This window comes from Leucopleurus acutus, assembly GCF_964270905.1.
Source record: "Leucopleurus acutus genome assembly, chromosome: 4".
NCBI lineage: Eukaryota > Metazoa > Chordata > Mammalia > Artiodactyla > Delphinidae > Leucopleurus > Leucopleurus acutus.
Genome location: NC_139146.1, coordinates 10,059,926 through 10,204,104, shown reverse-complemented (window position 1 = coordinate 10,204,104; position 144,179 = coordinate 10,059,926). Strand labels below are relative to the sequence as shown.

The window sequence follows — 144,179 nt, the reverse complement described above, 5'->3', positions numbered from 1 at the left end:
AATATTTTCCTTTATAGACACACGCTGTCTTTAGTGAAAGACCGTTTTAAAGTGACAGTATGTATTCATTCATGTGTGTACATTTTCCCCCCAAAAAATTGAAAGAGTGATTTATTATGCTATATCTTCAGCTGTAATAAATAGTCTATAAATATTCAATTTACTTTAGGACATATTACAATTAAGGCATAAAGATAAACTAATCAGTCCAGGCACAATTCACATCCAAAAGGGAAACAAACAGAATTTGGAAGCACAGAATGCATTTTAAAGGCTTTGGCAGATTGCTTTGCATATTTTTTAAAGAATTATTATATTCATTTAAGATAATTAATTATGATCATACTAAAAAGAAATAATTATCTGGTATATTGAAAGGATATCTGTAAAAGAAAGCTTTATTGATATAACAAGAAAATAATTTATTATCCAAAAATTATAGAGCAAATCATATAATTTTATACTCACAATAGCTGGAGTTTTGGTGTTCAAATTCACTGTTTTCAAAACTATTAAATAAAGATGCACCTTATGCCTTTACTATACATTAACAATATATAGTAAGTATAATAAAATTATACTACTAAGCTATTAACCTTGAAGAATGTGCCATGTACCTGCATTCCATAAAGGAGTGAAGTCTTAGCCCTTACCTACCAAAGATGAGTTTAAGACTTCTAATCCCTTAAAGATGTTCTAGAAAATGTATTATTAGGCTACCTTCTATGTGAATTCTTAGAGCAATTCCTCAGGATTTCATTGGGAGAATAAAGCCATAGTTCAGTTAAAATCCATGACTTTATGCTATTTAGGACTATGCACAAGGAAATTTAGGGGTTCTGTGAATACACGGTGTGAACACAAAAGCAGCATAGGGAATGAATGACAAAGAGATGTACATATATAACCCACTCTGTACACTCAAATATACACGTGTATCATGTTTATAATGATAAAAAATATTTTACAGTATTGGGAAACTAAAATTTAAAATGTATTTACAGGTGGAAATCATTGCAAAACACATTTCTGAATGACCAGGTAGACTCTGCAGTGTGAAGAGAAAAACAAATGGTTGGGTTCGCTTGAAACATCAACACACTTCTGAAGAACACCAGAGTGAAGTGTGTGTGTATGTATATGTATGTGTGTGTGTGTGTGTGTGTGTGTGTGTGTATGTATATACTTTGTTTTTAATTTTTAAAGCATTCCAGAGGTCCTCCTTATTCAGATTTCACTACTCAGAAACTCGGTCCTAAACAGGACCTACAGGTCTCCTGTAGGAACCAGGAGACCAAGGTTCTAACTGCCATTTTACCATTATTTCACTTTGTCACTTGAAACAAATCAATTAACCTGTCTAAATCTCAGCTACCTCCCTTTTAAAGTTAGGAACTAGATTAGATTATTTCTATGGTTGCCTCAATCTCTAACAGTCTATGATGCTGATTACATTCTGGCTTGAGACCAAAACTCTTTAGTGCAAGATAAGAGGCTACTGCTTAATGACACTGTGACCTTTATAAATGATATTCCCACAAACGTAAGGGGGGCAAAAGCTTGAAGACAGTAGGATGAAAGGCTTATTCTTCTCCAGGGAGCTACGTGGTTCATCTCCTCACTTCATTCAGGGCTCTGTTGAAATATCCCCTCATTAAAACACCCCACGTAACCACTCACCTACTGTTCTCTTCACATTACCATTTTTCATTTTTCTTTCTAGCATCCCCGGACACCAAATATTTTACATTTGTAATATTCTCCATGTTTATAATCTCCCCACCAACATTAACTCCATGACAGCAGTTTTGTTTTGTCTTACTTTAATTCATGTTAGTGCTTCCAGTAGAATAGTGCCTAGTATACCAAAAGTGCTCAATGAAAGTCTGTGATTGAATGATTGATACTTTCAACAGCGAGTACTTGGACATGACTGGATCACAGAGGCGCGCTGACACTGTGTAGAAGAAAATGACACTGGAAAAGTAAGCTGGAGCATGGCTATGGAAGGGTTAGTATAACATTCTAAGGGACAGTTGTCTAATAGAACTTTCTGTGATGATGTAAATATTCTAGATTGCTGACATCCAATTCAGTAGTCACCATCAACGTGTGGCATTTAATTAATTTTACACTTAAATGTAAATAGCCACATATGGCTAGTGGCTATTGTATGGAGCTGTGTAGTTTCTAAGAAATTTGAAACTTAACTCAAAAACAACAGGAATCAATGGAAGGTTTTCCAGCAGAAAAAATAATGGGATAAGAACTATATTTTTGAAAAATGATACTGAAAGTAACATTTAGAATGAACTGGAGGAGAGAGAAACTGGAAAGCAAAATGGCCAGATAGAAACTTGGAAAAATCTGGATGTTAGGAACTGAGGAAACCAGTTTGAACAGAAGGAGAAGAAATGACTGGAAAACATCAAAGAGGCAAAACCAACAGGACTTCAGTGTTTTTAACTATGACTCCATGTTTGCAGTTATAGATGCTTAGATGGATAACAATCCCACCAACAAAAGAATCCAGGTGGTGGAGAAAAACCATTCTTGTGCTAAGAGACGTTCACTAAGAAAAAATCAGCTCATTTTGAATATTTTTTAAATCCAGATGCCTGCAACTCAATTATGGCCTGAAAAGCATGCATCAATTTTAAAAAGAAAAAAGAAAAATATTTGCTTGCTTTCCTATAGTTTGTTAAAAAACAAGTCCAAAGAAAGTTCCTATCCAGTTTCATATTGGCACTAAATTGAAACTGTTTCTAACATTGGATATATATGTATGTGTGTTTGTATGTGTGTGCATATACATACAGATATACACACACATACAAAATATATGTTTGTAAGCACATACATATATAGTTTGAAAAATAAATTAAGATCCAAGATGTTATCAAATAATCCACTTTGTTCCTCTTTCCTGTAGAAAGGCCACCTGGGACAAGCAGTGACATTTTTTTTTTAATGGAGGAATACATTTTTTAGGGTCATGTCTCAACACTGAAACCCTTTCTATCACAACATAAGGAAGACTTCTCCCATATTGGCAACTGTTTTTATATGGTTGGCAGGTTTCAATGAGTCTAAGCATGAATAAAATCTAACCACTCCACTGGATGAAGAGCTCATGAACTTCCGCTTTTAAAGATGAAGTAGAAAATAACTGTCAGATGTAAGAAAGCCAAAGAGTGATTTAATATTTCAACAACAAAGAAGCCTTGACCCTTATCTGCTCTATTAAAATCGTAATATAACAAAGTCATATAATGGGACAGTCAGAATTTAGAAGCAAATAAAGTTTCTTGGCAGACTAAGGATTTTTGCCATCTGTATCTCAAAAGCAGAAGGAAACACACATTGTGTTCAGGCTCTGTAACAAGCATATGAAAGTCAAAGGTGTATCTGTATACCCCAAGCTAAGTAAAAATGAAAAGAAATGCCTGCAGGGCTCATGTTCTGAATAAAACTGTCTATATTTTGAGAAATTCCACTCTCTATGGACTTCTAATGATTACAACAGCAGGAGATGGAGTCAAAGAGACTCAAGGCAAACTGAGAAGCATGATTTTAAGAGAAACCCCCCAACACCCAGTAGAATGATAATACAGATTTACTCAGATTTCAATCTATATCTCCTAGGAAGACATATATTTGGACAAGAGCAGCATGACAGAATATAATTCATCTGAGAGACTGACACATACTGGCCACCTTTTCTATTTTTCTTCTCCTGAAAGAGATGTGATATAATTAGATATAATTAGATATAATTATAAAGCACAAAAATTATTTTAAAGAAGTATATGTAAACTAGGATTGCAAATCTAGGAACTACTAAAAATCTTCAAAATGAGAAATAATACTAAAAAATGACCATAGGTAGGAGAATGTGCAGAAGATAGCTTATCACTTAGTAGGTTAATACAAGTCTGATAGATTCAATCTTATTTTGAATAATTAAATTTTCATTAAAATTCAGTATTCTATGGATAATATTATAATTGCTAAGAATTAAACAATAAATTGTTCATAGCCTTAGCTAGAAGGTAAATGGGAGTTAGAAAATCTCACAAGTCATCTGAAGGTATGTATTCATCTAGACATTGCATTTTCTTCAAAATTTATCAGCTCATTACTGTATTTTTATCTCTTTGTGATGAAAATATATCTTTGGCCAAAAGATCTATATTCTCACTTTTTTTCAACACTTCCTTTGCCTATCTCATAACCTTAGACATGTAGCTCCCCTCACTGGTTTGGATCTAGTACAAAAGTTTGGAATCTGAGACTGTTTTTAAAGAAATATAAATCCAATAAAACTATGAAACTATTTTTAATATCACGGGTAATTAAGGATACTTAAGTGAAAACTATCATGGATATGACTGCACACCTATGAAATCATCAGATAACTAAAATGTCAGCTGACACCATGAGCTATTAAACATTTGAGAGCAATGGGAACTCACACAAACTGCTGATGAGAGCTATATTGCTACAACTGCCTTGAAAAACTGTCATCATCTAATAAGCATATATCTCACATAAAACTGCAGTTATACTAGAATATACAAAAATTTCATAACAACAGCATTTGTGATAGCCAAAAATATATATATATATCACATATATGCAACAAAGGAAAATGAATAACCAACTTGTAAAGAAAATGAACTAACTACAACCACCGTCAGTGATATATATGATTCTTATAAGTATAATATTAATTAAAGGAAGCATAACATAAGATATATAATTGTTTCATTTATATAAAACTCAAAAATATGTAAAACTGTATTATTTTACTACATGAGTACAATTTTAAAGAAAAGTGAGGAAGTGATTCCCATAAAGTCCAGATAATCCTAGTGAAGAGGGATGAGGAAATGATTATTAAAGGAAACAGTGCACGTTCAGAGTGCTGGGAACGTTCTTTGTCTCCATGCAGGTGGGGGCTACTCAGCTGATCACTTAATAATTACTAATTACATTATATATTATGTATTTCTCTGTACTTTTCTTATACTTCATAATTTTAAAAGGCTTAAAAAATTCATCCTTGACCACTGTAATTGGTTAAATAGTGGTGCCCCAAAAGATACGTCCACCCAGAACCTCATAATGTGATCTTATTTGGAATAAAGGGTTTTGTAAATATAATTAAGATAAGGATGTTGAGATGAGATCATCCTGGATTAGGGTCCTAAGTCCAATGAGAAGAGTCTTTATAAGAGACAAAAAAAGATGCAGACATAGAGTATGGACTTGAGGACATGGGGAGGGCGAAGGGTAAGCTGGGATGAAGTGAGAGAGTGGCATGGACATAGATACACTACCAAACATAAAATAGATAGCTAGTGGGAAGCAGCCACACAGCACAGGGAGATCAGCTCGGTGCTTTGTGACCACCTAGAGGGGTGGGATAGGGAGGGTGGGAGGGAGGGAGAGGGAAGAGATATGGGGATATATATATATGTATAACTGATTCACTTTGCTATAAAGGAGAAACTAACACAACATTGTAAAGCAATTATACTCCAATAAAGATGCTAAAAAAAAAAAAAGATCAAACTCCAAGTTTCTAAATCTAAACATTAATATGAAGCTGAGGACCAAAAATTTTCACAAAAAAAAAAAAAGAGAGAGAGACAAAAAATAGGAGGAGAGACACAGAAACACAGGGAAGAAGGCCATCCAAAGATGTAGTTGGTAACTCAAGTTATGCTGGCAAAAGTCAAGGAAAACTGTGAGCCACCAGAAGCTGGAAAAGGCCAGAAGCCGTTAGAAGGAACCAACACCCTGATTTTGGACTTCTGGCCTCCACAACTGTGAGAGAACAAATTTTTGTTGTTTTAAGCCGCCAAGTCTGTGGTAATTTGTTAACAGCAGCCCTAGGAAACAAATATGTGCATTCTGCAAACAACATTGTAGAGTGAGCCCTTTAGATTTCGGGCTGTGGAATTGGCCTTGGTTCCAATTCTGACTCAACAATTTACAAGCCTTGGACAATTCATAGTACCTTTTAACCTCAGTTTTCTCATGTGTATAATAAGAATATTATTATCAACTTGAAAACGTCACAGTAAAGGGTAAATAAAAGTAATTTAAAAAGCTCAATACTGTCATATATGCAGGGCCCACAAAATTACACACATTTATACCCTCTCCTCACAATGAGCCACAAATAATGGACTGTTCTCGAGGTAAGACCATCGTATGAGGAGATGAACACATTAGATAACTGTAGTGATGCTATAAAATTAAATTCAATTAACTTGCCTTAGACTCATTTCAGGAACACCAAGCAACTGGTCCCAGCAGAGGCTTAACTCCATGAAATAAAGGGGCTTCTCTAGTCTAGTTTACACTTATTTGACCCTCTAGTGTAATAACATGGTTCTAAAGATTAAAACTGTCAGGTGGTTTTAATCTCCGCTCTGGTATTTAGCAACTCTGTGTCTCAATTTAAGTTATTTAATATTTCTGGCCTAAGTTTATTCACCTAAAAAATGAAGATGGTAATAATACCTACAGCAAATGGTTAGAGCATAGAAAAGAATTCAATTCAGCATCGACAGCATCACTTAACAAATATTAATTGGTCATCAGTCTTATCACGTCCTTCATTTTTGACTCACCTCATTTTTTTTTTTTTTTTTGTGCTACGCGTGCCTCTCACTGTTGTGGCGTCTCCTGTTGCAGAGCACAGGCTCCGGACGCGCAGGCTCAGCGGCCATAGCTCACGGGCCCAGCTGCTCTGCGGCATGTGGGATCTTCCCATGTCCCCTGTATCGGCAGGAGGACTCTCAACCACTGCGCCACCAGGGAAGCCCTGACTCACCTCTTTCTTCTTTTTTTTTTTTTTTTGGCTGCCTTCTTGGGTCTTCATTATGGCAAGCAGGGACCCCTCTTCGTTGCAGTGCACAGGCTTCTTACTGCGGTGGCTTTCTCTTGCTGAGGAGCACAGGTTTTAGGCATGTGGGCTCAGTAGTTGTGGCTCGTGGTCTCATAGAGCACAGGCTCAGTAGTTGTGGCGCATGGACTTAGTTGCTCCGTGGCATGTTGGATCTTCCCGGACCAGGAACCCGTGTCCCCTGCATTGGCAAGCGGATTCTTAACCACTGTGCCACCAGGGAAGTCCCAACTCACCTCTTTCTGAATTTACTTTACTGTCCTATCCCACAAAACCTAAACTTTGGGCCTACTGTCCTATCGCTCTCACCTTTCATCCAAGCTTCTTGAAGGATCTGTCTCTATTTCTCTTTAGCGCCTCACCTACCATTCATTGCTCAATCCACAAAAATCTGATTAAAAATAGGTTTTTAATATACATGCTGTGATTCACACATATCCATATTTCCAAATGCAATCTATATGCCAGTGACTTAATTTAGGACTCTGAGATGCATACTCCAGCCGCCATTCCCTTATTTTTATTTAAATATAGAAAGCCAATTTTTAGCCTGCCACATAACCACACAGAATAAAAGACCACATTTGCAGGGCTTCCTGGGAGCTTGATGAGATACGACTAAATTGTGGGCTGGAGGTTGACTAAGTCTCTTTCAAATGGAGGAGCTATGCGATCTTCCTCTCTTCCTCCATTTTGCTACTGGAGACACCACTGTGACGAAGCATCTACATCCGAAATTTTGGATCCTGTGGGAGGAATGCCACACCCTGGGATGGCAGAGTGGAGATCTCAATGACGTTTTAGGGCTCATTTCAGCCTAAGGTGCCTTCCACCATGCTCTTCCACATGAGTGAAATAAATTTCTTATTTAAGCACCTGTGATACGGGAGTATTGCTGTTCTGTGTAGATAAGCTAATCCAGTTGATTCTATATACTTAGACCAAACCTCTGTGATGAGCTCCAGTCCTTTATTACAGGTTACTATTTAATATTTCAAAAGAGCCTCAAGGTTAATGTATTCAAAACCAAATTCAACATTTGTCTCCTCCAAACTTCTTTCTTATATTTTATATCTCAATTAACCACGCCAAGATCTGCCTAATTCGAAGTCTGCATAGTCAAAGGGGAATTCCCCAGCCCATTTGTCTGCCAGAGATTAGAAGACTCTGCTCTATGAAAATTAGCCCAGGACAGATGATCTCTAGACATTGATATTTAAGAATCCCCAATTAAATGACTCTCCTTAATGTGAGGGAAGTACTCCATTCTCATGCTGACCTTTGCACACTGAGCATCCAGTCAACCCTTTTATTCTGAGCATGAAATCAACATTTTAGTTTGGCATTTAAAAGTGAATGGATGGAGACTTCCCTGGTGGTCCAGTGGTAAAGAATCCGCCTTAACAATGCAGGGAACACAGGTTCCATCCCTGGTTAGCGAATTAAGATCCCACATGGCACGGGGCAACTAAGACCGCATGCCACAACTATGGAGCCTGTGCACCTCAACAAGAGAAAACCCTCAGTCCACAGCTAGCGAGAAGCCCATGCGGCAACAAAGCGCCCACATGCCACAACTAAAGACCTGACGCAGCCAAAAATAAAAATAAATAAATAAAAATCTTAAAAAAAAAAAAACTAAATGGATGAGCATCACAGATAAAATATCCCTCTCAAAGAAAAAGAGTGAACAAAATCAATAAACAGAAATCAAAGAGAAAAGCAAAGGGGATCTGGGGACAATGGATGATGATGAAAGAAAGTTCTCGATTGACAGCCATTGCAGAATGGAATAAGAAGCTGACAGTTTAAAAAAAAAACACCTAGATTTCAATGTGTGCGTACTAAGAGAATGTTATAGCACTTCTGGAGAATTTGGAGTGATAGGGATGTACAAATTAAACGCATAATAAAACCAGGGATTAACTCCAGATAAAGAGAGTTGCATAAGAAAGCAATTATATTCATAGTATACAGCATTTAGCTCAGATAGAAACGAACTTACTTACTCATAATAATGTAACCACTGAATAATGTTTTAACCAAAAGTTATGATAAAACGCTAATGAAATACTGGAGGTGGAGGATATGTGTTTTTATAGGTACGAGCAGATTGTTAAAAAAGCTTCTACTCTGGGACATTAATGGATACATATAGTGTAAACCGAGAAATCAAGAAAGAGAAATATCAATAAGCCATTTAGATATATAAGTACAAATACCAAAAGAAAGCGCTTCCAAAGTTCAGATACTTGCCCCTGATGATTGGGTATCTTGGGCAGGGAGAGTCGGAGCAGAAGAGCTCAATATTTTGCACATTGTTCTATTTGGTTAAGATATATGCTAATTTATTACACTGAAAATATTAAATTAAAAAACAGTTATTTTTAAGAAACTGTAGTAACTTGAAATATGTTATCTAAAACAGACAACTATTTCTTAGGAAGATAAATGCTATAATTAATAAGTGAGCTGAAACTGTCATATCAAAGTGATTGAAAAATAATGCTTTGAACATTTTCAACTATTTTTAAAACTTTGAAAACTGCTTGATCTCTAAGTGCGTATACTTTTCCTATCTAATTTTTTATGCTATTTATTTGTTTGGCATGCCTTTTTCCACTGTGTCAAAAAAGTTCAATGTTAGACTCACATTTTCAGAAATTCTAAATTAATCAAGTGTGAATTAATTTATGATAGACGCTAGACAGCAAAATTCCAAATGCTGCCGTAAATTCTGCCCTTGAAACAATCACAACTGTAAAGTAGCAAAACTGAAAATAATCTCCATAAAAGTCCAATACTTTACAACATAAAACAATCACTATTAAGACAAATAAAAAGTCTTCACTATCTATCTGAGGTTGAGGTAGGAAACACAGAAACAAAATGTTCCCTCACTCTATCACTTATGCATTATCAAGAGACTTCAATTCTGCAATTTATATACCCCCAGTTGTGTGTTAATTTTACAAAGTTACTCTGGTTTTTACAAAAGTGAAAGGGAAATGAAAACCTTTCCGGGACTGGCCTAGTATAATGCATTTGTAAAGGTGAAACCTTAAAGTGAAATGGAATGGGGCACAGGAAATCAAATGAGTTTAAGGATTTAACTATAATCAGGGAATAAAAGGTTATTCATTTCTGCAAAACTCCAAGCAGTCTCTGACGAGTCTAATTAATGAATAAAATTCTTGTTTCTTTTACAATAATAGTCTTTAAACTATTTCTACTCAGCAGTCTCAAAATGATTTCACTAGGAGGTACGGGAGTTATTGAGCTGAAATGGCAGCCGTTGTTTTTCTCAGTTTCCTTTATTCCATAAACGGATTGGTAACTCACTTTTGGCTTCAAAACACTTCTCCACTGGCAACTCCCCTCTGCTTTGTCTCTCCCCAAAAAGTTTAATCTAATTTAGAGTATTCAAAGGGGAAAGAATTAAGTTCCTTTCTAAAAGTAATTAAAAGCATGATGCCTTTTATTCACTTGCTTTTAAATTAGGACTGCCCTTTCAAAGAAATATTAAGCTGAAACAGATAAAGTTCATCTTAGTAAATACTACAGTCATCTAGGGAAGGAAGGATCTATTTGTAAGCCAAGCTCTCCATACCTGTGGTTTAGCAATATCCACACGAAAAGAAGATTAAGCAGCTCTCAAACTGCATTTGAACTATTCAATAGATGTCAGCATATTAAATTCCTTACTCTTAAAGATCAACGAGATATATTTTCATATTTGAATACCTTCTTATCATAAAAATACATTCAATGCCTTGCTGGTAACAAAACAGGATTGATATTGATCCTAGATTTGACCACAGATTTATAGTCTTCAATAAAATATTACTTAGGAGAAAATATATAGTCTGGAATTTTTTAGTGAGTCATTTTGGAGAACAGATCTAAACCAAATAAGTGAGGAGAAATGTAAAAAGTGGAAAATGCTCTGAGTCAATTAACTAAGGGCAAGCTCCCTCAGACTTTTCACAACTAAAGATTCCTCTGAGGATACAAGTAGGCTAATTAAATAGGTACCTTTGTGCTTCTTAATTACTTTAATTTCTCCCAGAAAGGTATTATATGAAATTTCACAATCATTCTATAGAAGCCACAATATGAAACTGAAGAAACTAAAACATTCCAACTCTATGGGATGAAATTTAGTTAGAAATTAGACATCCACAGATAAGTATGTATAAAATAATTCTATATATGTTGTACAAAAGTAGAACTCATTGCATACAGGTGGAAGAATGATTTATACATCATTCTTTGAATGTTTAGAAGGATTAGATAATTAATTGCATTGCAACTCTATAAAGTATAAGAAATTCTTTACAGAAAGAAAACAGGTTTGCCGCAAGCCAGTAAGATAAAATATACATGGAACAATTAAATACATAGATTGAGTAAAATCTGTAATGATATAATTTATCCATCCATGTCTAAAAATAAAATCATCCATTCAAAGTAATTTTCTTTATAAAAGAACTTTAAAAACTTTACAAAGTACTTGAATACATAAATGTGAACAATTATTATCAATAATGTAATTTGTTTTTAACTTCACATAAAGGACCACTGTGCTGAAATAATTCTGCAATGTATTAAAATGCCTCTGCCTTATTAAGAGGAATAAAAGCAACAGCATGTAACATTTTCTCTGTCATCATTATGACTGTCACATGCGTAGCACCTAATTGAATTAATCCAGTTTCTGTCTCTCTGCTTCCAAACCTATTGACACTACTATGTCTTCACTATCATCCACCTCTCCTTTCCTAATCTATATACAGCTATAACCTAGAAAGAACTAGTGGTTCTCAAGTTGCGTACTGTGACTAGCAATACCGCAGTCCCGCCTTTCACGTGAAAACATTTTTATCCAGATCTCTTTAAGTACTTAGCACAATGCCCCAAACATAAAGGAGTTCGTTTCATACTTTTCTTAATGAGTAAATAAATGTGTGAAGTTAGTAGGCAAATAAATAAGCCTGGCAGATAGATAGGCATACTGGTAAAAATCAAACAACGAAATTTTAGCAGGAGAAAATCATCCAGAGCACTACAAGAGTGAGCATTTTGCACTTACAGGTTTTGCAAGGACACAGGACATTACTTGTTCTAAGACCACTCTTCGTCCAACTACATAACAATGCGTTGAGAGAAACCCTATAAAGTGTGTACAGCCAGCACACCTATACTATTAGCAGACAGCACATTCTAGAAGAGTCCATCATACTGACATTTAGCATGTTTAAGCACTTTCATTACAACTTGAAGGCAAGTCCTATTTTTGCAAAGGTCAATGGAGGTAGGCTCTTAGAGCAGTCAAATTTGACAAAGTTGTTTATCATCGGTTTCCCCGTGAACCGTACTTTCTCAAATAACAGCCACTAGATATTTCCTTGCTTTAATTTCTTTATTGTTATAATTGTTTAACTATGCCCCATGGAAGACAGGGGTTTTACTGAGGCAACCAAGAAATGCTTCTAAAGTCTCCTGCTGGGGACTTAATATCCTAAATCCAAGTTTTGCTTCCACCAACATATCTGCTTAAATACTGCCTTATGTTTCCGGTGGGGAAAAAGAAAAAGCAACTATCAAAAAACTGAAACCAACTCGACATCCCATGTAGACATACCTTTACTTTAAAAACCTTCTTGTCATTAAATGACAGAGTTGTTTTAATGGTTCTCCCACTAATTCAGTGTTAGGGGCAAATTGCCTAGTGGGAAAACATTCAGTTTAGCAGCTAATGAGAAATCTACTTTAAAGTAACTCCTGAAGGAAACCTTAAAAAAGAACATGTAAAGTTGTGCTTGTTTTCTCTTCTCATGGCGAAACAAACATGGGTGCTTACTAATAACCCACTCTACTTCATGTCGGAGTTCTATTACTCTCACAGATTTGAGGGGACAAAAGTCCTTAATTTTAAATTAAGAGATCCTGTTAAACCATTCTACTTTTCCTATTCTCCATGGAACTTTTCACCTTCTAAGATACTAGACTATTTACTTATTTATTACACACACACACACATACACACACGAAGTTGAGAACATCTGTCTATTTTATTCATAATGTACCCAAGCACTAAATACTAAGGTACATGGGTAGGTGCTCCATATGTATTTCTTGAATGAATAAATGAATTAATCAATCAACCAAAAGTTCTTGCCATTCTTCACTTCAGATTCAAGTTACATGGAGCATTACACATTATTAGCCTCTGGAGGGCCCTATAGTTAATAAATGTGAGTTCATAAAAGTAAAGAGGTCTAGGGCTTCCCTGGTGGCGCAGTGGTTGAGAGTCCGCCTGCCGATGCAGGGGACACGGGTTCGTGCCCCGGTCTGGGAAGATCCCACGTGCCGCGGAGCGGCTGGGCCTGTGAGCCATGGCCGCTGAGCCTGCGCATCCGGAGCCTGTGCTCCGCAGCGGGAGAGGCCCCAACGGTGAGAGGCCCGTGTACCGCAAAAAAAAAAAAAAAAAAAAAAAAAAAAAAGTAAAAAGGTCTAAAATCTAGATTATAATATAGGTCTATTCAAGCACAACCTAAAGAAATGATCATTTTTTTCTCTTAGGCCCTAGCCAAATATGCAAAATAAGTCAGCTGTACTTATATTGCAATACCCACATCTTGAAGATATTTATTTTTTATTAAACCTAAGCATCAATAGTGGGAAGGATTGAGATCTCAACCAATATATTCTTAAAAACATTTTAGGAAGACATATCCAGTGGGATTAGGTTAGCTCTAAGCATATTTGTTTCAGGTTAAAGGATACTCATACTTAACTTGCTATTTCACTCAGAAGCTATCCAGGAGAGTAAATTATTCAAAAATAGAGAGGATAAAACCTGGGGCCCACTGCATTTGTTCAACCCAAATAGGAGACCTTGAGTTAGTCTCCTATTTTAGCAGATTTTCATGGCTTCACTTTATTTTAAAGATGAACTTAGCTCAATACATTTAGCCAAAGACTCCTTGGGTTCCTAAAGGTTTATTCCTGTTTTAAACTCCAAATGCCTAAGAGCGTTCAGACTTCCGAATGCTGGAGAACTTATATCTCATCAAAAAACAATAAATTTCCTTGGAAAGCACTTTAAAAAACATTCAAGCTTAGAGAATTTATCTTATTGACCTAGGAAAAGGCAGGGGAAAAAAATCTGAAGAAATAGTTTCTATCTGAATTTCTTTTTCTGCTTATTTCATATTAGAATTAATCATGCTTATATATCAGCTTGAGAGAACCAAATGATCCTAAAACAACTGGCCAGCAGTAATGTGAGTATCTGCAAGCAAGCACATCTATTTGAAAATGATAAGCTACATATGGACCAATAATTGCAAAGTAATTGAGTGCATTAAGATGAATAAACAAATTATGATGGCAAAGAGGACAAAGGCAACAAACAAATAAGAAATACGGGAGGAAACATAAATAGAAAGTTAGGACTGCTTACCCATGGTAGTAGTAACGTGTAATGTCAGCCCTACACTGATAATTACTGACTTGTCTCTGGGTCAGTGTCTGAATCTACTCAACTCTCAATTTTCTCCTCTATACCTGAAGAATCTGGATTAGATAAAAGGATTTTAGTTTAAAAGGGAAAGGGGTGTGGTATTTCACAAAGTTCAATAAGTAAAACAAAACAGGAAAACTTGCTTGCCTCTTGGGCTCTCACTTCCACTTGTCTGTGGGTAACGGTCAGGAAACCCTGGATGCACCTTGTGAATGTCTCTGGAAGGAATGGTTTCAATGTACTGCTGTAATGCCTAACTTTCTTATTCTCCACGAGATGCCACAGTATGGCTATCGATCATCAATTTAACGTTTATTGTTTTGCTACTTCATTCATAATTGTATTATTGTTCTCATGAATATAATGCATTTAGAGTAGATAGCAGGCATAAAGAATAGCAATTTTGTACTTAACATTCTCAGAGATAGCTATCAGACCTCAGGACATTAAATCAAGAAGGTATTGCATTTTTACCACTTAGCAGTCAAATCATATTTGCCTGTAACTTTTAAAACAGAAAATGTAAAGAGACAGAATAAAAATTTCTCTGTCTTTGGTTTGAGATATAATTCTAAAAATCCTTTCAGCTTTAAAATTCTGATTTTAACATTAAATCAACTGGTCAGTGAATACTCTTTCTAATGTATCTTTGTTTAATAACATTAAAAAGAAACAAACTTTTAACAATGTTTCAGAATAAACCTGTTACTTAAAATACTTCACAAGAGCCCTCTCTTACCTAAGGGAGTTTATTTGATGTTCTTATATTCACAACAAAAAGGAAGGAGTAGTTTAAAATGGGGCTAAAATGACAAAAAGCTTAAATATAAAATTGTTAACCAATTGAAATATCTTCTATACACTTGCAATAAAACATGGAATTTAGCTGTGTATACTGCCACCTATAATTCACTGAAATATAACACATTCTTCTCAGCTAGAAGGAAACGCACAGATGTTCCTGAACACAATAAAAATTCTACAGGGACTGTGTAACCATCAGCAATTTAATACAACAGCACCATATTAAAATGATGTCCTTAAATGCCATAGCCTTTATTTTTTCCTTTATCCATTTTATTCATAATTATTAAAGTTGAAATAAAACTCTAACAGCAATAACATTTCTGCCTTTACATCTAAAGCTCATCTTCATATGTGGGCAAAATTTAAGAGCACAGAAATAAATAGAGGAGTTCTTGTTACAGTCTCTGATCTACGAATTAGAACTCATGTTCCCATGCAGAAGGAAATGATGTTTTTTAAAGGGGCATTCATTTTAAAATTGTAAATAAATTTTCTCATCTCAACAGAGCTTATTTCAGATGTGCTTTTTAAAAAGAATCAGGATAATGAATAATAGATTTTAAAAATAAATCACATGTTCTAGGTTGATATCTACTCACTTTCTACCTTTCTGAGATAAACACAATCTTAAGAAATACAGTGATCAAATAAGGAACAATATACTAAAACATAAATTAGAAGCAAAAAACTTTTAGAAAAATCCTAATGTGAACTTCAGTAAGAAACAACCATAAAACAACCAGTAACTTAGTTGTTTTTTTTTTCCCAATCAGAAGAGATTGTCAAAACTATCTATGCATGTTAGAAACATGTCAGCATTCCAAAAGGACTCTCCACTTGGAATCTGAAAAACAGGTCTCACTATTTAAGGACTCACCAACTGAAAGAAACCTCTTCCTAGAGTTTCTAGAACCTCAATACCGAAAATTAGGATTATTTTTTTATCCTGCTAGTGAAGAATATACAGAAAACCTAACAATCCTAATTCCCCCTCTTCCCACACCAATGTCAAAAGGGACTCACCTTGCAGTAACATAAACGCCCAAAACTTTCAAGCCTGCATTTCCCCTTCTAGACTCTCCATCTGTTGCCACCATCAGCAGTTTCAGTTGACAGATGCTACCTATAGGAGAAGGTCCCGAGTACACTCCACTTAACGAGCTTCCCATTTCTGCTGTCCCTCAGATATTTGTTAGGGGATTTTTTTTTTCCTGCTTTCTGGAGTAGACCTGAACAACACAACGTTAAGTTCTTTAAAGAAACCTATCTGGATGGGTGTAAATATTAGACATGTGAACGTATCTTAAATGGAAAAGGAAGTTATGAAAAGTATAGCCTCACCAACGTGCCCTCAGGAAAATAGAACATAAGTACTGAGAGACTGATTTCCCATAAATGCCTGAATTGCATAAGACGGAAACATCTCCTGGCCAATGAACAGCCGCCATCAATCCCCCTCCATCCTCAAGCCAATGAATTTACAGCTTGGACTCTGGCTGGACTCCAGCTCTTTGCGCTCCTTGCTCGTAAATGCGTCCCGCTTCAGACGCTCAACAGACATCCCTGTAGGTTGCTGCGGTTTGTGTTTGCCAATTGTAATCCTTTGCTATTCCCAAATGAACTCAATTCCTGGTAATTCAAGCTTGCCTCAGTTTACCTCTTTATTTAGGCTGCCAAATACTATTACAGATCTAGTTATGCCATGGTTTTATACTTTGAGTTAATGCTCAAATCCATCTGGAGTTCATTTTTGCATATTGTATAAGATGAAAAACTTTAACCTTTCCTTTCACAACAGACATGGAACTTTTCCACTGTAAATCAAGCAAACATATAGTATCTTTCAACTTTGATCTATCCTGTTTCACTGATATGTTAATATATTTTCTTATACGAAAAACATGGTTTTAACTACTGTGCTCTTTTTTTTCTTACGTGTGTGAACCTGTGTGTGTACCTTATATTTACACTTAAACCCTTTCATTCTGGTCAACTAATCCCGGTTTTATTCGCCTGTGAAAAACCTCTCAGATTACTCTTAATCCTGCATGTATAAAATAATTACTAGCCGAATTACAGAATTACTTCTAAACTCCATAATATCTAAACCACAAACAATACAGGTCTGTTAGTTATGAAAAAGGAAGCTGGGGGTAAGAAAAGAAAAATATATGTATACTATGGTGATCAACAGTCCTTTTTTGGAACTGACATTCCTTCATTTCAGGAAAACTGAAGAACAGAGAAACTAGAAGCAAGATGGTGTCCCCGGCTTTGCCTGGTGTCACAGTGGTTGAGAATCCGCCTGCCAATGCAGGAGACATGGGTTCGAGCCCTGGTCCTGGAAGATCCCACATTCCGCGGAGCAACTAAGCCTGTGCGCCACAACTACTGAGCCTGTGCTCTATGAGACCGTGAGCCACAACTACTGAGCCTGTGTGCCACAACTACTGAAGCCCATGCACCTAGAGCCCGAGCTCTGAAGTAACAAAAGCCACCACAATGAGAAGCCCGTGCACCGCAACTAAGAGTAGCCTCCACTCACCACAACTAGAGAAAGCACACACACAGCAACGAAGACCTAACACAGCCAAAAATAAATAAATAAATAAATTTAAAAAAATAAAGTGTCCACTCTGGCTGAAAATTCAGGACATTGCTTTGAATATATCAAGTCAGTCAACCTTTCGTTTTAACTTAACCCTGAAACACTTCTAAATTATATCTTCTGATTCTACCTAAGGCAGCAAATGCCCTCCCATATCAGCCATATTTACTTTTAACATCTAACATTCTAATCGCAGAAGACTCCTTCTTAGCTTGTCATTCTGACCTTATAAAAGGAATAAAACAATTCAGAATACTGGCCATTGTACTTACTCTGGTCATAGTTATACAGTCAACGTAGTATATATGAAATAAGATGAAAACTAGAAAACAAAGAACATTATAATATGGTACATCACTTTTGAATAGTAGCAGTTCAGTGAGAGAAGGAATGCATTTCATGAGTTGTAACTGAGAGATCAAGTGTTTTGAACACACTTGTAATGTACAGTGGATTTTCCATTTTAAGTAAGGTTTCTTTGAAATAACCAACTTAAAAGACCTTTCTCAAATACAGATTATTAAAAGTATAGCCTTTGGAATTGAGTATAATATCTTAGACATATTTTTAAGATGAATAATAGTGGAAAGTTAAAAAGTCAAGCATTCATTCATTTAGTCAGCACGTCTTTATTAAGCATTGATTATGCAGCCCACAAATCTATCAAAAGTGTGACTGTTCACCTGAATGTTTGTTAGGTTCCTTGGGCTTAAGCAATACTTCTCTCCCTTATTCTGCCCAGCAGAATGAAAATATGTTCTTGTTATATTAGATACTTGGTTAGGTAGTCTAATCAGACAAGATTCTAAAAATATTTTGAGAAAACCAGCTATCATCACTTCACCATTAAATTAGAAGCAGCAGCCAGGATTCTCAAATATATATGCTAATGAACAAGCAATGATATTAGGTTTTATCATAATTCTAAGGCTGAGCATTGGCCATTAGCCCAATCCCTACCAAAAGTATTACTCAGGTGTGAATGCTAAATGAGGATCTCACCCATCTCTGCTGACCTTAAATCTGACCAAGTTCTTGTGGGTGACAATGGGGAGCAGTAAATCCAATGAAACAAAATTGAAGCCGCCTGGCATCATAGATTCAAGTAACTAGGTCCGAAGTCAGGATATTGGCCTGAAATTGAAAAGCTTAATTTGCTGTTCTTATGATCTCCATAGAAAAGCTTGTTGCTATCACTGTTTTCACTTCTTTACTGTGCCAGTTCCTTTAACCTGCTTCAGATATTTCTTTCTACTAATCTGTAGTACTATTGCCCTTAAAGTCATTAACACAAACTGTCCTCTTCTGGAAATCTTTGCTTAACTAAATGTTTTTATTCTAGTCTTTTCTTTACTCCCCATGCACTCAGCATTCATAGTCATTATATGTTTAAATGTATTTTCCATGCTGTTTAATGAAGTTATTAAAACATTTTTATGCATATTATTTATTTATCAAATTGAGGATGAATTCTGGAGAAATATATCCATGATTTCCCTTGTTTTCCATTCTTTCAGTATCCCTACAGCTGTGCTCCTATCACACAAGCACCAATGCATGTTTTTGTTTCTAAAAGTATAAGAAGCTACCAAGGAGAATACTAATAACGGCAATGCTAGACAGAAATATAGCAAAGAGGAGAATGCTGAAGAGAAAGTCAAATACATTTGAGGCTTGAGGCTCAGAACTGGTAATTCTAATAAATTCATTCTACTTTAAGTGATTTTCACCAATTCGTTTTTAATTTTGAGAATTTTAGTACTCATCAGCATGAAGACAGTAGTAGGTATTAAGACTCTACGTCAAGGAATTGGAGGAAAAATCATGAATATGTCAAATAAGAGTCCTTTAATCCTAAAATGTTGATAAATATAGAAATAAAAAAATGGTATTTTACAATGAAACACCATGTTTATATCAAAATGATTTCATAAATCTACACATAAGTTTTATCATATAAATTAAAACTTACAGAAAATTTAAACTTACCTAGAAGAAAATAAAAGTGTTAAAGCAACATGATTATGAAGAAAAGCCCATTGATTTTTATGTTTTGATGCTTAATTAAAATTTAGTTAGATTGGTCTTCTTCATTTATTATTTGCATTCTCTTTAAAATTATAATCTCCTGCAAAATAAGGACAATGTAAAGTTGTCCTCAAAGTAAATACTTTAGTTTGGGTTTCATGAAGATAATAAAACCACCAGGAAAATCAATACTAATTATTCTCAATAAATATCTTAGTTAAGGACTATCTCATTCAAAAAAATCTTGCTATGATAATAGTTAATATTTATTGAAAGTCTACTATGGGCTGAGAATTTTACATATATCATTTCAGTTTAAGCCTCACAATGACTCCACAAGGTAAATATATCATCATATTCTAACAGATGTTTAGAGTGTTTAACACACTTTGACAGTGTTTCAAAGGAGTTAAGTAATTTAGCCAAGTTCAAATATTTGGAGAAGCAGGGATTTGAGCCCAATTTGCTTTAATTCTTCATAATTTAAGGTATCATCACCTGCCACAGTTGGGTGCCTTCAGAAATTAGTCAGATATAGAACCTACCTTACAGGGCCTACATTACACATATTCTGAATAATTGGGCACACTTCTAGAAGAAATATGATATTTCTCTTCTGTCAGTACTTATTACCAAAACCATAATACATATTTTACTTACAGTAAGTAGATAAGATTCCATAATCATCTTGGCCTCTCCCATTGTGGAGCACAGGCTCCGGACGTGCAGGCTCAGTGGCCATGGCTCATGGGCCTAGCCGCTCCGCGGCATGTGGGATCTTCCCGGACCGGGGCACGAACCCGTGTCCCCCGCATCGGCAGGCGGACTCTCAACCACTGCGCCACCAGGGAAGCCCTGAACTCCATCTTTAATCTCTAAATTAATTCATTTTTTGTTTTACCTCCTAAGTAAATTCAATCAGATAGACTAGGAAAACATCATAGTGTAGTAAAACGAGACTCAACCTGAGCATCAAAAGGCCCAGATCTGCATTTTGTATTAATTTGGTGAGATATTTAAATTCTGAACATCCTAGTATCCTTACCTATAATGTTGGGATGATATTACCTGTAGACATGGGGGGAAATACCACAACTTATCTAAGAATGCTTGGCATATACTAGCTGTTTAAAAACCAGGCGTCACTTTCACCTAAAAAACCCCGAGAAACTGCAATCAAATAAAGCATTTTACAGTATAGCATTGCAAGTCTACTTAAATAAGACATCACAGAAATCAAGTTTCTTATACAGTTATAGTAACTAGCCAAACTGAGAGAGATACCTTTTTTAATTGAAGTATCTGCTTTACTATTTGTTCTGTTTACTATTGTAATTCTAATTACTAATGTAATTCTCACTCTACGTTTCATATTCTTTCCATGGTGCCTGTCTCCAATAACGTTTTTCAAACCCTTCAGAAAATAATGCTATAACTTGTAACCCTAATCACGATTTGAGTAATCTCATTCTGTATTCATAAAATCAAGGGGCTTCCCCTTAAGAAAACAATTTATACTTTTCAGACAAACACTAGTATTGTGTTGACTGTATCACTGTCAAATAAGAAGCAAACTCCCTGGGGAAGAAAAAAGAGAGATTTCTAGACATCTTTTCTCTTACTCATATAAACTTAATCAGGGCTTGCAATTAATTTCTGAAATTGTTCTATATCGACCTTAATGTTTAAAGCTTCATTTCTACCTCTGGGCCCCATCAGTAAAACCCATACATCATCCCTGTTAGCAAAGCAGCTGGCTTTTTAAATGTGATGTCTTGTAGTTCTTATTTACAATCCTAATCACATCATTGATTTCAGTAATCTTCAGTAAGAGTAATTATTAATGCTGTCAAAAGCAGAGGCTGGGATTCAATTTTTTCTTTTTTTTTTTTAATAAACCTGGATCATTAAGATTAAGCCTAATAATGTGACTCTAGAGGCCTCTGGGTAATTAGAAGTTCCCTCTGGTTGAGTATGTAATACAGTAAGGACAATGTCTTCACTTAAAATTCTAAAATATTTAGTTATATAAGCCACAAATGATTAAATAAAAATGCTAGGAGTAGTCACTCATCATAACACAGAAGTAACTAATTTTTTTTTTCAGACAGGCACCACACAAAATTTTACCTGATTGAGTATTTTTCTGTAATTTAAGACAGCCATAGATCTATTTTGTCTCCTAATGCCAAAATACTAAGGCACGTGACATTTTTATTCACTCAGGTGTGTCTTTAACACACTAAGGAATTAAACAATGTTCTAAAAAAAAAGACAGGATAAACCAATATGAAGAGGATAAGAGACATTTTGGAGAAATCAGATATTTCACTATCCAAAGCAATTTTTAAGAAAAGGATAAGATGAGGTAATGCATTTTGATTTTCAGAAAAAGAGGTCATGATGTAATAAAGATTGTCATTCCGTATCAGATCTCTTTATTTACATTTTGAAAGAAGGTGTGGAACAAAACATAAATTTCCAAAGGACTACCTATTTGTCACTAAAAGACACAATACGTGAGGGAGCCGACAAGAATGTTACTGTGTCAATGTTGATCACCCACCCCACACTCAGGAAACATATATGTATTTGGAACCAGTATCAAACACCGTTGTCTAATTTAAAAATACTCCTGGACTTCTTACTGATCAATATCTCTTATAGAAAGGATAAGAGTATAGAGCATCTGAACTGAAACAGTATTATTAGAAAATGATATTGTGAGCATTTAGGATGTATAATTCATGTTGCTTTCATTTGCTCAGACCACTGTAAAAATCCATAAATCATTTTCTTGTTCATGTATTGCTTAAGTGCAATTTGTCATTTTGCATTAAAGGGCTGCTTCAGCTCATCAGTGCTTTTAATTCACTGTAGAGTTTAACAAAACGCTGGCCCTGTCTGATAACCGAAAAGACACTGAAATGTGAAGCCACACCAATATTAACAAGGTTAAACAAAATGGAGAAGAACGGTTCTACTTCAAATATCAAGTAACACTTAAGAGCTGGTATTCTCAGCCCGCGAAACTGGGTTGGTTTGTTCTGTTGGGTCCAAAGGATTAGAACACAGTAACAAAAGAGTTACCTGAATGCTTACAATAGCATGTATATGCTATAAATCTTTTCCAGAAACTCTAGTCAACACTCACTCTACTGTAGATGAACAAGAACGACCAGTGTGGCATTGGCTCCGAAGCCTTGCCTTCCCACCTCTTAAGTTAGGTTACATTACTACAAATAAACTGATTTCATGGTTACCCATTCGAGATGCTATACACTCCAGGTACTTTGCATTTCCTCTCTGCACTGTGCTTGCTGGGAATGACAAGTGCCAGGAACCACTCAGCTCAACCCTGGCAAGGGGCCTGGCATTTGAAAGACTCCTTATTGACAATTTAAATATTTTTTCTTCCATTTCTTAAAAAAAAATTTTTTTTCTCTCAAAGCCCTGGGCACACTGCAATAATAAGAGGATTTAGAAACAAATTGCTTTCAAGTCAAATTAAATCACTGCAAACACTCATTCATCCAAACGCTGGTTAACAAACTTGTTTCCCTCCCGCCTTTTACAGAAAAGGGTAGGGAAGAAAGCAGCCCGGTTAGCTGCTTTCGAAGTTTGTAACTATGTACATAAAACGCGACGGTGAGATCCTTAGCGCCCCCCTCCCCATTCGGCTGCCCTTAGAGGACAATGAAGTAGACGAGGGTGCATAATCACACACCTACCAGGATTTTTTATGAACATTGATTTTGATAAACCCCCTCCAAATAATAATAGCTACTTTCCGCATCTGCTTTAGGATACGATTTGTCTGGGCCCAGATGGTTGGCGCTCCTGGAGGGGGCGTAGGGTTTGGGGGAGGGTTACATTAGGAATTGGTTCTCCCGGCCGGTTTCAATAATTGGGGGGAGGAGGGGGTCGAAGGACGCTGCATTGAACTGTATTCTGCACCTCAAAGAGGTCGTCCACCCCCCCCGCCCCCCCCCCGCCGAAGCTGTTATCTATGTAATCACGGCCTCACTACATTCTGGGGTCCGCCGAGTGAAAAAGAAGGAGGCGGGGGGAATCTGCTGGATTGACACAGCAAGGAAAAAAGTACACGGGTTTCATTTCAAAAGCATTTTTAAAAGGCAGATTTAAAGTGTGGTTTTGTTTCGTGGGTGACGGGGCGAGGGGGGTCTGTTTAAGGTTCCAGAGTAAGGAGGCAAGTAAGTCAGTAAGGGTGCTGATGCCAACGTTTGAATCTTGGCCCGGGACAAAATACTCTTGCAATCGCCCTTGGCTGGAGCTACCCAGACGGAGGCGGACGGCCAGGCTCGCGTCTGCTCTCCCAGGCGGAAGACTCTGTCGTCACCCCGCCGATACCACGGCGCCTCGGAGACTAGAAGTCAGAGGCGAGACCTCTACAGGACCCCGGCCGGCGTCGCCGGCGTGAATGCAGGCCTCTGCGACCCAAGAAATCCTAAAGAGCCCCCAACAGGCCAGCCCTGTCGAATGACAGCTCCAAAGCGAAATTCTCCGGCATGCCCTGTGTTGCTTTCGCCGCTAGGAGACGCCTGTAACCCACGTTTGCGGCGAGAGTTCCCCTTTCAAACACAACTGCTACCAAAAAGAAAGAAAAAAAAAAAAAATGCAGCTCAAGCGTTAACAGTGGATGTAGTGATTATTTACAGGCAAATCTGGCCATCTTCTCATCTCCACCTCGGGAAGCACTCTGGCTCTCAGCGAACGTCCAAAGTCGGCTCAAACTTCATCTACATCTTGAGAGCACAAACCGTCTCCCGCAAACAATTTCCGGATCTGCATTGTCATTCAGCCGCATGTCTCTCACACGCAAACACGCGCGCACACGGGCACACACACAAGTGTTTCCGTATGTACAAATGAAATATTAGAAAATTACCGTCATTTAAAAAATGCTCCAGAATTCTGATGAGTCAGCTTGAAGACCTCAAAACGTGTCATTTCAATCCTTCAGATCTAAAGAAAAAACAGGGAGGGGGAGGGGTAGAAAGTACAGATGCAATGCCGTTATTAATATTCAGATACACTATAATCTCCTTTTCATTGATCCACAGGTCCTTTTATAAACTGACGCTCCATTCGCAGCCGCAGACGTGATGCTAAAATCATTTCAACTGCAGCGGTTTTCGCTTGGCTTTGGCCAGTCGTCAATTTACTGCAGCTGGAAAAGGATTAGCCATTTTTGCTGGCATCCTTTCCTTCTAACCGCTCAAATGCAGGACCCATCTCCATGAAAGAGCCAAGGGGGGCGGGGGGCTAGGGCAGCAGACACGCACTCGCAGGGGCATGCCTCAGTCTGTAATCACGCCCATGGCCACTTGCCCTCCTTAATTCCCCGCCAGGAGGGAATGGCAACGTACCTCGGGGTCGGGGAAACGACTCTCCTTTTCCCGCAGGTTGTGGCGGTGTTGCTCTCAGGTCATTCATTACCAGGAAGCCCCAAGGGACCTTCCCATCCTGTGGCATAAGAATGAAACGGAACAAGGGCGGCTTGCGTTTGAATAAACAACCCCTTACAGCCCACTAATTAATACACAGTTATGTTTTCTGGGGTTTTTTTTAATCTTTTCTTGGAGAATTAACATTCAATCCACTCTCTCGCATTGAAGAGTTCGCGCTCTATTTCAACTTCACAGGAACTGGGTGCGTTTACGCGCCGCTTTGCCCCCGCGCCTCAGGAGTGAGCCCTCGGAGCTCGTCAAGCGCATCCTTCGCGACCCGGCAGGAGGGGTGGAGGGTGCTCCGTTGGGGCTTACACAGAGCTGTGCGCTGGACCAGGAAGGATGGATGCGAGCACCGTGAATGTGCAAGCGCGTTCGGAGATAGCCGCAGCGGCACACACTCTGGCCCCGCGTGTGCAGCGACCCAGCCCATGCACCCACCCCCGCCTCCGCCCGCGCCCGCGTTCGCCGCCGCCCAGCTGCCCTCGTCCAGCGGTCTTGCCCCAAGCTGGGCAAGAATCGGTGCTCCGGTCTAGCAGATGGCGGAGCGGGGAGCTCTCCAATTGTCAGAATAAGCAGAAAAAAGCCTGTGCGCGCCGCCGCGGCGTCGCACTTGGCCGGGGGGACGCGCAGGGATATCCGCGGCGCCTTGCAGCGAACAAGCCAGAGGCCCGCGAGGCCGGCGTTAGGCGGGCGGGCTCCAAAGCGGAGCTCAGATGAAACTCCTCAGTCACTGACCGAAGGGTTCACAGCTCAACCCGGGTCCCCAAGCGCATTAATCTATTTGGTAAGAATATTGTGGATGTACGTTTAGGAAGGGAAGAGGTAAGTCTCACGCGGCCGCACGTCTATAGGAGCCGCCAGCCCTCAACCCTGGGCTTGAATCCCGCGGCTTTTCAGGACCCACCTAAGCTTCACCCCTTCCTACACGGCCCCTTCAGACCCTCACACTTAGTTTAACACAGTCCTTATCGTATCTGTTTTTTAAAAGTCCTGCCAATCTCCACCAGAGTCCCTTAATTAGGTAACCCCTGCCAATTAGTGGCCCCTCTGCAACTTTTTCCTGTTCTCGGTGACTTATTTCCACGAACAGTAGCAAGGAAAATACCTTAAAGGAAAAAGAATGCTAGCGTCATTGGAAACCCCGCTCCTGGGAGAGAATACCTCTGCTGCTATTATGTTTTCGCATTTGCTGATGCAAACAGGGGAACCTCTCTATTCCCTCGCCATTACCTGCGGCCGGGGACTGGGAACTTTCCGTGGCAGAGTCCCAGCTAGCGCCTCGGGACCTGCCGGGCTGTGGTCGCGCTCACACTCACACTCACCCCGGCAGCCCGGCCCGGTTGCTTGCGTGACGCGCCTGCTTGACGGTCAGGTTGGCCAATTAGCGGTGGCTCGGTGGGTGGTGCTCCTCAGCGATTGGTTGGCAGAATGAGGGCGCTGCGCAAAAACAGAGAAGCGGAGCGCTCGGAGCTCAGAAACTGCCAGCCGAGATCGCAGGCTCTGGGGCTGAGGCAGGAGGAGGGAAGGACTGGAAAGAAGAGAGATAGGTTAGAGGGAAGAAGAGGCTTGGGAAGGAAACAGCAAGAAAGAAACTGCTCTTCACACTTCCAGAGAGGCAAACGACGGTGGAGATGAGGACAGAGAGTAAGACTATGAAAGCCAAAAACTACAAATAGAGCGAAAGAGGAAAAAATGCCAAGAAGCACATCCATCCGGAGAAATGAAGAGAATGAAAGTTTTATGCTGCAGAACCGTTCTATGCTTTTTCGGCACAAAATTCCCTCTCCGTTTTTAAGCTCTTCTGCATTTGCCAGCCGTTGACGTTAAGAGGCATGTTCAGCGGTGCCAACAGCATCTCCTCTTCCTCTTCCTCTTCCACATCATTCTTCTCCTCCCATCAGCAAGAAGACAAACCGAGGACAGTCTTGAAATATCAAAATTTCCTCCTTGGGCTTTGCCAGCACCGCGTTGCGCCAAGACTGTCGGAATAAAGGACGCTGACTATTGTTATTATTTTATTAATTGGTCAGTGGGAAGATTACAGATGAGGAAAGGGGACGCCTGTCACCCTTCCTGCGCTAAGATTGAAAAATTAGGCTGAACTGGGGGAAACCCTAAAATGAGGCAAAGGAATTAGATTTTTAAGGACAGAAAGCCACAAGACAGCCCCCCCCCCACCCCCCACACACACAGAGCGCACTTTTATTTGAGATTTTTTTTTTTTCGTGGTGGCTGGGGAGGCGATTGGGTGGCTGGCTGGCTGCGGGAAGCTGCTTCCTTTCCCTTTGGAGATGATTGTGTTATTATTCTTCGCCTTGCTCTGGATGGTGGAAGGAGTCTTTTCCCAGCTTCACTACACGGTCCAGGAGGAGCAGGAACATGGCACTTTCGTGGGGAATATCGCTGAAGATCTGGGCTTGGACATTACAAAACTTTCGGCTCGCGGGTTTCAAACGGCGCCCAACTCTCGGACCCCTTACTTGGACCTCAACCTGGAGACCGGGGTGCTGTACGTGAACGAGAAGATTGACCGCGAGCAAATCTGCAAGCAGAGCCCCTCCTGCGTCCTGCACCTGGAGGTCTTCCTGGAAAACCCTCTGGAGCTGTTCCGGGTGGAGATCGAGGTGTTGGACATCAATGACAACCCCCCCTCCTTCCCGGAGCCGGACCTGACCGTGGAGATCTCTGAGAGCGCCACGCCGGGCACCCGCTTCCCCTTGGAGAGCGCATTCGACCCAGACGTGGGCACCAATTCCTTGCGCGACTACGAGATCACCCCCAACAGCTACTTCTCCCTGGACGTGCAGACCCAGGGGGATGGCAACCGATTCGCCGAGCTGGTGCTGGAGAAGCCGCTGGACCGAGAGCAGCAAGCGGTGCACCGCTACGTGCTGACCGCGGTGGACGGGGGAGGAGGGGCCGGAGGAGGCGGAGCGGGAGGGGGCCTGCTCCCCCAACAGCAGCGCACCGGCACGGCCCTACTCACCATCCGAGTGCTGGACTCCAACGACAATGTGCCCGCCTTCGACCAACCCGTCTACACTGTGTCCCTCCCAGAGAACTCGCCGCCGGGCACGCTCGTGATCCAGCTTAACGCCACGGACCCAGATGAGGGCCAGAATGGCGAGGTCGTGTATTCCTTCAGCAGCCACATTTCGCCCCGGGCGCGGGAGCTCTTCGGACTCTCTCCTCGCACTGGCCGACTGGAGGTGAGCGGCGAGCTGGACTACGAAGAGAGCCCGGTGTACCAAGTGTACGTACAAGCCAAGGACCTGGGCCCCAACGCCGTGCCCGCGCACTGCAAGGTGATTGTGAGAGTGCTGGATGCTAACGACAACGCGCCGGAGATCAGCTTCAGCACCGTGAAGGAGGCGGTGAGCGAGGGCGCGGCGCCTGGCACGGTGGTGGCCTTGTTCAGCGTGACCGACCGCGACTCAGAGGAGAATGGGCAGGTGCAGTGCGAGCTGCTGGGGGATGTGCCGTTCCGCCTCAAGTCTTCCTTCAAAAACTACTATACCATCGTGACCGAGGCCCCTCTGGACCGAGAGGCGGGGGACTCCTACACCCTGACCGTGGTGGCTCGGGACCAGGGCGAGCCTGCGCTCTCCACCAGCAAGTCGATCCAGGTGCAGGTGTCCGATGTGAACGACAACGCACCGCGATTCAGCCAGCCGGTCTACGACGTGTATGTGACCGAAAACAATGTGCCGGGCGCCTACATCTACGCGGTGAGCGCCACAGACCGTGACGAGGGCGCCAACGCCCAGCTAGCCTACTCTATCCTCGAGTGCCAGATCCAGGGCATGAGCGTCTTCACTTACGTATCCATCAACTCAGAGAACGGCTACTTGTACGCCCTGCGCTCCTTCGACCACGAGCAGCTCAAGGACTTCAGCTTCCAGGTGGAAGCCCGGGACGCCGGCAGCCCCCAGGCGCTGGCTGGCAACGCCACTGTCAACATCCTCATCGTGGATCAGAACGACAACGCCCCTGCCATAGTGGCGCCCCTTCCGGGGCGCAACGGGACTCCGGCGCGCGAGGTGCTGCCCCGCTCGGCGGAGCCCGGTTACCTGCTGACCCGCGTAGCCGCGGTGGACGCGGACGACGGCGAGAACGCCCGGCTCACCTACAGCATTGTGCGGGGTAACGAAATGAACCTCTTCCGCATGGATTGGCGCACCGGGGAGCTCCGCACGGCGCGCCGGGTGCCGGCCAAGCGCGACCCCCAGCGGCCTTACGAGCTGGTGATCGAGGTGCGCGACCACGGGCAACCTCCCCTGTCCTCCACCGCCACCCTGGTGGTGCAGCTGGTGGATGGCGCTGTCGAGCCCCAGGGCGGGGGCGGGGGCGGGGGCGGGGGGTCAGGGGAGCACCAGCGCCCCAGCCGTTCCGGCGGCGGGGAGACCTCGCTGGACCTCACCCTCATCCTCATCATCGCGCTGGGCTCGGTGTCCTTCATCTTCCTGCTGGCCATGATTGTGCTTGCCGTGCGTTGCCAAAAAGAGAAGAAGCTCAACATCTACACGTGTCTGGCCAGCGACTGCTGCCTCTGCTGCTGCTGCTGCAGCGGTGGCAGCTCGACCTGCTGCGGCCGCCAAGCCCGGGCGCGCAAGAAGAAACTCAGCAAGTCGGACATCATGCTGGTGCAAAGCTCCAACGTACCCAGTAACCCGGCCCAAGTGCCGGTGGAGGAGTCCGGGGGCTTTGGCTCCCATCACCACAACCAGAATTACTGCTACCAGGTCTGCCTGACCCCCGAGTCCGCCAAGACCGACCTGATGTTCCTTAAACCCTGCAGCCCTTCGCGGAGTACGGACACTGAGCACAACCCTTGCGGGGCCATCGTCACCGGCTACACAGACCAGCAGCCCGACATCATCTCCAACGGAAGCATTTTGTCCAACGAGGTAAGGCTGAAGCGCCAGGACCACCATCTCTCATCTCCTCCATCCGAAAGCCTCCTCTAGCCCGGCCCTTGTATCTCTGGTGCACTGTGTATTTATTTTTAGGATATTAGTTCACTTGTATCTTTGTGGAGGCAGGAATGGGGAGTCACCTCTCCCACACTTTCGTGTATAACTTAAACTTCGTGTTGTCCCTAATTTTCTGCGCTCCACCCCTCCACGTTATTTTCATACCCCTCCTTTGGTGCTTAGCCACCTTGGTACCTTCCCTCTTCCCTCTGGCATCTTTCCTTTAAAATCCCAACCCCCTCTCAGTCTTTTCCCTTCTTAGAAATCTGGGGGTAAAGGGGAAAGTGCACTGTGGGGAGAGGGAAATGCGGTGGAGGGACCTTCTGGCGCTGGCAAAGGTGTTTTTTTTTTCTCTTTGCATTTGTCCCAGGCGTTAATAAAGTTCATTGTTTTGCTTTGTTTATCGATGCTTTCAGTCGCGTGTAAAAGTAAGCTATAGATTGTTTAACTTTGCACAGTTGTCTAAACTTGAATGCATGTTTTAGTGAATGAGTTATCAGATCCTTGTCGTTTGAACTCGGGTTGCAAAGAAAGCCTTCAGTTCTGCTCTGGACAGCATTTACAGACGCTCTTGAAGCCGAACGCCCACACAGTGTGAATTTGAATGAAGTTGCTTTGGCACAAACCCCTGTAAGCGTAAACTAACGGAAGGCTTAAACAATTGTTGTCTTGAGTATATCTTTTAGCTAATAATTACCTTCTTGCCACCGTTTTGGATAACTCACTGCTGTTGGCTTTCTTCATCCAAGAATTTGGCTTGTCAATTCCGATTTCTTTTTATAAGATGGAGAAGTAGCGAAGTTGAAAGGAGGGAGGGAGGGGGGGAGAACGGAGTTGATTTCTGTAAAAGAAAGTTTGGACCAGAAAAGGCGTGTGGGTGCTGGAGGCGGGGAGGAGAAGGCAAGGGGTGTTTGGAGGGGAAAAAGAATTGGGGCCAGGAGGGAAGGGAGGATTATAAACTCCTTTCTTGGCAGGTTATTTCATTTATTTTGAGTCTTAGATATTATTCATTGACTTTCATGAATATTTGTACAGCTCATTTGTATCTTAAGCACATTTTGAAAATAAACAACAAAATAATTCCATAAAATATCCAAACTTTTTCTTATTGAGCGTGCTGTTTTTCTTGTGTCAACCAGTATATGCACCTAAACACTGTTTTTAGGCCACTGAAACAGAAAGACTGCAGCGTATATAACTAGGTTGACCCTATTGGAGACAATAGTTTATGAGCCCCAGCTATGAGGTCATTTGCATTCTCTCCTTAACACACACACACACACACACACACACACACACACACACACACACACACACACACACACTTAAAATTGGCCTTTTATCTCTGCATTTTTTTTAACCTTTACTGAAAATCTAGATTGAAGTGTCTCTGCATATCTTCTTGCCTTTACCCAGCAATCACTAGTCTGAGGTTTTAGGACAGCTTAGAAATTCATAAAAATGTACACAATTACTTAAGCTAGAATTAGTTCCTAACTTCAAAAGCGGACTTGTTAGTTAAACCGTTAGCATTCAAATGCTCTTGATTTATTTATTTTTTTTCTAGACTAAACACCAGCGAGCAGAGCTCAGCTATCTAGTTGACAGACCTCGCCGAGTTAACAGGTATGGACTCCTTTTTTTTTTTTCCTACCTTGGTGTATGGACAAATTACTACCTACTAAAAGTAGGAATTAGGTATATTATTCAGTATCAAAATAGAAAATGATAAAGTATTTCCAATTAGGGCAGGACATAAATACTGATTACGTTAGGTTTCCTAGACAATAAACTTTAAAAATATTGGTGTGTTTCATTTACATATAACCACTAAGTATACTTGAATATTTTGTCAGTTTACACTCCTACACTGCTTCTAATAATCTTCCTAGCTGTTCCAGATATATACATATATATATCTTCTATGAAAATGATATAAACATATGCTTAGTTCCAATCACAGAATAATGGCTAAACTTTACATGCCTTAACGGCTCCAACTAACTGCTAATGTTTAATTTTAGAGAGTTAGGTTTAAGGTTATGAAAACTAGCTTTAAGCAGAAATAAAGCCACCTGAGAGCTCTAGGCATCTGCAGCACCATCAGTGACCATGTGGTGGCAGAAGAATGTTTTCTGTGTTTCTTCACCTTTTTTATTCTAATATTCACATTTTTGTACTTCTAGTTCTGCATTCCAGGAAGCCGACATAGTAAGCTCTAAGGACAGTGGCCATGGAGACAGCGAACAGGGAGATAGTGATCACGATGCCACCAACCGCGGCCAGTCAGCTGGTAAGTGTGATCAAAGGGCAATGCTGACTTTTATAGTGTTTTTCAAAAATCAATCCTGAAAGGATGATGTTCTAGGTAATTTTTAGTGTTAGTAAATCTATAGAAGAATGGTGCCATCCTATGTCGACAATTGTATACTCGAAGAGGATTGTAATATTTACTGTTCCTTCAGAGAATGAAAGCTAGAAATTCATTGTGGAATATGTTAGACTATGAAACGTTTCTTTTTTATGTAATGTTCTTTCCTGGAATTATACTGCATACAAAAGCCAGAGATTTCTCGCGTGGTCCAGTCCTCAGTCTTCAGTCAATTACGATATTATTAGACTTGCTTACGGATGAGGTAACTGAAGATGAATGAAATTGGTTGACCTGCACAAGGTCACAAGAGGATGAGTGGATGATTGGGGACCAGAATCCAAATTTCTCCATTTCCAGAGCAATGCTTTTTACATGTCAACGAATATTGAATGAGAGAAGGAATGGTGATTAAAATCATGAATAGGTTGAAAGCAGGATTTCCAATCCCGGGTTCTTAGGCTTCAGGACACTAGTTAACATTTGATAATGTGTATTTTCTGAAGCATACTAGGTTTCCTCATATTTTCATTGGATCCATGTTCAAAAGTTGAACTCTAGGTATATTTGTATGCGGGCTTAATGGTATTCACTGATGGAGGTTGCAATGTGATACGTATTTTTTACTTTGTTTTACTTTATCTTACTTTACCTTTTCTATATAAATTTACCCTTTAAGTTTTATAGGATCCTGATAACTCTAACTACTAATAATTAAAGAAAACACTTAAAAGAAATAAAATATGTACCTTAAAATAATGAAAACAATTTCACAAGGTTTGGGTTTTCTTTCCACTTAATTTGCATTTCAACTATGAAGGGTGCTTGTTGATTTTTTTTTTTTTTTTTTGCTTTTTCTTTTTCAATTGAGTTTTGTGTTTATCTGACACATAAAGAAAGGCAAAGGCAAGCTAACTTTTATAACTTCTAAGATGCCCATCATTGGACTGTCTCAAGGTCCAACTTCATTCACTTGAGCTTTGAGCTTTATTTTGGTTAGTGATTAAGTGTAGGGTGATAGGGTTCTCCTTTTCAAGGTACCGTTGATCCTCGAGAGCACCCATTCCTTAACACGCTCCCTGGGCCTCTGAACGGTGCTGACGCAGTGTGCCAAAGGGCAGTATTAGCCCCACGGTCGCCTGGCAGCAGTGGTGGCTGCCAGCCTCTCACTTGGCTTATGTGTGCCGTGTCTGAGGCTGCCTTAGCCTTGGGAAACGCAGGCAGGAGGAGGGGAAAAAAAGGCTGCTCAAGGGTCTCTTTATATTGCTGCAAGTCATTAATATGCAGACCTAATGAGACTTGAGAACTGCCAAGAATCCCCGGAGGTCCCTGCCCCTTGCGGGCCTTCACGCTAAGTGAACAGAGCATCTATTTAGTGTCTGGGAACCTGACAACAAACCAGATCTTGCCAGAAGTTTATATTTGAGTACAAAGTCCCTTTCATTTTTGGCCTATATATGACATATGATTTATTGTTATCTTTTAAAAGGTATATGTTTAGAATTGCTCATTCCTATTCCTTTTTCAGAGTTTCTAATTTAATAGTCTGCCTTTTAAAACTTTGGAAACAAAATGCTTAATATTAAAAACAAAAAAAAGAGTATCCACTGCTGCATGGTTCCTTGGGTGCACTTTATTCCTTTCCCACTCCCCCCTACTTTGTTTTTTTAGTTTTTTGGGTTTTTTTCTGTAGCACTCCAACCTCAATGAACATTTCAATTAGTTTAGTCCCCTCAGACATAATGAGCCATAATAACTTAACCGAAAAAAGAGAAATGAATAAACATCTGCAGAAAGTGTTAAATTTGGAACATGGATGGGAATACATTCTTATCAGTGCGCCTTCCCACTAGCTCTTTCATTTCACAGGCGCTCAATGTTGCCATTTTGATAATGTTTCTTTTAAATTATTTGAGATGTCAAAACATTAAAAGGAAATTTTAAATGCTAAATTGTGTAAGGAAAACATATTTAAAAGCAGGCAGTTTTTCTTATCAAAATGGCAAATTCTTTTTTCTATCTTTAAGTTCTTAAACATGTAAAAGTATTACAGAATTAACAATCTACTTCATTAGCAGTTATAGAGCTGCCACCACATACTGGGCACAATGATAGCTGTTTTCAAATTGTAATAACACACTCGTATTAAGAAGTAATTATACCTTCGTGTGCTGAATTTAAGTCAGATTTAATATGTCTAATTTTATTGTAAAAATGATTTTGAAGTGTTTACCTTGTAAAGTATAAAACCCTAAATGCAGAGAATTAAGATGTTAATGACTTTTTCCTGTCCATTCTTTGTTGTGTACTATAAACTTTACACCAAGAAGCTACAGTATTTCCAAAAAGTTAAGCCTATTTCAGGTAAATAAGTACATCTGCTTTATTACCTTCTAAAACCAAGTATTGATGGTCTTCCAATTTTGCAATATTTAGAGAATATTCTTCATAGCACATACATTTCCAGGTTTAGAATATGAAAAACTTCTGTGCTAATAAGCAGATCCCACTGAGCTAGGTTATAAAGGGGGAAAATTAGACTATCAAGGAAAAACAGCACTGAAAAGAAATAGATTCTGAATTCTTTAGTTTGTACCTCATTTCATATTACATTATATACACTGTTTAGCTTAGTGCTTCACCTGTTTAAACTTCCTAAGTTTTTATTTATTCCCACTTTCTTTTTCTCTGTTAACATTAGCTTGTATTTATTTATTTGGATATTCCTTCTATTTATTCTTCTATGAATAGTTTTCCTTTTTGTTCTTTCTCCTCCCTCCCCCCTTGCTTTTCTCCTTTCTAAGCCATTTGCAGTCACCAATCTTGTTCATAGAAGGGCTTTAAACACGGAGGCAGCTGCACAGAGAATCACATAAGCTTTTTCAGTTTTCCACTGCACCTGGCTCCATGTGTGAAATTCTTCGGCTTGACCACTGCTCTGTGGCACTTACTTTCTATAGCCTTGTCAAGGTGCTTTCCGTTTTTTTCAGTGCAGTATTGATGTATTGGTTAGATATGGCAGAAGTCCAAGGAGATGTGGTAAACGCTTACATAAACCATCACAAGGAGAGAAACTGATTAATCACAGCTTAAATAGCAAAAAAAAAAAAAAAAAAAAGATGAAAAAACAATAAAATGAACTTAAAACCAATATATTTTCAATTTTATAATACCATTAGATTAAAAGATAGAACTTTTGTCTAATTTAAATACTGATACAACATTTTTACTTGTATATTCTTAAACATTTTAATATTATTGGAGGTAGATCTAAGGCAATCTATTTAATTGTGAGAAATTTTTTTCCATTTATTAAATACTTACCATGTACATACTAGGATTAATTATGAATTTATTTTTAATAATTGTGCCTTCTTGAAATATGTATTGAAAAAGAAAACGCTAGTAAGTGATGATTCAGTTAATGTTACTTGTTATATTTACCTGAAAATTTTCAAATTTCTCTTCTTGTAAATTTTTCTTTTAGCTATAAAGGGAACTTAGCTTCTAAATGTGTCAATTTCTTACCTAATTATCATGAGATTTATACATGACACATGGTCAAAACTTGGCTATAAATTTTAAAAATTAAGTGATTCGTATTATTGGTATTTTCATACTAGTAGATAAAAGTATATCATGAAATGCATTAAGCCACTGCACTACTACAATGTCAATAAGAGAATTCTTGGTTTGTCATAAAATACAAATTCCCCTTTCCTGACTCCAATAAGAATTTAGATAATGGCAATTAGTTTCTGGCTTTATAAATAAAGTGAATTCATACCATTGCCTGAATAAGCAAAAACTTTTGTGTTAAGGTTTCTGGTGAAAATGTGAGCTACAACTTGATAATGAGGAGACATTTACAATTGGAAAAAATATAAGACCAATGTTAAGAGAAAACAGAGAAAAATATAAACATTTTGAAAGATAAGTAAGGAGAAAATTTTGATGTGCATGTTCTGATTTTTTTCACGGGTGAATTATGTTGTTAAATCTCTGCTCTCAAATCAAATTTTTCTAAAACTTATAGCAATTTTTATGGTTAGAGTTAATATCTGTAATTTCTCCAGTGTTAAATAATTAAAGGAAGACTTGAAATTTCCTCCAAAACTTGAGTGTTGATTTTTTAAATTATTTATCATATTCGGGAAAAAAACCCACATATTTTCTGAAGGCTTGGTACGTGAGAGAGAAATGAGCATGTAATTTTATAGTATTACATTCATCAGAAAACAGCACAAATTGAATACAGATACCTTTTTGGAATCAGTTTGTTCTCAGTGGTAATATCACTGCCTCTGACTGTAAGGGATCAAATTACTTGCTAGTTAAAAAAGATGTATTTTAAAATTTGTCTGAATATATCTTTGCATAACAGGCAGTCTATAACTTCAGCTGTCATGCCTTGCAGAACAGACATTTCTGAGAAGTGGAAAAAAATAAATAGGATAAGAAATTTATATATGTTGAAATGCTTCTTAGGAATTACCAAAACTTCAAAACTCAGGCTTGGCCTGTATTTGTCTGCTATACAAATCCCACAGGTTCTAAAGTAAGGGCATTTGAACAAGAAGAAAAAAAAAAAGAAGTTAAACTTATTTTCTCTTAGGACTTCAGTTTGAGCTGTTAAAATATTCCGAAAGCAATGTGAAAGGTATGCATTTTTAAATGTCCCATGTACTGAAATAACTGACATTCCTGTCCTTTGTGCAGTCATTTACCACCACAAAACTTAAATATACCTCTGCTTATCTGGTCATTAAAATAATATATTTAGGGCTTCCCTGGTGGCACAGTGGTTGAGAGTCCGCCTGCTGATGCAGGGGACACGGGTTCGTGCCCTGGTCCAGGAGGATCCCACATGCCGCTGAGCGGCTGGGCCCGTGAGCCACGGCCGCTAAGCCTGTGCGTCCAGAGCCTGTGCTCCGCAACAGGAGAGGCCACAAGAGTGAGAGGCACGCGTACCGCAAAAAAAAAAAAAAAAAAAAATATATATATATATATATATATATATATTTATTTATTTAATGGGATTAGTGATATATGAAAAAAGATAAAATAATTTAAAAATAATTTTAGTCAATGGCTCCCTAAGGTGAGGACCAGTAAATGGGCAAGATGTATTTGGTTCTCAAACTATATATCTAAGACAAATGAAAAAAAAAATTTTCAGTGAATGTTTCTAAAACTTATTTGAAATTGATTGATGTGCTATTTATATGATTTTTAAAAATTGTTTCTGTGCCTGATATTTTCCTCATGAGAAATTAGTATACTTGTTTTATCAGTAAAACTGGTGAAACATCTACAGGCAGAATGTGTGCCATATTCCCTTTCCATGTAGTTACATAAAGCTGTGTTATCACTATGGGGATCCCACTTCAAAAGGAGTAGCTCATAAATTTATTAAGAACATTATTTACAAGTGTTCCCCTTTCAGGCAAGTAACAGTGTTCTTCCAACAGAAAACTTTATCATATTCCTCACTTTTCTTGTTATGCACATGATATATTTTGTTTTACAGGTTCTCAATTCATGAGAACTTTACTTCATCATCTAAGGGAATTTTAACTAGCCTCTAATAAGTCAAAGAGGCAGAAAAACATATACTTCGAGAGAAGAAAATGGGCACAACTGAATATAAACAACCCATAAAAACAAATTCTACTAAAAGTACCCTCTAACATAGGCAAACATCTTAATGATAATGTTGAGAGACTAGATTATTAAAATTTTTCTCTGTGATTATCATTTTCAAAATTATAAGAATACTTGGGTACAGTGCTCAAACAGATGTGAAAGATTGTTAATGGTCTCATGAGATATATTTGAAAGGGTTTGATCAGTTATGTGATGAAAAACTGTATTAATATCAAATTTTACATTAGTACCCATCTTTATCAGGATCCAATAAAACAATTCTGTCTTAAAATTTGAATTTTTTCCATCAACTTAAAATTTAATGACATGAATTTATTTTTAAAATATATAATTGCTCATAATTTACTATTAATGGTAGTTCCACCTATCAAAAAGGCCTTTTATTCGTTATCACACTATAAATAGGGAGCATTTAGAGCACAGTGCCTCAAAAAGAGATGTCTCTGCTTCTCTAACTTCTACCTAGCTCGTATGTCAGTGTGCATCAGGGATATTCTCCTTCCCTTCCTCTTTTTTTTTTTAAATACCTATCTCCTTACAGGCATAGGATAACTGAACTTCCCTGGTGTCTACAGAAAAATTGACATGTTTTACATGCTGTTCTTAGTCTGATTCCTTATCTTGGCTTCAGCTCATGTTTACGTTCCTCAACAGTTCACTGATCAGTAATTTACTTCCAGGCTTATGCATCAATTATCAATGGAATGTTAGAATTGAAGTCAGACTTAGCATTATACATAGTTTAATTTAAAATAAAAAAGTCATTATAAAGTGAGATTAATATATGATAAGAAGCTTGGTGTTATTTCTTAAAACATAATATATGTAATTAGCTGTTCTTAACTCCAAAATACTTGAGGATAATCTGGAGGGTTAATAATTGTGAAAAATTGATTTCTTTATATTATATAGAGAGATGTTAAAATATATACACAAAAAAGTAAATTAGTACTAGTAGAATACCGTTAGGAATTTGCAAACTAAAACTTGTTCAAGAGCTCAAATCACTCATAACATTTAAAGAAAAAAAATCAAGTGTGTTCATGACATAAATATTACTCTGTTGGTCAAAAAAATAATCCCTAGTTTTTCCACACCAGACATTTCATGCATTTGAGAGTTTCTGATGTACGGACTAATCACACTTTGGTTATTTCAAATTGATCCTGTTTTTAAACATATTTAATAAATGTGTTGCTCTGTTTAGAAACACGTTAAAATGTGATTTTGTTTATGTACTTATTTTTTCACCTACTGCTAGTTATCAAAATGAATAACAAATGGTATTCAATACTGCCCCCAAATTGTTATGTTTTCTTAAGAAAGTGAGTGAGATTTCTTGAGTCATAAATAACGTGTTTAATATTCTTGTCAATCTATGGGAGACAATGAAACTTGAAGATGTCGTTTGAAATCTTGGTATTCTATCTAGGATTAGTAAGCAAACAGCTCTGTGTTGTCTAGGACAAGTGTTTTCCAATATAGAACAAGTAATAAAGTATTTGTCAATAGCATCTGCAGCTGACTCACATTGCACTTGTTACCTTGGTTTCACTAATTAGAGTCATTTGTTCTGGGCTTGTCTAAGGTGGTAAATGATAAGTGGTTTGTAGTAATATGGACTACGAGAGTGTCACTGAAAAATAACTTTTAGGAAGTCATTTTCTAGGAACCTAAGAAAGCATGCTCTTGGCCACTCACGTAATCTTATTTTATTCTTGTTATTTACTGATGTATCAGTATGTATGCCATGTTTCTGTTGAATTTCACTTTTTATTTCATGTCCAGATTTTATAATCTAAATGTCATCACTAGTACTTCCCATATTTCTTCCCTTTTTGTCTCTAAGAAAAAAAATATCAGATGACTTAATATCATTAGAGATTATGGATAACGAAGGTTTTCCACTTCGGTTTTTTCTCTGTTATGACCTTCACGAGAGATTTTTTAAAATATTCATTCTCACTATTTTCTAGTTATTTAAATAATTTAGAGCCAACATTCCCCCCCCCCCCCCGATATCCTGAGTAGTTTAGAAACATCTATCTCAGAGGCCTCTTTGCCAAGAGTCTTACCCTTTATAAAATAATGTAAAGCGATTTTTGGCTCCTGTCAGGTTAAAACAAGAAAAATTTGTCAAGATACCTTCACCCATTGCTCTTTATGCTGCCTGTAACTTTTCACTTCTAAGTAGCTGGTCATGTTGGTGAAGGCTCCCTCCATAGCTTCTGTGTTTTCTGCTCGCAGGTATGGATCTCTTCTCCAACTGCACCGAGGAATGTAAAGCCCTGGGCCACTCAGATCGGTGCTGGATGCCTTCATTTGTCCCTTCTGATGGACGCCAGGCTGCTGATTATCGTAGCAATCTGCATGTTCCTGGCATGGACTCTGTTCCAGACACTGAGGTGTTTGAAACTCCAGAAGCCCAGCCTGGGGCGGAGAGGTCCTTCTCCACCTTCGGCAAAGAGAAGGCCCTTCACAGCACCCTGGAGAGGAAAGAGCTGGATGGACTGCTGTCTAATACACGAGCGCCTTACAAACCACCATATTTGAGTAAGTATTCCGTAAAAGGCTGTAGCAAAGTATTCCCTTTCAGGAAATAAAGTTCAACATGCCATTCTTCTTAGTAAAAATAGAGTTCAGGTTGTTTTCAGAAACAAGGATAAAAGTGACTCTTGGATGCAGACAGCACTTTACAATCGAAAAATGGATATACTTAACAAGAAGACAAATTCCTGGGTTAGGACATGGTGGTTGGCTACAATCAAGGATGATTTTTGATGTTGTTGAAAACATTTTTCAAATGATCTTCCTATTTCCTTTGAATACTGCTCACCTGCTGACTTGATTTCCATGTGTTTTGAAGGGCTTAAGGTGGAAAAACATCTCTTCACAGTTAAGTCACTGAGAGATCTCGTTTTCTTATTGCTTACCAGCATTATCACTTAATCATCCTTTTCCCACAATGACATTAAACACAGGCTAAATTCAGAAATCATTGCAGCCATCAGTTTGATCATTCTACGTGATTTAGTAATATGTTGGCATGGATACACGTTGCTTATCCGAATCAGAGGAACTACACGATGAAAGCATATCAACACAGCAATATTATTCATTTATTTAAAATAGTAGCTTCTTCTAACATTGAGACATTGATAATTGTAGTCAGCTCTTTCGATATTGGGACCATAGTCTCGAAGTGGATAACTTTATACAACCACTCTGAAAAACAACAATGCTTTGAGATTCTTTAGCATATATTTATTAAAGTAGCCTAAAAATCAAATTTTAATAAATAAGGACTATGATTCAGTCTTTGCCCCTCAAACTAAATTCTGGATTTAAAATTTTATTCATTCTTTCTGAATTTAAAGTTTTACTTATTATCAAAAACCAAGCTTTTCCAAATTTTACACAACATATTCTCAGTAGTGTTTCACTTGAAGTAATAATATACATTATAGAAGTACATTATCAATAATTTCAAGGTAAAAATTCAAAGGGCGTATGATTCAGAGTAATTCAAATTTGTATTTCTAAATAAATACAAATATTTCCTGTTAGCATATATTAACTGGTAAATCTACATCAAATATAGTGAAAAATCAGTTCAACCTCTAACTCTTAGTGAGTACCAACCTTGAGGAAATTTCACTTACATTATAGAACTGAAATTTTGAACATCTACAAATGTCTTTTCTCTACTGACTAGTTTTTCTGTTTAATTTTAAGAATCATGGTAACAATTTTTGTTGATAAAAATATTAATGCTACATATATTTTAACGCAAATTTCTCTACTTTTTAATAATCTAGTATTTCATTTAGATCCCTGATTTCAGGGATTATAAAATGTGTTATCAGATATATGTGCTGCTAGAAATCAAAGAATGCATCTATTATTTTACCAAGAAAATTAAGATTTGTTTGCATATTATTCCCGATGTGTATTATAATTAATTAATTTTGAATAACAATTTCCGTCTTCTGTTTTAGCCAGCTCAGCTCATACTGCTCAAAATTTAGGGTTTGGGATAAAGTGTGGACGGGATGAAAAAGAAGCAGAAAAATAGCATTTTGTTGTTTTTATTTATACTCTCCTCAATTCTTCATATAACTTTAATCACGTCTGAATTTTTTTTAACTTCTAGTGTTTAATGTCATCTTAGTCTCACACAGTTATCTTTAAAATTACTTCCTAGCTCTGATTTAATAGGCATAGTCAATTTTATGGTTAATCTAACTGTATAAGCTAAACCAAAACCCTCCATTCCTGACAATTTTGCCCACCAAATTCACATGGTGGTAGTTGTTAATACGTGTATCATTTATCATCAGGAATGGAAATATTCTCATCTTCTAAATTGAAAAGCATGTCCCTTATGTAATTAAAGAAGCTAAAAATTAGCACTAATTACCTTTATTTAAAATCAGAATGTTTAAATAATTATTGAGGAAGCAGTTTTTCTTTTGCTAAACATGCATTTTGTTTTTTAATGAACATAATGAACATTTTGATGTTAAGAAAAGTAACTGTATATTTAGTTATTTTTGTAAAGCCCTAAAAAAAGCCTAATCAGGCTACCACTGTCATTTATAAAATGATGACAGGGAAATGGTGATACGCTTAATAATACAAATGAGATCATTGTCTACACCCAAGAACTTTCCATTTCTACACCTCTGATTGCTAAAGTTAAACTTAAAAATTGTAAGAAAACAACTTTTACCCAAAAGTGCATGTATGCACATTAAAAACAATGTACTTTATGTTTCTAAAAAAATACCTATATACAATTATATTTCTTCTTTTTTTAATGTATAAGAAAAGATCCATGAAGACTATACATAATGCATTTAATGAAATGGAACTTATTTTTTTAATCAGGAGAAATTTTCAGCATATCTCTTAAACCTTGTCTCATTAGTCATGAGCTCTTTACAAGCATGCCTCCTCTTATTTTTGTCATAATGTTGTATATTGCTAATACTCTGATAAGGACCAAAGGGATACACTGAAAGATAGAGGAAATAAATTTAAACATGGTCATATAGTCAAAATATAGTGTTTAGATTTATCTTAAAATGTTAATAAATTTTAGCTTAGCTTTAATTTTTATTAAAGTAATAAAAAATATGAAAATACTTTGTCTTAATAAAAATCAATAATTGTTTTCAACACTTATTAAAATGAAATAAAAATATTCTCTGGAGTTTAAAACTAGTTATATTTTTCATACAGGATTCAAGAATTTCTTTAAAATTACTGACATGTTATTTAAAATTACTGAGTCTTTCAAGTGACACAGTAAGTTATACATAAAACATCTAGATAGTCTGAAAAAATAAAGATCATAAAAATAATTCAAGTTCAAGAATATAACTGGTAAAAGTTATAGCATTAATGTAATTTAGAAAAGCCCAAAATTTAAAACAACATGTTTAATATTATTTTTGTAATCATTCTTGCTTATGATTTTGGTTTCACATTTTGAACATTATCTCTTCAGATTTTTTTTGTCTGGAAACAAGCATATCTTTCAGTTTAAATCCACCTAAACAATACAGTACTAAAGGTATGAGGATTTGTTATTTGGAAACCTGTTGATTTCTTGTCAAAAACTTAGTCATTCCCTAAGAATTGAAAACAATCATAAGATAGATGGCCAATGAAATTTCATCTAAAATGTATGTGTGAAATCTTTCTTTCATTTGTTTAAAAGGTCATACAATAATAAATTATATTGAATAAAGTGAAAAAAACCTACATGGACATCATGATTTTTAAATTCTAAATCCATGAAATTTTCTGCAATCATAGGACTGTAGGAAACCATTTATTGAAAAATGTTACAATTGATTCTGCTTTCATAGCATACAACATTTAGACTAGTCCAGGTGTGTCAAAAAAGCAGCTGTCTCCTGACCTAACTTTGTTTTTGCCTACTTTTGAGCCCTTTTGAAATTTCAACCCAACTCATACATATCATAACGTAAGAAAAGATGTCAGAACTTTGAAACATTGCATTTAAAATGCTGCTGACACTTTGACTTCTTTTCAGTAACGCTCATTTTAGGAACATTCTTTTTGGCATCTATATTATTTCTCTCTAACACTTCAAGTTTTTACTTTTTTGAAGTCGTAGAGTGTGTTTTGTTGAGTCACACGTCTTCCAATTCCTTCATTATCTTAGTCGGCCCTCTAAGTTTTCATAATTTGTTGAAGTCAAACGAATTATGAAATATATATAGGAGCATATACAGTATTCAAAATAAAATGACTTTTCTTACTGGTACAGATTACCCTCATACTTATGTACCCCTGTGTAGTGTTTTCTCTGGAATTCGTATATTCCTCTAATGTCATAAGCATAGCATCACTTTATCAAATATTAAATTCCACAGAAAGTATTTTTATAGGTGGCCTTTTGACATTTTTGTCTGTTAGGTCCATATGTTACTAAATGAATGGACATCTTTTTCAGTAATTTTTCCTTTTTTAATAGATATGTTTGTTTCTGTTCACTTTTTCTCCAAGTTGTGCTACTTTTTTTTTTAATAATATCCTATTTCTGAGATTTTTGTTCTCTCACTTGTCTTTATAAGAATACCTCTAGATTTGTGAGTCTAACTAATTTTCTTACTTTTTTAGTTTATCTCTTTGTGACAAATCTCTGGTTTTTGAATCACACCAGTATTTCTATTTTTCCATTAAATTCTTTTATTCTGTAATTATGAATTAATCTCTTATAATCAAAATAGTTTACTCACATCAACTCTGTGAGCAAGAAACAAATGACAACTCAGGATCAGAAAAAACCTGACCCCAGTTCATATTCTCCATATAGCTACTGTTAGAATTAAATGTTCACTGAATTTTACAATATTTCACTTCTTTGAAAAATGGTAATCTATTCACAATTTATGGGATTACTCCAGTTAAATGGTGCAGCAGCTGACTGGAACCTTTGTATACTCTAGATAAATGAGATATCATAAGACTATCTTGTTTCTTCTCCTTTAGTTGTTGAGCAATGGTCTGCCTCAACTAATAGGATTTAAATGAAAGCTATAAAAATCTTTCTGAGGTGCAGATATGAAACAGAACTGTTCATTTTACATCTATACATCTGGCAATTTCTGTAGGCAATTTGTGTTTTACTTATTCAGACAGCAGTGCTTCTCTGTGACTTATCACATATCATTTAAAATGTGTGCCTTTGGGTGCATTGAAACTAGTTAATATCCAATACTCCCTTGGCATATTTAGACTCATTACCCAGCCATGCATATTATACATGCAAAATAATTATGTGATAGGAAATGAATTAATGGACGAATGAGTGTTTTTAAAGCACCCAAACTTTCTTTAATACTGTCATCATACTTTACTTTACACACACATCTACACACAGCTTTTGATATCTCTAGGCAAACTCTCTTTTTTTCTTCCAATTAAAAAAAACATGTTTTAAATTAGTTGTATTTCTCTCTAGATAGTACCTACAAGGTTTTATGAGGGAAGATAGATATTGAACTCATTCAAAATATTGAAATACACCTAACCAAGATGTTTTGTGAAATATGATGGTGTTTTTCAGTACTTTATGATTTTAAACTTCTTTTGATATATTCAAGGGTCTTACTTCATATTCTAAGGGGGAATTAAATTTTTTTTAAATTTCTTAATACTCTTAGAATATTAATTGCCCCCCTTTCTTACCAGGTCTGTAAAACAATCTTTTACATGTTTTATTTACTAATAAAGCCTTCATACTTTAGCTCTCATCCTTCACATTTTTATAAAGCTAATGTATATACATATATACATTTTCTTCGTTATGGTCACTTATATTTCTTATTTAGTTCCCAGGTAGGAGTTATTTACTTACATGTTATTAATTACATTTTTGAGTTCATGGATACATGGTGAAATAAAACATTTAAGGTCATATAGAGAAGACAATTGGTTAAAGTAATTTATATCTTTTTCAGGGTTTTACACTGCTTAGTAAATGATTCTTCATCTACATAAAGCAGTTTATTTTGTGCACACTTTGCATTTTATTGAATCAACATTTAGCACATTAATTTATTTATATACCTCATTTTATATCACAGACCATTTTCATTCTCTTCCTTATTTTGTACATTGGAAGTAAATCCATATAAGCATTTGTGCATCATGTGAGCCTAACAAAGGAAGATTATCAATTAAAATATAAATAGAATTATTCAGTGAAAACGAATATCTACTTGGGAATTTTTCCTGCCTCATCATACTGAAGATTTTGGGTCAAAATTTAAATGCATCAAATTATAAAGATATTGTAAATAAGTCTGGAATATACAAATTCAATTGCTTATAAATATTATTAAACATTGTTCAATACTCAACGTGCCAGACTTTTTTTGAGTGAGTCTGAGTCTTCTGAAATCCTTTTAATAGGAATTAGTCTCATTTAGACAATATAGCTTGGAAACTGTTTTGGATTATAAGGTTCATTGTTCAAGATTAAATAATACTACTGAATCAGGACTAAACTCAGCATAATGTGAGTCCATTTAATGTTTCCTAAATTATAATAAAAATCTTGGAAGTTTTATATCTAGGTCTAATAAGACTCCCTAATTACTGTGTTAGTGATTTCTAATTAACTACATCAGTTTAGGTGGGGACAGTATAGAAGATTTGAAAGATTGAACCCCAAAATATAATTACATACAAAAGGACATGGATAAAAACAAATTGTAAGCTGGAAAATTTACAGATAAAAATCAGGATTTTATTTCTGATTTTTTAATTGATATAGTATATGACATTATATTTATACATTATGTCTAGGCACTTAACCATATTCTTTTTCATAGAGATACATTTCTTTTAACTGTAGGGATTGAAAAGATTATATGTGAAATTTATTTCAATAAAATTTTTATAACCTGTCCTCTTAAGTGTTGTCTAAATTATCAAAGAGTTTTTAAATCATTGAGTTCAACAAGTGATTATAAATATATTTTCTGTGTTCTATTTTAATGATTCTGTTGTATGGATAGAGTTGTGCATATTTGCAACCCATAGAGAAGCATTATGTTTTTAATTTAGTTTAATTTTTAATTATATCTATCAATTACCAGAGAAAGAACAGACAGAGATTATGCTTAACATAAGAGTAAATTTATTTAACTAACGGCTATTTCATTATCGGAAGCTGTTAACATGATAATATGGTGCTTTTTGAGAAACAGATAAGTGATACAATCAATTTTGGTTGTTCCTTTATTTTTGGGGGTCCTGGTTGTACTTTTTGAGGATGAGTTCATATTGCATAATATAACAAAATTAACCATGACACTGTAGAGGAAATAGATCTCTGTATTATGAGGAAGACATTATTTTTACTGCTTGTAAAAATGTTGTAATCAGTAGGGCTTTTTTTTCCTCTTTTAATGTTGGTGTTAGCTGGAATCCTACACAAGATTCTAATATTACTTGTGTTGGATATTTAATTGTATATTTTACACAAACTGGAAAATTGACATTAGTTTGTCATCAAGTGTTCCAAGGTTCATATTTATGGCAATAACTATGTTTCAGCTGAAAATTGGATAATTACTACGTTATTCCATAAAAAGCATATCTGTAAATGTTTTTGTCAAAATAAGTGTTTGGAAAAATAAAAAAGTCCTAAGCCGAGAAGTAATACATAAATAAAATCAATATCAAACATATATTTCCTGGGTTAAATTTTGAATCACCCTGGATAAAGAAATAGCCAGGGCAGAAAGCTTCTCTCATACCTAACTAAACATCACTGGGCTTTGTCTCAAAGGGCAACATATTGGTAAAAAGTTCTGAGTCAAAAATGGCAACAGTAGATGAAGTAAATGTAATAAGTTGTCTTGATGATGTACACCTGATGGTGTGTTTAAAATAAAATACTTCACATGTAGGTTTAATCAAAATGGTGGTAGGAGTAATAGGTCCATAGATAGGAGAGTTAAAATTATAGTTTGACAGTTGCTATCATTTTATTCTTAAAAAAATATATAGAAAACCTTGAAACTGACCTGTAAAATTAGTATAAAATAATTGTACCTTTTTCTTTCACTATTAATAAATCTGATGCCAGAACCAATCCCCTTGCTAGTCACTAGTAGTGTGGTTTTAAGGTTTACTTGCCATATAATTATTCTTCAGATGATTACATTGGAGGTCATGAAATCTAGATCTGTTTTGGTGAATATATATTGATTCTTGAATTACCTCAATCTTTTTGGTAAGAACAATGGTAATAGGGAACGATATTATGTACAGCACATACTCTACTAAGTTATATTTTTAAACATTTTTTAAATGATGGATAATTTCAAGCTTATTCAAAAAAGAGAATAGTTTACTAAACTCTCCACTTAAACAATTATCAATTCTTGACAAATTTGTTTCATCCAAAACCTAATACACTTCCTCTTCTTTCATATTTTTAAAGCAAACCCAGAAACCCTACTGTTTAATTCATTAATATTTCAGCATATTTATTAAAGATAAAGTTGAACATAACCACAGGAATAATGTTCCTCCTAAAAAAATTTTCTTGCTATCGTTGATTGGCTGTTGTTCAAATTTCCATAATTTTCTCATAACTATTATTTACATTTACAATTAATTTGATTCATGATTAAAATAAGGTTTGTTGATAGCAACGCACTTTTATTTTTTATTTTAAAACTTTTGATTAATGTACAGTATGCATATAGACAAGTACAAAAATCACAAACGTATAACTCAAGAAATTTTCACAAAAGGAGCACACCTGTGTAATCAGTGACCACACTAACTGGGTACTGTGTCCAGTAGCCAAAACATTACTAGTATCTCAAAAAGTCCACCATTCTGTCCCCTTTCAGTTACTACCACCCAAATTGTTACCACTGTCCTGGGCTCTAACCAAAGATTAATTTTTCTGGTTTTTAAAATTTATATAGTTTGAATAAATGAACTAATGCAATATATTTGAGTTTAACTAAAATGTAATAGCTGGTTAGTCTCTCTGATAATATAGGGAAAGCAAATATCATAGCTAAAACATATCAGTGTGTAAGCTTAAAAAGATAATTTAGTTAGGATGTTTCTCCTTGGATATGATTTCTGTTACCATCTTTGGAGTTCTTATCATGTCTAGTATTTCAGAAGTGCTTGATACTTGTCGTTATATCTTCTCTTTGATTGAAACATAATCTTCTGTTAACTTAGTGGTGTTTTACAGAAACAAATACTTAAATATGTTGATTTGAATACCAGATTATAACAAAAGAGTAGGAAAATTGAAATGCGTCTATTTCGCATTTCTTTGAGCCTAGATGAGAGGATTGTGGCAAACTGGAGACTATGGTGCTTAAAGGAGACTCTGAATAAAGAGATTAACATTGTGGAAAATAACCTATCTGAAGAGACTCTAAAGGATTGAGGGACTGTGAATTAAGAAGAAAAGGGGAGAGGTGACCAAACAAATGTTAAGTGTTTAAACAAATATTTCACAGATAAATATCCTGACCTTGACATTGGTATTTGCTCCTAAGAGAAATGGAAGCACATTACCTAGAAAGCTTTACAAACTACAAACGTATGCATACGCCAACTGTAATTTGGCGGAATAGCACTTTCTAGCCCTATGATGTATTCCCACAGAATGCTTTTCTAATACTGGGTCTGGTTTAAAGGAGTGAAGGATGGGGCTCAGTTTTGCTAGGGGAAAAGGAAAGGCAATTGAGAAAGCTTGGATTTTTATATATTTCCTTTCCTTCCTGTTTCTACACAGATGACTTCTTATCTTTCATATTTTGGAATTTGGGGAAGGAAACATTTGGCTTCCTAAATCCTTTTTTTCCCTCTCACACACTGAATTGCAATGGATGATTAAATGTCTAGGAACAGAAATTTAAAAATCCTAGTTTTAGAAGGAAATTTGGGAAAATATATATAGTGCAAAAGCTGAGTATGAAAAAGTCTAGTATATTTTATATATGCAATAAGTACCATAGAGTATGTCTATTAAAAGTATGCATTATAACTTAAAGATTTAAGACTTCATATTATATATAATAATTTATAAAAGACATGACTATAGATTTTAATATCTATATGAAGATATTTTAAATATTTTAAATATATTCATCAAATATTGAATCTTCTCTTTATTGAGTTGGCTTATTTCTCTTATAATAAGAATTTTCCATTTTGGTATCATATTATCCTCTGCTGAATTTTAAGGAAAATCCTTGGTGTCAGTTACTGTGGAATGACTTACAAATAAAAATGTAGCAGCTATCATTAGTGACTCAGGGTCAAGTGGCCTACTTTCCTTAAACCTAGTGATGATACGTGCTTTCTTAATTATTTTGGAGGATATAGCAAATAGGCTATATATGATCATTATATCTTGGATTGATATTTTGGAGAGTAAATTAAAATGTAGCATTAGCTTGGTAAGGGTGGAGGCATGAATAAATCATGCACTTAAGAAAGGGAAAATAGTCAAATGGGGGAATGGTGTTAGATAAACATTAATGCTTGATTTAAGATCAGTAGTAGCTACTACTGAGTGCCTATTTTATAGGCATGAGAAGATGAAATGACACACTACAATTTCATAAATATACAACCAGTGTTACAAAGTGATAGTTCTTCTCATCAATTAAGGGTCATGAAATAAGCTCTATGAATTTCAGATTATAGTAAATAATTTTAGAAATGTTTGAGAATACTTTATGATTATATAAATATACTCAATTTTATATAGGCAAAGGGGTTTTTGGTAGTAGACAATGTAGAAATGCCTTTTATTGATAAACTGGAGTGAATTTTAACTCCTTTGAAGTTGAATTAAAACTAAGGATTTGAGAAATCTATATTTTTAAATTATATTATGAAACGGTGGGAAGATAATTATTTCTCAAATTATAACAACAAAATATTGACTCTATTGAAATGTGACTGGGAAAGGTTTTTGGTTTTTTTTTAATGCAGGTTTACTTTAGAATTGTTTTTAGGCAAATACTTGACATTGAATAATTTTATTTTCGTCTCTCAGACTTAAAATTGACCTTGAAATCTAGAAACATAATCCTTAAGAACTTAAATTGCTTGCCTTGTAGGAATTCTTCATAGGAACTGTGATTTCTTAATGCTTACAAAAGGTGTGCTAAAATATCCAATATGGGGGAATATTACCTTTGCTTTAAATAAAAGCATTTAACATAATTTACAAAGGGTATATTATATTGTTTTGAAATTAATTTTAAATCTATGTCTTTTAAAAAATCTATTAAAGTTTTTCACATTTCAACTACTTTCTAATTCTGAGGGGTAGATATCAATAGGTCCTATTGTTTATAATACTATTCTTTATTGTAAAGTAGTGCTATGGTAGTTTGAAACTGTAAAAAGATTTTTAACCAGCTGTTTTAAACTGACCTTCCCAAGCTACTGACAAAAACAGTGTGACCCACATTCAAGAAAACATTATTGAAGACATACTATATTGTAGGCATGGTGGTCTTCAGTTTTGTTTGCCGTAGATCTAGATTATGTAAATGTTCTCAAGGCCAGCCATATAGGAAAATGATTCTTATCACAGACTGATGTGAAAATAGGATCAATATCTTAATTTAAAATATAGATGTAATAACAATCAACTGAAATACTCCTGGAGATATCCGGGGAAAAATAGAAATACTATGGGAACTCTGGTTGAGAAGGTGTAAAGGACATCAGATCAACTTCATTACTAGTGATCACACAAAGCTTCAGGCATCCTCATCCTATAAGGATACTATACCTCCTGCACAGATCAAATCAACTCGGATCAAGTCATCTCAGTGTCATCTGCTCTGGGCCGTGCTAGAAACATGCAAAAGCATTTTCAATTATTGATATCTCTCCACTCCATACCTCATAATACCTCATACAAACTTCCTTTGAAGTGGTTTTGAAAAAAATGAAGAAACCAACCTCGGACATATTACAATACCAGTGAAAAGTTTTCCTCTTCCTTTACGATGTATGTGGAGTACCACCTGCTCACCTACTTGGATTGTGGTGTCCTTAGTAAATATTTAAAAAAGACTCTAGTCATTATTTTCAGGATAGGTTTTCCTAAGCATCACTAATTTTATTCATTTTGACTTTACGATAGCTTGGAACATTTAATTTCACAGGACATCATTTTCTGATTTTGTTCTCAAAGTATGCATGTACTTCCTTTGGACACATAGCCTGCTACAGAATTACAGGAGTGGGTCTCTATACTGGTCCTCACATCAGAGAAGTGATGTGTAGTTAAGCGCTCCAGTTATAGAGCCAATCTGCCAATCTGCCATGGTTCAAATACTGATCCAGCCAGTTACTAGCTGTGTGACCTCTGTAATTTCTTTAATCTTCCTGTAACTCATTTTCCTTATCTGTGACATAGATCCTCAAAAGCTCATTGTGGAGATTAAATTATTTAACATATTTAAAGCAGTGAGTGCTTGGCCCAGAGGAAGCACTCATTAGGTGTTCAGGGCAACCATATATTCAGTTAAAATTGGAACAATGACATCAGCCTGAGTATGGAGAAAATTTAAATTCTGGGTTTAAATAGAACTAATTATGCTTTCTTTTACTCCCAGAGAAAAATCAGACTCCAAATGTTCTTTTCATGATATATCACTATTTTACATCTGCAGTGTATATCCTTTCACATAATACATATGCTTTAAAAGTACAGTATCCCTATTTTTCTTTTTCATCTGTGAAACCAATGAAATGGATAGATGAGAACCAAAGTTATAATGCCCAGTAAAGACTAAGCTTTATTTGTTTTATAAGATGTTAGTCACGAAGCATGATTATAACTTTAAACATTTCGTATTCTCATTATTTTACTTGTCCAATGAGTGGAGATATTTGATTATGAGCAATAAACAGTAAAAATAAACTGATAAAGAATACTCTTTTTTGAAACAACTGATTTTTATTTCGTATAGAAAGCAGCATATTATATTTGATGACTGTAGAAAAATAAAGACTATTTCTTCAGGTCAAAAATTTTTAAAAGTGATACAAATAGATGTCCATATCCAATTTGACTTAATCTACATTTTGACAATTGTACTAACCCTTTAGATAAACTCTGGCCTTAGGCAAGATATTGTTACTCCAAAGAGTTCTGATATCCCTGTGTGAGAGACACAAATGCCCTAAAATTATCACAAAAAGTAACTGTAAAGAGTCTATTAGTGTGGAAAATTGGGTTTTTCTATAAGATATACCAAAGATATCTATGTCTGCCATAAATCAGTCTTTACACGCAGAAGCCCAAAGATTTTCCTGCCTCCTTTTTCTTCCCTAAAACCCTATTATCTGATAAACTCTTTCAGTTACCCTTATATTTATATTTTTGTACTTTTGTCTTTCACAGTCAGAAAGAACTAGCAAATGATGTCACAAGCCCTTTTGAGAAACGCCTGAAAAACTGCCCAAACTTTACTTTTTTGTTTATGCCTTATTCATTGAACTCTCTCAGGTGTAATTCTCTTGATTTTATGATTCTCTGTTTTCTGTCTTCTACCTTCCCATCAGTTCTGCATGGGTATCATGATTTTGCCTAGAAAACAAGAGGCCTAACAACTAAGTTCCAGTGCCCAGTTCCATGCATTATATGTGCTTATTTCTTTTTATCTTTATGACTATTTAGAAGAAAGTCAGTAAGGATTTGTTACATGGGGTTTAATTTTTGTTTTTAGTTTACTAGCAGAGCATTACTGCCATTGTCAATCTTTGTGGTAATAAAGGCCCGACGGAGAATGATAGGGGAAGGATCAGAGACATTCTGAAAAAAAATTATAGTATTAGAATTATAAATGTAAGAATAAAAGGCAAAGAAAGTAGTTATCAAGGATGGTTCTCAGGTCTTGAGACTGCATGATTGGGAGAAGATTGCATCCCCAATCTCACAATTAATTGTGAGACAGTGTAGAAAACAAGTATGCTTTCTTTTTTAAATTAAGATTTTTAGGAGTGAAAAGTAGATACTAGGGAAGATGATAACTGAAAATACTAGTAGATCGAGATACAACGGGAGTTATTTTTGGATAGGAAAGATTTGATCAAATGTATGTGACATTTAATCACTTTAAATACGTTATTTTAACTGCCATGATCAAATTTGTCCCTGTGTCTTCACCATTTCTGTGAGTTGCAGACCAGATGTTCCTAGGGTGAGATTTACTTGTGAGGGTCTCTCTGTGAAAAAAATAAACCCTGAAGCAGTATTTTATTTTAAAAAAAAGATTCATATAAAAATCTTACATAAATCATATATAAATCTTATACAGTGTATTTAATATTTGTGATCATTATATGCCTTACTTTTCTTTGTTAAAATCTGTGGAAAAAAATGTCCCATCTTTTCTACGGGTTCCTGGCTTTAATTGCTGCTGACAGAACCTGAGGCTTGAGACAATGGGATAGAATCACTTCCTTGAGCAGCTCATATCACTGCTTTTTTTCTGTCACAATTATCTTAGAATTGAGTTATCAACCACAAAACATCCAGGCAGTCATTTTGACTGCAGAACACTTTGTCACTTTTGGAAGATTTAGGGTGATGGAATGCAAACTATTTCCAGATGTGTAAAGTATAAACCCTGGATCCTCGGCTGGGCTCCGTGAGAAGACACAGGCGTACTTTCTTTTTTGCATTCCCCGAACCCAGTCATTTCTTCCTAATTCACAAAAATTAATGAAAACCCCTCTACTTCTCTGTCTGGCTTCCACTGTCAAATAACTAGAGAATTTATTTATATTCACAGACATTTGACTTTAATATGTTCCTCTTTAAAAATCTTGAGAGGCTTTCTGTTTCGGCTGCAATAACGTTCACGCTGTTATTAGCTTAAAAAGTTTTTTGTTTAAACCCTGCCTACATTTTTTAGTTTCATGCCATTCAGTGATTGTAGGCTTCTTGATACACTGTTTTTCCCAGGCCCTTGCACTTTGACATTCCATTCTCCCTCTGGAATGCTCTCTCATTGGAAAAACCACTCCCACCCCGGCTGCTTGGCCATCTACTCATCCATCAAGATTCAACTCCTTTTACCTTTAATGGGAAGCCTTCCCAGTCAAAGAAATATACAATCTTCTTGTAACTTCTTATAGACTTTATATGTAATTGCTATTGTTAAACTATCCTATAAAACAATTGTTAGCCTATTGGACTGGTAGATCTTTTAGAGAAGAATCCATGTGTATTCATTTTACAGTCTCAAATCCTAGAACTTTGTCTGGAGCAAAGTAAATACCCATAAAGCCATATTAGACTACATCAATTAATCAATAAATGAACCATCCTGAAACTAAGGAATCGAGTGCATTTCTTTTTCTCTTTAGTTATTTAGGCATCTTCCCAATTTACATAAATTAATATAATTATAGTAATCTCTGAATGGCAAAACAAACAAACAACCCCCCAAAACCTAACCATTTCCACTCCTAACATACACTCCTGGATTTCATCATTTTTCCACCTTCCTTGATTTTCATGTTCTTTTATTCTGGCCTTACATATACTGCTACTAGCTCTTTTATTTTTTATTTATTTTTTTTCTGAAAGATTGCTTTCTCTTTAATAACTCCTTAATCCTCATATTTCAATATCACCAACTGCTAATTTCACAGTCTATTTCTTGTCAGTTGTCTGTCGCATATAATTCGCAAACATATACATAAACATTAAGTAAAAATGAGGTAATCTTATACATGAACATAAAGTGGGATCCACTGTAGATATGAGTGTAAGCAGGAGACTGTTGTAATACGGGATAACCAGGGCTAGAGGTAATTTATCTGGCTTTCCTTTGGGTTTCTGGGGTTTTCATGTAACAGTTTTTAAGCCTTTGGAATTTTTGTTTATCATCAGTATTGCACAAGTTATTTTCAGATTTTTCTTTATGGCATTGTGGCAACTAAAGAGTATCTCAGATACTTTTTTTAAAACAAGGATACAACAGTTTAATTTTGTTCTGTGAGAATTTTATTACGAGACATGTAGGTACATTTGTACTTTAGTCATATTTTAATAATGATGTAGATATGTTATATATAAATATACATTGTCAATACTATTTAACCTGGTTAATTATTTAAACAAATACTGGCCTTAACAAAGGTTAATTATTTAAAACTTGAACTTTTTCCTAGATTTATTGTGATACTTTTCATAAATAGTAAATGTATAACATGACTTTTATTGACTTTATTAGGTGATTAAATATTTGCAGTAATTAGGAAAAACCCTAATCAAACACAAAGTTTAAAGTTATGGAATGTAATATAACTGTGTAAGGATTTAACTCTTGTCATTTAATTAGAACATAACTGAAATGATTTTTAATGTTTAACAAACATGGTAGTGATCTTATTTTAACAAATTCGCATTTTTGTGATGTTTTTAAATCTGAGTTTGATTCACTGCTTATCGGTTTTCAAATCTCTAATTATCTGATTCTAGATTAAATTGAAGGGCCAAGAGGGAGGTAGTTTAATGAGTTTCTAGAATAGAACTAAAATTAGAATGTATATTTAGATTTAAATTTTAGAATAAATAATTAAAAATTATGGTTCTTATGCAAAGAAGAAAGGACATTTTATCAAATATGCTATATCTACCTCACAAAAACAAATACTTCAATTGAAATCAAGGTTAAAATTTAATTATAATACAAAAAAATTTAAATGACAAGATTGTGTTCATCTATGATAATAGATAACTGATTTTTTATATTTTATATCCTTTTGAATTCTTACATCTTAATTTTAAAATCATTTTACATGGAAATATGTACAAAATATATTATATGAACTACAGTTCTACAAATTAATTAGAGAATATAGTGTAATATTTTTCTAGGAAAAACAGCATAACATTCTCCTCAGTGGTAACTAGTATCATCTGTGCTATCATGTAGCTGATATCTTGAGGATATGGTTGCCAGATCTAACAAATAAAAATACATGACACCCAAATGTTGCATGGGGGGTATGTATACTAACTAATTATTCACTGTTTATCTGAAATTCAACTGTAACTGGACACCCTGTATTTTATCTGGCAACTCTGCTTAAGAAGTTATTGGCACCTGTAGCCTTGGGTTCCTAACCTGTTTAGTGTGGGGATGTTTTTCTAGATACAGAAAACCAGTGGTTAGCTTTCACTTTTCAGTGAGTCAGATTTCAACCCTTCTGAGCCTGCAGTTCCTGTTATTAATCTGCTATTTGCTTTGACATAGAAGCAACTGAATGATGTTAGGGGAAGTCAGATCATCAAGTATATTAAATAAATAGCCATACTTCTACACACCGTTTCTAAGTCATGTGTGTTGTGTCTCTTTTTTGAAAATAACCTTGTAAAAATTGTGCTATTAGTATTTTATTTACCAGCCCAGAAGATTTTCCACTTATTTTCATGGCTTAGTTATCTAAAGTGTTAGTTGAATTATTTTGAAATCTTGTCACTATTTAAGTAGGCTATTAATGGTTAATAAATTAGATACATGGCTATGTATTTTTTAAATGAAGATCTTATGTATTTATTCTTAAGTTTTCCCTATCTTTCATTGCTGGAATTTCTCTGCTTGGTTTTCATATAGAAGACAAAGTTGTGCATGTCACTAGTAGTTGGTTTAATATTGTGATACAGTGATGTTGTTTGTTGCAAATAAGTCTAAACAGGTATAACATCCCTATACTTAGAGGAATAACTAATGCCTTGCAGGAATTTTCCAAACCTTTACTTGGACAGTTAATGCTAATTTCAACCTTACAGGGAAGTAACTAATTTGATCTCCTTATAATATTGTTTTGAAGGAAACTACTAGAAATATAAGTATCTAAATGTCAGTAAATATCAGCTCCATAATTCTCAAAGAAAAAAAAAGGAACCATTTATTCTTTAAAGAAGCATATGGATGTCTTGTTAGAATGTAGAGACACATAATCATGGTATTTGTCTAAGTTAAATGAAAGATCTTTTGTCATTATTAAAGTAAGAGTTAATTGAGTGGATTTTCTTCAAAAGAAGTTTCAAGGGTATTTCTTTATTGCCAGGTAAAGAAGGCAATTTTCAAATAGTTGTGGAAAAAATAAGTTTCCACATTTTAGTGCATTATGGTAAAGAATTCCAGAAATTTTTTCAATGATATTATAAACATGGAGAGCAATATGTGTTAGAGAGTTCCATTTCCTAAATATATGCCAATGTAGGGGCGGAGCATTTAAAAAGAATTCAGTCTCCAGACTTGATTTTAAGATACCATTCAGGCAAGGGGGTTTTGTTTGTCAAAGAGAGCCTGGATGGTGACCAAAGTGTTCTTGGTAGGGTCATGTCCTATTACTTTTTTCGCCCTCAGGAAAAATTTGTTAAGCTTTCAAGGCATAATTTTTGACATTTCTAGGTAAGTTTGAAATACATCCATTCAATCTATAAAATGCAAGTACATTGTCATGCTAAATTTTTTTAAACAAATATTTTAATATAAAAGTTTATTTCTTTAGCATTTAAAAAGATATTTAGAATATTGACAATTTTTGTGTCTAGATGATTACCATATGTTTTTTGATATCTTGCTTAAATCAATTCAGGTAATGATAATAATCAAAGTATATTGTCTAATTAAAGGAGTTAATATACTATCACTGGTTTTTGTTGTAGATTTTAAAGCACTCTTAATTAAAGTAATTAATTAGAGACAAAGATTTTTAAACCAAACAAAATTGAGTTACTGTAATTACACCTACCCTGTTAATACATAGCACAGGGAGATCAGCTCAGTGCTTTGTGACCACTTAGAGGGGTGGGATAGGGAGGGTGGGAGGGAGATGCAAGAGGGAGGGGTTATGGGGATATATGTACACATATAGCTGATTCACTTTGTTATACAGCAGAAACTAACACAACACTGTAAAGCAATTATACTCCAATAAAAATGTTAAAAATATATATATTAATGGTAGTTGACAAGGTTGCAGTAACCCATAGAGTAGATATTTCTTGGTGAATGTACTATTGCCTTAATAAGAAGGTAGTTTTAAATCACACATATTCACATACACACAAACACATACAAGTATATAGAAATTTCTAAAAGCCTATGGATTTTCTATCTACAAGAAATTCATGATGTTTTGGGAGACTCACTTGCTCAAACAAAGCTATGTGAAGGTAATGGAATTCTGCCATACTTTTGGATTCTACTTGTAGACAGATAGAAGCCCCTATTTTCAAGGCTATGAAGTCTTTTAACTAACAACAAAATGTGGTCTAAAAATAAGCTCCATTTGTAATACTAAATACTGTAATTTTCACAGGTGGTACACATAGGGCTTTGCACAGTGCATGAACACTGCTTGATCTCAAGGGTAACTTGCAGCTTATGAAATTAATTCTGTCTTTGCCCACACCATTCTTAGTAAGCAAATGAAGTCCAATTCATTTCTATTTTGTGACCTCAAGTTCATATACAGTCTCTATCGCAACTAAAAAATAGCAGTTTTGGTAACTAGGTTCGGGCACTTAGGGGTGCCAGAATTTCTAGAGCTAAAATGTCTATAAAGAGAATATTATGCTCAATATGTTTGTCTCCTATCTTAGAAAGGATGCATTTATTGATGTACATTTCTAATCCACAAAACTACACTTACCGATTTCTTATCCCTTAAAATACCCATGGATTTATCTTTTAATTTAAGAGGCATTTAATAATTGCAAATTATGTTGTAAGCATTGCGTGCATATATAGACTAAACTAAAAATAAACACTTGGCTTTACGATGTATTTCTTAGGTGAGTGGTCTGAAGTCTTATTTGAGTCATTTATTTCAAAAAGTTTCCTTTCTAAAAAATAATCAAGTTTACAAATGGGAATCACCTCCTCCAAATGAACTCTTGCTTTCTAGATATATTCTATAATCTCTTAACTCTGTCAAACTAGAATAAAAAGGCATATTGTTTGATGAAAGGAAATTTAACATGAGGATGCTGTGAACATTATGAAATAAATATAAGAATGCAAGTTTATATTGCTCTGAGCTACAATTATTAGACAGAAAGACAATCTATATTATACTAACAGAAGGCTTTCAGTCTTTATAATTCATAATAAACCATAGCATGTAATTTTTTAAATTATACACATATTTAATTTCAAATATTTTTGTAATTTTTTGAGAGGAGGAAAACATTTACAATATAAACAAGATACAACTATATTAAAAAAATAAAAGCAAATATAAGGGCGTTCCAGTGGGAAGATCAAAGACAAAGCAGCGACCCATTTTAATAGTTAACACAACTATGCTCATCTCAGAACTTTAGGGTTAAACAGAAAAAAAACTCTTTAGAGACATTTTTGAAGAGAATCTTCAAAAATGGTTCAAGAATAAGACAGAGGAAAGTTAAAAGAACTGATTATTCGCTGGACAGATCTCTAATGGGGCTTACTTTTAAATGATCTTTCAGTTTATGATGTGCTTTCACACAGGGAACAGAGAGTAGATGTTTCTGACTCCTACAAGGGGTAATGGGCTTAAACTCTTGTACCGTAGGTTCACTTTCTACATAAAGAAGTGTCCTGACCCTGAGGCTCAGGAAATATTTGAATGACTTCCCGAGTAGCTTACTGATCTCAGCTTCGAGAAGTTTTTCACTATAGTGGAGAGTCTCCATCATCTGGGATATTTGAAGGCTGTTCTTTCTTTTAGTGGCAGAAATAGATTAGATCACTTCATAAGCTTTATTTATTACTTTAGCTTCTGTGATTTACACTGTCATAAAGTATAAAGAGTATTATGCTTCCTGCTACGCAAGTAGAGGAATGTGAATATTCAAATGATTAAATTGTCACTTTAATATACTATACAATATTATTTTTTACCAGATTTTTAGTAAACTATAGTATGTTGAAGAAATAGAATATCGCTGGTGATGTTTTTCAATTTTATTTTGCAACATACATATTTACAGGCAGTCTTCTTAAGTCATTCATCAGAATTTTTAAATGTCCAACAGTTTAATACCAGATTTTACAAATTACCAAAGGCAGTAACACGATTCCACAGTATAAGGAAAAATATGCATCATGGAACTTTCATTAAAATAGTATGTACATGCTGAAAATATACATACATATACATGTTAAATATATACACACATATATATGCTAAATTATAAAAGGTAGATATTTGAATCTCTTCTCCATTAATAGTAATTTTTCATCTGTAGTTCAGGCAGTAAGATAAATGTGTTAAATGTAACATTTATATGACTCACTTTGAAGAATAAATGCAGTGAATGAATAAATAGAGGTAAAAACAAACAAACAAATTAATTAATTAATTAAAATTCCAGTAATCTGGAATCACAGTATCTGGAAAGATAGTCACAAATTTGTTAGTAGCAGTTATCATTTTTTGGGTATTTTTGAGTGCTTTTATTCTTATTTGGCTTTTTCTGTGCTGTTTGAATTTTAAATTTTTAATGAATTTTATTTTATTTTTGAATTTTTAAAGTAAATATGTGTAATTCTACAAAATATATATATTTTGTAAATACTTATAAGTACAGCTTTTTTAAAACATATAATTAAGGAAGAATTGACATAGTTATAAAAAAAGGAATGCTAATAGTCCTTTTTCTATTACTTTTGACTTGAATTAAAATAAAATATTTTATTCATATCAAGTAACCAAATCCCTATACATGCTGATGAATAGCTAAGGAAAAATGCATCTGCGAAATGAAAAGAAAAAGCAGAAATTCTCCAACTATGCTTTGATAATTCCAAAACATATACAGAATACATCAGAAAGCATGAAGATTCAATGTATTTGACCCATACTCTCTAGCCTGAAATGCTTAACAAATGCATGACCATAATCGTTAATACTGTAGAATAATTGTCCTTGGTACGGACTCTAAAATGTAATAGCGTCAATTTGTCTCTTATATACGTGTCCTACTTCCAACATTAAACCATATATCCCCCAAAGAACAATGATTTTTCAGTATTCAGACTCACCTTTTAAAAGCCTTGAAACAGGGGGCTTCCCTGGTGGTGCAGTGGTTGAGATTCTGCCTGTCGATGTAGGGGACACGTGTTCGTGCCCCGGTCCGGGAAGATCCCACATGCCGCGGAATGGCTAGGCCTGTGGGACAAAAAAAAAAAAAAAAGCCTTGAAACAAAATGTATATGACTGTAACTTTAGTAATAATATATTTTATCTTCTCTAGTTTGTCTAGCAATCCTTAACATTCAGGAAATTAGCTTTTGAAATAAAGGAAATCTTCCCTCTCTATTCTAATTTGTTCTGACCTTCAACTTCAGCCCTTACACTTGTCCTATTCAGATTTGCATTCCTGAACTAACAGATAGATGGGAAGAGGTAAATGTAATGAAAGGTGATTATATTATTCGGAGAACTACTGAAATAGGTGCAATTTAAATAAAAGCAGCACACATGTAAGCCTAAGAAGTAATAAAATATACCTTTTAAGCTTGTGTTTGTATTTCAGATATTGAGTATATTATATGCTAAACATCTGTGTTCTTGTAACAGTGAACCACTTTAATAACACGATTTCTTTCTGTATCCTAATTAAATCAAATGAACGTATAATATCTAGGCTAATAACTTATCTTTTTTTTTTTTTTTTTTTGCGGTACGCGGGCCTCTCACTGTTGTGACCTCTCCCGTTGCGGAGCACAGGCTCCGGACGCGCAGGCTCAGCGGCCATGGCTCACGGGCCCAGCCGCTCCGCGGCATGTGGGATCTTCCCGGACCAGGGCACGAACCCGTGTCGCCTGCATCAGCAGGCGGACTCTCAACCACTGCGCCACCAGGGAAGCCCCCTATAAGCAATCTTTTAACCTAATTATAAATGTTTTACTCATTTAAACATGTGTTAGGTTGACTAATCTCTGCATTTACACTAAGAAGTAGCTTTTCAGTGTATTCATTTTTTTCACATTATGAGTTAGTTTATAGGTTGAGTATAGGTCATTACTGAGTTTCTTTTTTATTTTGAACTAGTAGAATGTTTCCTAAAAATCAGTAGTCTCTGATTTATACTGTTTAAGAAAAACTTCAAACTGTAAGTAATATCTCCAACTTATTTTGAAAAAAATTATATTATTTGTAAGATGATGATATTTTCTGGGTTGTCCAGAAAAGTGCAAGATTACACCTTGTGTAGTTATTAATAATGCTCCCTTTCAGCTACACAATTGTGCAGTTTAGACAATACGTTATTTGATCACTATAATTATTTGTTCCAATTCATTTTATAAACCCGAGTTTCTGTGATGGCTAAATATTTTAATTTACTTGAGAATTTTAAATCCTGATTGATATAAACAAAATGTAAATCATTCATATTTATCAAGTTTATCACGAAGCAGAGAATTTGAATTCAAAGGCATAGGAAAATAAGATTCGATTCTTTTAAAAGAGTGAAGTTTCTATTTGCTTATATAATAGAATACTCTTTGTAGCATTATGACCAGGTAAGTTATAATAGCTACCATTTTCACTTTGATTTCTGTCAGTGGTGGTACCTGATTTTTACAATTTTAATTGATGTATTTTTGCTAAAAGGTGAACCAATGAAGAAATGCTTGATGGTCTGGTCAGAAACTGAGTTTGTGAGGAAAAATAAATGAGAGAATCAGGGAAAATAAATTAAGAAAATATATAACTAGAAAATCTACTTGAAATGAGTGGAAATACCGTAGGAGAGGAAGTGAACTCATCAGCATGTTCTTACATTCGTAGAAAACAACAAAAAAAGTAACTTTTCACCAGTTTGAAACAATTCAGTTATGCTACTTAATGTTGTACTTATTTTTTAATGAGATACACATATATGTGTTTTTTAATCACAATTGAACCATCTTGATTTTTAGCTCATTTTTATTATACATCTCTTATGTCCCAGATACTGATCTAGGAGATGCAGTCTCTGTTCTCATTGTGCTCATGGTCAAATATCACAAAGATTATGAATAAGTGGGAAGAAGTATCCTTTATCATTATAAATTAAATACTTAAGATCATAAATTCTGAATGATTGAATCTGGACATCCTGCTTCGTAGTTCATTTTATAAGACTGGGCCACATTCAATAATATCTTTTTTCTCCCCTTCGCCTATTCCCACCTTAAAAGAAAACTGATTCCTTTCAGGGGATAAATTTACCTTACAAAATTATAGGCCATAAAAAGATTTGGTTTTTATATAATTCTAAAAAAATTAGATAAAATAAACCTCAAAAATGTGAATCATCCTTTAATTTTTAACTACATGAACACTTCCTGGTACAGTTTTCTCCTATTATATGTAGATTTAATACATGTAACTTAGAGCTTGTTAAATTAAATATATAACCACTTATCATAGATATTCTAAAGACTTGTTCTAGAAATGTAAGGACCACAATTTTTTCCTCTATTCTGATTGTGCATAAATAGTGAAGTAGGGATTGTTTTGTAGATAACTTTAAAAAGTTAATCGCATAATTGAGGGTTGGTATATAAAGCTCACGTTTCCCATGCAAAACTGATTTGTATAAATGTCAAAATTGTCATTTTCAGAAACCCAAACAACAGAATGACTGTGGCTATTAGAAGCCAAGGTGACACAGAAATATCTTGCCACTACCTGGGTCTGGTAGGGGGATACAACTTGTTTCCAGCTGTATTTGCTTCTTTTACAATACTGTGCAATTCTAAACACCAACAGTCAGGCTGTTTCTCTTAGAGTATTTTTCTTTTCTTTTTCACAGCACGGAAAAGGATATGCTAGTCAATTCTACAGGACTTACCTGAAGCAGCATGATTTGCACAAAGTCGACCAACAAAAGCATCAACTTTTCAACTTCATTATCTTGGCCATCCAGTTAGTTGTGTGTAACTGAGTATTAGATTGCCAGCGGAGTCATTACGGCCAATTATAGGACCTAATTGCTCTCAGCAGGCCTGAGAAATGAGTTGAAATGTGCAGAACTGTAGAAACTTTAGGCAACTGATTTTGCCTCTCCGATCAGTGTGTGCCTGTTTACAGCACTATATATCTTTCTCTCTCCAAATGTCACTGAGCCCTTTAGATGTTTATATTCACCACGAGAAGCCAGTTATAAAGATAAAGGAAATTTGTGCATTATAAATGCAATATCACTGTTTTAAACTTGACTGTTTTATATTATTTTTGTGTGATCAAGTGTTCCCCAAACTATTCCAACTTTACAAGAGAGATTGTGATTATGTTCTTTTCACCTGTGGGTTATAAAAAATGTTGTATTCTGAAGACCCACAAAATATCAAAGACATTCTGTAGTTTATACACCGTGTTGCAAAGTGTTTACTGTACTATTTCAAAGCTTCTAAATAAATATAAAATATATATATTATATTATATAATTTTCCTAAAATGTGGTACAACTTAGTTGGTTTTTAAATGGATTCATACAGTCCACATCATATAATAAAGTAAAAGGTAATTCAGGGTCCCAAAGATAAACTTACTAAGAAAAAAATAATCATTAATCGTTTCCTTCCAGTTTTTGTATCTTATTCAACCCTGTTTTTCCTTGTTTAAAAGAAAATGAAGCTCTAAGCTGCAAAATTTTGTCAAGAACTCGTACTGATTTTCAATGCCAAAGATATAGCTGTCGATGTTATCAGAGGAGCACTGAACATGTACTATCAAAATATCTAACAATCTACATTATTTCGATTCTATTTCTATGGCTTTGAATTTAGAATCATTTAAAGATTTTATAAAGAATCTATAAATTACCTGTATCTGTTGTTAGAAAAAAAAAAAAACACTGGGTGTGTCTGTACATTCTGTGGTGTAAAATATGTAATTGAAAATTATTATTTTAAATGAAGTTCTTCAATCATATAATTCACACAAAGTTTTATTTTACATAGTTTTACATAGTTTCGTGATTTCTAATAACACATGCATATAAAATCTATAACTCTATATGAATATATAGAGGTACATAAATATCTGAACTGGTAAAGAATAACCATAAGATATAAAGGATCTCTAAATTTAAAACAAATTACATAAATTTGGAGACAGAAACATGGTACATTACTCTTTTAGTGTTATATGTGAAAATTTTATAGCTTAAATGTAATCAGTGTTTTATTAATGAGAAAATTCTTCATGAGTGGGCCTTGAAAAGTGAAGTTTGCTTTTTATGTTTATGTCAACAAGGTTAATTATTAAATTCAGTAAGATGCATTTTCCTTTCTTTTACATATTTTCCTTTTATTATACTGTTTCTTGCTTGTTGAAGTACAATTAAGAAAGAGAAGAATCAGAGGATGTGATAATCTTCTAAGCAAAAACCAGATCTGTCACAGTTCCCCTCTAAAAACTCCCTCAACATTATGTCTAAATGTTTGCCAAACCCAAATTGCAGACGGATTTTGAAATATTTCCCTTAATTTTAACAGATCTTATGTTCGATGATAGTTTGAATCATGCTATGTTATTAAAGAACAGACTAAACTTAGCACGTAACAAATGTTTTCCACCTAATTTTATGTCATCTAAATGGGAATACTTTCCTAGATTTAACATTAAAATGCATACATATATTCCTAGGTCCTTGATGTGTATATTTGAGTGATATCTTGGTATCACTCATTTTTCTTATCAGATTAGACATTAATATGTCATAATCGCAATTTATATATCAAAGTAATGCGTGTGATGTTCCAGCCTTTTGGGGACCCTTTAAAAATAAATGAAGCTAATTTGTCACATATGACACATAAAGCACACACACTCACTAGATCCAGCAGTAAACTTTTCTTAAAATTTTGGCATTACTACATTAATATTTTGAATGATAGACTATTTTAGTAAGGAAACATTTTTATATAATTTAACTAGAAAAAAGTCTGTTGGTTGTAACTGCTTTTTAAACAAGAAAATTATTTTCTTGTTGAATCACTCTGCTTTAATTAAAACTTTTCACTCACCATTTTACAGTTATGGGGGAAACTCATATCCATCTGCCTTATTACACGCACTGAAAATAAGGTTATACTCATTTCCTATGTAACAGCTATATTAATTCATTTGACTTAAAGAAATTTTATTTAATTATTTAATCCTTTATATCATTGTGTATAATTTCCCTTGAACCAACTTCTCATACCATATATTTGTCTATTTGTTTTTTTAATATATTATAGTAACCTGTTATACTAATTTGCATTTTAGTTCTTAAATTTTATCATCAATCTACAAAAACAAAAAAAACACAAAATTTTTACCTAATCTGTGGGATAAATAGAATTATTTAAACAAAAAATAGTAAAAGATTAGCTATTAATGTATCTATTGCATCCAGAATAAGTCAGAAGTTACAACAGAGTAAAGATATGATTTTATTAAACATTTATCAAAATGTTTTCTCCCAGTGAGGGGAACCTTGAGATGCAAGGATGCAACCAATCAATAATGAAGTTTTTCAAACAAACATTTATGAGATTTGTATGAAAAGGAATTTTAGAATAAGTTTTATAATTAATCTAGTCATCCTAATATCCAATCTTCCATAATTGTATACATATCAAAGGAAAATAATACCCAAATTATTAGACAGTATTTCATCAATGAATTATTTCAGAAAATAATCATGACATTTACTTCTTGTTAACATGGCTAGTTTTAGAGTAGTAAAAGTCAATATTTTTCTGTGGAAACAGTGTCTTGATGTTTCAGAGTATGTCAAATGACAATTTTTAGAAATATTCCATCTGTATGTAAAATTCTAATTTTTAACTTGTGAACATAAGTTTGTGACATCATTTTAAATCAAATATTTAAATATCACATCAGAATTACTTTACAGATATAATGATGTCTGCATCATTATAAGTGTATCATCTTTCTTGGTAAATACTAAGGAAATATGCATATTTTATTTTATGAAGATATTAAATGCAATGCCTTTATCAAACATTGCAAATTAAGTGCTATGGTAGAAGATTTAAAGATTTTAATTACTTTTTCTCCTGTTTCATTTCTTAATAGTGCTATAATTTGCTGTTGGGTCGTTTGTAATGTAGAAACCCTCCTGCATCTCCTGTAAGAGGTGGAAAGAAAATCCTCACAATTTTTGACATAAATTTTAATAATTGTGCATTAATTGTACCATTTTACCTTCCAAAAGTTATTTACTGGCGTAAAGTTCATCTTTAATATAGTTATTCAGTCAGAATGTTGCAAGTGTTAAGTAGGATAAAGAAAATTACTCAAGTTACTGACTGATAATAGCACTGTTATTTGTCATTGCATGTGGTTTTTTTCTCCCCTTTATATTTCTGTGTGTGTGTTTAATACCCAAGGAGTTCAAAAATACTGAAAACACTGATATACTTGATAATTTTTCTGAAAATCTTATATTTTTCATATTGCAATTTCTTGGGTTATTTATCTTTTTCAACTCTAATTTTGTAGTGGTAAAGGCTTTGCACTTAACATCCTTTTTATGTTCCTTTTTAACAAGGAAAAACAGAAAATGACAAAATTCCATATTTTTTATGCCATGGAGTAGTAAAATTATTTTATATATTGTTAGCATTTCAAGGAATATCCCTCTGCTAGGTCAAACAAAAATCCTTAGACAGTAATTTGTGAAACTACTGTTCGGTAGAGTATTTTTGTTTTCTTCTAAAACTTGGCATAGGTTTTAGATTATAGCATTCTTTGAGAATGCTGGTAGATGGGTGCCGCCAGAGTATTGCAGGCAATAATATGACTAAAATTCTAATACCTTTAGTGTGCATGCATGTATTTCTAACCACTGCTATTTTTTAAGTATTTGTAAAATTAGAAAAATGGCTTTTATTTCTTGAAAACTTGTCACATGCTCAGTTTGAAGTTTTACACTCCAGATGTTTTTGAGTTGCTAAATGAGTATACTAAATGAGTATACTAAATGAAAATAATGCATTAATGATGCAAAAATATTGAATTTTCACATGAGACTCAAAAATTTCTGAATGAGAGAACTCAGACTTCCAATACATCCATACATCCTTGAGCTGAAAGTAAGCAGGGAATTTCAGCTCTAAACACATTTTTGAGACAGTTATCTGTGAGTGAAAACAGGGTATTATAACAAAAGATGAGTTTAAATCTTAACTATAGTGTTTGTTACTGTGAATGCTATAATGATACCTAAGTAAAATGAGTGTAAATGTAATATATTATTTTATACTGCTGTATACATATGAAATAAATAAAACTAGGATACATATTATGCCATTTTTCCATGCATGAATCTTCCACTTACGTCTGTGGGAGCTTTGGATAAAAATCAGTGGCAAAATATGGCTCTAAGTTTAAAAACAACTAATGCTGATTTAGTAATTTTAGTCTTAATATATCAGGTCTAAGGGGACATCTGTTCAAAACTGTTTCATTTGAAGCAACATATGCTAGGTTTAAAGGATTTCACTATATTTATAGCTTTGAAAGTAGGCATTTAGTTCCATATGATTCTCATGATACCCACAATGAATATTTCATATATATATATATATATTTCCACCTGATGTTATATTTCTTTTTAATTTTTTAAGTGGTAGTAATACAAAGGTCCACAAAGATTAATACAAAGGTTTTATATAGGATATGAGTGCCTTCAAGCAATAAAAGAAAAAACACTTTATCTAAAATTTAGAAACAAACTATTTCATATTTAAAGTTGATAGAAACATAAAAAAAATCATATGGGTATCATTTCCCAAGACAAAAATATGAATTAAGGAATAGACTTTTCTGTAATGTGAAAACATCTGAATGAATCTTATAGAAATTTACATTCTGAAATAGCTAAAATGTAATAGAAGAAATGTATGCTTCTTAATCCCACGTGTGGATTGTATAAATTATTTTCTTGAGCTCAAACCACACATATCTGGACAGAGGGTCATTTTATGGAGCAAAGAAGGAGAAGACTAGGTATTTGAACAACTAATAATGCCAACGTTATGGTGGGAAAGAACTGAATAAAATATACAGGAATGATAGTTCTCAATGAAATGTTAACAGCTATAACCACAAGTTGCTTTGGTTCCCCTATAGACCTGTATCTCCTACCCCTTATTATTATACTTTCTGGGAATCATATCATGGACTCTTCTATTTAACCCAGATTATGAATTTTCAGAGGTAAAATTAAATTTATTATATTACAAACATAAATTAAGTTTCACCAATGAGGGGATGTAACATGGTAATATCTGCCTTCAAGAAAATTCTAGTCTGCTTTGGGAATGAAAGAAATAACAGGAGAATAATAAATAATAAAATAAGCAAATAATTAAGTGATTACATTTGTGGTCAAAACCCAACAGTGGGTCATGAGAGCAATTCAATATTTTAAGACGACAGCATTAAATCAAAAATAAGTAAATGGAATAGGAAAAAATAGCATAGAAAAGTATCAAAACTCATTACTCATAGTAAAAGCCAATAATTCTTTGTAAAACATTTTTCAGATACATGTGTGAAATAGGTCACCATGTGAACTGTATTTCTTGCTGTGAACATTGTCCTAAATGTTAGAAAAGCACTGCACCATATGATCTCTATTTCAAATTTAAACTTTTTGAATGCTGTGAAAAGACAGGCAAGATCTTTTTGAAAAGTCACTTCGCATCTGAATCTTAATCTTTACCTTTGCAAAATATGGAGAAGTACACTTAGTTGTAGAATTGTTGTGAGAATTATGTGAATTGATGCATGTGAAATGCGTAGCACAATGTTAACGCACCATTAAGTGGCATATTTTATTATTAATATTGTTTTCCATTACTTTATTCTTGGTTACCTAAAGTATGGAATACAGTCTGAGAATGGAAATAATTCGTTTCTCAAAATTCCAGACTGCTTTAGAGTTGTATTTAAGCAGTGCTAATTTCAAAACCTCGAGATGAAAAGAGACCTGATTTTGATATCCACTCATCAGCTCAGCCCATGTGTGCCTCTCTATTTATTGGTGGTACAGAGTCCACGAAGTCAAAATCACAGCTGTTGAGTTCTAGTCATCTCCCTCAACTCTTTTTTGCAAATCTCAAGTTGCCCTCTATCCCTACTAAAGAAAAATATATACGTATGTTTGCACTAGGCCATATTTACCTGATTTTTTGACCTGACCCCAATGGGCTTTCTGAATATCATTCTATTTCCATGCAAATGTGGGTTGGAATTAACTGCATATCTGACAGAATCACATTTTTTGCATATGACATTATAAATATTATAAAATGAATTTGGGCAGTATTTACTATCTGCTCAGTGGAAATTGCATTTCTTTATTAATGGTTCTGATTGTAGACTTCTTGAATTTGTCCTTTCTTAGCCTGGCAGACTCTGTTCTCCAGAGCTGTGCTTTGGCTGTGCAAAAAGTTTAAACATTTTTCTTTTTTCTCTTTAATCAATTGGAAGTTTTATGTCCTTGTCATAAAAATGGGATTTAAATTTATCAGTTAAAATAAGGCAGTTCATATTCAACTATGACTAAGTTAATGTTTCTAAGGGAACATTTATATTTTAAAGGAAATTTATTAATCCACGTGAAAATTTCTATTGAGAATATTGTGTAGATGAAGATACTTTTTGTCTTATTTCCTTTTAACTTACGTACTTTTGAGAGCAGTTGATAATCATTGGGCAACACCTAAAGGAATCTACTTAGGAGTAAGGACCATTTAATTAACATTGCCATCACCTAGTCTGGAGCACAACTCCCACTCCCTCCCCTTCCCTTATCAGTGTGAGTGACTCTTCTCTTAATCATGACAGTGGGAAGAATATGATTGTTGACAGGGTGAATTGCATAAACCTGAAATTCTGAATTTTATTCTAAAAGTGTGAGACTGTCATTCTCAGTTGTGTTTCCTAATTAACAACGGAGTGAGTGGCAACTTTCAAAGTTTTCTGGCAATTCTTTCTCTCAAAATTGATATCCATGTGTGTGTATGTGTGTGATGGGTAGGTATTAACCAACAACAAAAGAAACTCATATGGGTGAATACACGAAGAGAAAGAATTGTATTATAGGTAAACACATTCTGTGCCCTTCCATTAATTAATGTTTAGAATATCAAAATGCCTGGTTGAAAGGTAATAATATTTGATTGTCAACAAGCTGGCTTGGGCTTTTCCACACTTGGGCAATCAGTGATCAACTTTTTTTGACATTTTGTGAAAACTACCCTTATTTATTACTGGGCTACACAGACCACAAAGAGACAGCACAGTGGTTACAATAAAACACACTGAGTAAGGATGAATTAGAGAGAGAAAGTGAGAAACGAGAGAGGGAGAAAGAAAGAGACTACGAGCATCTTCCTTCATTCTGTGGTTTTAAGAGACTGAGAAGCAGGTTTGATATCTGAAGTCCGTGTAGTCATATACATATGTAAGTTAAAACATGGAGAAAAGTAATAAAAATAAATGATTGTTGAGTAATTCTTGTTAAAATATGACAAAGAATGAAATAAAGTGATGCAGTATGCCCTAGGAAGTAGTAAAAAAGAGAAGAAATACATAAATTTTATTTCAAAATATAGTAATACCAAACTCTTTCATTGAGATGCCTGAAGATATGCGTCCTTTGTTTCCATTGTTTCTTTGACAAAGATGTATGGATTCATGTGCCCAGTGTTTGCAAATATTACTCAGTTCAAAGATGTCTCAATGATCCTAAGATAATGTACTTGTAATTATAGGAAACAGAACAAGGGAAGAATTGGCGATACCATTAGCAAATCATGTGGAATCATGTGACACTGTCATAACATTTCATAAATCTATACGACAAGGCTGTAGCACTGTGATTATCATTTCAGGGTATTGCTGCTGAGGTGGAAAGCAAGTTTTCAACTGAAAATCAGTTACGTGGAGTGAACAAGGTGTACATAGTAGGCATTTTAAAATATTAGCCTTTAGATATTAGCATTTTAGATATTAACACAGTTTTAGTTTAAGATGTAACATTTCTTTTAACACTCTTAATAGAAGAGTCTATGAGATTGACATGAGATATAACAATTGAAAGACTAAAAATAAATGCTGCAAATTACTAAGCATTACCCTGTTTAGATTTAGTAAAATAACTCATAAGGACAGACCGAAAGTTGTAAATCTCTAGCTAGACAACAAATGAGCACAATTAACTTCAGATTGGACTAGTAAAAATGGAGGGGGAAGGACAGAATTGAGAGACATGTCAAATAATAGATGGATTGAACTTCCTCTCGGATTAGATGGTCAGCTGACTGATGAGGGAGAGGGAGAAGTTATCAACGAGATTTTTTTTTTTGCCTCAGTGGATCTTGCTGCCTTTAAGCAAGACAATACAAAAGAAAAAAAAAAGGTTTGGGGAGAAGGTAATCTTATTTGTAGAAGAGCTTGTTAACCTTCTCCTTATCATTCAAGCTTTATTAAGCTTGTTATCCAAATGGGACCTGATCTGCCTTATGTATTAACATTCCCAGAGAATTCTAGACTTTTACGCTTATGTCACATGAAAGTCTCTCTACTGTATTCTACTTTATTCTTTGTGTGATAATTGATTATTATTACTATTTAAATTATACTTCTTAAGTTAATTTTTTCATTAATTATTTTTATTTGGAAATCATTCTAAAAATACATAATATGTAAATTATAAATATTTTTAAAGTTTTTTTTTTCTTGTGTAACTTTGGCTACTGTATATGCCAAAAATGGGCTTGACCAATTTAAAGAGGATACAGATTAAACCAAACCCTCTGGCTTTTTTGTGACACATACATGACACATAATGAAGAGGAAGCCATGTAAATAAAAATAAATAAAAGACATAATAAGTGTATAATACTTATTTTTTAATCTTCCTTTTGCATCTTCCTTTAGCAGCTATTTTTGAAAAAGTCATAACACTTTCATGTTTTTGGCCCATATTCATAAACTATTATCTGACCTCACTTAGCAATTAATCTTATTTTCTGTTTTGCTTTGTTTATAAGTGGGCCCTGAAGAATAATAGAATTTTAGTGCAGAACAGAACCTTGAAAATATTCTGGCCCTTATCCTACCTATGAAGATGAGACAAATACAGACCAACTGATGTAAGAACCTAACCATAAACCTAACTCTTCTTATCCAGACCCTTTCTCTTAACTCTGAGTTCTGGGTCTAGGGCAGGATATGCTTCCAGTCTCTGTGTTTTATTTTAACTTGAAATCCTAGGAGTAACTATACTTAAAAATAAACAAATAAGTTATAGCATCTAGAACTTCATTTATGTTTTAAAATTTCAATGTTCTCCCTGTCACATGGTCATCAGTAAGGATGATTCTCATGTATAAGACACCATGAAATTTGGACTAAGAAACTAAAGTCAGTTCTGACTGTCTTTTTGTGATTTAGTTTTAGAACGCTGTTTTAATAGATGCATTTCTATTCACCTTAACAACATGTTATGTGGGCAGCGAATAAGCAAAACTGGAGTCAAACAAGCATGAGTACATCTCCCAGAGAAATGATATTTAACAAACTGCTGCTTCACCAAGGATACATCTGAATAACCTAATTTTACAAAATTCACATCATCCCACCCAATAAGTTCACGCAATGTAGCTCAACTTACTTCAACTAATTTTGTCAAATACTGAAAAATAAATAAGGTAGGAAAAGGGTAGTTTTAATTATCAACTATCCACCCTATTGATGAGGGAGAGATTTCCACCCTAGGGTTATAGGATGGAGAACACACGGCATCTGAAGCTGGACAGACAGGTGAAATTGACAACAATCTATTAGTCACATATTCTCACAGCTTGAGGGGGAAGGACACCACACAAAACACAGGGCCACAGTGGGGTTACAGTCAGGGACAGAATGAAAACCAGGGGCTACGAGAAGCAGGCTTTTCTGGTATCAAAAGGGAGGGTTTCTCCTTGGTTCCTACTGAAGGATGTGCTTGGCCTGTTTGAATTCAATGGGACTGGCAAGGAAATGCTACTCCTTGTTGTGTCAGATGTCAAGGCAGCGCATAACATTTGGCCTTAATTTTAGCCCTTAGACCATGACTGACTCCTTGATGCCTTGCCATCGATTTTTATGTTGGTGATGAATTGAGATTTCTAGGGAGTAGAAATGCCTCTTTAGGATGTGAAATAGGCACTTGAGGAGGAAGAGGGCCACATAGTGAGGTGGTTTTCAAAAACATGAACTTTAGAGGTGTTCGTTTTATAGCCAATAAGGGAAATTGAGGAATCTTTGTGGCATTGTAGAGGGAGTGCTTGTGGCTTCAGACTAATCCATGCCTGTGGCAATAGCAGGGGGTCTATTTGCCTTCATGGAAGGGGGCATTATATCTCTCAATTAAACTGACTGTCTGCGGTTTAGTGGGGACATGGGAGGTGCATTGAATAACTTCTTCAAGAGCCCAACTTGTCAATTTTGAGAAGTGAAATGAATGCCTTGGCCGCTATCTATTATGATCATTGGAATTCTGAAGGGGATAAGGAGTGTTCTGATGACGACTTGAATTGGGGACTTAGTACAGGTGGTGACATCTCTATCTTTATTTATAGTTTAGGTCTCTGTGAGGCAAGAGATTCCCAGAGTCCTTTATCTCAAAGGGAAGTTCTCTGGTGGTCCAGTGGTTAGGACTCTGTGCTTTCACTGCCATGGCCCAGGTTCAGTCTCTTGTTGGAGAACTGAGATCATGCAAGCTATGTGTTGTGGCCAAGAAATTAAAAAATAAATAAATTTTTTAAAAAGAGGGCAACTCATGGGCTTCCCTGGTGGCACAGTGGTTGAGAGTCTGCCTGCCGATGCAGGGGACACGGGTTCGTGCCCTGGTCTGGGAAGATCTCAAATGCCACGGAGCGGCTGGGCCCGTGAGCCATGGCCACTGAGCCTGCGCGTCCAGAGCCTGTGCTCCGCAACGGGAGAGGCCACAACAGTGAGAGGCCCGCGTACCACAAAAGGAAAAAAAAAAAAAAAAGAGGGCAACTCTTAAGTAAGAGTTAATAAAAATGTACTGTATAGTAAATGGGGTCATTTACTGGCCTGGGTCTCTGGTGTTAAGATGATTGTCTGATGTGTGGGCAACTGTGCTGGCTCTTAGATCCTGTCATTTATCAGGGACATCCTGGATTAGGAATGGAAAGCAGCAACATTCCACTGAGCTCCATCATATGTAACGGTAACAATATGGTCTGTAAAGTGTATAAAGTCCCATTAATGGTCACTCAGTTGCTCCCAAGGGACTCTCCAGGTTGCCAAGGGGTCTGGGAGTTCGTTGACCTCCTCTAGCACCGTGACATCTGACAAGGGACTGAGGAGAAGTAAGGCTATCCCATCCTGCAGGTGGATATGTCAGAGGGTCCGAGTTTGGGTCCAGCCTATAGAAAGGAGGCCATGGTCACTGTACAGAGCTGGTAGACTCCTGGTTGCTTCCATAACCTGAGGCATAAGGGCCAGCTTGGAGTGGAAGCATAGATGTCCAGGGTTTGTGAGAGACTGTTTTCAGAAGAGCTTAGCATGTGGCCAACAGTCACCACTCTAATGGTATATAGCGCAAGGCCAAGGAGGGCAGCCTCCTGTATGAGAATTCATAGGAAATTTATGGCCTTCATAGGTGGTCCAGAGACTCCAGGAGCCATGAGAAGAGGTTGCTACAGTCTCTACAGTGAAGGAATCCCTGGGAATCCCTGAGTACAATTAAGGGAGTAACTGCGGATTTCAAATTGGACAGACTCTTGACCATTTTGTCTGAGGGTTCCCCAATAAAGGTGGGCAATTTGCAAGTAACTGCATAAATGGGCTTAAGTAAAATTTGTAAATAAGTAATATGTTGCCTCCAGATCTCCCAAAGATCTAAAAGATGTTGGGTTGTATAAACATTGTATGTGCTGAGAAGGATCAATTGCTGTTTCTTTCAATGTCAGGATGGGGCAGTCCTCAGTTTACCAAAGGATTTTCAGGAATTTAACAGAAGTTACAGGGCCTACCACTATGTAGAGGGCAATGGCCCATACCCATTTTGTGAGACTTTGTGAGAATTTGTATGCCCTAAACATATGTGTCTAACAAATCTGCTCAGAAGATGTCATCAAGGTAATATAATACCTGTGTTCCTGGAGAAGGGTGCATGCAATTCTTATCTTAGCAGCAAAGACTGTGTGTCATAGAAAGGCTGCTGAGGTCCCATGGGTAGCCTGATAAAGGTGTATTGTGTTACTTTGGAGGTGAGGGCAAACTGTGGCTTAGAGGTTGTTGAAATAGGCATTGAACATAGTAGCCAAATCTATAATAGCAACTTTGGTACTGGTTGCTGATAGGATTGAATCAGTAATTTAAAAAAATATTGGGCATTGAGTGTGGGAGTCTTCTTGAAATGAACCGCAGCATTAAGGTTGTGGTAATCCACCATGAGATGCCATTCATTCTTGCCAGGTTTAAGAACAGGCCAATTTGCACTGTTAAATGGAGAAGCAGGGGAGATAGTCACTCCTTCACTTATTAGGTCTTATATAAAGTTTTAATACTTGAAGGCCCTCTGTCTCTTCCTTCCTTCCTTCCTTTTTCCTTCCTTCCTACTTCCTTCCTTCCCCTTTTATTTTTTTCCCTCGCCACTGGATTCATTTGGTGGTGGTGGTTGTGATGGGGGGAGGGGTTCTTTCTACCCTGCTCATATTTATAATTTCTTTATTCTAGAAAGTCTTCAATCAGTATCATCAGTATTATAGCCTCACCCAAGGCAACGACTGTATGATAGAATTTAAGGATCCCCTTCCTCTGCCATAGGGATGTCATGGGAATTTTTCCCTATAATCCTGAGAATTAAGATCTTTGTTGAAACAGAGAAGCAGCTAAAAGAGTGGCATAGCAGAAGGCTTCTGGGCCCAAAACCCAGGGGTCAATTGCTCAAAATCAGCCTCTGCTATATACCTATGGGCTTCCTCCTTTTCCTTTTCTTTTTCTCTCTGTACAATTTTCTCATAATATTTTGGATTTATAGTCATGTAAAGTACTCATGGCTTTCAGTTTCTGTCTACATCAGATCACCCTTGCAGCAGACCTCACGGGCTGTTGAAAGGAAAGAGTTTGGAGGCTAAGCTGCCCACTTATAGACAGCCATCTCCTCCTCCAGGGAGTGTCAGGCAAAGTCCAGTCAGGGTCCACCTCCAGGAAGGTCATTTTGTCTGAGGTGTTTGCTGGGTAATCAAACGCTGGGATCAGATTAGCCCTTTGGCCTACTGATAACCAGCAACACTGAGACCAGGCACGGCCTTTGATTGGAAGAACAGCTGTGTCATTGCCTCCATTGTTTTGGAAGGGGCTGGTACCCAATGCTCTTTCCACTTCTCATTATTATTATTGTTTTTTATCAGTGCCTGGGCCACAGGTTTCCACAGATATGTACCTGGATACCCCTGGGGGTCAGGAAAATACACAAGACAGCAGCAAGGGAAACAGTAGCACAGGTAGCTACCGTACCTAAATAATTCTTGTTAGGTGATTTGGGTGTCATGCTTAAATCTCCCTTCGGTGGTGATCTCCTTTTCCACAAAATTTACAATGAGCCATCCCTGGGTTCCTCCTAAGGGTGTACAATCACAAATAATGTCTATATGCCGGCCCCAAGCAGCTAGTGATGGTTACCAAGTTAGACTCAGTGGCCAGAAAGCTCTAGCTTATCCATGGTAAGGGGGACTCAAGCACCAAATGACCAGTTAAGGGGCTACGTTGCCTCTTTTTTTAAAGGCAGAAGTCCCAGAGACCATCTGCCAAAGACAGACTGAATGTCACAGAACATCGTGCGTAGGTATAGTCAGCTAACAACAATTGTTGTTCTCTTGAGAACAAAAGCATTTTCAGGGGACTTCCCTGGTGGCACAGTGGATAAAATTCCACACTCCCAATGTAGGGGCCCAGGATCGATCCCTGGTCAAGGAAATAGATCCCACATGCATGCTGCAACTAAGAGTTCGCATGCCACAACTAAGGAGCTGGTGAGACGCAACTAAGGAGCCTACCTGCCACAACTAAGACCTGGTGCAACTAACTAGCTAAATAAAAAAAAAAAAAAAACCTGGTATCAAAAATACTTCCAAGTTGGGGGGTGGACCTTCAAGATGGTGGAGGAGTAAGACGTGGAGATCACCTTCCTCCCCACAAATACATCAAAAATATATCTACATGTGGAATAACTCCTACAGAACACATACTGAACGCTGGCAGAAGACCTCAGACTTCCCAAAAGGCAAGAAACTCCCCACGTACCTGGGTAGGGCAAAAGTAAAAAGAAAAGACAGACAAAAGAATAGAGACGGGACCTGTACCTCTGGGAGGGAGCTGTGAAGGAGGAAAGGTTTCCACACACTAGGAAGACCCCTCACTGGTGAGAATGGGGTGTAGCTTCGGAGCCACGGAGGAGAGCGCAGCAACAGGGGTGCGGAGGGCAAAGCGGAGAGATTCCCGCACAGAGGATCGGTGCCGACCAGCACTCACCAGCCCGAGAGGCTTCTCTGCTCACCCGCTGGGGCGGGTGGGGGCTGGGAGCTGAGGTTTGGGCTTCGGAGATCAGATCCCAGGGAGAGGACGGGGGTTGGCTGCGTGAACACAGCCTGAAGGGGGCTAGTGCGCCACAGCTAGCCAGGAGGGAGTCCGGGAAAAGGTCTGGACCTGCCGAAAAGGCAAGAGATCATTGTTTCAGGGTGCGCGAGGAGGGTGGGATTCAGACACCGCCTAAACGAGGTTCACAGGATGGGCTCGAGCCACGGCTATCAGCTCAGACCACAGAGATGGGCATGAGATGCTAAGGCTGCTCCTGCAGCCACCAAAATCCTGTGTGCAAGCACAGGTGACTATCCATACCACCCCCCTGGGAGCCTGTGCAGCCCGGCACTGCCAGGGTCCTGTGATCCAGGGACAACTACCCTGGGAGAACGCACGGCGCGTCTCAGGCTGGTGCAACGTCACACAGGCCTCTGTCACCGCAGGCTCAACCTGCATTCCAATAATAACTACTGTACCCCTCCCTCCCCTGGCCTGAATAAGCAAGAGCCCCCTAATCAGCCGCTGCTTTAACACCCTCCTGTCTGGGCGGGAACAGATGCCTGAGGGCGACGCACACGCAGAGGCGGGGCCAAATCCAAAGCTGAACCCCGGGAGCTGTGCGAACAAAGACGAGAAAGGGAAACCTCGCTCAGCAGCCACAGGAGCAGCGGATTAAATCCCCACAGTCAATTGATGTACCCTGCATCTGTGGAACACCTGAATAGACAACAAATCATCGCAAAATTATGGTGGTGGACTTTGGGAGCAACTGTAGACTTGGAGTTTGCTGTCTGAGACTGATTTGTTTCTGATATTCATATTTATCTTAGTTTCATGTTTAGCTCTTCTTAACATTGGTGGATTTGTTTATTGGTTTGATTGTTCTCTTGTTTTTATTATTATTTTTGATAATTTTTTCTTTTTTTCTTTATTAATTTATTTATTTTCTTTCTTTTTTTCCTCCCTTTTCTTCTGAGAAATGTGGCTGAAAGGGTCTTGGTGCTCCGGCCTGGTGTCAGGCCAGAGCCTCTGAGGTGAGAGAGCCAAGATCAGGACATTGGACCATCAGAGACCTCCCAGCCCCAAGTAATATCAATTGGCAAGAGCTCTCCCAGAGATCTCCAACTCAACGCTAAGACCCAGCTCCACCCAACGGCCAGTGATTCCAGTGCTGGACACCCAATGCCAAACAACTAGCAAGACAGGAACACAACCCCACCCATTAGCAGAGAGGCTGCCTAAATTCATACTATGTTCACAGACACCCCCAAGCCCACCACTGGACATGGCCCTGCCAACCAGAAAGACAAGATCCAGCCCTGCCCATCAGAACACAGGCACCAGACCCTTCCACCAGGAAGCCTACATAAGCCACTGAACCAACCTTACCCACTGGGAGCAGACACCAAAAGCAAGAGGAGCTACAAACCTGCAGCCTGTGAAAAGGAGACCCCAAACACAGTAAGTTAAACGAAATGAGAAGACAGATAAGCACACAGCAGATGAAGGAGCAAGGTAAAAACCCACCAGACCAAACAAATGAAGAGGAAATAGGCAGTCTACCTGAAGAAGAATTCAGAGTAATGATAATAAAGATGATACAAAATCTTGGAAATAGAATGCAGAAAACACAAGAAACGTTTACAAAGGACCTAGAAGAACTAAAGATGAAACAAACAGTGATGAACAACACAATAAATGAAATTAAAAATTCTCTAGAGGGAACCAATAGCAGAATAACTGAGGCAGAAGAACGGATAAGTGACCTGGAAGATAAAATAGTGGAAATAACTACCACAGAGCAGAATAAAGAAAAAAGAATGAAAAGAATTGAGGACAGTCTCAGAGACCTCTGGGACAACATTAAATGCACCAACATTCGAATTATAGAGGTTCCAGAAGAACAGAAAAAGAAAGTGTCTGAGAAAATATTTGAAGAGATTATAGTTGAAAACTTCCCTAACATGGGAAAGGAAATAGTCAATCAAGTCCAGGAAGCGCAGAGAGTCCCATAAAGGATAAATTCAAGGAGAAACATGCCAAGACACATATTAATCAAACTATCAAAAATTAGATACAAAGAAAACATATTAAAGGCAGCAAGGGAAAAATAACAAACATACAAGGGAATCCCCATAAGGTTAACAGCTCATCTTTCAGCAGAAAGTCTGCAAGCCAGAAGGGAGTGGCAAGACATATTTAAAGCGATGAAAGGGAAAAACCTACAACCAAGATTACTCTACCCAGCAAGGATCTCATTCAGATTCGATGGAGAAATTAAAACCTTTATAGACAAGCAAAAGCTAAGAGAATTCAGCACCACCAAACCAGCTTTACAACAAATGCTAAACGAACTTCTCTAAGCAGGAAACACAAGAGAAGGAAACAGAAACAAACTCAAAACAATTAAGAAAATGGTAATAGGAACATACATATCCATAATTACCTTAAATGTAAATGTATTAAATGCTCCAACCAAAAGACATAGACTGGCTGAATGGATACAAAAACAAGACCCATATATATGCTGTCTACCAGACACCCACTTCAGACCGAGGGACACATACAGACTGAAAGTGAGGGGATGGAAAAAGATATTCCAGGCAAATGGAAATCAAAGAAAGATGGAGTAGCAATTTTCATATCAGACAGAATAGACTTTAAAATAAAGACTATTACAAGGACAAAGAAAGATGCTACATAATGATCAAGGGATCAATCCAAGAAGAAAGTATCACAGTTGTAAATATTTATGCATCCAACATAAGAGCACCTCAATACATAAGGCAAATGCTAACAGCCATAAAAGGAGAAATCAACAGTAACACAATCATAGTAGGGGACTTTAACACCCCACTTTCATCAATGGATAGATCATCCAAAATGAAAATAAATAAGGAAACACAAGCTTTAAATGATACATTAAACAAGATGGACTTAATTGATACTTATAGGACATTCCATCCAAAAACAACAGAATGCATTTTCTTCTCAAGTGCTTATGGAACATTCTCCAGGATAGATCATATCTTGGGTCACAAATCAAGCCTTGGTAAATTTAAGAAAATTGAAATTGTATCAAGTATCTTTTCTGACCACAACGCTATGAGACTAGATATCAATTACAGGAAAAAAAACTATAAAATATACAAACACATGGCAGCTAAACAATACGCTACTAAATAACCAAGAGATCACTGAAGAAATCAAAAAATACCTAGAAAAAATTGACAATGAAAACACGACAACCCAAAACCTATGGGACACAGCAAAAGCAGTTGTAAGAGGGAAGTTTATAGCAATACAATCCTCCCTCAAGAAACAAGAAAAATCTAAAATAAACAACCTAACGTTACACCTAAAGCAATTAGAGAAAGTAGAACAAAACAACCCCCAAAATTAGCAGAAGGAAAGAAATCATAAAGATCAGATCAGAAATAAATGAAAAAAAAATGAAGGGGGCTTCCCTGATGGCGCAGTGGTTGAGAGTCCGCCTGCTGATGCGGGGGACTTGGGTTCGTGCCCCGGTCCGGGAGGATCTCGCGTGCTGCGGAGCGGCTGGGCCCGTGAGCCATGGCCGCTGAGCCTGTGCGTCCGGAGCCTGTGCTCCACAACGGGAGAGGCCACAGCAGTGAGAAGCCCGCATACCGCAAAAAAAAAAAAAAAAAAAAAAGAAGGAAACGATAGCAAAGATCGATAAAACTAAAAGCTATTTCTTTGAGAAGATAAACAAAATTGATAAAACATTAACCAGACTCATCAAGAAAAAAAGGGAGAAGACTCAAATCAACAGAAATAGAAATGAAAAAGGAGAAGTAACAACTGATACTGCGGAAACACAAAGGATCATGAGAGATTACTACAAGCAACTATATGCCAATAAAATGGACAACCTGGAAGAAGTGGACAAATTATTAGAAAAGCACAACCTTCCAAGACTGAACCAGGAAGAAACAGAAAATATAAACAGACCAATCACAGGCACTGAAATTGAAACTGTGATTAAAAATCTTCCAACAAAATAACGCTGAGGACCAGATGGCTTCATAGGCGAAATCTATCACACATTTAGAGAAGCACTAACACTTATCCTTCTCAAACTCTTCTAAAATATAGCAGAGGGAGGAACACTCCCAAACTCATTCTATGAGGCCACCATCACCCTGATACCAAAACAAGGCAAAAAAAGAAAACTACAGGCCAATATCACTGATGAACATAGATGCAAAAGTCATCAACAAAATACTAGCAAACAGAATCCAACAGCACATTAATGGGATTGTACACTATAAGTGGGGTTTATCCCAGGAATGCAAGGATTCTTCAATATATGCAAATCAATCAATGTGATACACCATATTAACAAATTGAAGGATAAAAACCATATAATCAACTCAATAGATTCAGATAAAGCTTTCAACAAAATTCAACACCAATTTATGATAAAAACTCCCCAGAAAGTAGGCATAGAGGGAACTTACTGTAACATAATAAAGGCCATATGTGACAAACCCACAGCCAACATCGTTCTCTATGGTGAAAAACTGAAACCATTTCCTCTAAGATCAGGTACAAGACAAGGTTGCCCACTGCCACCATTATTATTCAACATAGCTTTGGAAGTTTTAGCCACAACAATCAGAGAAGAAAAAGAAATAAAAGGAATCCAAATTGGAAAAAAAGAAGTAAAACTGTCACTGTTTGCAGATGTCATGATACTATACATAGAGAATCCTAAAGATGTTACCAGAAAACTACTAGATCTAATCAATGAATTTGGTAGGATTGCAGATACAAAATTAATGCACAGAAATCTCTTGCATTCCTATACAGTAATGTTGAAAATTCTGAAAGTGAAATTAAGGAAACACTCCCATTTACCACTGCAACAAAAGGAATAAAATACCTAGGAATAAACCTACCTAAGAAGACAAAAGCCCTGTATGCAAGAAACTATAAGACACTGATGAACGAAATTAAAGATGATACAAACAGATGGAGAGATATACCATGTTCTTGAATTGGAAGAATCAACATTGTGAAAATGACTATACCACCCAATGCAGTCTACAGATTCAATGCAATCCGTATCAAACTACCAATGGCATTTTTCACAGAACTAGAACAAAAAATTTCACGATTTGTATGGAAACACAAAAGACCTCAAACAGCCAAATCAATCTTGAGAAAGAAAAATGGAGCTGGAGGAATCAGGCTCCTTGACTTCAGACTATACTACAAAGCTATAGTAATCAAGACATCATCATTTTCAACCACTTTGCAGGTACTTAGTAGCTTGATCTTTAAACTGAAGACTTTCAGTTTTGGGGAATTTTTCTGAATTATTCCTTTCATTTCCTATTTTCTGCATCTCTTTCAATTCCTTATTTGTAAGTTGAAACTCCTCCACTGACCTTCAAATTTTCGTCACTTTTTCTTCCATATTTTCTGTATTTTTAAAATCTACTTTCTGGGAGATTTTCTCAGGTTTCTCTTCCAACATTCTATTAAGCTTGTTATTTACTTATTTTATTATTATTTTAAATCTAAGAGTTCCTTTTGTTTTCTGAATATTTCTCTTTTAAGCTATTTTGAACTTTTTCAGGTATGAAATATTTTCTCTTATTCATCTCAGGGTGTTGATGATGGTTCGTATTACATTTTATTTTCCCTGAATAGTGTTTCAAGGAATATGGTAGAGATTTTTTGCAAATGTCCTGTGATACTTGGCTGTCATCTCAGAATTAAGAACAGTACTCAGAAAATGCTGACAGCTCTGTGCTTCTTTGGAGGGCTTATGGCATATCTTTTTTTGTAGGGTGATCTGGCTGGACCATATAATTAAGGAATCGCCAATATCAATATGTTAGGTATATTTTTTCTTGGTTTAAGCACCAAGATAAATGTCTTGGTGGCTTCTGCATGGAGGTATAAGCTTGGGCATTTGCATTCTGAAAGCTAATTGAGAAAAGATGCAAGATCCAAAGTTTTCTTGGTATGATGATCTCACATTAAACAGTGCCTGCTGCCTTCCAATCTAGGAATCTCTCTTTTAACCTCCTTAAAGAATAAATCTCCTGTCTTCTAACCAGAGGGGATAATTGATCACCTATATGTGCACTGTCCATGAGGGCAACTTGGAGGTCTAATTGCTTCTTAATGACATTTTTTATCGTTCTTTTTATTTTTATATTCACTCTCACTTCGTAAATAATTTGTTCTCTCAATTCCTGAGCCTTCGGAATTTTCTGTGGGATAAATCAGATTTATTCTTCATACTCTAAACTTCCAGCTAAAGATTAAATATTTTCAAAACCACAGAGTCAATTATAATTTATTGATCTACTTCCGAACTTCCAAAATATTGTCACAGTTGTTTTCTTCACTTTTTTGTCTTTTATTTGTTTTTGTAGGTTTTACCTTTAAATTTTTCTTTTGATTTAGTGAAGTTTTGGGAAGAGTGAAGGTTAGTGCATGGATTCACTTTCTTTCTATCTTTAACTGGAAGCTTGAAAATGAGCTTTGGGCTCATGAGCAAAGTATGACAGAGAATGTCACGAAGATTCATTAGATCCATGGGAGTTTGTATAGTATATATAATATACTATACTATAATATATAATATTGCTAGCATATTTTTGTTGTTGTTAAGGCTATATTACTCATATGTTTCATGTTGGATCATATTTGGAAATTGATAATCTAAATACAAATATAAATAATTCATTTCTCTCATTACAAATCAATAAATGAGATCACAAAATATCATATGTAATTCCATTTTCCCCAAATGCAACTATTATAGTAATTTATTTTTCACTTTGATGGGTAACAAATTTATCCTTGTCTTGAGATTGAGTGGAGTTTTAGTTCAATAAGGTTAATATCAAATATGTGATATGCATTGTTATATTTGACATAGATTAGAATGGTGATTATTTATACAATTGTCTAAAAGATTAATTACATATGAAAATACACTTTAAACCCCAATAGAGCTTTTCTTTCATTACATTGGTTTATTCACGATATTACTCTACTTTGAATAGTGCCTGAAATTAGTGTCCAAATAGTATCAGGCAACTTGCAAGCTTCAGTACTTGAGGTCAATTTAATTACACTGTGCATGACAGAAACTAGGCCATTTGGGTATTGCCTTTGCCACCAGCAATTGACATCTGAGTGTTAAGGAGCTGGTAATTAAGAGCTGGCACATACAGACACATTTTACTGTTTGGGACCAGGATAACCATATGCTACATAACTTCGGTGCTAAGTATCTTGTTAGCTCCAGAATTTACACAATTATGTTTGTGAGGTTTTTTTTTTTTTGCAGTTTTTAAATTAATTTTAGTTTTTAGTTTTGGCTGTGTTGGGTCTTCGTTTCTTTGCAAGGGTTTTCTCTAGTTGTGGCAAGCGGGGGCCACTCTTCATCGCGGTGCGCAGGCCTCTCACTATCGCAGCCTCTCTTGTTGCGGAGCACAGGCTCCAGACGCACAGGCTCAGTAGTTGTGGCTCACGGGCCTAGTTGCTCCGCGGCATATGGGATCTTTCCAGACCAGGGCCCGAACCCGTGTTCCCTGCATTAGCAGGCAGACTCTCAACCACTGCGCCACTAGGGAAGCCCTGTGAGGTTTTTTTAATCTCAATTTTTTCATGGTAAAAAAAGATAAAAACAATTATTTTAAAGATTTAAGTAACTGTACTCATCATTTTCAAGTTATGAAACTTTCTATAACTAGCAAGATTATAATTGGAGAGCAAATAATTGGAACAAAATAAAACTGCAAAAGTTGTGTAATAGCAATTACTTTCAGTTTCATTTACAGGGCTTGTATTTTGAAAAGTCTTTTGTAGTGTCAAAAAGTACCCGAAGCAACTTAATATGAGTATATCTATGTGGGGTAGGCAGCCTCTGGGATGGTCCATAATGATTTCTACCTCTTGGTATTCACATGCTTGAGTAGCCCTCTTCCCTTGAAGGTGGGTGGGATAGAGTAACCCACTTCTAAGAAATAGAATGTGGTGGAGTGAGGAGATGTCACTTCTGACATAAGTTATAAAAAGGCGATGGTTTCCATCTTGGGGACCTTCTTGTTTCCTTTCTCATTCTCTTTTGGATTGCTTGTGGAGATGTCACAGAGGCAGCTCTGAGGTAAGACACAGGTGGCAAGAGAATGAGGTCTATCAACCATCATGTGAGTGAGCTTGGAAGCAGACCCTCTGCCTAAGTTGCATCTTCAAAGGCAACCGACCATGTCTCCTGCCAAGAGTTTGACTGTGGATCTCAAGAGAGACCATAGCCAGAGCCATCCAGGTAAGCTGCACCAAGGATTCTGAACCACACCAATTATGATATAATAATATGTTTTGGGGTATATTGTTATGCAGCAATAGATAACTAATACAATATATAAGTGAGAATCCTATTGTCTGCTACAGGATTGTAAGTACTGATTTTTCTTGTGCAATGTGACCATTTTCACAAATGATTTGTATAATGTACTTGTACCATTCCTTTGCTTTCCTCCTCAATTTTCAGGTCTCCATTCCTCTTCTCCTCCCTACCTCACAAAAAAGTCCCCATCATTTTCTGGATTAATCTTCTATTGGCTTAAAAAAAAACCCAAAAAACTTCTTATCAGATAAAAAATGTATTAACTGTAGTGAATTTTAGTTGTGGGAAATACTTCTAATTTTCTTCTTTGAAAGAGTTTACTTTTCCATCCAACCCTCTGTAGGACATATAGCCTTTTATATGCAGATTGGTATAATTATGCTTTGAAATAGCTTTGAATTCCCTGTAGCTGAAACTGAGAACATGAAAGGCCAAATGTTATATCGAACCGAAGGATATAAAACTGCACGTACATCAATCCAAAATGAGATATAGAAATGAACAGCTCTTTACACAGTGATGTCAGTTTTTGACAGATTATTGAAGGATCTTTATAACTGCTGCGACTGCCTTGAGTAGGATGAAAACTCTGCCTGGGGATAGCCTTATCAGTTTGTATTTTTTATTCTTTCAATATCAAAAGGTGAGTCGATGTTAAGTGAAACAAGAGAAATACTCTCTGACAAAAGCTTAACTCTCTTCTCCAAAGATGACACCTGGCTGCAAATGGTAAAACACAGTGTGATCCGATGATGGAATCATCTACCCAATCTGTCACGCTAGAGATGGCAGCCTAGATGAGGAGGTTACATTTTAGGAAGTCGATAGAAAACCCACATGGCAATCTTCACCTCCAGAGGGATCCCAGCGACAGACATGGGCCTCTTCAGCACAGGAGGAGAGTTTATTGTGCTAGTGACAGACGCGTCAAAAGGATTTAAAGCACCCACATTCTTACTTATCACCAGCAAGAAGATAAAAGAAACACAGTGGATGTTTGAATGTTTAAAATCTTGAAACCAACACTGCCTTTATTTAAAAACAGATTCTAAGAAAAACCTAACTTTATGCTGAAAGAGTATGTCCTGTGAACATTTAATATCCTGACTGCTATGAGTTAAGTAAAAGTAACTCTTAGAATTGTCCCTTTGTATCCACCATGAATAAAGATTTTTTTTCCTACTTAAAGTGTATATCCTCTCCTAAAATTATAATGCAAACAAAAGAATGGAATATCCACCTCATCTGGGTTTGTCAAGTAGAAAGGAATATGTCTTAAAATTGAAGATAAAAATGCCCTAAAATTCTGGTGTTTTTGAATGTGCAGATATTAAGTATAATTGAAATCAGAACAAGAGGGGGATAAAACTTTTTTTAACAAAATATACACTTTGAAACTAATACTGATTCAAGTCGAATTGAGTAGGTGATGCATGTAATACTTACATATTCAGCCTAGTCTAGGAAATTTTGCCATGTTTGGCACTTTGCAAAGCGAACCACTTATTAATTTGCAAAGTATATATGAAAGGAAACGATGATAAAACAAGTAGTAGTTGAGAAAAACATAATTGTTAATTAGCTCTGACACTGCAATTTAAAAAATCTAAAATGTTTCTTTTCTGAAATAATCAGCATGGATTTGAAAAAAATCAAAGGCTATAAACAAATAACTCAATGTATTCATTAGGTGAGTACTGCTCTCCGTTAACTTTGATGCTGTAGGAAATATATAGACAACGCATAAAGGACAGCATGACGTCTCTGAAATTATTCCAAAATGGATTTTATTCTAGTTCTACTACTTAAAATGATGTGACCTTGATAAAGTTTTGCAGTTAATTTGGAGACTCAAATCAGTTCTCTTAGCTAAAGAGGGTCACGAATCGAAGTATAGTTGGAAATGATGTCAGACAAAACAGCCTCCATTTTATAAGGAGAATCTTTTATGATCTGGGGACGGAGACATACTCATCCCGTACATTCACATGAATTTTCCTGTTCAGTGGAAGTTCTGGGTAGAAATAAAAAACAAACAACACCCTGCCAACAACATTCTGAACAGTCTACTAAAATGTTTCTAGCTACTAGGGATGGGGAATAGTAGCTTCTAAGTTAAACTGGCAGGTGTTGCAAGAAAACTTTTCTTGACAAAGATGATAAAAAATGTCTCTACCATGAATTTTTATACAATTCCCAACTGTAGCACAAACCAAGATAAGCATAGAGGACTCTCCTTAAAATCAAAACTAAGGTAGTTCTGAAGTTACAGTCAAAGCTAATGCTTACTGAGTGTTCCATCCGTGACAAGTACTGTGCTTGTTATCACAACACTTACATGAAAAAGATGACATTTTTAACCCATTTACAGATGATGAAACTATGAAAAGCTTATGTACTTGACTATTTCTTAATTATAAGGCTACGGAGTGTTGGAGCTGGGAGATAACGGCTGCCTGAAGGACCCCTGCTGTTAACTACCTTAAATAGTATGGGGAAAAGATAAAATAAAATGAAGCAATTAAGCAAATAATGTTTCATTAGAAATGTACAAAATAGATCTATTACATACTGAATTTTAAAGAGAAACTATAAATTCCTCTCATATTTAAACCACAAAGCCTTGTGGTTTAAACAAAGCTTATGGTCCGAGCATCAGAAATGATAAAAAGACTTTAAGATTTAACTTGTAGATTGTATGCTTTTTCTTACATCTTCAAGCTGTAATAGTATATCTCACACTACATTAAATATGTGTGGGTGTATATGTGTGCGTGTGTAAAATGAGATAGGGACTGGATGGTCACAATATTGAAAATAAATAAAATAATATAGAATAGCGTACAGTAGAGTACATTGGAGTAAAATAGGATTTGAGATCCCCTTATCTAAAATTACTAAATTACATTCCATGAACCCTCACTTAGATTGAGGGTGGGGGAAAAGGGAGAAGTATAGGAATCTTCATTTTCAAATGGACATTCAGCCTAGTATTCCTAACCATTGACTATGAATATCTTTTTTTTCCACAAAATTAGCATTTCAAAAGGAGAGTTTAGAGGCACGTACTTTGGGAAATGTTGATTTACCATGTTACATATTTTGCAGATGAGGAAAATTAAGCCCTGAGGAGTGTGAATTAAAGTCGTATAGCAAACTAGTAGCAGAAATCCACAGGCAGTGCCTTTTATACACATGTCAAATCAGGTTATGAAATTAGATGGTCTGGGGTAAAATCCATTTTATAATACTTTAAATCTGTGTGATTTTTTGAAAAATCACTTAACTAATCTGTACTATGACTTTCTTCTTTGCAATATGCAGCTAATGATTTAACTTTCCACACTGGATTGTTGGCACATTCCATGCTTTAATTCATATGAAATTTATATTATTAAACATAACATACAATAAGTATAAGATCCATTTTACTTTTTATTGTAGTATGTTATATATGTTTAGATGGATTATAGAAGAAGTGAGAAGAATCATTACAAGGCAACTTGTGCTACTTCTTGTTCCGGATTCTATATACTTCTTGTTCTGTAAGTTTGCCAACAGAGCTCTAAGATCTCATTCGTATACTGCTAGGAATAAAGAGACTGTCCTATTGAATCTTCACCTTAAGAAAAGCAAACCCTTGGGCAATACCTTAAAAGAATTGCATGCCTGACAGATGAGTAGTAATTAAAATGGTGACATGGGCTTTGAAATCCATGTACGTGGGTTCTAATTTTGGCCAAATCACTCACTAGGTCATTGGTGATGGGGCAAACACCGACTGTTGGAGCATTAAATAAGTCCCTCTAAATAGTAACTTTCAATAACATTTGAAAAACATATTTCTTGGTTCTCATTGTCATACTTGTAGCAATGATTTAACTTCTAGAAGTTAAAGTTAATCAGACCACTTATCATGGACTTAATGATGTCAGTGATTTTTGAATTTTTCTATTGGAAGACTTTTTAGAGAAGACTATTGAAAGAAGGAGATGGATTGTTAAGTCTACACGAAGAAAATACAAATGGTTTATCAGTTTAAGAGTATTTAACGGTAGAAGAGAATCCAAAATGACGATAATTATGACAATGGTGAAGCGCATTTAAAAACCCATTTTTCACACACGTTTTACTTTTTCAGAAAAATACTGCTTATCTTCACTGGTGTACCCATCTCCTCCTCACATCAAATGATAGTGCAGATTTGTATTAGTTATGTCAATGGATGAAGGCCATATTTGAAGTTTGTCCAACTATGCCTTGAATATTCATATGGAGAAGCTTTAGCTGAGTGTTCTATTTGTAACAATATTGACTTTCATAAAATTATTTTCTATTATCAACATACACCATTTCAACCACTTGGAGAATAAATTGTCTTTATGTGGTATACAGGGAAACTGGGAACGCATTTATGACATTATATCTATAAAAAAAGTGCCATGTTTTAAAAGTTCATCTTAAGTAAAGGAATTATTTGTAAGTTGGTGGCTGTTGAACAGTAAGTTTCTTCAATCATATCTTTTGAATAGCACCAATGAAAATAAAACTAAGTGCTTTTTATTTCTCTTTCTTCATATATGGATAAAACACTTTTAATTGATATGACTGTTGATATGACTGTTCTAGAAAATTGTTTAGGGGTATACTTTCTTTTACACAGAAGTACAATGAATACAGGTATAGAATTTATTTTTATTTCACACATTAACATGTTTGAACTTTCCTGATTTATGAGATCAGAAAGTAAAATTTAAAAAAAACCATGTTTTTACAAAGTTGTGTTTAGAATATAGACATCCACATACTATATTTACACAGAAAATACGTTGAGTGGATGTGTGTGCGTATACATACACAAATATATAAATATGGAGACACCTATATTTATGTATCTTTACATGGTATATATATATATATATATACACACACACACATACACATATAATCTATAGACATTTCACCAAATGATCTAAAAGTATATCTATTATCCTTCAGAAATGATGTGAAAAACAATGCTCTTTGTTTAAAAACAGATTATTAGTAATTGATTTGCATTCAATCAAGGCCAATAGGGTCTCTTTAAGATACAGATAAATTATATTCATTATTTATTCTTAATTAAAAAGGGACTGAAAACACACCTTGAGGGAGAGAGGGGAATTAATGTAAGCATTAGAGGGAATGATTTTTTTTCCCTTTCTAATACGAAGCGTTTCTAACATGATTTACGTGATTAATATTTGATGTATACAATTATCAGTAATAACAGATCATGTAACTATTTTTTCAAGTTCGAATAGTTCATGCAGATTAAGTATGCATACATTCCCAATTCAAGAGACAAGGGATAAAAAAGTGAACATAAAACTAGATTTAAGAAGAGATGTTTTTTCTGAGAAATGTTTTTCAGTAAATTCAAAAAATCTGACTGACATTGTCGTCCATAGTTTGTTAAATTTCATCAAATTATTTATCACATAGACTAAATATTGCTCTGCAATCTTATTACATTCTATTTTCCATTCCTTTCCTTTTCAAATGTTAAATTATAACTACTGTCCTCAAGCCTGAAATCCAGGCCTGCCCCACTCACACCTTTTAGTGTATGATCTTGCTTCCAAGTTCAGAGAAATAGTTTAGGCATCAGAAAAGACCTTATAACTTCTCTAAGAGCCTCATAATCTCAACGTTATTGGCACCCATCCTTTCATCTTAAAAGGAAAATTTACGTCACCGTTTGTATTAATCAGGACCGTTGTGATTACAAGCCATGGCATGTCAACCCATGCTGCTTTAAGAGAAAAGGACCATGATGGCGGTAACAGAGAGGTTACGCATTGGTCTGGTCAAAGATCCAAATGAGAAAACAAATTCTTTAATTCCAAGACTTATCTAGTCACCAATGTTTTTAACCCTGTTTCTTTCTGTCTGCTTCCTTGGACATCTTGCTCCATCAATCAACTCTTTGCCTTCCTCTCCAGTGTTTTTTCCCTCAGTATATATATACATGTTCAAACTTTCCTAACTTAAAACTATATCCTTCCACATCTAGATTCATTTATATGTGTAGTCTCTCACTTTGTCTCAGTATACCTCAACTCAACCACCAAGGTGTACCTTTACCTCAAATCCTCACGGTTCTAACGACAAACCCTAAAACTCAATATATCTGAAAATTAAAGTCTCACCTCGGACCCTACAGAACTTGTCCTGGGTGCTACAGGTGCTTTCTGCCACAGGTATTTTCTAAAGCTAGCACCATGCATAATTCAATCTCTGAGTATCCTTGGCTTCTAGCTCTTCTGCTCGCTCTTTAAGAGGCTTTCAGGCTTCACTTCCAACTCATTATGAGCCAAGGCCTCCTCTTACTGAAGGCCTTATTTCCATGAACATAAAGCCACTATCTCAACATCATTTCCTTAAACTTAGAGGATAGAGCCACGTGCATTGGGCAAGGGGGTTGTGATAGGATAGACAACAAGCTTTTTGGATATTTGGCTCACCATTGCAACCACTGGTGTTCCACGTGTATCTGTTTTATAGCTAAGATGCCAAATGATATTTTAAAATACTTTCACAGCTAAAGAATATTTAAACACCACTGTTTTACTGGATAAAATACAAACAACTTCCGTTCATACTCTGACCAATGAATGTAACCTTCCTTCTTCCCAAGTCAACCTCATATTTTTCAGTCTAGGAACCCTGAATTGTATTTCCCCTTGAACAACCCTCTCTCAACCCCTTTGCACCTTGTACTTGGTATTCATTTTGTGTGGAACCTCCTCAGTCACTTTTTTGTTTGGAGAACACATGTTCATCCTTTACTCCTCAATGACACAAACTGCTGATTTTTCTCTGACATCTTTGACTTCTATACATGGATGTCTACACTTCTTTCTTTCTTCCTTTCTTTTGGCAGTGCCATGCGTGCCATGCGGGATCTTACTTGACCCTCCATTTCTTCTAGAAGCGATTTGAAAATGAATCACAGAATGACTTTTGCCTCCCTGGTGTTTATAACCCAGAGATATCTGAGAATCGTATACAAAATGCTTAGCAATGAGGACAGGATTGCAAGCATTGTCTAAGATATGCTTACGAGGTAAGAGCTTATGCAGTGAAGTTTGTGTAGTTTATTCGAGAAGACTTATTCATAGAGATGAGTTTAAGTAGAGATTAGAGAAGACAAATGAAACTAAGTTATGTATAAGTAGATTATCTCTATTATAATTTGCCAGTAATAATCTGTATGCTCTTTATAAATGTTGTGGTGGAGACCACTTCACTTTATTTTGTTGATGTAATAATGCCTAGATATTAAAGCAATAGGTTGACAAATGAACAATTTAATATAACAACCATAGAGGAATCTTAAATTGCTATAGGATAGTTTCTTTTTTTTTTTTTTTTTTGCTGAATATACCAGTTCCCATCTTATCTATATATTGTCATCAAATTAAAGCCTAAACTTTTCAGAATATTGAAATAGAAGGCATTTTGAGTTCTTCGTCCAAGTTCAGCTAAATTACTTGGGAAGGATTTTTCTATTTTCAGGGTTTAGTTTGACAGCAGTGTTATCAATATCAGAAACTATAAATAACTCACTTTTTTCATCCCAGGAGTTTAGCAACATGCCCAGCATTTAGTATACTTAGTTTAATAAATTAGTGTACTTAGTATAAATATAAATCGAAAGGTTTTATGAATGAAGCTACTCAATTTAGATTGATGTTCTGTATTAATCAGAGAAGTAATGTAATCTTTCTCCTGGAATTCTATAGAAGCAGAGACAAATTGATTTGAGAACAGAAGGGATATCTGGATAACTTTTCAAGTTAAGTCTTCATAGTGTGACTTAATTGCCCTTAATGAAATGTTGTGAATTCTTTGAATAATTCACATATCCTATAGAGAAAATTGTACATACATGTAATAGTTATCAAAAAAGTTCACTATTTTTGTTATATATTAAAATAAAAATATATTAAATATTTGTGTGGGTTTTTTTCCTGGCATTCCTCCACTTCTTACTACAGTGTCTTTTTTTTTTTCTAAATACAATTATTTAATTTAAATCACAGAGAGAAAATTGGCTTCAAGTAGGAAATTCCTATGGGATGTCTTCTTTCCGTAAAACAGAGGAGAAACTTGAACAGACACAATAGCTTTAGTTGTAGAAGCATAAGGATCAGTAAATCCCCATTGTGTTGTTGATTAAAATGATAGTTGGGAAAGGCAAATAGTAGCAACATCTCTAGAATGCCATAGTAAAAACAATATTTCACACTAAAGGGGCTTCCTGTTATTCATAACTTGAGATTTCTTAAACAAACCTGTGTTTAATGTTTGGCTTTGGCTTTGTCACTTTCTAACTTTGTAACCTTGGATAATCTCTCAGCCTCAGAGGCCCCATGGGTAAATTTGGGTTTTTTATACCTTTCTTCAAGCCTTGTTAAATACACAAACTATAAAGTGACAATAACTGGTAGAGTTTTTATTGTTTCTAGGATGTTGATGACAAGGATGGTGATTTTTAAGCAAGTCACCATACCAGGCCCTAAGCTAAGATCATTGGACGCAATGGTGAGTCAGACAGTTCTGACGGCTCAGAACCTCATATTCTATGTTTCTATTGCACACAAGTTTTCCATAATTTTGAAAAATACTATGATGTAAACCAACTAAGACTGAATTGTCTTCATCTGGTCTGAAGATTTTACTCTCTCTTTATGACAGATGGAGCAGAATAACATCCTTTGCCTTGAAATCAATACTTAGATAAGTAAGCTTGGAGTACATCCAAAGAGAAGTTTTATCCTTCATTCAATTATCAAGTATATCATATGTTCAATACGCTGTTTAAAAGCCAGTGATCATAAATAAACTTTTTTTTTTTTTAAAGAACACACCTCTTCATTTTTTTTTTTTTTTTTTTTTTTTTTGCGGTACGCGGGCCTCTCACTGTTGTGACCTCTCCTGCTGCAGAGCACAGGCTCCGGACGCGCAGGCTCAGCGGCCATGGCTCACGGGCCTAGCCTCTCCACGGCATGTGGGATCTTCCCGGACCGGGGCACAAACCCGTGTCCCCTGCATCGGCAGGCGGACTCTCAACCACTGTGCCATTAGGGAAGCCCCGCACCTCTTCATTTTTTCTTGAGGTACAAACATTCAGTTTGGATGATGAGAATGAGCTAGCTCTACCATTTACTCCAATGAATTCTAATGGAGGAAGAGGCTAAATAGGATGTAGACTCTTTTGGTCTATTAATACTCAATTTATCAAAATTACAGCCGGGTATTTCTGGAGCAGGACTGCCCCAACAAGGCCAGATGTGATAACTGTTGAAGATGAAGATAGCAAATAGGGACAATTCAATATGTATATACAGTCTACTCTGCTGTCTTCCAATGGTCTCTAAAATTCCATACTGAGTCAGAGCTGGGAGTGATGCTATGGTGCTGGCCACCTTTGCTCCACTGCTCCTCGAATTCTGCTTTGCTATTTTGAAGGGAGAATAGGTTCAGATAGTCTGCGAGTTGGTGGGGGCCATTCCCTTGGCTAACCAGTACTTATATATTTTGGTCTTGGGCCTCTCAAAGTTCACCACAGACACAGGTACCCTCACAGTGCCAAGCCCATTTACAGTGTGAAATAAAATTCATATTTTATGGTGACAAGAAAGTTATAAATATAAAATTTCTTCTCTGCCCTTTGACCTCCCTTCACCCTCCACTGTGCATCGTGTATCTGTATTATGAATTGACCAAACCTCCCCCATGGTCAGGAATACCTGCTCAACCAAAGACAGCAACATTCTTCTAGCACCAACAAGACAACTCCTTAAAAGATAACATTCCTTCTTGATCTTATAAAGGGTCACATGACCCACCAAGATGCCACTTAGATCTGGATTATGTAAACTGTCAATACATCATTTGATGTTCAGCCCTCTGTCTCAAAAAACTTATGTAACTGTGCCTTGATTTCTAACTGGCAGAATAGTTAGTTCTCATAACTTTCTGAGATGCTCTTCCCAGGTTATAATCCTCAAATTTGGCTTGAATGAAATTTTCCAATTCTTTCTTAGATCAACTGATTAACTTTTTGTCCACAACCGTCACCTCACACCAGTATTCGCCCCTCTGTGCGATGGGCTTTCCTGGTAACTTTAACGCATGTGGGGTGACCACAACACCAAGATTTCTGAGGAAGTGGCCAGCAACTATTTCAGGGTCGCGGAGCACAGGCTCCAGACGCGCAGGCTCAGCGGCCATGGCTCACGGGCCCAGCCGCTCCGCGGCATGTGGGATCCTCCCGGACCGGGGCACGAACCCGTGTCCCCCGCATCGGCAGGCGGACTCCCAACCACTGCGCCACCTGGGAAACCCTAGCTCCCATTTTGACACTGTTCTTCATTCCCTCGTCCAGGTGACATCGTTTCAGAAATCTCACTGTCGCCTCACCTGCCTTGGTCTGGATCTTCTCTGGTCTTCCTTCTTGTCTCAGCAAGTTCTCCTCTTGAAACGGCTTCTCGTTTTCAGGAGATGCATATACAGCCAGTCCTTGAGGAAGTAGTCAATTACCGCCCACAGATTCTTTTCACTGAGACCAGGTCACCTCCTCCACTGGCTGCGTGAGGATGAGCTGCAAGTTATCTCTGGGCTGGTGTTTCGTGTCCTCTACCAGCTTGTGGACGTGGTGTTGCCGGTGCAGGCACGGGCTTCCGGTCCTCTTGAGCTAGCAGTGCTTTCCACCAGAGCAACCCGATGACCGAGCTCCGATTGTGAGAGAGGCTGAGGTCAAGCTCCAAGCCGGGTGCTCCCCCTTCAAGTTGCGCCTGCAGGCTCTCCGGACTTCCTGGTCGCAGCAGCTTCTAAGCGCCCGCCCGCCGCAGAGCTCCGCCCCCCCCCAGGCCGCGCATGCGCAGCCACCATGTTGTTCTACACGGGAAGCGATACCGCACAGAGGAGTTTGATACAGTCCCTGAACTGTAACTGAGGCAGAAGGGCGTCAGAATCTTCAGCTAGGAAGGTAAGGATGAGGTCCCCATCCCCAGATTAAAGTAAATTGCAATATATCATAAGGAGAAATTGTGAAAGATAGGCAGAAACAATCTAAAATTCCTAGGAATTTACTTGCCGTTTAACTTTGCTCAGAAGTGTTTCATCTATAGTTGCCTTTCTTTTTTTTTAACATCTTTATTGGAGTATAATTGCTTTACAATGGTGTGTTAGTTTCTGCTTTATAACAAAGTGAATCAGCTATACATATACATATATCCCCATATCTCTTCCCTCTTGCGTCTCCCTCCCACCCCTCTAGGTGGTCACAAAGCACTGAGCTGATCTCCCTGTGCTATGTGGCTGCTTCCCAGTAGCTATCCGTTTTACATTTGGTAGTGTATGTACGTCCATGCCACTCTCTCACTTCGTCCCAGCTTATCCTTCCCTCTCCCCGTGTCCTCAAGTCCGTTCTCTAGGTCTGCATCTTTATTCCTGTCCTGCCCCTAGGTTCTTCATATAATTGCTTAGTTTATACCCATTGACTGAAAAAAAAAAAAAAAAAAAAGCACAGCCTAAAAGTTGAGAGTTGTGTTTTATTCGACAGACATTCTTAGGACTTCAAGCCTTGGAGACAGTATCTTAACTCTGAGAGACTGCTACAAACAGGAAAGGAGGAGGCCAGGATATAGAGGAGTATTTGCAACAGAATCAGGTAGTCAGAACATTAAAAGATTACTATTAATAAAAGAAAACCAGATACCTCAAGTTAAGGAAGTTAGCTCTTTTCTAGGTATGGGAAGATGCAAGAGTCTGGGCTCACTGAAATCATTCTTTTGATGTGCACCTCAGCTCTCTGGGGCCAGTATCCTGTGTTTTCTCATCCTGAGTTTCCTCAGGCTGCACCGCCAGGGGTGACTGTAGTCTGATGACTGCTAGACAGTGGGCATTCCTTGTTTCCTTCCTGAGTTCCCTCAGGGCTCACTGTCAGGGCATCTGCAATGTGATGGCTGATGGCTCTGACATCCTTTGTTTACTGATATGACAGGCAGTAATTTAGTTCTCATACCTCATACATATTTGAGGAATTCTCAATAACTGTGATACTCACTAACATTTGTTGAACACTGATTATCTCCCAATTACTGTATTAAACAATCTCCATTATATTTCATTCTTACAACACACACTATTGGTCAAATTACAAAGAAAAAAATTCCCTCCAGCTATGTTAAGCAGAAAGGAATTTATTACAGATTATTAAATCTCTCACACAATCCTGGACAGGGTTAAGAAAAGAGAGATCTCGGAACCCTTTTCAAAGCTATGTGGCAGGACCAACTTTCTAAGGGAACTATTGTCTATGTTCAGTAGGTGTATCAACACAACACTGCCGTAGTCAGGAAATGGCCATGATGAGGAAGCCACTGTTACTTTGGATAGGAAAAACTTTAGTAAGCGAAAACCTCTGTAAACTATTGACTTCTGTATCAACAAGCAAACACATCTTTTTGTGTTTATAAGATACCTGTTAGCATAAGGGCACTAAAGAAGAACCTCTCCTCTGTATAGAGAGGGATAGTGTGCTTATTACCTATTATTTCCTAAAAGCTGGGAATATATGTTTCTTGAGCATATTCTCTGGTTTGAGTTTTGCTGTGAGCTCCATAGTAGACAAACCATCCTTTGAGTTTGAAATCAAGTCTAAAATGGAGCAAAATATGAGTAGCATAATGAAGTTTATTATTAAATTATATAGGTAACAAATGCTGACCTCATTTTCCCATCAAAGCAAGTTAAGCATCAGTGGTAATTGATCTACATACTTAAAATCTAAAAGAAACCTCTAATAATGATAAATTTGTTGATTCCTTTAATAGTTAACTGTGGTTGTTCAGAGACTTTTTTTTTTTTGAGAATGTAGTTCTCTTTCATGTGTTTGTGTATTACAAATAATTTAAACCATCAACATTATTTCACTCACACACATGAAACAGTACAACTTGATATCTTTTATTATTTACTATAAAAATATCCTGGGGCATCTAATGAGTTGTAGTCCAAATTATGTGTTCAACAAGAGAGCCTGCTAAAATTCTCTTATGCAAATCTGCTCCTCATATTATATTTGTCATTTCATATTCACCAAATTTCTTTAAGTTTTCAGACATTGTATCAGACTACACATCCTTGGCAAACAACATGATGAGATATATATTACAAGGCCACCTTAAGTGACATCACTTCTAATATGTACAAGGATTTGAAAGAGAAACAGAGCTGCCACATTGATTAATAACTTGATGTATTTTCAAATTAATATTCTTTATTTAGTGGACATTGTTAGAAATTTACTAAAGATTTTCAGGTGGGGAAACAGAGCAGAATGTTTAATATTACATAGTGTGACTAATTTCTTTTGAAAACCTCCACTAAATACATCTCTTTTATAAATCTCTCTACTCTGCCTTCCAGCCTGTGTGTCTCTCTTCACTCCTTTCCTTCAAAGCTCAGTGTTTTCTGTGTAAGTATCCCTTTCCTAGATCTTTACAATGAGGGTGCAGATTTAATTTGTGGTCTTCTGTGTTCTATTGTAATTAACTCTCTGTAGTAGGTTTCAGTATGGCAGGGGTCTTCTTTTATAGCAACATTATTTTGCTTGTTAAAATTGTAAGAAAGTTCCAAGGATTTAAGATTGGTACTTTAAAGTAATGAGTTGTATAATACACAGCTTTAAAAATCTATCCATTTATGTTGCATAAGGAAAAACTGAAACAAGTAGAGTCAACCAGATACACTCCTGCCTCACATCACACACAAAACTCAATTGTAGATTGCATAATTTAGAAGAAAATATCATGCAGTATCTTTGTGACTTTGGATAGGATAGCTTAGACATAGCTAATGATAAGTGAAAATAATAATTTGTGCTGCATTAAAAATAATAACTTCTGGGCTTCCCTGGTGGCGCAGTGGTTGAGAGTCCGCCTGCCGATGCACGGGACACGGGTTCGTGCCCCGGTCCGGGAAGATCCCACATGCTGCGGAGCGGCTGGGCCCGTGAGCCATGGCCGCTGAGCCTGCGCGTCCGGAGCCTGTGCTCCGCAACGGGAGAGGCCACAACAGTGAGAGGCCCACATACCGCAAAAAAAATAAAAATAAAAATAATAATAATAATAACTTCTGCCTTCACAAGGCACTAAGCATGGGGTGAAAAAGCAACCTACAGAAGGAAGATGATTTCACAGTACATGGATCCAAATAAAGGATTTTTATCCAAAATAAAGAACTCTTACAAACTAATAGTAAAAAGACATAAATCCACTGGAAATATGGGCAAAAGGTTTCAGCAGACACTTAATAGAAGAAGAAATCCAAATAACCAATCAGTAAACATATGAAAAAGTGCCAAGTACATTGGTCATCAGTTTATAGAGTAACGAAAGAGGCCATTGTGTTAGAGTTCAGGTTCATGGTTATCTTTTGTTCTGTAATACCTGAAAGGGGACCAGGAGGGATTCTGGAGTGCTAGGGGTAATTCCATTTCTTGATCTGGGTGCTGGTTGTTCAGGTGTGCTTTATTTGTCAGCAACTCTATGATTATGACAGGTGCAATTTTCTATATGCAGTTTAAATTATAGCCAAAAGTTAAAGAAACTGGAAAGAACACAATTATTCAATAGATACACACAATAAGAAGGCTCTTCTCAGAATGTTGGAGAATTTTGTTGTGGAGATGAACTGCATCTGATGCCCAAATAGGTAGTAGTCAAGAGAAGTCAGAAATGCCCATGACAGAGTCAAATCATTTGTGCACAAAAGAGCATAGAATATGGAGGTACAAAAACAGCTGTTATCATGTTACTCTAGATTAGAAATACCCCTCATTAAATAGAGGGATGTTTTCTCTCATATTAAAAGAATGATGCATGCCACTGCTCCCAGCTCAGTAACATTCACCGTTAGTTGTCATTTTTGATTTTTTAAATGACTGAAAATGTAAAGAATAGGGGGATTGTTCCTGATGGAGCTATATGACTGACAAGTTGTCTTCTATTTATTTTGCACTAGGTAGTCATATTCAGTTCTGCTGTTGTTTTAAGTTTGTGTTGTAGGCGTTGATATAATGTACTCCGGAAGCTGTGTGTGCCAGAAACAGTACATTTTCTGATCTCCTAAATTAAATTGCATTTGGCTCTACTCTCACATTTACCAGAGTGGATAGATGTCCAACTAATGTGTGGACCCTTCCTCTTTTCCTGCTGTTCTTCTAAAAAGCAGTAAATTGTTTATGGGTACTCAGATCAGTAGAATAACATTTATACTTAACAGAAATTTTCTGTTGCTCTAAGAATACATACATCTTAATTACTAAATCCAGCATGCACTTTGATTTTGTTTTCTAACTTGATATTTTGGTGGCATTTAAAATATTTTCTCACCAGATGCTTACACGTTCTTTTAATTGTATTCTGAAGAATTTTTCTTTTCTGATTTTCTTAGGTCTTTATAACTTCTACATCTCATGTTTTTTTAATCCTGTTTTATTCAGTATTGGGTTTTCCCTAAGTTCCCTCCTAGATCTTCTTTTTATCTTCCTCTGCATTCTCTGTCTGAAAGGTATCTATCCACCTTCATATAACTATGAAGTTATATGAAGGTGGATAGATTTTGTAACTAATAACTAATAAATTTTTAACTAATAACTATATTTTTGTATCTTCAATTTTTGTATCTTCTTCTGACACTTTATCTTAGTTCCTAATCCAGGATTAACTATTGCCTGGTAATCATTATTACCTGTGGTACCTTACACTTTTGTAGGCCCTTTAATCAAGATGAATAAAATCAATTTTACTGTTATACCAAAAGTTTTCCTTGTTTTGAAATACCTGTATAAAATTAACTTTTTCTTATAATTTATGACTAAAACAGATTCTAGACCCAAATCTCTTTAATATGTCTATCCTCTTCCATCCCAATCAATTTAACCTGATAGAAGTTTCCTTCACTTTTTTGCATAACTCACTGCAATAATTTTTTTTTTTACTGGTTACCAAACTCATCTCTTTGCCTTCTAATATACCAGGCCTGAAACTTATCTTTCAGAAGTACATAACCATCACATTATTTGCTTTATTAGTTTAATCAGAGGTTCCGCATGGTATAGAAGGTGAAGTATAAACTCCTTCCAATGTGAAAACACTCCTTTCAGCCTCATCTTATACTACTTCCCACCGGATACTGTGCTCTACTCAGGGAGGATTGTTTGCCATCTCTTCATGTCTCCTTGTCTTATCCCATATTCATTTTTCTTGCCTGGAATACTTTTCCTCCATACACACTTTGAAAATTTCTCCTCTATCGCCTGTATTCAGGCAGTTATCACTTGCTCTGTGTTCTCCCTGATAGGTTTAAGTGTACAAAAGGTGCAAGGTATACAAAAGGACAAACTCTCTGTCCTCGTGGAGATGGCATTCCACCCAGAATTGGAGCCAGAGAATAAACAAGTGAACAAATAAATAAATAAGAAAATCACATGTTAATATACATGCTTGGAAATACACAAAAAAGGTTTAGGCACTCTAACATAACTGGTTGCAGAAGGAATTTTAAAGAATAAGTCTTATGTTTGAGCATAGAACTTTAGCTGGGGCTTTGTACCAGTCAGTAATGGTGTTTAAATATAGTTTTTTTTCTTATTCAAGAATTCTAGAAGTAGGCTGTTGCTACCATGACTTAGTTATCCTTAGCTTCTTAGCTTTCTCCTTTAAGCTTGTTGCCTCATGGTCACCCGATGCCTCTCCATTCATCCACCTCTGTACAAAGCAGAAAGAGGTAAGGAGTAGTTACATCTGTTGTTTATTTTGGGGGAAGCAATGTGTTTCCCAGAAAAGTGTACAACAAATTTTTGCTTATATTGTATTGCCAACAACTGGGAAATATGTATGCACTAATAGTAAAGGAGTTTAAGAAACTGTAGACTGTTACTGTTATACTTAGCTTGAAATAAACATGATCTCTTCCTCTATACAAAATATTGAGCAAAAAGATAGGAAACGGGCATGCTGAGTAGGCAACTATTAGTGAATGCCGCAGACCTTAAGGTTGAGAAATAGTTGGTCATGTCAGGCATCCCCGGCACAGGGAAACTCCAGTGGGAAAGCCTTTTGTGTATTTGTATCTGAGGAATAAAAGTAGGTTACTGAAGCCTGATAGGAGTGAGAAAGATGGGGTATGGTAGATGATGGATTCAGACATACAAAGTCTAAGATTATAACATCTATCTCCTGCATGGGATCCTCAATTACTCAAGTTGAGGACCTACTTTTTATGCATTTCTTTATTCTAAGCACCTTGCAGAGTTCTAGGCTAATAGTAAGTTTTTTTTTTCATGAGTGAATTTAGGGTAAAGCTCTATATAAATATACTGAAGAGCTCAGTGATTTCCTTTTTTATAAATAGCATAAACTGTATTCACAGGAACATATGGTAATAGGTCAAAATCTTATGACTGGTAGTCTTCATTTTTAGCGTAGATTTCTCTAAGGTTGATCATATTATTTGAAAACACAAAGGCCTATTTTAATTGTCAATTGCCTCAATTTCGTAATTCCTCCTTATATATGTTGTTTTGTTTTTGCAAAAGAAGTCATAAGAAAAATATATTGGTATGTTGGTCTCAATTATCAAAATAATTTCATAAATTCTGTTTATTTTTAACAGTGGAGCTGTGATCATATTTGATATTTCACAGCTGTGAAAAATTCACAAATAACTTTGTTTAGTAGTATTTGATTAAGAAATTATAGATTCTGATTTTTTAAATTGGGTGCTGAGATTTGAGTAAATGGTCTATTTAACCAAATGTTACATTGAGTATATGATATATTAGCCCTATTTTAGGTGGTGTGCAGTTTTTATCATATGACCCGAAAAGAAATGATTGATTCTATTATTTTCTAAAGCGATATGCTAAATTGCAACTAGTGTTACACTTCACATCAAGTAAGGCAAAGTTTTTCTTTGTAATTGTTCTTTTGAATTCTTTTTAAATACAAAGCACAAGGCCCAGTGAGGAAAATACTAGCAGTAATTTTTCTTATAGTCATAATAAAAAACTATTTGTGGAAAAGTTGATAATATGCTACAGTTGATTTATATTCAGTTACATACTATGTGTTATAACATTCAGAAAGTTTTTTGTGATTTATTTATCTTTACAAGATCTACAAACCACTCAATGGTTTCTATTTTCTGTTTCACTTCTTTAAGACCAAAATATTTTTTTAAAAAAAGTATATATATATATATATATGGTTTTAGGTTTAATTTTTTTCCACCTAACACTAATGAAAAGTGGTAAATTTTTGTGTAATTAATAAATATTTATAAAGCACAGAGTTATTTCCGAGGTTCCCATGTACCTTATACTGAATTATTTTGAAAGTTTAATTTTTGCTTGTTGTGTTTCCCATCTGGTCTTACATTATCATTCTATGATCTATTTCCAAAATAATGCTGGGAAATGGAGTGTTGATTTCTTCTTTACTAAAATATATTTTCATTATTTTTGAAGTAATGAAAACATTTCTATTTTTGTTTCATTAGCTGGCAACACCTTTTTCCATTATTTTATTTTAGCTGGCTAAGTTTAAATTTGACTCTGTGCCTTTTAAAATTCAAAGTGAAATAATCAGAACATTTGACTTCCATTTGCCATCAGCTGAAAAATTAGTTACTTCGACTAGAGGACAATATAATCAATAATGGCTAAATTTATGCCTAAGATGACCATCCTTGAAGATATCCTTTTCCTCCTTGGAACCATAGTAAAGTCCATCATAAATCTGGCCAGGAAAAAGACCCTCACTTCCTTTTAACTATCTGTCACTCTCCTAAATTCCATTTTTATGGAAGGAAGGTAAAATAATAAATCACAAACCATTAGTCATGAAAGATCAATCATATTCCTAAAATATTCTCTTCTACCACTTAAGGTCTAGATAGTTTTTATACACAGCCAAGCAGACTATTTTTTGCCATTTTCATACTAATGGGCTCCCCCCAAAAATTGCATAATAAAGCTTGGAATTATCAGGATAATTTAGATTTATGTTATTTTCCTGGATTAAAAAAGTAATTCAGCAGGCTTATACTTCCTTTTGTTACTCAGCTATAGTTTCAATCTTCGTATGTTCCCAGAGTATATAAGTCAAAGTACCTAATAAATATTAAATAATTATTCTAATGCTTACTTCCAGGTTCAGAAGCAATGGAAGATGAAAAGCAAGGTTTTACTGTGCTTACCATCTCATTCTAGAAGCACAAAACTGCATCAACAATTGAAATTTAGAGGAAATATAACAGTAACATAGTATTACTCTCTTTTAACTAGAAGCAAGACCTGTTTAGTCTCCATAAAAAGATATAGTCAGGTAGTCTGCAAACAAAATCATGCATATTTATTTTTCTGACTATGAAACCTCCAGAATACTTCAGTAAGGCATTATTTTCCTCAATTAGACATTGCCATTCCCTTCAGTACCATAATGTGTATCTTTATAATTTCTCCCTACCCCTTCCCATTTCAAATAAATTCAAATATGTGTTTCTGTTCATTAGTCACAGACTTGTTCTATTCTTCCAAATTAGAATACAGCATTTCCCAGTGAAATATTATTCTGGTCTTACCTCCCAGTGGTGTGTTCCAGAGGAGACATTCCATGTAAGCGTCCTTCATATAAGTAAGGATGGCTTGGAGAACTATATTAAATCATCTTTTCTATAGACTGAAGATCTCTAATTTCTCTAATCTTCTGTAGCTGTGTCAAATTTTCAATTATTTTGACTATCGTTAAAACCTTCCCCAAAGAGCTTTCTCTTGAATTACATTGTTCAAAAGTCTGCACAGTCTCCTGGCAAAATCCTGACCATTGTTCATGATGGCAGAAGAATTGCTGGATTCTTTTCCTTCATCTTGCATCACTATATCAAAATGTATTTAAATGTTATGCTTTTTAACTTACAGTTGTGTCATCTGGCATTACTGATCTGCCTCTCCTCAAAATACTCTCCTCTCTTGGCTTTCATGACACTTCATCCCGTTACTTCCATATGTGTATCTCTGTCTATGACCACTCAGTTTCTTATATATACTCTTCCTCTTCTATCTGTATACTTTCTTTTCTTGGGTTCTGCCTCTGCTGTTAGTCTCTCTTTACTCTTGCTGGCTTTTCATAGCTACATTCATATCTTAAACTATCATTGATATAGCTATGCTCTATGGGTTAAATTTCAACCTTTCTCCAGATCTGCCCATCCTACTAGACATCCCGTGTGGATGTCCCAATCTCTCTTCCATTTTTCCCTCAGCACATCCAGGTGAATGGTGTTATCTGTCCCCAAATGTCAAAGTCTGAAATTTGGAAGCCCCTCTTTAATTCAAAGTGTCACTGCCTTAGATCAGGGAGTTCACTCAGATTATTCAAATGGCTTCTTTATCCTTTTCTCTGTCTTTAATTTCTTACCCTCTTCTCTTATCCTTGCTGCTGACCTTTTCAGTATATCTTTAAGTATTGCCACAGTTTTTTTCTATAATATGCCAATTAGATAGTACACTGTTTCTTTTGCCTGGACTATCCTTTTTCAGTCTCTGTTACTACTTTCATGTAAAATATAACAAACCAGGAAGTCTCTAGATCATCCTACCTCATGTTTCCATTAAACTTTGTATGATTGCGACTTTATTGAATGTAAAGTGCTGGTTGTGATTTCTATAGTATGGCTAGACCCCAGCACAGGCATACGCATTATCCTCCCATGGAATCCCTTGAATGCCTAGTAAAGTGCATGCAACAGGGTAAAGATGCAATAAGTATTTTTCAAAAATCAATGAATAAATGGATGAACACAAAAAGAATACATATGTTCTTCATAGGCAGAGCCTATCATGATAAATAGCTATCAAAGACATATCAGGTGTAGTATTAGGAACTTAAATTTTCTTAGTCATTCCAGAGATTTTCATATTGTAGGTAAGAATTAGTGCTATTTCAATTTATATGAAATATTTCAATTTAAGAATCTATTTAAGGAGATTTCTTTTCAGTATGCGAAATGTTCAGATTTCCTATTTATGTCATCATTCCTCCTCATGTGGAATAAGCTTGGGAGATACTGAAAAAATGATGAACTAATTAGAAGACTACATGAAGAGTAAAAAGTAAGAGTAAGGGCAGTAGATTCTTCATTCATTTATTTACTCAGCAAATATTCATTGAGTATATACAACAGGTTGGGCACTGTTAGGTTGTAGATGCACAGCAGAGATAATACACCCCTCCAAGTTTCCCTACAGATTTGTCTATCAAGCTTCCTACTCAGAATTTTCGCTCAGTTGTTTAATATGCAGGTCAAATTTATATGTCCAAAACCAAGGTCTTGAAAAATTTTCCCAACCCCTATTGCTATCTTAGTCTTTCTCATCTCAGTTAATGAAACGATTGTCCACACAGTTTCCCAGGTTAAATACCTGCAAGTCATTCCTTATTAATTTTTCTTCATATCTCAAATCCAATACAACAGTCAATCTATCAGCTCTATATTCAAAGTATATTCTTTTGGTTCACTTCTTTGCCACCCTAACTCACTCCTAGACTTCTACAGTAGTCTACTAACTTTTCTCCTACTTCCATTTTTGTTCACTAAATATAACCCTCATACAGCCACTAGACTAGCCTTCTAGAAATTTAATTAGAACCATATCACTACCTTCCAAACCTCCTTTTTTCTAGCCCCACTTAAAACTTCCATTGGTTTCCCCTTGCATCCAAATTAAAATCAGTTTGTTAAATAGTATAAAGGGTTTATATAATATAGCCTTTGTTTACCTCCTATCTGACTGCATTTTCTAACACTCTCCTCTCATTCACAGAGCACCAACTACAGTGGCTTTTAAAACTTCAAGCTTTCCCTTGCTGCCCCCTCTGCTCTTTCCACGAGTCCTTCCACGACTGACTTCTTTTTGTCAGTCAAGTCTTAGTTAAAAATTCACCTCTGGGAGGCCTTTCTTTACTTCACTAAAATTGTAACATACTATTCACAAGTTCCTTTCTAGATCATTTCTTTAAAAATTTTTGTTCATAATGCATCACAGTCAAAACCCATCTTATTTATTTTGTTTACCTGCTTGGTCTCTGTATCCAACCAACAGTATAGATAAGCACTATGTGAGCAGAAATTCTCAGTCTCATTCATGCTGTTTTTAGTGTGCAGAACACTCTCTTGTGAAATTTAAATTTTGGAAAAGGTTTCCTTAATTCCTAGAGAAGACACTTTGATGTTCATACTCTAAAATATATGGTATCCTTTTGATATTCTTGATTTCCGGATCTGGAGTGCCTCTCCTATTGAAAGTGCTCAGCTCATGCTGACAACAATTTTGCTTGAAAACCACTGCTATATGCAAACAAATACACAAATATAAATGATGTATCTAACCAAATGCAACTCTACATAGAAAACTGAACTAATTTTACAGAGTGGCAAAATTGTTGTTTCTTTTGAAGAGTGAATATAAACTGTCATTTGATTCAATATTTGATTTATAGCACTCTTCAAATGTATTTTATGTAAATTTTAAAAATTTCAGAATAATTAATGGCAGTAGTGAGGAACGAATTTCTATTTGAGCGTTTATAAAAGGTCACTTCTGAGTACATAAAAGTATTTAATAGTTTGTCTCTGTTAAGATTTGGTCCCAAGGCTGACATTTCTTTTAAAAGAATTGATTGTGCTGATAATGAGCAGTTAACTTTGTTATTTATTTGTTTGTTTGTTTTTTCTGCTTAGCATGTTTTTCCATACCTTTTCTTCTAAAAAATACTACCGCATCTCCTTTAGAGAACTTCTCTCCCACTACCTGTGGTTCTGGTCAGATTATCATTCGTTGAACCTAAACCTGGGATACAGGCTTTTGGTCCAAAAGTAGGAAAAGTGTACCATTGCTCAGAATTTTCTGAACTGTTAGTAGGTAATATTTTTCTCTTCTTTTTGGATTTCATATCATAAGGGTGTTAAGACTGGAGCTGCTGAAAGTCTTCCAGAAAATCGAAGCAGCCTATTTGCAGAAGAAAAAAATTAAACCAAGAGTTGAAGAAAACCAAAGACAAGCAAAGGTAAACAAATGAGAGAGAAAGAAATTTGATTTTATTTATTTGAATTTTAGAGTCCAGGTGAGGTAAATCATCTTTTCATAATGATTAATTTGTGATGATGTTCTATTATTTTCAACCAAATGAATCCTGATTAATACAGAGATACTTAATAACTTTCCTTCAAATGAATATTGAATATACTAAATAAATCCATTTTTTAAATTACCTCTGGGAAATTGTTACTTCTTCTACTGTATTGAAGTTGAGTATTCAAGAAATATTATATGATGGAGATAATGGAAGATGATTCCATGTTCCAATTCAATCCTTGACTTGGAAAAAAAAAAAGACTATCTAATGTCCTTCATAATAGGTCATTACCTGTGCCTTTTCTTTTGAAAAGTGAATATAAATGCTGTCATTTAATTCAATATTTGATTTATAGCACTCTTCAGATGTATTTTATGTAAATTTTTTAAATTTTGGAGTAATTAATGGCAGTAGTGAGGAATGAATTCTATTTGAGGGTCTATAGGTTACTGCTGAGTATGTAAAAATATTTAATAGTTTGTTAAGATTTGGTCCCAAAGCTGACAATTAGTTCATTTCTTTTAAAAAATTGATTGTGCTGATAATGAGGACTTATCTTAAGTTGGGCAACTTTAGGTCAGTACTGAAAATGAAATTTTCTGTGTCCTATTCCTGAGTGCTAAAAGAGATTAGAAGCTCTTCTAAAATAAGCTTCTACATAATGAGACATTCATGGGTGCCATTTAGCATATTACCATTACAGTGAGCTTCATTACATGTGGTAGTAACTTGCATAAGTAAACGTGCCTTCTGAAGTAACTATTTTTGCTAGGCAGTGATCTAAGTTTCCGAATGAACAGACTACTTTATGAAACTAATTTACTAGCATATCTTAGGTTTTCTAATATAACATGGTGTTAAGATAATTTCATTTTGATAATCTTCTGTTTACTTAGAAAGTACTTCAGTGGGAAAATAAATTTTCAGATACTGCTTCACTAATACTGCAGGAAAAATGTGCTTCCTTTATTGTATAACATTTTATGTAATCAACATTTTTATGTATTATACAACGGGGGGAAAATCTTATCTCTTAATATTAATACTTTGATTATTATTACTATCAATCCAAATTATACTGATTGACACAAATTGTTCATAATTGCTATATACCAACAAAATGCTTTGTGCTTTGTTTTACCTTACACGAAGTTAGAGATTTTTAAAGATCTTTCATTTGCAAACTGTCTGATTTTAATTTTCTTTAAGTCTGTACCTCCTTTTTGGATGTGACTGATATTTTCTTACTTATTTATAGGAAATGTTCTCCATTTCTATAGTTTTGTCATTTCAAGAGTGTGATGCAAACAGATTCATATAATATGTAGCCTTTGGGGCCTGGCTTTTTTTCACCCAGAATCATTCTCTGGAGATGTATCAATAGTTGTATGTATCAATACTTCCTTTGATTATTTCTGAGTGCTGTTCTATGGTATGGAAGTACCACAGTTTGTTTAGCTCTTCACCCATTGGAGAGCATCTGGGTTGTCTGTTTTCTGACAATGTGAATACAGTTGCTATAAACATTCATGTACAGGTTTTTATGTGAGCACAAATTTTTATTTTTTTCTGGGCTAAAATTCCCAAGAGTATAATTTCTGGGCTGTATGGTAGTTGTATTTTAAGTTTTTTAAAGAAACTGGCAAACTCTTTTTCAGAATGTCTATGTCATTTTATATTCCAAGCAGCAAAGTATGATTGACACAGTTTCATTGTATCCATGCTGGCAGTCGTTATTATCATATATTAAAAATTTTAGCCATTCTAATAGATGTATAGTGATACATCCTTGTGGTTGTAATTTCCATTTTCTTAACACCTAATGAAAGCGAATATTTTTTTCATGCACTTTTTGGCATCCGTATATCCTCTTCAGTGAAATTTCTCCTCACGTCTTCTGCCCATTTTCTAATTGACTTTTTTTTGTTTGCTTTTACTGTTGAGTTTTGAGAGTCCTTTCTACGGTCTAGATACAAGGCTTTTGTCAAATATGTGGTTTGCAAATATTTTCTCCCAATCTTTAACTCACTTTTTTTCCTAGTTTTCTTGAGGTCAAATTTTGCAATTTTTGCTGTTATGGCTAGTGCTTTTTGTGTTAAGTTAAAGAACTCTTTGTTTATAGCCCTAAATCCTGAACATATATATAACATACTGTATTAATATATATGTGTGTATGTATATATACACATGTATATATAAATACTATTTATATATATATATAGATATACATATATATGTTCTTGGTTATTAGCTAATTCTATTTTTGGCCAAGAGAACCAAAGCATATCTGGATTGCTTTATTTTCACAAGAAATTGCAAATTTCTTACATGTGTGTATCAGAAGTTGGTGAAACAGGTCTAGCTGAAAGGGTTACCACTGGCACTGAAAGTAGGGGCAGAAGAACAGCACAATAAACAGAGACGAGTTTGTGATTGGCCTTAGGGCCATAATGATGCTGAAACAGTACAAGTACTATGAGGATGGCTACAATAAACCCACACCAACCTGTGTGAGTCAATTGACTGTAGGAAAAAGGAGCGAGATAGATCCTTCAATTCCCAAAGAAATGTGGAATATTTAGATTTGTTTAATTAGATATAATACCTGCCCCTTCCTGAGCAGCACACATAATTTATCCTAGTAGAAGAGATAGGTATACAAAATATAAGTAACATTTTAGAAAGATAAACAATGATAAAACTGGCAAGGTGGTACTGTAAAAATATTGACTCAAAGGTGATGGTGATATGGATTGCAGGAAAGAACTTCAAGCATGCCTGAAGCTTATTTCTTCTCCTCCAGTTAAATTGCCTTCATTTCCAAGTGAGTGAAGGTAAACACTCATAGAATGTGCTGGAGTTTAAGGGCTTAGGAAGGTTATCTAGTTGGAATGTACTGATCTGTTCTCTGCTCTGTCTGAATAGCTTCTTTTGTACAGAAAGTTTTTAAAAAGTCTTTATATTAAGGTAACTTCTTTCATTGTTTTTGTTGGTTTTCTACAATCAAGTGCTGTCATTCCTATGACAAAATTGCTATCATGAAAATAATACAGAATGACATTCTGAATAGTGACTGGATGGCAAAAGGGGATAGTACTTTAGATTGGAGTGTAAAAGAAAAGCTTCTTATAGGGGGTGTCATTGGAGCTAAAACCCAATTTAATTCATTCAGTACACAAAAAATGGAGTGGAAAATTCCAAGGAGATTAAAGCATAAGGAGAAAGAATCTAGAGTGGACAGAGAAGAAAGAAGGTCAGTATGGGTGAAGTGTAATGTAGAAAAGGGGGGAAGTAGGAGAGGAGGGAAGAATGGGACCAGATCATGAAGCAAATTTTAAACCACAATAAGAATTTTGGGTTTTAATTTGCAAGCAATGGTAAGGCTTTGGGTATTATTTGGTGGAATGATATCACTCAGGTGGCTGGGTAGAAAGAGTATTGTAGGGGCATTGTAGTAGGAATTGGAAAGGACTCTCTCAAAACTGTGCTATATCTGCTGTCTATGTGCCAGGGTTGGAAAGCTAAGTTTATTTTTACAGACTCTTTTTTAAGTAAGGTTCTGGATATAAAGAAGGTTCTGTCAATTAAACACTTTATGTGGAAGGAGGAAGTGTTGTGGACACCAACTCCTATGGTTACTGGATTTGGTAGATCCAACAAAGTTGTGGGATTTTTGAAAAGAGCTCTAATCCTGAGGTCCTCTGGGTTTAAAGAAAAATAGCAGGAGAGAAAACTTCTTGATCTGACACCAAATCCCTGAATCCAAGCTTCAATTCCTGTTCCCCAGTTTGCTGGTGTCAGAGATTTCCACAAGGCAGTAATAATTTAAGACCTTGAAAAGCATAGCTACACTCATGACCTCAACCATAGTAGCTCCAGTCACGGGAAGGTTTTGTACCATTTTGTGAGTGTATATGAGAGGCATAACCTGCCCCTTCTGCCCTTCCAATAATAATATGTAACCAAACAGTTCATCATATTAAATTCTTTCCTCCTTAAAATGATTACAGTAGTTTTGTTTTCTGAACTTACTCTTACCGGATTTGGGGGACAAGAGTAGAATCAGTGACACCAGCATTAGGATTCTGTTATAGGAATCTAGGCTTGTGAGCATGGCTGGATCACGATATTATTAGTGGAAATATTGACAGATGATCATATATGGGATGTATTTAGAAGGCAGGGGTTTATCATTGTGGCCAGGGTGGGAGATGCTCTGTTTATGGACCTCCAATTGGTCATTTCCACTACAATAGCTCTTACTCTACAGGTCAAGGAACCAATGAGAATGTTTGGTCAACTGCTAAGTATACACATTCTCATTATATAGTAAGGAACTAAAAAATGACCAATGCATGTGTATAATCATCAAGAACTGTGAAGAGTCTGATTTTGCCCTATTTTCAAGCTAAGATGTTAGCCTGCCACAGTTTCAGGGTTGCTGACAGAGGCTTGGGTCAGAGACAGAAGACAGTTGATTACTAACAGCAATAGCTGTTTGTATGAGTTCCTCAGGCCCTAATTCCTACAGGTTAATGTGAAGAGGGCCATCCAAAAACTGAGTGGCATTATAGCAGAAGGAATCCTGAACTTAGGGTACATGAATCATTTACAATAGGCAGTAAGCATGCCTTCCCTTTGCTCCAGAGGGATCCAGTTTTTATTATATTGGGCAGCAATTTGTCATTTGCTCCAGAGGGAGACATCATCTTTATTTTATTTTATTATATTATATTATATTATATATTATATATTATTATATTATATTATATTATATTATATATTATATTATATTATATTATATTTATTTTATTTTATTATATTGGGCAGCAATTTGTCATTTGCTCCAGAGGGAGACATCATCTTTATCTTCTAGGGTTTCACTCAAAAAAGAAATACGAACTCTATCTTCCAAAGTTGTTCACTATATAATATCTTTGAAAAGATGATTAAGGACACTGGGCAGACAGTGCCAGCACCTCATTCACAGGAGGGACAGAAATGTGAGAAATCCATGGTCTGATCTATCTTCTACCCAGAGGACTTCTATTAACATTTCTTGAAGAAGTTATGGTGGTCTTTGCCGATATATTCTTTCAGCCTTTGAATGTTTGATAAATACTTTTTGCCCTTTTGTCTTTTAAACTTACAACTCCCTATCTTCTAGCATGCCTTATTTCTGACAAAAAATATACTATCATTCTTATAGTTTTCTTTGAGAGAAATGTAGCTTTTTTTCCCTTTGGTTGATTTGAAGATTTGCTCTTTATAACCGTTTTTAAGCAGTTTGATTTTGATGTGCCTTGGTGTAGGTTCCTTTGTGTTTCATTTTGGAGTGTCCTGAGTTCCCTGGATCTGTAGCTTTCTAGTTTTAGTCTAATTTGGAAAATTTTGGCCATCATTTCTTCAAACATTTTTCTCTCCCACCTCTTTCTCCTCCCCACTGGGGAATGCCATTATATGGATATTAGGTCACTTGAAGATATCCTGGCCCTTATTGATTATCTGTTCATTTGCTTCTTTGTTTTTCCTTTGTTTTTCCTTTTTGGTAATTTCTGTTTCTATGTCTTCAAGAGGCTGGTAAGAATAGGATCTATTCTCAGCCCTATGTAATACACAGGTAATGTTTCCATTAATCTTTGACCCCACCTTGGGGATTTTCTTCAAAGGCATGTGCTAAAGAGGACTCATCTGTAGACTTAAGAGCTTCTCTCTGCATATATAGAAGCTCCTAATTCTCTCTTCTCTGATATTCTTTCTTCCTGTGGACTTTAGCCTCCTTGGTCTGTCTGGATTCCCAGCTTCATCTCCTTTTCTCAGGGAGACTACGGGGCTTCACCTGGATACCTCTCCTACCATGGCCTTCAAAATACAATTGCAAGGACAATTGTAGAGTTCGTCTTGTTTCTCATCTCTCAGGGATTAATGTCATTCATTGCCTAATGTCTAATGTGTTGAACACTGATGTTTCATACATTTTGTCACGTTTTTAGCCATTTCAGGTAGGGGAATAGATCTATTTCTTGTTACTCCATCTTGGCTGGAGGACAAGTCTCCTGGGATCTTTCTGATCCCAACTGCTTTTGGTTAGGTTCCCATGAAGTGGAATGTGAGACACGGATTTGGGTAAAAGTGACTTTTTCATGAACTATGTATCTGGGGAAAAAATCGACTTTAAGGGAATAAATGTAGCAGTGAAATGTTGAACAAAGTTGTAGTCTTAGATGAGGCATAATCTTGGCCTGATCCACAGGATTAGGGTTCTGGAGCATAAATCACATTGCAGTGTTTCCTCCTATTTACATAAGTGGGCCAGCTTTGTGTCCTTTCTGTCGATCATAATCTGTGGTCACTGCAAAGGGAGGGGAGCATGTCCTTCCAGTCACTGATTTTGTTATCACGACAAGAAAGATTCTTTAGAGAAGTGGGAAAGGATGGGAGGGACTGTTGACTGTTAGTAGTCAAAACTAATAGCAACAGAGAAATAATGTGCCGTCAAAGTAGAATATTTGGGGGCTTCCCTGGTGGCGCAGTGGTTAAGAATCCATGTGCCAATGCAGGGGACACAGATTCGATCCCTGGTCTGGGAAGATCCCACATGCTGCGGAGCAGCTAAGTCCGTGTGCCACAACTCCTGAGCCCATGTGCCACAACTACTGAAGCCTGCACGCTTAGAGTCCGTGCTCCACAACAAGAGAAGCCACTGCAATGAGAAGCCCGCGCACGGCAACGAAGAGTAGCCCCCGCTCGCCGCAACTAGAGAAAGCCCGTGCGCAGCAACAAAGACCCAATGCAGCCAAAAATAAATAAATAAATTTAATTAATTAATAAAAAACAGAAAAACAGGGCTTCCCTGGTGGCGCAGTGGTTGAGAGTCCGCCTGCCGATGCAGGGGACACGGGTTCGTGCCCTGGTCCGGGAAGATCCCACATGCTGCGGAGCGGCTGGGCCCATGAGCCATGGGCGCTGAGCCTGCGCATCCAGAGCCTGTGCTCCGCAATGGGAGAGGCCACAACAGTGAGAGACCCGCGTACCGCAAAACAAAAAACCCCAAAAAACCCAGAAAAACAAAGTAGATATTTGGACAGGAAATCATATCATCTACCATATACACAATAGTGTGTATATATATATATATATATATATATATATATATATATATAGTGATTGACAATATTAGACTTTACGCAGAATGTTTCCATTTATATAAAGCTAAACATAATCATAATGGAACCTCATCTGGATTGGAGAGCATATGTGACTCATTTTTCTGTAAAGGGAGAAGCTAATTAACCCAACATTCACATTAGTTATTACCTCTTGTTTGTTGCTGGTGAGGGAGGACAATTCTGAAAAAATCTTCACTTTCTTAACCTCTATGGGGGAAACAAAGATATTTATTTTATCACAGTCCTTTAAACTGTCTGAATACTTTATATACACAAGTACATCCTTGCTCTCTTGGACTGCAATTCAGCGTGTGGCAGGTGACGGGAGAAACGAATGGACTCTGACTTTTCAACAAATGTGCACTAAGATACGAGTAGAGTAGAACCCGTTTAACTTTCAATAGAGACACAAGGGTACACTCAGCAAGAATGAGGATTCAAATTTAAGGAATTAAGTAAACATCACAGGATTTCATTTAGATTGTTAAAAGGCAATAATAGCAAACACCATCGTCAAAGACTATTGCCTCAATTTCCTGCACTGAATTGGAAGTCCAAGTGCATATAATATTTTAAAAGCATAGATTTGATATGTAAAATTTCATTTAAAACAATATTGTTAGATAGCTAACATAGCTGTAATTGTAAATGATATTCTGAGTATACTGTTTACTTAAGTTAATCTCATAGTAATGTATCTAAGTTGTGTGTTGGAATGAATGAACTTTTACGTTTTGAATGCCCGTACAGGGAAGTGACATTAAATAACTTTCATTTGTTTTTCTCTTATTCCTACAACTTCAATCACAACTCTGAGTTCTCTTTTCAAATCAACATGAACTTTTCTATATCTAATTTAGTGAATGCTAAAGCTTTCAGCTTATTTTCAGGAAAAGTAAGAGACGTGAAATTAAAATACATTTATGAAAATCAGCCATTATTTCTTATTGATACTTTCAGACTGTTTCACATAATGTTCTAATTTAGTGTCTTTCGGAACAAAAACTTTATAAGAAATGCAATTTACATTGCAGCCTAGCGCCTATGACTGCATAGAGACACATAAAGAAACATAATCAAAGCACAAGTTTCATATAGCACTTCTTGGCTTCACTACATGTGATTTATACATCTGGTATTTATTTATGCATTTTCTGTTTTATAACCTTTTATGCTTAGGGAAAACTAGGTAATATATGTCAAATCCACAGTTTGAAAAACATGAATTTAATAAATGCCAGAAACCAGAATACTGTTAAGCAAGATGGGTTTTAAATTGCTTTTGCACTTTTATTATCAACTACAATTGTTCATCCAAAGGATGGACTAATTGCTGTTTCTTTGGAAGAAAAATCTTTCTTCGTAAAGCGTATCATTGCCCTTCTGAGTAGAATGACATTTGGGGCCTTAATTAATGAGTGGGTAATACATATTAGTGGGATTTAGTGAGATTCATTTTTAAACAATAAACAAAGGTTCTACAAAAACTATTTCTTTTTCTCTTCAGAATATCAACAACAACAAAATAGCTTTTGGATCAATTTGCAGAATATAGAAGCAAATTCTTTGGAATCCTATCCTTGTCTGCAAATAGGAACCCTTTTTAATCCATCATAGGTACCTTATACAACCTATTATACTTTTAATGCCTTTTGATCACATTAAAATACCCTGTTGTACCTCCAAGGGCAAAATTTTGCATAAATTGATATTTAACATTAAGGATAGACTCCCAAATGAGTTAGAAAAAGTAGTTTTGCAAATGTTTACATCAGTTTTATCAGTGTTAAAGTAAGTATATTATCTTTCAAAGGGTTTATGAGCCACCATATTGGCTTAAATACCACATGCTGATATAACCATACTTACTATACATAAACACACATTATAACAAACACTTCTTTTGATTTATGACTTTTTCTTTCCTTAGCACCTAGACCTCTGCCTGGTATATACTAGGTACTCAATAAATAGTTTTAATTAATTGAACAGCACCGTAATAGTCTTATATAATCATATTTTCATAAATTATGACATACATTAAATGTTATATTGACCAAGAGGAAATAGCCTTGCAAGAAAGTAAAAACTTCAAGAAAGAAGCAGTGCTATTTTAATGAGTTATTGATGAATTGCTCCAGGATAGCAGAAAAGCATTTATATACTGTAGCTAGTTTAAAGACAGGTGACCTTTTAAGAGATTAGTTAACCTTTCAGAAATTTTGGAGAGTTACTGTTTTGAAAGATAAAGGTCAGAGTAGAACTCAGAATGCAGTTGTTTTCTCCTGTGTTTGTTGCTATGCCTCTTAATTTCCAATAAATTAATTCAAAGTGTAGAGTCTGTTCAGAAGTAGATCTAGTTTTAAGATGAAAGAATGGTATTGGTTCACATATTTTTCAGGTACTAGAAATGAATAATCACAATATGAAAACTCAAAATCCTAACTTATTTATGAATTTCACCTTTAATCTCATTTAGTGCTAAAAAGTTACTAAGACAAAATGTGTTTGATTAAAAAATAAAGCACGATGCTTCTGGTTATTGTTTCTCTTTAAGAAAAATTCATTTCATCTTTCATTTCACCCCAAAAATCTTTTTTTTTTTCTGGACTTAGTGTTCATAATTCTTTTCCTATAAGCCCCTGCAGTCTTAAACCCAATGTTTACATATTTCCTTAGATGTGTTAACACCAAAAGGAAAATAGGGCAGAGTGTTTAGAAAAAAGTAGTATAAAATAGCATTTCTGTGCCAAGCTTTCAAATACTTGAAATACTTTAGGAAATAACATAAAAATATTTTAACATTTATAGATTTTGGTCAGGTTGTGATAAGCAAAGGATCATTAACCTGACCTACATGCTCTCTTTCTTCTTTGTAGTTTCCTATATCCATATTTTAAAATGCACACAATTTGCTTCTTGACCTATTCATTTCAAAAGAAACCACCTTCTAGTTTGGAAATGAAGAAAATGTATTTTTCTGCTAGATTTGATGATATGTACAAAGATGTCAAGCCAATTTTATATTACCTAAACGTATAACTTAGTTTCTGATGTTTTATTCATACTCAACTGTGAAACAAATATAGATCATACAGTGCCCAGACTTAAGAAAGCATAAAAAAATCAAAGGGTAAACATCATATTGTGACAACAGTAGTCCTATTTGAATAAGTTAGCACTATTTTGGAGATGGCAGTGAACATGCTGATAGAAATTTCACCTATTCAAAAATCCATCCATATTTTTACAATAAATTGTGCTTTATATGATTATTATTATTCACCAGTTCTCATCATTTCAACATCAGTGTAGCCTTAAAAATGAACAAAACCTTGATTGGTGTTTGAATCGTCTGGATTCATTAAACAAGCACAGGGAGGAAAAGAGAAGAAAATTGAACTTGGGTGAAGGATATTTTTAATAAATAAGAGGTTTTTTTCAGTCTAATTCAGGATTGACTTTATTATTGTGCTATGCGAAAGTCTCTTTGAGTGGTGGGATAGTATTAAAAACACGGGTATAATCCTATTGGTACACAATGCTGTGAGAAGGCCATATTGAGGGCAACTGCCAAATACATCTCTCATGTCAAAAAGTCAGGAGGTAGCTCCTGGTTTAGTAACCAGATTCTTTCATCTAACAATTGTGATATTTCTGAGTGTGAGTACTTTGTGCTTCTGGGCCAAGATGACTGTTGTATTGTCTGAAATTACATCACATTCTAGGAAGCTGAATAGAGGGATGGATGAAGACAAAGTGGCAAGTTGGTCCACCATATGTCTCTAACCCTCAGTATACTATTAATGTGCAATGTACTCAATTTTAGTTTTTGTTTCTATTTTTGAACATGTCTAATTATTTTTCATGTTTAATATGTTATGATTTTCTCAGGAGTCTTCTGAAGACCAGAGGAAAATTTCTTAAAATTTTCTTTTCTTTTTAGTATTAAAATAAAATTCATTGTATCTTACAATTACTTGTATGGGTTGATTGGATCCTCTTATAAATCTCAAATACATTATGGGTTCTTAAATTATTTTTTCATGTCTTGAAACCTTTTGCTGTTATCATCTTAGAAATTATTTCATCACTCATCAGTTATTCTAAACCATGCTAAAAAAATACTCATATGAAGAGATGCTAATGTCACCAGGTTATTCAGTTGCTCCAGATATTGCATTATTATTTCAAGACGGTGCAAAGGAAACTAATTGATAGTCTGCTTTTAGCTTTCATTGAGCACAACTGAGAATTCGGAGTTTCTCAGTTTCCGCCCATAATGGCAAAGAGAAGAAAACTGGTGAGGTTAGATGTTTTGTAACTATTAGAATATAAATACAAGGAGACATATAATTGTCTAGAACTACACTGTCCAATATGGTAGCCACTAATAGCCACATGTAGCTTGTGAGCCCCTGAAATGTGCTCAAATTAGAATGTTTATTAAGCATAAACTACACACCATGTTTTGAAAACTTTGTATGAGAAAACAGAAAGCAAAATATCTCATACTTTATATTTATTTCATGTTGGAATGATAATGTTAATATTTTGGATGTATTAAAATATATTATTAAAAATAGCTTTGGGGGGAGGGATAAATTGGAAAATTGGGATTGACATATACACACTACTACGTATAAAATAGATAACTAATAAGCACAGGGAACTCTATTCAATACTCTGTAATGACCTGTATGGGAAAAGAATCTAAAAAGAGTGGATATATGTATATGTATAACTGATTCACGTTGCTGTACAGCAGAAACTAACACAACATTGGAAACCAACTATACTCCAATAAAACTTAATTAAAAAATTAATTGCACCCATTTCTTTTTACATTTTCAATGTGACTCTAAGAAATTTTAAAATCACACATTTGGCTCACATGATTTTATTAGACAGCACTGTCCTAGGCACTAACAATGACAGTGAAATTGACCCTATAAATGCAGTCTCAGACTATGAGTTTTCAGACTACAATGTCTTAGTTAAATTTCCTCAAACTCAAGAATCAATTTGTAATGTATATATTTCTTAGTAAATAAAATATATATGATATCCTCATCCAGGTAGTCATTCAGCAGAAAGGACTTCATCATACATTTCTAAAAGAATTGGACCATCCTCTTGCTGCAAGGAATAATGACAGTGTCCTTTCAGCCTTTATGACATTTGTGCTCCAAAATATACCTGATACAAAGAGGTTTACTATACTTATTTTTTTTAAGTTTTAAAAAATTTATTTTATTCAAGTATAGTTGATTTATAGTGTTGTGTATTATATTTATTTTTTTATTAAAATTTCTAATAAATTTTTTTTTTACTATCCCTTCATTATTAATCTACATTGATGATAAAATGATTTTTTAAAAATTCAAAAGGACCTTTGGAGTCAGGTGGTAACTGGCGATGTGTTTCCTGGTATACTGAGGGTTAGGGGTTTTCACTGAGGGTAAAGGATTTTTTTCCAGAAGATGTCACTCAAAAATTCACATATTTCACTGTCCAGAATTTAATCATATCTCCTGGTAAGGTGGTTACCAGGAATTACAGTATTCATTTTGAATGACTATGTGCTTAGCTAAAATACTTACAGGTTTTTATTTCTAAAGAAGTAGGAGAGAGTAGATATTGGGGTAGAATACACCAGTCTCTGCCAAAGACTCTATTCACATTTTTCCTCCAATTGTGGCTTAGAAAATTTGACAAAAATGCTTAAATACTTATAGGCATGATTTAAACTGCATCAAGATCCAAAATTTGATACTCTTTACTTAAATGGGAAGGAAAAAATTACTTCTTATTTGTTATTTTCTAAACCTTCTCTCAAGAATCCCTCTCCTTCATTGTTGGAGTGAAGGGATTCTTAAACTTTCTGGTTAAGGTATCCTGATCTGTTATTATTTGAAGCAGTTTTTCTCTATTTTAAGCAGTCTCTTTATAGCCACCTCCTTCTCCCTATTCCAGAAGGCGTTTGAGTGTGAAAGTTTCTGCAACCCCTGGATGGAGGAGAAGACTCTGTAACATAATATAGAACTTTTTTCTTTGACCTTTAGTTGGACTCAGCTGCAAGATTTTTGGCTTGAGTGGTCTCCAAATTGCTTGTACTTGTATCTGTCAAGATGACCACTGATGAAATTTTCCATCCTCTTGTTGGATGAGTGCCCAGTGCTTTTCCCTGCCAAACCCAGTTTTAATCACACAGATTTGGCAGACTCTTCTTGAGTTTCAGCCAGGTCCTCCACCTGGGACCTGTGTTAGGATGTCCATTGATTATCACCCTTTAGGGTAAGGACATCTCTTCCTTTCATGACACACCTATGGATCTCAACTCAGCCCTGAGGTATGCTGGAAATTTGTGGTTCATTTTCCTGATGAATAGAACTTGTAAAAACTTCTGGAGTACTACTCTGGTTCTCTCTCAACCTGCCATGTCATACCATCATTTTTAGTTTGTTTTAGACCTTCTGGCTTAATTTGGGAATGCTTGCTTAGTGGACAACCCATACAAAATTCCAGAAGTTAATAAGGGTACAGTCTCTTAGCTTTTTATTCCAAATTATGTAACATCTCACTTTCTAGGATTTTGTCATGGAGGATAGGGACAGGAACATATTTGCCTGATAATATGAATTCCCTACAACTATCCCCCCATTCTCTTTCTGTCCTTCTAGGGACAGGCATGCTCTATTTTACTTTTCCTTTACATCTGGTGGAGACAACCTCTATGTCATCATAGCCTTCTCCTTCTCCAAGTTGAATTCATCTCTCACATTCCTTGCAATTAAAAAAAAATCACTGAGCAGGTAGGTGGTAAAACCTTAGCTAGAAAACGAAAATGATTACTTGAGAATATTTTAATCCCACTATGACATTACCTATAATTAATTAAATAAGATCACAAGCAACTAAGAGAAAGTAAGTTTTTTGTTTTTGACAATCTATAGCCAAGGCAATTGTTAGATGTTCTTTGGTATACAAAAATTGAAGACAGTACCTAACCTCAAGTTTCAAGTACATGGCCAAACAGTCATAGAAAGGATAAATATAAAACTCTTAGATGGCACCTGGAGTGTCAAGTGAGTTGATAGGAGCTGAAAAGCACAGCCAATGATTTCTGACTGACACAGATCAGGCAGCACAAAGATGTTGATTGATATTCAACGGGGACCATAAATAAGTGCCCATTTAGTTAAAGATAGAGTAGAATTGGGGGTTATTTGGATTAGATTGTGTTGCAGTTGATAACCAGTATTCATTCTATTAAAGATTACATTGGATACTTAGCTTTCATCAGGAATGTGTAACAAAATGGTATGTAAGTTATATCATTTGGTCCTGAAGGTTTTTGAGGATGAGTGCCATTTTGCAATGATGTGGAAGAACACTGATATGGCAGGGATCTGAAGGAAAGACTGAAGTAAGGAGAGACCTGGGGAAGACTACTGGGAATATTTAAGCATCAGGTAATAAAACTGGAATTAGTACAGTGGACAATAGCAATGTATTTGAGAAGTATTTGAATGCTGTAGTAGATGACAATAAGTGGTGCTGGGAAAACTGGACAGTTACATGTAAAAGAATGAAATTAGAACACTACCTAACACCATACACAAAAATAAACTCCAAATGGATTAAAAACCTAAATGTAAGATCAGACACTATAAAACTCTTAGAGGAAAACGTAGGAAAAACACTCTTTGACATAAACCGCAGCAAGATCTTTTTTGACCCACCTCCTAGAATAATGGAAATAAAAACAAAAATAAACAAATGGGACTTAATTAAACTTCAAAGCTTTTGCCCAGCAAAGGAAACCATAAACAGGACAAAAAGACAACCCTCAGAATGGGAGAAAATATTTGCAAATGAAACAACTGACAAAGGATTAATCTCCAAAATATACAAACACCTCATGGAGCTCAATATCCAAAAAAATAATTCAATCAAAAAATGGGTGGAAGACCTAAATAGACATTTCACCAAGGAAGACATACAGATGGCCAAGAGGCACATGAAAAGATGCTCAACATCACTAATTATTAGAGAAATGAAGATCATATCTATAATGAGGTATCACTTCACCCTGGTCAGAATGGCCATCATCAAAAAATCTAGGAACAATAAATGCTGGAAAGGGTGTGAATGCTCCTGCACTGTTGGTGGGAATGTAAACTGATACAACCACTATGGAGAGCAGTATGGAGGTTCCTTAAAAAACTAAGAATAGAACTACTATATGACCCAGCAATCCCACTACTGTGCATGTACCCTGAGAAAACCATAATTCAGAAAGAGTCAATACCACAATGTTCATTGCAGCTCTATTTACAATAGCCAGGACATGGAAGCAACCTAAGTGTCCATCGACAGATAAATGGATAAAGAAGATGTGGCACATATATGCAATGGAATATTACTCAGCCATAAAAAGAAACGAAACTAAGTTATTTGTAGTGAGGTGGATGCACCTAGAGACCGTCATACAGAATGAAGTCAGAAAGTGAAAAACAAATACCATATGCTAACACATACATATGGAATCTAAAAAAATTAAAATAAATAATGGTACTGATGAACCTAGTGGCAAGGCAGGAATAAAGACGTAGACATAGAGAATGGACTTGAGGACACGGTGGGGGAGGGGGAAGCTGGGGCGAAGTGAGAGTAGCATGGACATATATACACTACCGAATGTAAAATAGATAGCTAGTGGGAAGCAGCTGCATAGCACAGGGAGATCAGCTCGGTGCTTTGTGACCACCTAGAGGGGTGGGATAGGGAGGGTGGGAGGGAGGCTCAAGGGGGAGGAGATATGGGGATACATGTATGCATATGACTGATTCACCTTGTACAACAGAAACTAACACAGTATTGTGAAGCAATTATACTCCAATAAAGATCTATTAAACAAAATAAAAAAGAATGATGGACAGCAGTGTTAGTCATAGCTGTGGCTGAAACTCACACACATTTCCTGGTTATGTGACCCTGGAGAATTTCTTCAACCTGTCTTCCTTGTTTTCTTACTTCAAAAATGAGAATAAAAAGAGCTGACTAACAGATCCATTGTCATGATTAAGAAAACTTTAATGAGAAAATTTAAGCATAATATCTAGAAAATTATAGAAGCTCAGAATGTTTTCAGTATTGATAATACTAGATAATTCAATGGAAATAAAAAAAGGAAGTGAGTCTTTGGATCTAAAATTAAGGCACCATGAGAATATTGATATCATGAATCATGAAGAGTAAGCAAACTTTTGAGATGGAAGTGGACAAAACGGCAGCCCAGCTATCCATTCCTCTACTCTGGGCTTACTCCCAGACCAGAAATGGGTTTGTGAGGCATTATGCCCTGGAAAGCCTGTTTATTTGCTTTCACTCTCCCCTAGAACAGGGATGAACATGGCCTTCTGCTCTTCGATTGTGTGTAACTCCCCTATGAATGCCAGAAAGTAAATTTGCCAAAGTATAATAGTTTGCTGTCGGGACAGTACAAAGAGAACAAGAAGGAAGTAGCTTTTATAAAAAGCTTTAAATGGATGTATTGACTAATTCTAGTTGATTTTAGATCCCTTCACAGAGAAATAGCCTTGGTTCTTCCCTTGATATATTGACATTGTTATATACCTTTAGAAAATACCCCTTAGAAAAAATGTCATCAGTCTATCTTCAGTTCCCATATAATCCAGAACAGCTTGTAAAAGCTCATCTATAGTTTTTGTGACAAAAACATCACCCTCTGAATCTGGAAAATTCTCTCAAACATGTCATTTAGATGGCAGATTTTACCTTAGAATTCTCTGCTGTCTTGGACTTAAGTAGAGGAAAGCTTGGAAGCTAAGGTAGTCATTATTCCCACCCCCAAGCACAGTTGCTTAGCCCAGGCCTGGACATCTGACTCAAACTGGGCAAATCAACACCGTTTCCCAGGATAGTGACCTGTACTCCTTTCCTGGTAGCAGTGATATGAGGAGCTAGTTTTTGATAGTCCTGGTTTGTGCCATGTTGATGAAGCTAGTCTGCATAGAAAGAAGGAACGTCAAGACAAAGGAGAGTAGTAAGAGTAAAAGGAGATGGGGAAGGGGGCGAGGGATGCAGGAGAGAAAGATGAACAGAATGATGGAAGAAGGGGGGAGAGAAGGAGAGAAGGGGGAGACGGTTTTGTGAAATTCCCTTTTTGCTTAAGAACATATCAAATTAGTGTTATCCCACTTGTAGTTCAATAAAAAAGTCTTCACAATTACATCTCATCTTTCTGGAATTTATATTGATATTCCTACAGTGCCCATGATGACTTTTAAATGACCGTTTAGCTAACATCTTTATTGCTGAGAGATTGGTATACTATTTTTTTCAAATTAAATTCACAGTTTTGTCACAAAGAATTACTAAGCTCTGATATCAAATACTGATTCAATATTTATCATGTGAATAAGAGATTATTCACCTCAAGTACTGACCTGGGATCTGCATTTGAAAACAAGTTGAAATAAGGATATTGCAGGAATTTTTCTCTCTCTCCTTTTGTAAATCAGCCTTTCTGAATATTTTCTAACTGGCTTTTCCATACTTTGTGTCTTATGTTCTGAGTCTAACTTTTGAATTTCATATTAGCAAGATAATTTAACTTATGTGTTTATACAGACTATGAACACCTTATCTCTGATTTTCAAATTAAATAGTGTTCTGAAATAATCATGCAGTAAAATTGTAGCCTGCATATGAATCTCATTGAGTTAGTAAAAAATGTTAAAAGTTGTAGTGTTACTAAGAAAAAAATATCAAGTAGCTTGTTTTCTATTTTTTATTACAATTGTAATTTTGTCACCTGGGGTATTTTTTTTCTCCCAATTAGTAGCACATCATGATTTTAAGAACTAAAAATAGAAAAGAAGAAAAAGTAAAAACCTGACTATAGCTTTCACATATTGAAAAATGTCACTGGTGGTCATTCCTAGCATGTAATATTAAGGAAGATGAAAATATGTTTTTTTATTAAATGTAATACTATTGTTACTAGAAGTGAACTAATTCTTACAAATAAAGCATAGGTTGATAACTCAGCGAAGCACTTCTTATTTGATTAAAATGTTACTTTCTTATTTTCTTTTTACTTTAGTCATTCTTTTTTCCCCCTTCCTCCTTCCCTCACTTCCTACCGCCCTTCATCCCTCCTTAATTCCATCCAAAACTGGTTCTTGACTATAAGCAACTTGTAAAGCAAGAAGTTTGGCTAAATCAGAATAATTAAAGGGTTTAAGTAAGAGATTGGTAAAACAAGTTTGGCGACTGGGTGAAGGATGGATTGAATGGTGGGTTTAACATAACTACCAAGTCTAGGGAGACCAATTTGAGGTTGTTTCTGTAAGATAGGTGAGATGGTGGCCAGAGTAAGACAGCAACAACAGACACTGAGAAAATTAAATAACATTGGGAGAAATTTGGGAGGTAAAATTGATAGAAATTAATAACTGTGTTAGGAGTTAAGAGCATGGAGACAACAATCCCAAAATTTATACCTTAATGAGCAGTGAATTTTGCTGTCATAAGGAACATAAGTTTTGAAGGTAGAGTGACCCATAAATGTACATGGGAACATGACAATAGATGTTTAATAAGATTTAGACAGAAGATAAATATTTTATAGACCGTGGAAATAATTGAACACCCTATGTATGTTTGGAGAAGACAGTATACAGAATACTGAGGACCAAGGGCAAGACAGGATAGGAAGGGTCAGCTGTGCTCCCAGTAAAGATTTTATCACATATTTTGTTTCTCTCTATATATGACAGGTTTATGTTGGCTTGATTCTAGAGTTAAGCTCAAAGTTTAGTGCATATTATTAATCTGTGTCAAGTAAACAAGTGGGATACAAAACCATATTAGGACATTAGTGGAAAAACAGAGCTATAGTGCTAGGCACTTAAGTTGAAGTCATGTCACTGAACAAGTGACACAGCCACTGCAGCTCTTGTCCTAGAACCGAATAATACTAGTGTATAGAGCTGAAAAAATGTGATCAGATATTATGAGTTGAAAGAGGCCACACAGAGGAATCAATCAACTTTTCTATCTACTCCCAGAATCCCTACAGAATTCTGACAAATAGCTAGCCAGTTTGTATTTTATTTCTAGAAAACAAGATCTACTATAGAAAAGACTTCCTTCTGATTATAAACTAGAAACCCCATCTGAAAACAAAGTGAATGCAATTTGGTGAAACTTGTTTTTGATAAGCTCATGTTGACTACTGAATCAACTATGGAAGTACTAAAATTACTATGAAACAGGGAAGAGAGAGAATATATTATAAATTCCCAACACTTAAAATGGACTTTTCTTGAGAATGCAAACATGGTTCCAGTATAGTTTTTAAGATACATAATGCAATGCTGAATTTCATATTTACTTTTAGCCTAGTCTATGTAAAATACTGAACATAATTATGTTATATTTAATATAAAATATTGAATATTTGATCTTTATATAACCCCACATAATAATTTAGAAGCCCATCATATGCCTAAATCTGTGTTAATATATGTACATTTAAATGTATTTACAAATCAGAAACTTTCAATAAACTATTTTGACATGTAAAGAAATTTAATATAAAATAATATCATTGGGCAATAGTCAAGGAAATTTGCTTACTAAATTGCTAAAGAAATTCATAATAAAATATGCCTTCCTTAAAAGGAAATTTCCTTGGAAATTAGATCATTAGATTGTATCATAATGAGTCTCCATAAATATATATCTTTTAGTGTAGAGTATTTTAAAAACAAATGCTTTCAACCTGTTTCCTGCTGTTATGTTTCATATACATCTAGGTCTTTGGGGCTGCGAATATATGACTAAAGTATTGAAATCCATAACTTTATATATATTTTAATATCTTGGTCATGAACATGCATGAAAGTTTACATGTCTTGTATATTACCATTAAAGTCATAAACTGTGTGAAGAACAAAAGTAATTCTTCATCACAAACATGTATATTTTAATTTGTTCATAGTTTGCAGTTTAATTAGATATACATATAATTTATTGGTCACTATACACAAAACTATACAAGAAAAACATGTTTTAAAAATTTTCACTAGTTTTACATTGGGCTTCTTAGCTCACTGGAATCAATATTTCAGCTTCTCTTCACTTCTCATATCTAGATTATACAGACAATAGAATGCACTGGTTGGGGTAAAAAACAAAGAAATATCTGGGTTTAATTAAGGGCTCTAGTGCATCATTTAAGTGATATAGTGAATGATTATGAAATTTTGCTCAGTCAGTCCTAGAAATGTTCAGATATTTACCAATTTAAACCAAAATACTTTTTCCCATTTTGATAGAGAACTGTACTTAATGGCCACTGTGGTAATGACTGTGGTCATGTCCTCAACTAGATTTAAAGGTTGAATCAGCTATAATATAATAATTAATTTATGGCATATGTAGATTGATTGAGTAAATAAAATGATTATATTTCTATGTTATGTATACTTCATATTAATTCAGTAGGAATTAGAGTAATATATCTAACAGCAGACCATCCTGCTTTTATCTTTTGTATGTGTGGAATCTTGTTAATCCAATGGTTTTTACGTTTTTCAGTTTTAATATATTCAGAGTTTACAGAATTCTCACTTAACAAATATCTATTTCCTGGTCTAAGTAAATCTACCTAAATTAACCTTATGAAATATATGTTATTTTCTTATCCCCATTTTACATGTGAAGAAACTAAAGATCAGAGAGCTTAAGTATCTTGCCCAACGCCACAGACCTGTAAAATGGAAGAAAAGACTCTAAGAATAGTTCTTTTAAATTCATATCTAGTACTACTTCCACAATTCTGCTGCCTTGGTAAAGTAATTTTTGTGAAAGTCATATTAAAATTAGAATGCTAAATTATTAATTTATTATAAATAATAATATCAAATGGAAAAAAATTACTAGTTAATAAATTCTTTCTTTCCCTAGTAAAGACCCATTTTTCTTTTCTTTTTTTTAAATTAATTAATTAATTAATTAATTTATTTATTTTTGGCTGTGTTGGGTCTTTGTTGCTGCGGGCTTTCTTTAGTTGCAGCAAGCAGGGGCTACTCTTTGTTGCGGTGCGCAGGCTTCTCATTGTGGTTTTGTTGCGGAGCACGGGCTCTCGGTGTGCAGGCTTCAGTAGCTGTGGCTCACGGGCTCTAGAGCACAGCCTCAGTAGTTGTCGCGCACGGGCTTAGTTGCTCCACGGCATGTGGGATCTTCCCGGACCAAGGCTCGAACCTGTGTTCCCTACATTGGCAGGCAGATTCTTAACCACTGCACCACCAGGGAGACCCTCAGTTTTTCTTTTAATGACCCTGGAGTATTAAGTTTCAAGAGCTGTTTTCATGAGACTCTCAGTAATTTAAATTTTCATTTTTGCATTATAGAGATGCAAGTCAGGCCCGTGTATTGTGTACTATGGCAAATAAATTGGTATAATGTTTTAGGTGTCTTGAATTTCTCCTCAAATTATATTTTTTAAAGTAATACTTACATATTGGTCAAAAGTCATTCTCTCAGCCTCTGTGAATTCTAAAACACACAGTGTAAGGGTTGAGATTATGCACTGGGTGTGATGGTTAATTTCATGTTAACTTAACTGGGCTAAGGGATGCCCAGGTAGTGGGTAAAACATTATTTCTGAAAAAAAAAAAAAAAAAGAGAAATCAATATGTAGAATACTACCCAGACAATGAAAAAAAAGAAAAAAAAGAAAAACATTATTTCTGGGTATGTCTGTAAAGGTGTTTCCAGAAGAGATTAGCATTTAAGTTGGTAGCCTGAGTAAACAATAACACCCTTACCAATGCAGGTTAACATCATCCAGTTTTTCTAGGGCCTGAAGAGAACAAAAAGATGGAATAAGGGCTGATTTTCTCTCTGGTTGAACTGGGCATGCATCTTGTCCTGACCTTGAACATTGGCACTCCTGATTCTCAGGCCTTCTGACTCGGGCTGAATTACAACACTGGCTTTCCTGGTTCTACAGTTTGCAGGTGGTAAATCATGGAAGGTCTCAGCCTCCATAATTGCATGAGTCAATTTCTATAATAAATTCCTCTCTGTCTCTCTGTATATGCGTATCTCCTTTTTGTTCTGTGGAGAACCCTGGCTAATATACCAGCTCCTACAATTGTGTTTTGCTGTGATTTAAAACTTTTTCATTGTTCCTAGAATTATTTATTGATGTTTATTAATATTTGATGGGGTTGTTAATCTCTAGTGAATTAGATTTTTAAAAAATACCACCTTCACCCATTTCTCCCACCTCCTCTTCTTTTTTTTTGGATCTAAGACACTTAAAATCTTTCAATTGGTTAAAAGATCTATTAGAAGCTTTTTAATAAAAAAAAAGTCCAAAAAGCTTTTAAAAATATTTCATATCCCCCTTGTGGAAAATACAAACTTTTATCATAATATTTATTAAAATAAAGCTCAAGAAAATTGAGATTCTCTTATTTTCTCTAATTGTGAAATATTTTATACATTTTAATAGTTCGTAGTTAAATGTTGCAGAGCAAAAATGCTTCAAATGAAATGTTTTTAAATAGTTTTTTATTTCAGATGTTTTAAATATTTTGTATAGTTTCATTATTGGAATTAGTGACTTTTTAAATTGAAATTCATAGGGAAATTTTATGGAAATTGCTATTTCATATATATATATATATATATATATATATATATAACCTTGACATAATTCTTTGAATATCCCAAATTTATATTATAAGAAATTATGTAAAATATCTAATTTATCAGAAGTTAAATTCATTACCTTTTTAAAATTCCATCTTGTACTCACTGAAATTTATTCTAAACCACATGCATAGGTCAAACACATTCCCTAGAAATCCAGATAAGGAAAAGATCAAGCAAGTAACAGTTAAAAGCCTAATTAGTGTATTTCACCTTCATCATCAAACCTAAGGAGAGAAGTGATCAAAACCTTTTAATGGTCAGAAATGAGTGAGTTTGTAGGCATTATCTTTCGTTTAAAATAACTGTTTTCTACATTATTTCTGAAGGTCAGTTTTTGGCCTCATTTGGAAGAGGTTCAAAAATTTTAGATTTAAAAGAAAATTATAGAATGATATTTTTAAAACCTTATTTCACACATACATTTTTCATAATTGAAGTATATTAAAGTGGTAGAAACTAATTCCACAAAATTATTAAAAATAAGTAATCTAAACTTAATTGCAAAATTAGTCATGATTACATTTATATAGTATTAATTATTTTATTTTTTATGTTAACACATTGTTTTTAACATTTTTTAAAGCAGAATAATTTAAATTATATTTTCACATGGGAAAATAAAAGCATATACTTGAAACCTGTAAAGACTCAAATTAAAATGAAAGAAATTATGAACAAATTCAAACATATTGATTTTTTTTTTATGGGTTAGAAAGCCCTAGAGCAATTTATTTTATTTATTTATTTATTTTTACATCTTTATTGGAGTATAATTGCTTTACAATGTTGTGTTAGTTTCTGCTGTATACTAAAGTGAATGTATATATATATCCCTATATCCCCTCCCTCTTGAGCCTCCCTCCCACCCTCCTTATCCCACCCCTCTAGGTGGTCACAAAGCACCGAGCTGATCTCCCTGTGCTATGCAGCTGCTTCCCACTAGCTAACTGTTTTACATTTGGTAGTGTATATATGTCCATGCCACCCTCTCACTTCATCCCAGCTTCCCCTTCCCCCTACTCCCATGTCAAGTCCATTCTCTACATCTGCATCTTTATTCCTGTCCTGCAACTAGGTTCATCAGAACCATTTTTTTTAGATTCCATGTACATGTGTTAGCATACGGTATTTGTTTTTCTCTTTCTGACTTACTTCACTCTGTATGACAGACTCTAAGTGCATCCATATCACTACAAATAACTCAATTTCGTCTCTTTTTATGGCTGATTAATATTCCATTGTATATGTGTGCCATATCTTCTTTATCCATTTATCTGTCGATGGACATTTAGCTTGCTTCCATGTCCTGGCTATTGTAAACAGTACTACAATGAACATTGTGGTACATGACTCTTTTTGAATTATGGTTTTCTCTGGGTATATGCCCAGTAGTGGGATTGCTGGATCATATGGTAATTCTATTTTTAGTTTTTTAAGGAACCTCCATACTGTTCTCCATAGTGGCTGTATCAATTTACATTCCCAGAAACATAGTGATATTTGAAAGACTAGATGATTTAAAATCAAAGAATCTTTTATATTAATCACTAACAGTTTTTGATTATTGGTAAAAGGCATTTTCATTTATGTAAATTAATTCATATAATTATCATAGTATTAATACTTCCCACATTTATAAAAGAGAAAATTAAGGCAAAATATAGTTATGGTCCAGGATAACTGTCATAGCCAGGATTTAAACATACGCTCTTTGTGCTGGTGTAAAAGTTTAAATCACTATGTTATGAGGTGGCTACCTCATATTTAACTTGATTGCATAGAAAAGAGAAACACTATACCAGTTACAAAGAGTGAATTGATTCATAAGATTTACTTGCAATTTGTGACTGGCTAAACAAGTCTATTTCACTGGAGAGACAGATTCGAACAACTGCATGAAGTCATTACTCTTGCATTGATACATGTATATAAACACATACATATATACATTTTGTCCATTTGTTTCTATCAGGTTTCTGTTTATATGTGTGTACACAGTTGGTCCTCACTATCTGTGGGTTCCACGTCCTGGTATTCAACCAACCATGGGCCAGAAATATTCAGGAAAAAGATTCCAGAAAGTTCCCAAAAGTGAAATTAATTCACCGTGCACCAGCAACTGTTTACATAGAATTTACATTGTATTTGCAACTATTTTTTATAACATTTATATTGTATTAGGTATTATAAGTAACCAAGAGATGATTTAAAGTATATGGGAGAATATGTGTAGATTATATGCAAATACTATGCCATTTTATATAAGGGACTTAAGCATCTGTGGATTTTGGTATCTCTGGAAGGTCCTGGAACCAATCCCCCATGGATACTGAGGGATGGCTGTATATATATTTTATATGTGCGTGTATATATGTATATTTTTAATTAATTAATTATTGTTATTATTTTTTGGGTCTGGGGAATTTCTAGAGATATTGTTTGTCAACTAAAATGAGAAAAATTCTTGGCCCGAAATAAAACAATTAAATTAAATGCACCATCTAACAAGCAATTTTAAGCTCAATTCCAGAATCTCTTTCAGAGTTGAAAGACCCCTGTGCTCCAGACCAGGAAGTTAAAAGAAAAACAAACAAAAAAGATGTGCTTTAAGAAATTTACAACCTAATTAAAGAGAAGAAATGAGCACTTGGGAGTATAAATGATGTTTTTAGTAGCTGACAACTTGGATAGAAACCCTATTATTTCCTTGAGCTTAGAATTTAAATCTGGAATTTTTCTAATCCTAATCAATCTTAACTTTGACTACATTTTGCAATGCAGGAGATGGTTTTTAAAAACCCGTATATCCTGGCACTGCTCAGATATACTGATTCAGAATTTCTGGGAACTAGTTATTTGCATGTTTCAAAAATTTCTTTATAGTGGAGAAACTTTGTTTTAGAAATTTCTATTGTGAATAAATTCCTCCATTTTGTTTTCTGTAAAGTATTTTATTTCACCCACATTTTTGATTAATTTATTTGAGCATAAAATTCCAATTGACACCTATTTTCTTTTAATTCTTTAAAGATATTGTTTAACTTCCTTCTGCTGTTTTGATTCCTTTGTAGAAAACCTGCGTCATGTCACCAATTGCTTTTATTAAAAGAACTTTTATTGAAATATATTAAATATTCTTTGAATATTTAAGTATATTATTAATTTATTGGAGTATGTTACATATACAGAAAGATATTACAAGTTTACAGCTTAATGAATTCCACAAATCGACAGTGCAACCAATTCCCATCCATGAGTCAGCAACGCATCACCAACACCCCAGCTCCCCTGCTCAGGTTCCTTCAAAATTATTAACGTTTTTCCTCTAACTGGTACATATTATTCATTCTTCTACTAAGCTTCATTATTTTTTCTTGCTTTTAGATTTACCTAAATGGGATTATACAGTACATACTAATTTATATTTGACTTCTTTTGCTCAATGTTGTGTTTATGACATTTATACATATTGATTCATGTGTATAGTTTGTTCATTCTCACTGCTATACAGTATTGCATTGTGTGACTATATTAAAATATCTCTCTTTTATGCTTTTGATGACATTTGAATTCAGAAGAGCAGTTATGAATATTAAAATACATGTTTTGGTTTTGTTTATTTGGTGAACATACGTACATAATTCTGATAGGATTATACCTAGGAGCTGAACTTCCTGGGCTACAGGTTAGGCATATTCTGCCTGAGTAGCTACCTTAAAAACATTTCCTAAAAGACTTGTACAAATTTACAGTCTCACCAACAGTTTATGTGGGTTCTAATTGCTTTGATTGTCACCAACATTTGGTATTTTTCACTTTTTTCATTTTAGCCATTTTGGTATGGTGAGTTGTATTGTATATAGTTTTCATTTGATTCCTCAGTGACTAATGTGATTGAGTATCTTATGCTTACTGGACATCTAGTTACCTTCTGTCATTGTCTTTTCAAGGCTTTTGTCCATTTTGTCCATTTATTTCTATCAGGTTTGTGCCTTTTTCTTGTTTTCTGCCTATTCTTGAGACAAGACATTTTTTCTGGTTTGTTTTGTTTTGTTTTTTGCGGTACGTGGGCCTCTCACTGTTGTGGCCTCTCTCGTTGCGGAGTACAGGTTCCGGACGCACAAGCCTCAGCGGCCGTGACTCATTGGCCTAGCCGCTCCACGGCATGTGGGATATTCCCGGACCGGGTATGAACCCGTGTCCCCTGCATCGGCAGGCGGACTCCCAACCACTGCGCCACCAGGGAAGCCTGTGACAAGACATTTAATAGATATATGACTAGCAAATTATCAGACTGATTTTTAAGATGTAATTTAATTGAGATGCCACTATCTCTAATTTTATTTTTTATTCTAGAAACTGCCATGTGTCTAGTAAACACTCCAGTTAGCATCTTAAATTTAGTGGCATAAAACAACTATTTTATGAAGCTTACAGGGATTATGTAGATCAGGAATCCAGGGAGAGCACAGCAGGGTTAGCTTCTCTCTGCTCCAAAATGGATGGGGCCTCAGCAGGAAAGAGTTGAACAGCTGGGGCATGGAATCTTCAGGGGGTCTCTCCACTTAAATGTCTGATACCTCGGCTGTGGTGATGCTAAGGCTGGCTGGGGCTTGAGCAGTGGAATGCAGCCCATACATATGGCCTCCCCGTGTGGCTTGAGCCGAAGCTTCTCACAGCATTGGGCTGAGTTCCAAGAGGGAAATTCATGAGAGGAAATTTGCCAAGAGTAAGCATCTGAAAAGAGGAAGGAGCCCCATGGCCTCTTCTGACCAAGCTGTAGCAGTTAAGCAGCATCTCCTCCACCACATTTGTTGGTTTACAAATTCCAAGGCCTTCCCAGATTCAAAGGGAAAGGAATTCAATTTCTCCTCTTGGTAAGAGGGTGATATAGTTGCATTATAGAAAAGCGTTTGGAGTACAAGACTGTTGCAGTCATCTTTGTAAAAGTACAATCTCTCATAGTATGGAGTTTTTTAATGTGTTCTGTTTGGGGTGTGTTGTGCTTCCTAAATAAGAAAATTCATGTTTTATTGTTTTGTCTTCTTTTTATCAATTCTGGGTCATTCTCAGTTATTATATATATTTTTTAAATACAGCCTGCCCCTCATTTTCTATTTTTTCTTCTTTTTGAAATCCAGTAAGGCAAATTTAGGACCCTCTCATTTATCCATTATTTTCATCACCTCTTATTTCTGCTTCTCGTAAAAGTATCCTGCAAATCTGCGTAATTTCTTCACGTCTGCATCCAGCAGCATCAATTATCTTGTCATCCATATCTAGTTAACTGACTTAGCTCTGGATTCTTACTGCCAATGATTCAATTTGTGAAGTCTAGAAAGTGCATTTGATTCATTATCAGATATACTTGGACCTGTTTGATTATAACTTATTCCTAAATCTTGGGCGTGACTCTTTTAAACATTTATATGTACCTATTTGTATTTTATATCTGGTTACTTAATACCTTAAATCTTTGAGCAGATTAATTGTACTATATGTTGTTTCTATGGATTTTCACTTGTAGCTGCTTCCTTCTATGTTTAAAGATTTAGGATTATGAACCTTAACAAACAAGATGCTATCTATCTGTAGAAATTCTGTGAAGCTTGCTTTGATGTTGTGTCTTCAGAGAAAAGTTGCATTTTCAGGTGAATTGAGATGCTACTATCTCGATGCCATTTTAGGTTAATTTCTTAGTTCGGGGTTTCCTGTAATATATTCATACTTTAAACTCAAACTCCAAAGCTACATGGGAAGTTAGGGCAGTTAGAGTTTTCAAGTTTTCATGGGCTAGATTTTTTCCCATCCAGTGCTAGTACAAACAGAAGAGCTACTAGTCATAGCCCTTTATAAGTGGACATATTTTTCTTATTATCCTTGTGGCTAACATGTTCGTTTTGCGTGGGTCTCAGTTTTAGCCCTCCAGTTTTGGTACACCTAAGCTGTTGTTTCCAGTTCTTGGACAGGTACTTAAACTGCAAGCCTCTTGGTTCTGATATCAGAAAATCCACCCAAGATAGCTGTAGTTCAGCTATACTTGCCGCTATGTTCTCTACTACTCCCACTTGGGGGCCCAAAGAAGCTTTTTTTTTTAAACTTATGAACTTATGAGTTCAGCTGCGTATGTTTTTTTTTTTTTAAAGTTTATTTTTCAATCCAGGTTTTTGAGTTAGGATACTTTTCAAGTTGTCAGTTTATCTGCATTATCTATGTGGGATATCAAGGCTGCATGACTTTATAAATGTTATTCAAGTCTCAGTATAGCAAGGTTTTCTTTGAAAATTAATTCTGTATATGACATCTAATCATGAATGTAAGCATTTTGAGATTTAAAAAGTCTTAAAACTATGAGCATGTTTTGAATTTTTCTGAGGACTATTTGAATATACTCCAATAAGAGTCATTATGTAGTTAATTACAGGTTATTTATTAAGAAAGATGGAATTCAACTATAATAATCCTCATGGCTCTTAAGTAACTACTATAGGTGATTCTGCTTTGTTACCATGTGTGCTGGATCTACCCGGGTAGCCTTCAGCAGGACCTATTATGTTATTTCTAGTGATGATAGCTTGTATTGCAGTACCCTAACCTTGACCCTTTCATAAAAGATTTACAAATATTGCCTTGTGAGCAGCCTGCAGATTTGGGTTTCTGGAAACCAGCAAGGGCATTTTCGATGGTGGAGACCTGTTTCACCCTCCCTCTTTAACAAACCCATTGATCTTTAGAACCCGGGGCAGTACTAATCCTTTTGGTCTGATATTTCTTAGCAGGAATTAACTAGAATTTCTTCTTTCTGGAAAGTTTTAGTAGATAAAATTAGCAGAAATGCTGAACTTGTATTTTGTATGTTTATGCAGAAATCATAGAGGTATAAATACTTGAAATAAATCTTAAGAGTTTGCTTCTCACATGTGTGAGGGGTTGTCCCATTAGGAGAGAGTTACCTTTTCCTGTATACTGCTAACAGGCAGAATTAGAAGAAATAAGTGAAAATTATGGAGTCTACTTTTCAACAGAAGCATAATATTTTGTTCAGAAATGGAATAAACAGACATGTGAGAGAATAAGATCCCTGGCATTCAGTATAGTAAACATTTTATAACAGTTGCTCTTTGTAAAAGGGGTCTTTGCACTTTTCCAGGGAGAGACCTAAAAACAGTTCCATTCTGAGTCACGGCTTAACAGCATAATATGTAGTGGATCAGTTATCTATTATTGTGTAATAAATTACCATAATAATTGCAGCTTAAAACAATAAACTTGTATTATTTCACACAGAAATGGTTTGCCCTCTCTCAATTCCACACTTCAAAAAGTAAATACAGCTCTGACTTTTAGATTTATCCTATTTTTAAATATTATTTAAATGGAGTTTTATATACTCTCTTCTGTGTGTCTTAGACCATCTAAATTATTTGTTCCCAGATTTTTCCATGTTTTATATGTAACACTAGTTCATTCATTTTAAATTTATAAATAATAATGAATGTGGGAATATACCACAATTTATCAATTCTAGTGCTGATGGACATTTGGACTTATGCATATAACATATATATGCATAGTTTTTGAGTATGTTCAGCTTAATATATACTACTAGTCTTCCAAAGAGGTTCTACCAATTACACTCCCACTGGTGATGTATGAGTTCCCTTTGCTCTACATCTTCAGCAAAACTTGCAGCCTTTTGTTTTTGTTTTCTTATGTTGCTCTTTTTATGATGTTTTTATTTTTGCTTTGCTATTCTTTTATGTGTGTACAAGTGTGTGGTTGTGTACTCATTATGGTTTTAATTTTCATTTCTCTGACATAGTTTGAGCATCTTCTCAAAGGCTTACTGACCATTTAGATATGTTGTTTTGTGAAGTGCCTGTTTAATTCTTTTGTCTATTTATCTACTAATTTACACATTTACCCAATATTTATGTGTTTTGCTTATTAATTTGTAGGATTTCGATAAATATTTTGTGGATACAAGTTCTTTTTGTTTTTTATGTGTTGAAATATCTTCTTTCATTCTATAGCTTCTCTTTTATGACCTGAATGGTTCCTTTTTTGGTGCAGAAATTCTTATTAGAGCCCAATTTTTTAATATTTTATTTTATAGGTAGTGTTTTATGTATCATGATTAAGAAACATTGCTAAAGCTTGAGTAATGAATATATTCACCTATGTTTTCCTCTAAAAGCTTTATTTTTTAACTCTGATTTTAGATCTATAAACTACCTATCTGGCTTTCACTATATACTTTTCTTTATAGGTTAAACCAATTTTTTTTTTTCATAAAGGTATCAACCAATTATTGAAAATAATTTCTAGTTTGCCTTTATTCCTGGAGGATATTATTATCAAGGGTCTCAAGTGAACACTTGAAGTCTTTACCAGACTATCCTTCTGTAGGGATGGGAGGAAGGAGCTGGTTGGGTGTATTAATACAGTCACATGCAAAAAGCAGAACAATGTACTAAAACAATTAGTACTAGACCATTGGCACTTTCTCAATAATACTGAGAAATATTATGGAGACACAAATCATCAGAGCAGTATGAATAAGGGCCGTGTTACTAAAAATGTTAATTACTGTGCAGACAGTATTAATTTCATTATTTAGCATTGCATATAACATATACTATTTAAGTTTAAATGCTTTTACATTCTAATTTTATCTTTTCTGCAAAGTTTAACTTTCTTAAAAAACATGTTGAGGAATGTTCTTTTGAATAATCTAACTAGATGTAAATTTTTTTAAATATAAGTAAATAGTAGTTGATATTTCAGAGCAAATAGTGTTTTGGTAATTTTGCTATAATAAAAATATAAATTAATTACTGCTCATTTTTAACGGAGGTGAAAACTAAATTCCTAGAGAGATGAAAACTAAATTCCTAGAGAGATGAAATGATTGAGAGAGGCCATATTTCTGGTTAGAAAGAGGGTCTGGATCATTGTACCTGACATATGTGTGTGACATGCTTTCTATTGAAAGCAAAATGGCATTTTGAGCATGACTCTGTGTGCGTGTGTGTGTATATACAGAGAAACATATATTCATCTTTACTTGTACATTTGGGAAATAAATTTGTGGGAGTTAATAAATAAATATGGTGTCTTTTTACTGTGTTAATGTCAATATTCCTTTCTTTTTATACAATATCACATTTAGGAAATAGAAACAAAAATTTAAACAATGATTTTAAATTATTAAGTAAAAATATTAAATAGGCGAATGTAGATGTACATGAATTTTGAATTAAGGGTTTTAGAGCAGATCTCTCTCTCTCTCTCTCTCTCTCTCTCTCGCTCTCTCGCTCTCTTTCTCTTTCTCTCTCTCTCTCTCTTTAAAGCTCCTCATTTGAAAATTGAGGAAAATTTCCAAGTGAGATATAATAGATGGCTTATCTGGTATATGATTTATCATTGGTAGACACAGTCCTGGATTTCAGCCTATTTATATAAATAGTTGCTTATTTGTAGTGTACAAAAAGTCAAAATTTACCCTAACTTGTTTTTGTGCCTC

At 35.6% G+C, this 144,179-nt stretch overlaps 1 protein-coding gene and 1 pseudogene across 3 annotated transcripts; one reads left to right on the top strand and one right to left on the bottom strand.

Moving 5' to 3' along the window:
* Nucleotides 1-27,406: 27,406 nt before the first annotated feature.
* Nucleotides 27,407-65,360, top strand: PCDH10 (protocadherin 10; the record flags this gene model as incomplete). Of its 2 annotated transcripts, XM_082838103.1 has the most annotated exons (5): nt 27,407-30,271; nt 31,905-31,963; nt 32,524-32,630; nt 40,623-40,928; nt 65,254-65,360. In XM_082838103.1, exons 1-5 carry the CDS (start codon nt 27,656-27,658, stop codon nt 65,271-65,273), a joined length of 3,108 nt encoding a protein of 1,035 aa, XP_082694229.1. In that variant the 5' UTR covers nt 27,407-27,655. The 2 variants fall into 2 exon arrangements, with proteins under 2 accessions (XP_082694229.1, XP_082694228.1); XM_082838102.1 differs by lacking the exon at nt 65,254-65,360 and having other exon boundaries at nt 40,623-40,978.
* A 32,634-nt stretch (nt 65,361-97,994) lies between these two features.
* On the bottom strand, nt 97,995-133,981 carry LOC309960767 (large ribosomal subunit protein bL9m-like; annotated as a pseudogene). The gene is made up of 4 exons: nt 133,867-133,981; nt 98,861-99,331; nt 98,587-98,706; nt 97,995-98,114 (listed from the first exon to the last, which is right to left on the bottom strand). The product of its transcript is annotated as a large ribosomal subunit protein bL9m-like (transcript).
* Between the last annotated feature and the right edge of the window lie 10,198 nt (nt 133,982-144,179).